At 40.7% G+C, this 142,913-nt stretch overlaps 7 protein-coding genes across 10 annotated transcripts; 2 read left to right on the top strand and 5 right to left on the bottom strand.

The window, feature by feature from the left end:
• Positions 1-71,282: 71,282 nt before the first annotated feature.
• enc1 (ectodermal-neural cortex 1) lies at positions 71,283-85,898 on the bottom strand. Its single transcript, XM_032569878.1, has 3 exons — positions 85,604-85,898; positions 77,761-79,576; positions 71,283-73,438 (listed from the first exon to the last, which is right to left on the bottom strand). Exon 2 carries the CDS (start codon positions 79,568-79,570, stop codon positions 77,795-77,797), a length of 1,776 nt encoding a protein of 591 aa, XP_032425769.1. The 5' UTR covers positions 79,571-79,576; positions 85,604-85,898; the 3' UTR covers positions 71,283-73,438; positions 77,761-77,794.
• Positions 85,899-93,363: 7,465 nt separating this feature from the next.
• On the top strand, positions 93,364-101,975 carry hexb (hexosaminidase B (beta polypeptide)). 2 transcript variants are annotated; one of them, XM_032570925.1, is made up of 14 exons: positions 93,364-93,682; positions 93,811-93,962; positions 96,325-96,390; positions 96,704-96,750; positions 96,854-96,964; positions 97,049-97,150; positions 97,238-97,370; positions 97,448-97,628; positions 97,704-97,790; positions 97,878-97,950; positions 99,742-99,922; positions 100,927-101,017; positions 101,455-101,559; positions 101,668-101,975. In XM_032570925.1, exons 1-14 carry the CDS (start codon positions 93,426-93,428, stop codon positions 101,729-101,731), a joined length of 1,650 nt encoding a protein of 549 aa, XP_032426816.1. In that variant the 5' UTR covers positions 93,364-93,425; the 3' UTR covers positions 101,732-101,975. The 2 variants fall into 2 exon arrangements, with proteins under 2 accessions (XP_032426816.1, XP_032426817.1); XM_032570926.1 differs by lacking the exon at positions 99,742-99,922 and adding an exon at positions 98,708-98,882 and having other exon boundaries at positions 93,365-93,682.
• Positions 101,976-101,984: 9 nt separating this feature from the next.
• gfm2 (GTP dependent ribosome recycling factor mitochondrial 2) lies at positions 101,985-109,001 on the bottom strand. Of its 2 annotated transcripts, none has more exons than XM_032570923.1 (20): positions 108,744-109,001; positions 108,586-108,670; positions 107,760-107,832; positions 107,569-107,666; positions 107,364-107,489; positions 107,190-107,278; positions 107,011-107,099; positions 106,857-106,917; positions 106,515-106,700; positions 106,347-106,427; positions 106,104-106,252; positions 104,758-104,901; positions 104,581-104,680; positions 104,314-104,506; positions 103,655-103,731; positions 103,431-103,569; positions 103,191-103,364; positions 102,627-102,742; positions 102,360-102,542; positions 101,985-102,273 (listed from the first exon to the last, which is right to left on the bottom strand). In XM_032570923.1, the coding sequence occupies exons 1-20, from the start codon at positions 108,783-108,785 to the stop codon at positions 102,145-102,147; spliced, it is 2,334 nt and encodes a 777-aa protein (XP_032426814.1). In that variant the 5' UTR covers positions 108,786-109,001; the 3' UTR covers positions 101,985-102,144. The 2 variants fall into 2 exon arrangements, with proteins under 2 accessions (XP_032426814.1, XP_032426815.1); XM_032570924.1 differs by having other exon boundaries at positions 104,758-104,898; positions 107,760-107,805; positions 108,744-109,000.
• A 207-nt stretch (positions 109,002-109,208) lies between these two features.
• Positions 109,209-112,122, top strand: nsa2 (NSA2 ribosome biogenesis homolog (S. cerevisiae)). The gene is made up of 6 exons (XM_032570932.1): positions 109,209-109,378; positions 110,042-110,229; positions 110,301-110,451; positions 110,549-110,728; positions 111,318-111,510; positions 111,693-112,122. The coding sequence occupies exons 1-6, from the start codon at positions 109,376-109,378 to the stop codon at positions 111,758-111,760; spliced, it is 783 nt and encodes a 260-aa protein (XP_032426823.1). The 5' UTR covers positions 109,209-109,375; the 3' UTR covers positions 111,761-112,122.
• A 278-nt stretch (positions 112,123-112,400) lies between these two features.
• LOC116725046 (torsin-1A-like) lies at positions 112,401-122,176 on the bottom strand. Its single transcript, XM_032570928.1, has 7 exons — positions 122,070-122,176; positions 116,959-118,311; positions 116,623-116,842; positions 115,709-115,974; positions 114,152-114,327; positions 113,335-113,462; positions 112,401-113,256 (listed from the first exon to the last, which is right to left on the bottom strand). Exons 3-7 carry the CDS (start codon positions 116,822-116,824, stop codon positions 113,012-113,014), a joined length of 1,017 nt encoding a protein of 338 aa, XP_032426819.1. The 5' UTR covers positions 116,825-116,842; positions 116,959-118,311; positions 122,070-122,176; the 3' UTR covers positions 112,401-113,011.
• Positions 122,177-122,298: 122 nt separating this feature from the next.
• On the bottom strand, positions 122,299-126,519 carry LOC116725048 (torsin-1A-like). Its single transcript, XM_032570931.1, has 6 exons — positions 125,692-126,519; positions 125,368-125,575; positions 124,555-124,820; positions 123,946-124,121; positions 123,150-123,277; positions 122,299-123,069 (listed from the first exon to the last, which is right to left on the bottom strand). Exons 2-6 carry the CDS (start codon positions 125,555-125,557, stop codon positions 122,825-122,827), a joined length of 1,005 nt encoding a protein of 334 aa, XP_032426822.1. The 5' UTR covers positions 125,558-125,575; positions 125,692-126,519; the 3' UTR covers positions 122,299-122,824.
• Positions 126,520-127,410: 891 nt separating this feature from the next.
• Positions 127,411-132,092, bottom strand: LOC116725047 (torsin-1A-like). 2 transcript variants are annotated; one of them, XM_032570929.1, is made up of 5 exons: positions 131,784-132,092; positions 130,316-130,581; positions 130,062-130,237; positions 129,252-129,379; positions 127,411-129,155 (listed from the first exon to the last, which is right to left on the bottom strand). In XM_032570929.1, exons 1-5 carry the CDS (start codon positions 131,980-131,982, stop codon positions 128,911-128,913), a joined length of 1,014 nt encoding a protein of 337 aa, XP_032426820.1. In that variant the 5' UTR covers positions 131,983-132,092; the 3' UTR covers positions 127,411-128,910. The 2 variants fall into 2 exon arrangements, with proteins under 2 accessions (XP_032426820.1, XP_032426821.1); XM_032570930.1 differs by lacking the exon at positions 131,784-132,092 and adding an exon at positions 131,370-131,670.
• Positions 132,093-142,913: the final 10,821 nt, after the last annotated feature.

Here is a 142,913-nt window from a genome sequence, read left to right as displayed (position 1 = left end):
TCAGCTTCTTTGTGAACTCTCCCCTCGCTGTCTTTACGCCGTCCGCTCGCGCCTCAGCGCAGAATGTAAACGATCGCCCCGAGGGTCAAAAAGAAAAGGTCGCCAATTTTCATTCGATGTACAATATGCAAATATCAGAGTCCTGGAGCCGGCAGGCACAGAAGTACGCAGCCCAGATTCTTCAGTGGTGAGCATGTGTTATAATCAGAACCACTTCAGAGGACAGACAGTCTTGCATATCAAAGTTGGAAATTAATGAAACGCGTGTTGTGAGTGTAATCGTAAACGATTCTTCTGTATCTGGAGACAAAAAACCCGTGTTTATGTCATGCTTGACTTTGCCCTTTTTTTTTTCTGTACACAAACAGGAAGTGGATCAGCGGGTCCGCTTGTGCAGCGAGCAACACCTGGACTTTAATCTGCTTTAGAGATGACAGTGGACTTCTGGAGAACTCTCCCCAGATTTCCTCCGCTCACCGTCCTCGACAACTGTGTCTGCAGGGGATCACGTTTTTGAATCACAGTTGCTAGAAACCACCTTTCTTGGGATCGTAGAAAGACCTCTCACTGATATATTTTTTTAAAGAAAGCCCAGCAGAGACTGTACACTGCAAAAACAACAAAATCTTACTAAGCATTTCTGGTCTATTTCCTAAGGACAACAACTTTGTACACTTGAAAGGAAACAAAACTAACTCATAAGTAACTTTTCAGCACAATATACTATTGGAGCTTGTTTTAATTCAATAAATACTTCATATTCATATTGATTTATATTCATATTGATGAAAAGCTCAGGAATTACTGACTTAAAACAAGCCCCTAGTACTTGCTGAAAAGTTACTTCTAAGTTAATTTTGTCTAATTTCAATTGTACTAAGATATTTGTATTTAAAACTAGATCAAAAGTACTTTTTTGCTGTGTACTTCTTTGAGGAAAAAGAGAGTTTTTAAAATAAAAGTCTGGTATTGTTAATGAAACTTTGCATCACATTCAAGCTGAATCCCAGTTCCTAGTACTACATCTAGCCTGCAGCTAAACAACCACTTCTTAGAAAGCTGCCTACATAAAATTTGCTAAGTTCAAACAAAGATCGTCTGTCAGATTTTGTGTTCTTGTTGAGTCTTTAAACAAACAAAAAAAATGACTGTGATCTCACAGAATGCTCTGCATTTTTTTCGAGGGGAAAAAAAAAACAGTGAGAGTTCAGTGGAAAGTAGCTGCTACGTTTTCTCTGTAACAGAACGAGAACTGATAACAAGCTGCTGCAGGTCATTCAGATTTCTGTCAGCTCACCATATATGATGGTGCTTTGCATCCTGTGTCCACCGTCAGGCAAAAAAAAACAAAAAACAAACTCAAATACAGTATCTACGGGAAAGAAGAATCAGGAATAGTTTGAATACTGTCGGTGCACATGTAACTTTCTCCTGAGAGGAAAAGAACGAAATAAAGGCATTCAAATATTAAAAATGATGAGTAAACGTAGTGTACTACAGCATAAGCATGATGCTGCCATCGATTCGAGGTGATTTGCTGTGGTATTATTCCAACATGGAGAACATTTTACTGTTTTTTTTTTTCTTTTAGTTTTTGTGACAACAGAGGCCTTTATTCATATAGACAGGAACAGGCTGGGGAGAAAACAGTGGAGGACATTCAGCAAAGGTCATAAGGTCGAAGTCAAGACACAGTTGGCTGTGTTGAGGATTGATAGCCTCTCTCTATGGGCCACCTGCTCTATGGGCCACCTGCTTTATCACTGTGCCACATGGAACCCAACACACTGCATTTTGCATGTAATTCAAATCTGCTCTCATCTGACCACATCTGAACGTTTGGCATACAAGCAACAATGTTTTGTTTTTTTCTGTTTGTTTTTTCTTGCGTCACTTCCTCCGTAGTTCCCGGATGTGCTGGCTTTTTGCCATGTCTTTTTTCAAAAAAGGCAACTTATAATCTTTGAATAATGTCTATTCTAGGAAATTTGTCATTTTTAACCATTTTGTTTAGCTTCTGCAAAAAAGTAAGACGGTTACATCCTACGTAATTTTGGAAACTTGAAATCCTTATGACATGAAAAATGCTACTCTCACTTTCAGCCGTTCTGTTGTAGGAACTCAAAGCAATTGATTATTCATTGACAATATTTTGTCGTCACATTTATATTCAAAAGCAGTATGTGATTAGTCAGCAATTTTTAACCAAAGATATTAAAAGTCTATGCAGAGGCTCCAAATCAGACAAAAGTGATGTTAAACGTTGTGCAGCAAAATTTTTTGTTTGTGCTGATATCATTTTAAGATCTTAATAAATGTTTCCAAAGGTCATGAAAGGTCAACCAGTCCCCCCCACCCTCTCCATACACACACACTTACAAAATCAAAATGACCTTTAAAATTGTATTAATATCTTTAAAGCCAAAGCAGCACCAACAAAAAATGTTTGCTGCACAAACCAGCACAAACTTAGTCGTGGTGACTGACACCAATTTTGTCTGATTTGAAGAAGGTGTGGAGGTTGGGGAATGGTTGACCTTTTATGACCTCTGGAAACATTTACTAATATCTTTAAAATGACGGCGGCACAAGCGAAAATATTTGCTGCACAAACGTTTGACACCATTTTTGTCCGATTTGAAGAAGGTGGTGGAGGGGGTGGAACTTTACTCTGGTAAAATATGATGATGTTTTTTTTTGGTTGTCACGTGATAAAATGTGAAACTGCCTCACACCAAAGGTGTGCATTATTCGTAAACATGCAGGTTTCTAGATTAAAGATAGTCTGGACTGGTAACTTAGTAGGACAGTAGGATGTAGATGTATTTTCATTTGCAAAGAGTTTATTTTTTCATAGTAAATTTATGTCTGTTGATTTTTCAACTCTATATAGTGTTGAAATCAGCCTTCCCTGAGGAAACTGAAGTTTACTCTAAATCTGAGACCGGATGTCTCTTCACCTCCCCAGCTAACTCCTGCCTCTCCCACAAACTTAACCAAGGGGTATTTTTCTTGCTCACGCATCTTTTCTCTTCTGCCCTAAAGGACGCCACAAACTAGATGTCAACATAATTTCCTTATTAAATTATATCCTAGTTTGCATTTACCCGGACATCAGCATATTTTTTGATTATCTCTGGAGGTGAAATGCAAATTATTTGTGCTTGTAAAAAGGATCTTTCCTGTCTTACAGTCGTGCAGACGTGAACGAGCACCGATTTCAAAATATCCGCATGAACCAAAAGATCTGGGTTGCAGATGGGTTTGAAGAAATGGGAACCGCTCATTGGAAACATGGCTCCACTTTTAAGCTCGCAGTATGACATGCTTTGCCTGAGGCTTGGGAAAAAGTCTCCCGCATTCGGTCTTGGGAAACCCTCGGAAATCCCACTGGATAAACTGAAAAATGTGACGCGTGGTTTTACTGAAACCAAGAGAGAAACGGTTTATTCCTGAAAAGTTGGATTATTTTTTTATTTTTTTTAAACTTTTAATTTGAACATGTTCTGTTTTGATTCAGTTTGAAATTAAGAGAATTGATAAATGTTTATGTTGTGTAAGTATCTGTTAGTTTTAGAAGACGTTTATCAATGGATGTAAAAAGGCAAAGATGGAAGTGAAAAATGAGTCGAGGTATTGAAAAGCATCAATAGTATGCAAACTCTTTGGTCTCATCTTTTTACTTCACCACCACAGATGTTAATGTATTTTAAAGTGCTTTCAAATAAATTACAACTAACATATGATGCATAAAAAACCCCCCCAAAAATATCAGTGATTTTTAGAATCATATTTTGCTGTATTTTCTGTGTATAGTGGCTAATCTTTCGGAGAAATCTGTGCCAGCTTTCCCACATCTCTAAACTGATTTATTTGCCTTTCTTCTTCGCAAAGGACCTCAAACTTGATCAAGCCTTGCCATGTTTGTAATTGGATTCAAAGTTTGAAATTTTTATATCATTCTATCATATTAATATTCTTTAAAGTAAACGACGCTGCCACAGCTCCTGCTGGATGCCAAACAGTTGCCTGTGACAGGTCTTCTTCTAGATTTCCTCTGTATTTATCTTCACCTTTGCACCAAAATGTTTCACCACTAGAGTTGTGTATTTCTTCTTCCAACAATTCTCGCTCAAAGCCAGATTTGTGGAGTACAGAGCCAACAATTTTCATGCAAACTGTCCCCCCTGAGCTACCGTAGACCTACTATTATTTTTTGGCAAGCTAAGTCTCTCCATCTTAAGAAGACGATTTGAACAGACACAATTTTTAAAGCTCTGGATTATTCTTTGACAACATAGCCTTGATTTAACCTTCGCATTTTCTTTCGTCCCCACAGTTATTGTTTTTTTTTCTTAAACAAACTGTAGATTTAATGCCCTGACTCAATATCGCTATCAAATTACTACAGTTCAGTTCCCTTTTTTTTCTAGCTCATCTTTTTTTTAATTACTTTAATTCTATTTTTTGTCATTTGCCTCAGATGGATCTTTTTATCTTTGTTTTTATTTTATTGTTGTGTTGAAATGTGTTTAAATATGTTGGATGTCACCACTGCTTGTTACAAATGAATCGACCTAATAAGGTGTTGATCTGTAACATATAGTCAAAACTGAAGTATGTTGGAGTTTGTGGGTTGTAAGGAGACAAAGTGTGAAAAGTTGAAGTGGTAGAAATACTTACATTATACCATATAATGCAATACTATGAACAGTGCAATCTTCTCCTTACAAACTGTTGCAGACTTACGGCATTCTAGCAAAAACGCAGCAGCGCAAAAATCCAAGTAGACGGAAAGTGAAGAGTTAGATGGTAGGAAAAAAAAAAAAAGCTCAAATTAAAATTTGCCTGCAGTATGGCTGCTGATGTGGAAAACGGGGGGTGATCTTTGTGTTCGCCATCCACCCCCACGCTCCAGGACAGGTGGCTCGTACAATAAGACCCGCTGAGTGAGATACTTGTGCGAGATTAATAGTGGCGATAAGGCTGTAATCAGAGAGCGAGCAAGGGAGGGAGCAGGCGAAAGCCAGACGAGAAGCAGGGAGCGGGTTTCAGATGGTAACCCACCTGGCCACCTGCCAGCGACGTGTCAGCGGCCTCTAGATTACCGGCTATACATTACTCGGGTCTATTAAAACATTACGCTCACTGACTGATGCTGACAGCCTGACCAGACAGCGGTGACTCTGTGGGCGAATGTGTCTGTCTTATTTAAGGCCCCCGTTGGCTCCCGAGCCCACTTTCGTTGCCAAAAACCCTGCAAACTACACATCTGGGAATATCTTGTGGTAGAGAGAGACAAATCTTATGAAAATCTCACATAAACACCGCGTGCTTTCCTGCCTCCCTCAAAAGGATATAAATTTTCCATTTGCAGCTCAAGTCTTTGGGGACACTTGCACAGCAGCACCCCCAATGTCCCCTCTCATTATAAACTCTACTGACCTTCATTTGCTCGCACCCTCCCTCCCTCCATCCCCCATCCTTCCACATTTCACATTTTGAACTTGAGAGCTCTGCTGGCCAGATCAGTAAATAATTACACGCTGCGAGGCAGGCAACACGATAATTGAATGTACAGAGAGCTGGGATCTAGTGATGGACAGATTCCCATTAGCCAAATCCACTTCATTGGAGTTTTACCCCGAAGGGTAAGTTATGTTCAAACACAACCTAATCCACCTTCAGTGTTTTGTTCCCTTTCTCGACGCTCCTGCTCACAAAACCGACCGACGAAATGACGGCAGCAGTCGTGGCAGGCGAGCGAAGCCCGCGGCATTGTCGCAATCATTTCCTCTTCGCTCCGCCTTTGATCATGTAGAAGTCAACCTGCGTAAGGTGAATTATAAACAGACGCTCCCCAGCGTGCCGCCGTTTGATGAAATGTTCGTGTTCCACGTCGTGACCCCCCCACACCCTCCCTTCCTTGGGCCGAGTGACCCTCCCCAGGGCTGGAAATGAGTGCAACATGTACAATAAATGGTGCTGTCTATTCAGCTGTGAAGGGCATCTCTCTCTCTCTCTTTTGTTTTTCTTTTTTGCTGCTCCTCCGTTAATTAAATCCCGGTGCCTGTCATGTACGATGGGTGTATCGGAACCCATGCGGAAATTTGATTATCAGAAGTTGTCCTTTCTGTAGAAGAAAAGCTGACCTTACAAATAAATTACATCAACTCTGTCATTTAAAAGCCAGTTAGAATACAGCTGTATTTATTTTTTTGGAACAGAAGGAAATCCAAGTGGTATCAAACATTAAGGATTAACATGAATTGACTCTTCAGACTGCAAAATCATCACTCAAAAATAGGGATGCACCAAGAAATCGGCAGGTATTGGGTAAGAGGTGTGCGATACTGCATATTTCGTTATCGATCCGATACCAAGTCAATACAGGGCCAATATTGATACCAATACCGTTATCTGTTATTTACGTGTGATATATCATGAAACATCTGATTTATAAGCATTTTTGTTGTTTTCCCTTTGAATTATTTTGTTACAACCCAGGATAGAATCGAGATGAAGTTTATATGCGTCTACAAAATACTTTAAGGATATATTTACGGGATAAATAGAAGCAATAGAAAGACTAAACACATGTTTGTGCTCCCTACTAAACCAGAATCACTTCATGGTATGGAAGTTGTAGGTAAACGTTAGCTATTTTTACTATCACCAAGTTAAAATAAAGTAAAAGGAAGCATGGAGATGTAAGGAGCTGTTTAAAAGGAAATGTTTTTCTACAACCATCTTATCTGAACTTGATTCAAGGTTTGAGAAAAAGTAATACTTTCTCCAGGTAACAAGAGGGCACAACCGAGTAAGGCAAGGTCCCTTACTCTCCTTGAGCTTTTCAAGCTCTGCCTGTCATGTGGACAGAGCCGATGTTCTGAAATTGTTTTCTCCCTCAAGCTTTTTGAGCGGGAAGCTCTGAAAGTCTGATGTTAAGATGTGTGGAGTTTACCGATGCGTTAACAATGAATTCCCTAAACGCTATTAGCCATATCCCTTCATTTAATAATTCAAAAATATGTGAGAAGTTGTGGAATGAGGATATTATTCTGATTTCTCATGCAATCTGGCAGAAATGTCAAAGACTAAAAAGAGTCGAGGTAGAGGTGAAACTGCAGTCGCAGCAGCTTTAAATTATGAAAACGTTGTCAGCTGTTAAGCAGAGCTGCACGGTACACTGAATCAAAGTCATCACTGCTGTATCAATATGACGTGTGAACGATCAGCTTGGATTTTAATATTTAGCAAAAACACTTTGCGTGCAAATAAAGTATTCACCAGATGGATGGAGCCTCAAGGGAAGCACATATTGACAGTCCTGAAAAATACATTTTTGTGTGTGAAGTAGTTCACGTATGCGTCTTACGGTAGGATACGCCACACTTTACTGTCTGTTAAAGGTGTCATTGCTCCTGATTTGTTTAAAATTCTTGATCAGATCTTATGAAGTTATGAGACGTATGATGGATCAAGCCCACTGGTAGGCTGCTTTGCTAGCTTGCTCATGCTTGAGGTCGGCTGTGTTATGTTAAAACAAGCAGTTATGCTACTTTTTGTCCTCAGAGTTGATGCTGTTCATACTGGGATGTGCAGTGCCAACAATCGGTCTCTGAACTAGCTGAAGTAGAGTGAAATTATACAGTAGCATGTTCTAGATTTTTCATTTGGTTCAAAATATGTTTTCAATGATTCGACTGTATTTTGTAGCCGTACCTTTGACGCAAACCGTCTAGTACACAGCTGGTATTTATGCACCTCCTACTCATCTCTTCTATTTCTGCCCTTCGCATCAGCGCTGCTCGTCATTTACAGTGACTGACTCTGTGTTTACAACGGTGACCTTTCCCATGCAGTCATCTCGTTTCCTGCCCCCGGTGTCGGTTCCCTTCTAGTCGGACGCCGGTTGCGGGGCGATCTCCGTGTGTAGAATAAGCCGGTGGTTGTGTTTATGTTTACGTGCGTAGGCGTGTGTAGGAAAATGTATGCATTTGACTTGGATGTCTGAAACCGTATTCAGCTCACAGTAACCTCTAGAATATTCAATTGTTTTCTTTTGGATTCTTTGGGTTCGGGAGTTCAAATCCTGAAGTTTCAGTATTTTTTACTAAAAAAGGATGGGTTATTTCACTGGATCTGGGTGAAGAGCAGGCTTTCACACGTGTTGGGGAATCTTTGGGTATTCACGTCAGACAGATACCATCGCCTCAGACTGTCTCATGCGTCTTGTGGGAGTCCTTCATATTTATTTCATCAGTTCTAGTGTTGCAGCAGTATCTTTCCCGTGGACATTGTGCAGGGGTCACGCGTCTGCTTTGCGTAACCTCTGAGGGAACCCTTGTGAGTGTTGAACGGCGTGCACACTAGTGAATTTATGCAGCATGAACAGCTGTATCTGCTTGTGCGTGTCATTCGAATATAAGCATTTAATGGGTGGGTTGAAGTTTAAAGGGACATAAACTTTCCCTTTGAGGTGTTTTTTTTTTTTGCTGAGGTTTTTTTTCCATGGTAAAGGATTCTGATGGAATAAAAACCACACAAAAGATACACAGTGTATCTATTTAAAAACAAGAATTGTATTAATAAACTGTTAATATCTAACATGAATTCATTACATTAGTCAAAAACATTAACAAAATAACCAATGAGACATTTTAATTTATGTCTGAGAATATGTCTTGTTTTGCTTGGAGATTATTTCACTTATAACAAGTACTTTTTCATCAATATTAAGGAATTATTGACTTAAAACAAGCTCCTATTTCTTGCTGAACTTAGTTTTGTTTTATTTTATTTCAAGTTTAATAAGATATTCACATGAGAGACTAGACCAGAAATACTTGGTAAGATTTTGTGTTATTGCAATGAAGTGCTCTGGAGTCCTCTGACTTGATAAATTGCTATACAAATGCAGGTCATTTCCCGTTTTTGGAGACCGCATTCAGCACGACCATCTTCCAGGACATTTTAAAGCATTTTGTTCCTCCCTCTGCTGAGAATCATTCTGAATTTAATTTTCCAACAGAACACACTCCCAAAAGTGCCAACACCTACCTCAATTACCATGGCACAACTGATTGACCAGGAAACTTTAACATCCGTCACACCAGTTTTTCATCCTTTGCATCACCCTGTTGCACTTTACAGTGGGCAACAACTGGAAAATCTGCTGCTTACATGAGTAATTTCAGTAAACGTAAAAAGGCCTTGTGGTTCTGTGATGTTTGACCTTTGCAGACTAGTGATGTGCTTTCTTGCATGTTACCAAGCTGAGTCAGGTGGACCTGGGAAGAAAGGGTTCTAAACAAAAATCTGAAATGAAAACTGAATTCCAGGCATAGCTTAGTCGTGAGTGTGACTCACCACAATGGGTGCGCAGGAGCCGAAAGCCACGGCTAAATCCCTGCACGCCATCTCAGCTTCCTGCACGACTAGTAGAGAAAAAGGAGCACACCGATTAAGCCTCGGTGTAGGAAGGTTGCTCATCCAGAATCCCGTCTGTCTCTTCAACGTCAATGACGGGAAAAGAGACATAAATACTAAGATGCTGTCAGGCACAGTCACGGATTTAAACCTTTGCATCCTCACTAGTGCCTCTAACCCAGTGATTACAGTAGAAGTAGGGAATGGGGACACAAACTGAATTGAACTCTCCTGCTTCGTCCTCTAGGGAGTGTTGCTCGTCAATTGGCAGCTTTTCTGCGTCCTCTTTTGCAAATGTGTCACGGCGACATCAAACAAAACGCAACAAGCAGAGTCTCTATGAAGAACGTTGAAGGGAACATGAAATGATTTATCTTCAGCAGCTTGGAAAGGTTGAACTTTTACACATTATTTTGCATCAGAACCACACACCTCAATGATTTTATGTCATTGACGACGCAACTTTGAAGTGGAAGGCAAATAATACATATTGGTGTATCTGTGATGTGGTGTGTGTGTTCACATTCAGACTTTTTTATTCTTACGCCACTAATTAAGCAAGCGACATTAACGTCTCAGGATAATTTAGCTGGTCTGTGGAGGCTCAGGAGGATCAGACCATCTCTTGGACAACTTTATCTGAAAGAGGAGTGGAAAAGAGTAAAGTGAAACTGCAGTCTTGGTTATCCATCTAACCAGACAGACCAGATGGTTAGAAAAGCAGCCAGGAGATCCATAGTAGCTCTGCTCTGCTCTGGGTGTTCTGCATCCTTCTATCAGGGGAAATTATGAAGTAGTTAGAAAGTGCAAAGGAACAACAACCTTAAAGGGGCAGTATTATGTAAATTTGACCTTTTTTTTTTTTTTAGCTTTGCATAATGTTAAAATGTTATTCAGAAACACACTTAGAGTGTTGCTTTGATTCTTTCAAGCATGTTTGAGGAATCCTTTCATCTCCTTGGCAACCATTGGGGCATGTAAAAACACCTGGGGGGACCAAGCACCGCCTCCCACGCACAGCTCCTCCTCAGAACTGTAGCTTCCAAGCTTCCACATTTCAAAGCCTCCCTGTCTTGTGACTCCCCCGCCCAGCTCCTTCAAACTAGCCAGCAGCAATTAGCAAACATCTGGTGGAACAGCTCATCTTATTATATGAACTATTTCTTAGTCCAGTGCTCCCATGAATGTTTAACGCTCAGTAAAGGAGTGTCGGAAAGAGCAGGGACTTAAAGAGACAGGCCCAATTTCAAGGCGCTATATTGCAAAGTCAAATTTCTTTAAAGTCATGTTTGATGTATACAGCAACTGAAGGTGGCATAATTGCCTTATTGTGCTGTAAAAAGATACTATGTGGTAGGAAAAACAAAACACTGGCCCTTTAAACATGCATCCAGTAGTGGAATGATTTAGATCAAAGCATATTTACTGTATATGCCACAGTGGCTCAGTCTAAATCTAATTTTAGGGTTTGTCCTTATAACACGGTTCAATTCAAAAAGTTTCAACAGTTATGAACCCTTTTGCAAGTTATTCCCCCCCCCACCCCCACCCCGTCTCCCTCTTAAGTCCGATACAAAATCAGAATCTTTCTCAAGAAATTATAGTCTTCTCTGCATTTTGCTTTTGCACCGCTTTTCCACGTGTGCTCCACTCTTAAGTGCAACACTGGGAAGCCTCGATGGGCTAAAATGATATCTCATGTTCTTTGAACTGCTTCGGAGGGACCGTCTGCTCCATACTGCATTTTAATTGACGGAGGAGAGAGGAACAAACATCTGGAGCCATTTGCTCCATTATGCAGCCAACACATGCGGGTCAGGAAAAGTCGACGTACCGCTGCTCCGTACCTGCCGGAGAGACGAAAGGAACTCTGACAACGTCTAATTTACACCGTGGGCTTTTTTTTAATCTCTGTGCGGAATGTGCATGAAGTAACCAGAGGATGGGATGATTCGTATACTTTTGCTGACTGGAGAGGACTGAGACGTGGGTAGGGAGGAGACTGGAAGGGAAGAAGAGGGAGAGACAGATGGGAAAGGAAGGACGAGCTAAACTTGGCAGAGATGAATGTGCTGGGCCTCAATTTATCTCATATCCTTTGATTTAAACGTCCACATGAGTACAGAGCTTGGAGAGAGAAGAAAGGGGAATTTGATTTGTGAAATAAAAGAAGAGGAAGACACAACATGGAGCATTTCTTGTCATTACGATATCGGTTTATTCCGCTCCCATCCGCCCACATCGTCAGTTGCGCGCTGCAGCTGGATTTCTCCCATAATGACATATTTGTGTTGCCTTGAAATTGCTCTCGCCAGAAAAACAAAAATGGAGTTTGAGATGGGGCTTAAATGACTTGTAGGTGTTCAAAGTGAGAGACTGTGACTCGAACGATTGCTGTTTGCATTCTGTCACTCAGCACCTTTTGTTCTTTTAATCGGGCTCTGAAGCTTTTCCCCCTGTGCTAAAAGGGCACATGTTATAAAACAAGAACAGCGACTGAATCCACTATCAACCCAATGATAAGAACTACAAGATTAAGACATAATATTTCTTCCTTTACTTGATTTTTTACTATTAAATCACTGGTACGCTGCATGATATTTGCATATGTAAATTGGGAGCCATCTGTCTCAGTGACAAAAACATTGAAAGTCCACAGCTTCCAATGTTCAAATTTAGGTTTTAATTAATATTTCATTTTTATTTTCCTGCATTATATATAAGTATTTTGGAGCGGCTTAGAGTCCCGACTTGAATCTCATAGAGAACCAGAGCAGTGGTTGAAAGATTAGGGTGATGACAAGGAGGCTTTCCAACATAAAACGCATGGAGGGCATCATCATTTGTTTTTTAATAACAGTGAAATTATGCAAGAACAGATAATACATTTTAAGAAAAGTTTGATTGTCCTGCTGATTAATATTAATTCACTGATTCCTGAGATGGAGATAAACAACATACTTTTGGTGTGTCATTTTTTAAATACAATTTAAATAAAACCGATTTTTTTTAACACTTTTTTTTTTTTTTACTTTAGTTTATTATCTTTTGGAGATGCCTGTTTTATTTAGTGTCAGCAAAAACCCTCTTGAGCCAATGAAAATGTGTTTTAAATCTAAATCACCAAGTTTAAAAATAAAAAATCTACCCTCAGCTAAAGTCTGTTTCAAAACATTAACTGTACGGGAATGGTTGCGAAGTGAAACCTGTTGAATGGCATCGCACCACAGTCCCATGTGGTCACATGTGGATTTCGCCGTGGCAACTGGGCCGAGGATCAAAACAATCTTCTTTTTATGGACCCACTTGGGTTTTGGGTTAACTAAATACCGCTCATATTAACAAAGCCAGCTTTACGCTAACATATGTCCGTGTTTTCTGAGTCTACATTCAAAAATGTCTTTAAAATATATACAATACACAGAGGATACGTATGGGTCCCACTTTTTGAAAAATTGTTTTCCTGCCTCAAACCTGCCATTAAGTCGCTTATAGTCATTCTGAGCCCATAACGTTTTCAAATCCGACACAATTGAACAGACAGGGAAAAAAAAGAAAACGTACAATAAACAAAACCAATATATTCTGCTGTAAGTTAGGCAGTTTTGATAATATTGTTAAGGTGGATTAAAATGCTTTTTCTCCATTTCGGACCGATATTTCATGCCTTCCTACTTCCATTTCATACCCACATATCAAACGATATCGTTCACATTTAGAGCAATTTCAAATGTTTCTCGCCGCCCATCAATTAAAGCATTGACCTTTATTGAAATCAAACTGTTGGTGTTTTTTGTCAAGTCCATATGTGAGCTTAGTGGCATATTTTGTAAATCTGTTTGCTTTATTCTTCAGGGTTTTCTTTCCAACTTCATTAACCTTAACTCAGTACATTACAACAATTTGCAAAGCGATCTAAAACATCTTTCTCTCTGCTGCATATGTTCTGTGAAGCAATACTGTGAAAGCTCATGCACCTGATACCTCTTGGTACTTTGCTGCTGCTAAACAAAGCAACAGACTTGTTGCTTTCAGTTGTGAAACTTGATCTGCACTTGGACTGCTACAGACGTGAACAAGTAAATTCTGCGTAATTTTTTTTATGTGTGTGCTATTATTTCTTTTACCGACTGTAATATTCCAACACCTACTCCCAAAGCACAGGTCAGTTGCACAGCTCGGCTCGTAAGCGTTAGTGTGACGTCTTCCTTTCGGCTACCTCTGCTTTATCAGCATTCCGCCTACGCTTGTGACCAAGCAGACCGAAGTGAGGGGATTATGTTGGAGCCTATTAGATCAGATCAGACAGGTTGTGTGTTCACATCTCCTCTTGAAGATGCAGATTCCCCTCCTCTCTCAAATAAAACAATTCATACCTTCAGAAAAAACTCCCAAGAACCTTTGATATCTTGTCTTTGGTATAAATTCATTTCCAAGAGCTAAGCCTCTATTCTCCGACTTCGCCCTTTACTTCTGAGCCTTGCACAAACGCAGCGCCCACCTCCCGCTTACAGTCAAACCAATTTCCCATTAATAACAAAGCCTTTGTCGTGTGTTTCTCCTCTCTCTGCATCTCTGTTGGCGTATGAATCTCTCGTGGCAAATGGTTTATTGAGCTGCCTTCTACAGGCGAGGCAGATAAGAGCTAAATGCATTACCCAGCAGCGCCGCATCCAGCGCCGGGCCCATAAATCACACCGTCGTTATACTTGAGTGTTGACTCGAGTGTTTGCGTGTACTCGTGCCGCCGGTGTGTGAGTGAGCGAGTTGGGAGGAGGATTCATATGTTTGATATATTGCCCCGCATCAAGCTGTTTGTGGATTTTTTTTCTTTTTTTTCGCGGTTTTTATTAGACAAGCCTTGATTTGTTTTTCTTCTGGAAATACAGAAACCTGTGCCTTATACGGGAAAGAAAGCCATATGCTGCTGGAAAAGTCCTCTTTCATGAACTGTGTGGCCAGCGTGTCGGCCGGATCTAACAAAGAGGAGACGAAAGCGTCGCTTCGGATGGGAACAAGCACACAGGGAGAAGCGAAGTGTCACTTGAAATAAAATGCACACAACAGCTATTCAAACCAATGTCGAAAAAGAGCTTTTTAAAGCTTTGCTTAAAAACTAAAGAAACATTGACCTTCATTTATTTTATATTGGAAGTGAAGCAAAAAACACACTTTTATGTAATTTTATTTTAGAGTCCAGTTTGAATTGTGGAAAATGCCACCCAATTCAAATATATGTGTTTGCTTTTTGCTTTGTAAAAGACATATGTATATATTTTTAAGTTGCCATATTTATTCGTTGTCGCAGGCTATTCAATCCAACACTGATCTGTCAAACTTATCTGACTAATACCAAATGTGCAAATTGGGGCCTGCCCATAGCAATGCATAGGGATGTGATCCCTATGCATTGCTATGGGCAGGCCCCGATTGTTCTACACCTCAAAATAACTGCCCCTTCCTACTACCGTTAATGCGGCTCGTACCGCTGCGTGGCCCCCTCACAATATATATATCAAAACGTGCAGCTCAATCCTGTGAGGGGAGCTATTACTTTTGTTGGCATTTCGAGTAACTGTGGCGACATAATTAACAAAAAACGAGCCAAATTTAACTCAAAACAAAAGTCTAACTGACACAAAACAGTGTTAGTTAGACCCAAAATAGACAGAATTCTGTCTGCCTCTCTGAGCTGCTCTTTAGAACCACAGTGACGGCAGAACGTCAGAACTACAGACATGGTGGAACAACTGCTATAAACTCATCGCATCTCTGAATGGTGCTGTTTATGTTATATCTTATATGCATATCATCTAGTGGTGGCAAAAGCAACAAAATGCTACTATGCTCTGGACATGATGACATGCTTTGATTAAATTAATAAATGTGATTCCAGTACCAAAAAATTAACTTTATACCAGATGAGTCTCTCTAACCTGAGAATGTGAACCTGTACTGGGCTGATTCTGTGCCTTCAAATAATTTTAACAATACTCCTGGAGAAGATTCATAACTTATAACTCTGAAACAGGAACAGGTCTGAAAAACAGACTGTGTGCTACACTCAAGAGAGAGATTCATTTGATGCATCAAAGAGTGATGTCATCACTGCTGATGTCATTGTTACCAGTAGAACTGAACATTTTAATGGTGCATTCACATCAAACATGTTTTGAGCGTCAAGCGAGTCTGGTTTATATTCAAAATCTATGTGAAGCGTTGGATGCGCTAGATTTGTCAAACGCTCCAAACGGTTCAAATCGCGCCGCGCTAGAGGCTTGAAGCGCGACGCAACGGCCCTCGACGCGCCTCCACATAGACTTTGAATGCAAACAAGCTGCGCCTGACGCTCAAAACGCATTTGGTGTGAACGCACCATTATATGTCCAGTGTCACATTAGGTCAGTGCTTCTCAATTCCAGTCCTTAAACCCCCTGCTCTGCATGTTTTAGATGTGTCTCTGTTTCAGAACAGCTGTTCCAGAACAGCATGACCTCTTCTGCAGTCATCAAGTACTGCAGTAGCATGTTAATCACCCACAGATTCAATCCAGGTGTGTGGCAGAAGGGGGACACCTAAAACATGCAGGGCAGGGGGGCCTGAGGACCAGAAATGAGAAACACTGCATTAGTTCCATCATATTAGGACCAAAACCTGGTCCTAATATGATGGACTCATTGCTTTGGGTCAGGGGTAACATTTAGAGGTAAGATGCTAACTAAGTTTTAGTTAGGGTTAGGGTTAGGAATAGACTAATATTGTATAGGGTTAGGGAAAATGTGTGGATTAGGCAAAATCGCAGCTACTAAAATGAAGGAAATCAATGCAAAGTTCTAATATGGGTCGAAATAGTTTTGACAAACCTGTACAGCATTTTGTTTTCTAAATCATTATAAACAATGATGATACAATATTAGGGTGTTTTTCTGCCAATTGTGTAGCTGCAGTACACTAGTAGTCTAATGTGTTGAATGTGATGAGACACATTCAACGCATTAGAAACCAATCAGAACCAAAGGTTTGCCTTTTGGTTCTGATTGGATGTTTCTGGATAGTAGCAGAGCTAGATGCATTTTCACAGATTCTCCGTTTCATATTCTACTGTCAGACACTTTTAACAAATATTCATCCATCCATCATCTAACACACTTATCCTTTCACACACACATTCACACCTTAGGACAATTTAGAGAGACCAATTAATCAATTAATGCCGAGTGTTAGCAAAACCTAGGTTTGGATAGTGACCTTAGGTTAGTGCCACCTGGGGGTGGGTCGGCGTAAAGGCCGAGCCGGGCATAGATTGGCCTTCACGCCAACGCCAACATGAAGCCCCTTCATGCAACCAGTGGAGGTTGGTCGCATGGACGTCTCTCTTTCCTCTGACCTCCATGTTTGTGTGGAGGTTTGGCTTTGCGTGGACTCCTCTGATTGCAACCTGGGTGTGGGTCGGTGCAAAGGCCGAGCCACGCTATGCATGGAGACCCCTGGTTGATTGGAGGTCTGTCTTTCGTTAGACCTCCCTGATAGATTGGAGGTCTGTATTTCCTCGTACCTCCCTGGTTGATTGGAGGTCTGTATTTCGTTAGACCTCCCAGATAGATTGGAGGTCTGTCTTTCCTCGTACCTCCCTGGTTGATTGGAGGTCTGTCTTTCGTTAGACCTCCCTGATAGATTGGAGGTCTGTCTTTCCTCGTACCTCCCTGGTTGATGGGAGGTCTGTATTTCGTTAGACCTCCCAGATAGATTGGACGTCTGTCTTTCCTCGTACCTCCCTGGTTGATGGGAGGTCTGTCTTTCGTTAGACCTCCCAGATAGATTGGACATCTGTCTTTCCTCGTACCTCCCTGGTTGATTGGAGGTCTGTATTTCGTTAGACCTCCCAGATAGATTGGACGTCTGTCTTTCCTCGTACCTCCCTGGTTGATGGGAGGTCTGTCTTTCGTTAGACCTCCCTGATAGATTGGAGGTCTGTCTTTCCTCGTACCTCCCTGGTTGATGGGAGGTCTGTATTTCATTAGACCTCCCTGATAGATTGGAGGTCTGTCTTTCCTCGTACCTCCCTGGTTGATGGGAGGTCTGTATTTCATTAGACCTCCCTGATAGATTGGAGGTCTGTCTTTCCTGGTACCTCACTGATAGATTGGAGGTCTGTCTTTCCTCGTACCTCACTGATTGATTGGAGGTCTGTCTTTCCTTGAACTCCTCTGGTCGTAGGGAGCCTTCTATTTGCAGGGGAGCCTCTGGTTGGGTGGAGACTCTAGGACGGTTGTTTTCCAGAGCAAGTTTTAACTTCACCTTCAGGTCTGCAACCTGACCCTGCAGAGATTTCACTGTTTCCTCCTGTTCTTTGAACTTGGAAGCTTGCTCAGTGTGACTTTTGAGCTGCTCCTCGTATTTAAGTCTCACTCTGTATTCTTCAACCATGACTTCTATCAGACCTTTGTTGCGGGAGGCGTATTTTTCAGCCTCCCTCTTGAAGTAGTCCAACTGTTGAAGAACGCTCTTGTCGGCTGTAACTTTGGAAGAGCAAGAAACATTTGACACATCTTTAATCTCTGGCACATTTCTTTCATGTTCATGTTTGACTCGCAGGTGATGTTCTTTTACTACCATTTTTTGCAGTTTTTGAATCTCTTCCTGATGTAATTTGACTTCAGCCTGATATGCAATCCTTCGGTCTCTTTCCTCATGGAGATCAAAAATCTTACTCTGCAACTCTTTTTTAAGATCGTCTACCTGCCTTGTGAGATCGATGACGTGTTGGCTTGTTTCTCCCACAACTTCCACCGAGGGGGTAATCTCGAAGCCAGCAGAGGGAGTTGTTTCCTGCTCGACTTCCAATGATGTTGGATTCTCTAAGTCGCCGGAAGGACTTGATTCCCCCTGGATCTCTGTTGATCCGTCTTCCGGCTCAATGGGGCTGTCTATGTCTTCTTCCAAAGGGAAAATGACAGCGTCGTAGTCGACTTGGATGTTCAGGTCCATCATGTCGACCCATGAAAGCTCAGGTGGAAAAGCTTCATGTTCACAAGCAATCTGTTGTTGCTTCATGTCGATGTTCTGGTAAATTCTTGCTTCTCTGAAAGGCGTGTAATATCTGGAATCGATATCCCGCTTGTTTCAATTAATTTCGAACGTGCTCTGAAGAGTGATCTGTCGTGATAGAACTGAGGAACAGGTCTGAGAAAACGCTGTCTGCGAGCTACATTCAAGAGAGAGACTCCTTTGTGGTATCATAGAGTGATGACATCACTGCTGATGTCATTGATACCATTGGAATTGAACATTCTATCAACCTTATTCCTGGGAGGCTTACTGGGGAAACGATTAAGGGTCTTACTTCCATCGCCCACCAGAAGTAGAAGTATTTCATTGTAATTTTGGCTAATCTATATTCATGATAGAAGTTACATCTCTGTTTTCAGTTATTGTACAATATTTAGTAAACTTGTTTATGGACACCGTCTGCTATGAGAGAGCTATTCAGTACAGAGTATTGTAATTATGAGCTTAATCACGGGGAGCACCAGTGACACCGCGTTAAGTTTTGTAACGGAATTTCAAAATAAAAGCCTAAATATTCCTCTCAGGGTAGTGCTAACTAATATTAGCCTTTACTATCTTTTTTCTCTCAGGTTATTGCACTGCCCTGCTGCGCAAGACAGTAAATTAACCTTAGCACAAACCTTTGCATTTCACTGCCCCCATTAGCATTAGCCTTTTCCCTAAAAGAAGCTTTTAGCTATTTTTCTTATTTATTAGCCATGCTTAGTACACTGAATGGAGTGATGCTCCACATGCTACTGACAGCATTTTGGCTAATGTTAGCAGTTTGGCTCATTTTAACTTGTACACTAATTTCAACATACTGAATGGCTTAAGTCCATGTTACTCAACATGTTTGTCAATCTCCACATGCTATTGAGTACATTGTAGCTTACTTTAGCATTGATGCTAATTTGTAGCATCAGAACGCCCACGAAGTGTGCCAACCGACAGGCACACTTTGGCAGGCCTCGTTTAAATTTCTTCAGAAATTTTCTAGTTTTGTTTGCCACTCATCAGACACATCAATGCATCAGTACATTTACAGCAAGTTGTGGTTTGTTAATGTGCTCATTATTAGTGACGGATGAAGAAAAGGTTCCTGGGCAGAACATTCTGATGTTCAGGCCCAGCAGCAAACACACTGCGTGATTTTTCAAGAAAGTGTCAGAAACTGCTGGATATTTGACCACAGACTCAAACTGGCGGCCAGTTTTTATTTCTACGATGGACAATAAAGACTAAGTGAATAAATTACTCGTTTGGCTAAAACCTAATTGCAGTTTTAAGTCGACTAGGTTCTATGAAATTTTAGTTTTACCAAATTTCTTATGAACTTAGTTAACTAAAATATGAAGTCATAGTTCAAAGCCTTAAATAAAGTCTTAAAGGAAGCTATATTTGTTGTGAATGTAAAATATTGATTCAACGATAAAACTGAATAAAGGTTACGTTTCACTTTCTACAGACATGTTTTTCATTTGAAACTACTACTTGAAAATGCTTTAAGAACCAAAACGGAGGTGCATTGTAGGCATAAGTTGAGTAAACTAAAAACGCTTGGAAATCATCTTCCTTTACTATTGTTTTTATTAGCTGATAAAAATATCAATCTTTTTGGCACAGTTTTAGTCGCTCTGTAAGAGTTTTAAGTTATTTTTTGTTTAATTTTTGTTTGGAGAAAAATGATGATGAATGACATTAACACTGGCTTAACATAATCTCATAAATTACAGTTTTGTTATAGCCCATGTAATATTATGACATGGTAACTATAGTAACAATAAAGATTATTGATTGACTGATTAAATCTCTCTCTTTTGCCTTACCTGTGGTTAAGAGGGATTTTTAGGAATGGACACAAACTGGTAAAGCTCATAGTGTAAACCAACCTGCCATAACAGTGTTTCAGATTTGACAGTTTTGGTAGTAAATTTAGTGAAATAATTGTCCTTGTAAACACAGCATAAAATATACAACAGTGGTTAATCAAAGGAACAAAAGTTAAAATGTATAAATTTGTCCTTAAAGTGTCCCTTATAGTATCTGGCAGTCCAGAAAGTGGATACGCATAAACTCAGATCTCACAAAACACACAAAGTTAATTCATGAAGAGAAGTCAGATATTACAAAAAACAGGAATAGACATGCAGGCAGCAAGACGTTAGACCACCCAAAGCTCTGGAAGGGGAACGACGTCAAAAGCTCAAATCCCTACCCTCACAACCCACAAACGCTGCCGGTAACATGCCCTTAAAACATTTCAGAAACTCCAACTTCGAAATGGAAAAGCAATAAGGTCACATTCTGTGTCTGAGTCAGGCAACAATCATGAGGAGAGTCATCACTGGATATGATAGCTCGGTTCACAAATCATCCCGCGAAACCAAAAGCAGAGGCTTTCGGTGGAAGAGGCCACGATCTGCAGCCAAGACAAGAAAGTGCATCAGGTCATGACTCTGATCAAGGATCTCGCGTGTCAGCTGAACTGACATTCACGGAGTTGAACACGGTGGTTTCGCCCCGAGGGTCAAGCCTGTTACTGCTGAAATGATACAGTTCATCCCAGAGATGAATTCGTCCAGTGACCGGAATCAGCTGGTTACAGGCTTGACCGGCTCTGATCGGTGATCAGCCAGTTGGAAACCGAAAACCTGAACTTTTCTGATAAGCGAACACACCAAACATAAGCACCAGTAGGTCACACTAACACTCTTTAAAGTGGAAGTTGTCGCTGTGGGAGGAAGACTCACACTTAACTTCTTCGCTTTCTCACTCAACGAGGAATAAACACTGAGACATTTAGTAATGCTAACAGTGCTAATGAAAACTATAAGATGCTAAACAGTAAAAAATGTCAAAATCTGTCCCTGTTTTTAAATAATGGTAAAAATCCTGCTCACCAGCAGAGCTGTGTAACACTGACTACTCTCTATATTATGACATTAATATAAATGATCACTGATTGTTCGTACTAGTAAGGCTTTTAATGCTTTCATAAAATTGCAATTATTTAATGAATTATTTAACAATCAGCAAATAAAAGCTACTTCCTCTGAAATATTAAGTTGAATACAGATGTTTTATAGTTTGAAATGATTTTGTAGGGGGAAAAAAAACTGAACTTGTGATGTGATGCGCAATATATTTTCAGATGCACAAAAAAAACACAATGAGGTGCTTTGAAAACAAATACTGTACATGAGATATGCTGTATGTTTTTAACTGGGTTTTCTATAGGGATGCCTGTTATGTTATTTTACTTTATCTGATTTCAGAGAAAGAGCTCTGTAACAGAGGGCTGCTTTTTTGTTTTTATTTCAACTTAGGCTTTTTAAACTTAAGTAGAAAAAACAGCACCTTATAGTTGGTTTTAGTTTTTATTAGAAATGGGAATCAGCTCAAATCAATATCAGCAGATCAGAAATCTATGATAGGAATTATCAGATTAGTTCATGTATATCTGTCTGTGCATCCCATGAATCCATCTGGTGCTATAAACAGAGAAATGTGGTGCTATACCTAAAACTAATAATAAAGACAACACTGAACTGTAACACACAACGTGCAGGTCCAGTGATGTCTATAGAAAACAACGCTTTTTTCCCCCAGTTTTAATCCATTTCAGTTCATGTGGTTTCTGTTCACGTTATTTGCTGGTTAATTAGTTTGGAGTATTTCTGTCCGTTGTTCAATGTGGTGTTTTGTTTTGTTTTTTTTGTCTTTTTTGCACAGATATGCTACTGTGGTCCGCCTATTCTGTAATCATGTAATTTCCGCCGCATATGAATCTGAATCTCAGCGCATATTCCTGCATAATTCTCCCGTTTTCTCCAGAGGTCACCTTAGAGAACAAGTTGTGAACATTTCTCACTCCCTCTGATCTCACCCCTCCCACCCCGTCCAACACGACCCCAGAGATCCGCTGAGGCAACATCGTCCATTGTTTGGTTTTGTCGTCTCTGTGAAAACAGTTCAGTGTTGGAGTTTGGCATCGTTGGCTGGCCTCACGACTTCATCATGTTGAATTAAGTCGAATGTCTGCACCCTGGCTGCATGCCAGAAGAGGTCAGTCTGGGCGCCCTGCCTATGAAAACACAACACACACACACACACACACCCGCCCTTTCAGTTCCTCTTGCATGGAAAGGTGCTCCTCGAAGAGAAGAGTGTGTTTACCTCGTGTGTTAGGAGTTTCCAGAGATAAGCATCTCTGAGAGAGGCCCCACTCACAATTCGAGTGGTATCGGTTAACCTCTCTCATGTGTGCTCACGTGGGTTCCGGCTGCATGCGTGTGAATCACGGCCCACCGGGGGGCTGTCCAAACTGCTGTCAGTCTGAGTTAAATCCATCTGCAACCCGCATCGCTCACTCCGCCCTGTCTTTAAGGAATGATCTCACTTTCCATTGTTCTCACGCCCAACTTACAGGGATAATCAAGGATTTTGGAAGGGAGGTTTTGTTAGAAGGTTATAATATCTTACCTGCAGTAGATAACTCTGTTGGTAGAGATACAGATGTGTGCAATATGACAAAAGAGGTGCAAAGCTTCTCAAAGACGTTGAGAAACTTTACACAACCTAAGTCTGGACATCGTTTCTCGTAACTGTAGTCAGGAAAACAATGTCTACGTAATGAGTTCTTCGTATTTGCTACCACAGAGAGAGTGAGGTGACTGCTGCTAGCACGTCGGGATATATGGGATTCCAGTCCTGTCAAAATTGGTGGGTTATGGACAAAAGGCTCTAGGATGGAAAGAAGAACAAGAATATTCATGGTATTTATAGTAAGTATTTATTTACGTATTTATGAATATTTTCTGTATCATTTGGTAAGCAAAAATGAAAGCTGCTGATGAAACATTCTGGTGTTTTTTTCACACAGTACGGTGCTAGTTACAGCATTACCAAGCAGACATGGTGAGAAACTACAGTATATTTATATATAAACTTTCTTTTTTTGTAGTTTGACAGATATCTTTGGAAATAGCACACATAGTTTACAGGGGTTGTATCAAAATAAAAGCCTAACATGAGAAAGTTCTTAGATCCTAATGGATTAGCCATTAGCTTCAAGTAAATTGGATTTATACTAAGGGAAGACCTCCGTTTAAGCTAAACAAAGAGTTATCTACTATAGGCAAGATATCGCTTATAGCCTTTTACTATAATTTTTACTTAAGTATTCCGAACTATTTCAGGCCCACCTCACAGCCAGCACCTATTAGGGTTTAGATGGGGCCTAAAAACTCAGATCTGGCCCAAGTCCGTAGCCATCGTGTCCGACCCTACTCGACTGCTTAACGTTAATTAGAAACCTGAGCTCAAAGTAAACCCGACATATTATTTTGGTAAGGATCTTACTTCTTTTGTTTCTTGAACATAATTTGAGTAAGCAGTGTATATGTTCTGTATATGTTTTCAGCTTTTAACGTCTTCCGGCTCCATTTTGCCGCTTGCTGCAAATCGCAGGGTGAGTCAAGTGCAAATCTTCTGGGATGTGTGATGGATAGGAGCAGAGCAGTACAGTCTCACTTTTTACAGTCTCTTTCATTCTTTCCTCAACACAGTAAACGACATAATCATCTAGAGTAGATTAGAGTAGAATAAGCAGATTAACACGACTCTATGTCACGTCGATATTCTCTTTGCTTGATGTTTTGCACTAAATGCGCCACAGAAGCCCGAGCCGGACACAACTATTAAGCAAATAATTTTGGCCCGACCTGGATCCGGGTTCTGGCCATAAATCTAAACTCTAGCAACTATTGTTGGAAAATTGCATATAGGCACTTCAGAGTGTTGAACGTACAGTACAGACCAAAAGTTTGGACACACCTTTTAATCCAATGAGTTTCCTTTATTTTCATGACTATTGACATTGTAGATTCACACTGAAGGCATCAAAACTATGAATAACACATGTGGAAATATGCACTAAACAAAAAAGTGTAAAACAACTGAAAATACCCCTTATATTCTAGTTTCTTCAAAGTAGCAACCTTTTGCTGTGATTACTGCTTTGCACACACTCTGCATTTTCTTGATGAGCTTCAAGAGGTAGTCACCTGAAATGGTTTTCACTTCATAGGTCAACCTGCCCTGTCAGGTTAATAAGTGGGATTTCTTGCCTTATAAATAGTCATGAAAATAAAGAAAACCCATTGAATTAGAAAGGAGTGTCCAAACTTTTGGTCTGTACTGTACATGAGGACAATTCTTTTTACGAGGACAATCTGCAAATCCGAGCCGAATGCCTTACACAGGAAGTAATTTTGGATTCTCCTGCATTATCACCCCATGTCTCGGATTTTTTCCCCCCAATCCTGCTGTTCATGTGGAACAAAGAGACTGGCTCACACTTTATCTCAAGCTTGACGGTTAAGTGAAAAGACATTCATCTTGAGTTTTCTTTTTTTTTTTTACAGGAGAATTCATATGCGTCGGCATCGGATCTCTGATTGTCATCTGCCTGCTAGACTTTTCACAATTGCTGAAGGGTTATAAAAGAGTCTTTGGAGAGGGCCCTTATTTACCTCCCAAATGCATTTGGTCGTAACCTTTCCGACATCGCCTTGTTTCCTGTTTAAAATGTTGTTCCCTTTAATGCGGAGCGGCGCGCGGAGAGGAGGGCAAAGTTTCCTCCGCATAACAATCGTTCCATTCAAACCGGCAGTTATAAAATAAACACAGCTTGCCATCTGCAACTCAAGATCACTTTTTCCACAGTCAAAAGGCAGTGCAGAGGGAGGGCGCCGAGTGTTGGTGTGATGGGTAAACACACACACACCCAGTTGCCCTGGCAGTCTCATGATAAGCTCTGCAAGGGAGGAAAAAGTTCTTATCTCTCCAAATTTCCATTGCGGGCAGGTGAGCGCCTTCGGTGTGTGGAGAAAGTGAACTTTAAACAACTGAACTGACGTTTTAGAAGAAAAAAAACCCCCTCAAATCAACAGTGTTTGCTCAGGCAGCCTACCGTCTTTCACACCTTCACACAAAGAGATGTCCATTATCTTCGGCATCTTTTAAGTGGTTTAAGTCCTGCACACTTGTCACGCAGTCAATTCCTAATGAATTCTCTGTGTGAGAAATGGAGGCTATAAAAGTGAAGTAGATGAGAGGAGGACGCTGCTGTGTGTGCGGTCTGCAGTCTAATGAAAGCAGGGGTATGTATAAAGTCTATTACCCCGGCCATGACCACAGTCCCAACTCTGTATCATTTTTTATAGCCTAATCCTTCTCGGATGCCTCTTTTTGAAGAATTCAGCGAACGGTTGGAGGGGACTTCGCCGGCTTGCTTTCTCTCAGATTTCCATTTCTGCTCTCTTTGTTGCACCACAGTTCCCTCTTTCTTTTTTTCTTTACCTCCTCCATCCCTCGTCTATCACCTTGTCCCCTCCATTTCCTGACTCTCCACTTTGATTCAGGTCGTGTACTCCAGTCAGTAATTCCCATCACACTGTGATATCGCTCTGAAAGGAGCCTGAGATGACATGGGAAGAATAATTTTTCCCCCTCCCATCTACCCTCTGAGGAAGCAAATCGATACTGAAAACTTTTTGACTATTTTTTTAAAACTTTAAATTTTTTTCTTTTTTGTGGGACAATTTCTCCTGCCCCTTTTTCGCAACGGCCATTTCTGAGAAAAGCCGCTTGACGTCGAAATATAAGGTTTTGTATATGTCCAGCATCATGTTAAAACTAGCTGCTTCCTAGTTTTAAGAAAAATTAAACGGACTCGCAACACTTCATGGAAGTGTTGCGAGTCCGTCAGTTCTGCTGATTACTGTAATCAGTCTGCGCACCACGACAGGGATGTTTGTTGGGCGGCAATTACTTTTCATCATGACTGCCGAACGAAAAAATTGCAGAACATGCTGAGCCGTCTTTGCTTTCCTCCCACCGTCTAGTAAGTTTCAGGCAAATTGTGTTTGCCGTAGTGGCTCCACACATCTCTCATGTTCTCTTGAAACGGAGGACACGGCGATGTCTTGTCACTGCTTAAGGTCACTGAAATGGGCTGGATCGTAGCAATCGCTCGCAATTTAGTGAGGAAACTTTTAGCAAGTCTTCTGAATATCAGGAAGGGAAACCTGACTGATTTATCTCTCTTCAAAGCTTTTGGGTTAAAATGTTTCTGATCCAGGTCTGAGATAGCTTGGAAGTGTTGCATTTCCGAGGTTCAGTTCCCCCAGACCAGGGTTGTCAAAACTCATTTTCATTTTGGGCCATATCAGAAATGTGAAGGGCCGGTTGTACCAGACTATATTGATAAAACAAATTAGACTGCTAAAATATCAATAAATAGCAGTTCCTCCAGGATTTTGTGATTGTTTTAGTGTGTTTTTTTTTGTTTTCAAGTCAGATTTTGTGGTGCCGATTTAGAAATGTTTGTAAGAAATTTTTACATGATGTTAAATCTGACTTTTTATTACTGGCCTTATCAGTTACAGACTAAAACTTAACATCAGGTGAGGCAGCAGTCACTCAAATTCCATGTTTCGGACCAATTTTGAGAAAATTTGTGGTAAAGTTAGGACGGAAATGTGGAAATTTGTTGATTTTGTGTGGATTTTGCAGATTTATGAAAAACTGGAAGGACTTATTGATGTAATTTGGAGTCTAGATGGGCCACCTAAAGAGCTACGGCGGGCCAGATTTGGCCCGCGGGCCTTGTGTTTGACACATGCACTCTACACGTTTTACTCCCAATGTTTGCACTGGACTTCAATACATACTAAATACATCGTCCTTGGCACTTTATGTATTTATAGGGAGTTTCTTAAGCTGAAGGGAAAAAAAACACAAGACTGTAATTGCTTTTTTCTGACTCATAGATTGAACTTTCCCCTAGCTGTGGGAGTTTTTCTTTATAATTCAGCTTCCTCCCTATAACATGCATGTTCAGTTAACTGGTTATCCCAAATTCATCAAACAGATTCATTTTTGCCTCCGGGGACGCACGGCTCCCATTTCAAACATGGAGGTCGAATCGCCTTTCGGGGTCTGGGGTTTGAAAACAATCGCAGTGGAACTCGAATGACAAATGCGTTAATGCCCCTTTAACCGTTTCCACATTTTGTGACATTACAACCACAAACTTTAGTGTATTTGCGGATTCTCTTTGAGCTTGGGAGTCATATCTTCTGAATGCCAGATCAGGAAAACAACAGGAACCCTGGAGGAGAAACTCCAACTGGTCTCAGAGCACCCCAGAGTTCAGTTCCCAGTTTGGCCTCTGGGCATATAAAACGCCATGAAAGCTGCACATATGAACCGTTCTTAGTTGCATGTTACTAAACCAGTGGAGTACACAGTGCTGTAACATAATGTGAACCTTTTTTTTTTTAGGGCGTGATTGAAAACAATTGGGTGACATTATCACTGACTTACATTGCTGTCGGTAGTTAGCATAAAAATGGCAGATCTGCTTGTTTTCTGACTTGTAATGTAGAACTCTCTGAACTCTGCCAGGTTTGGACGTCCAGCTATTCAATTAGATTTTGTTTTACAAATAAAAATCTGAAAAATGCCCTCTTTACTCTGATAACCCTAAATAAAAAGAAGTGATTAAGCAGAGGTCACCTGCATGTCATTTAATGTCGTCATACATGCAAATCCTCTCTGAAGGATTCAATCTGAAATACATTACCAAAATTATACGTTGCATTAATTATTTTCCAGTGAACCAGTATTTTACCTCTTGGTGTCAATTGTTAAACTGATTGAATGTTTTTTTCTGTTTTGTTTGTGATAGTCTCCCTGTATTTTGTCCTCGGATGTGTTAGTGCTGATGTTTTAATCTCTGGGATGATATTTCAGCCCTGGTTGTCCCCATTTCTTTTTCATCTGTGTCAGCATGTCACCTTGCTTAAGATATAGAATTACACCGTCACATCCAGCTATGCGATAAAAAGTAAATTGTCTATTGTAGAAGAACAAGATTTTTTTTTCTTTAGGGGATTTTTTCTCCATTTTTTTTCCCCTTCTTCCTTTTCTTGCAGAGTGACAATGAAATCTTTCTTCCTTGATCGAAGCTCGGAGTCGATGTCCTTCCTTTGTCATCGCGTCTCCTGACAATGCTCTCTCTAGAGGCAGTAATGTACTCCTTGGCGTTATTATTTATTTTTCTTTATCATGTGTTCTTCCTTTTTCTTCTCCCCCATTCACAATCTTGCGATGTGTTAACACAGGGACATAACACCTTCAGCGATGAGCTGAGAGCTTTTGTCTGCTTTTAATAAACATGTTCTGGCAGATAATGTCTTGCGAAAGTTGGAACACGGAGACTCTCACATTTAGAATATAGATAGCTCGCAGTCTGGGAAACGCAATAGAAGCTTTTGAGATGTTTCGTGCCTCTTCACATTTTTTCATGTCCATCCATACGGAAATGTTTTTCTTCAAAGTAAAAGTTTTTGCCAGAGCGCTCTCATGCGGACGGCGAAAACGCCCTTTTAGTGAAAACTCTGACGCCTCCAACCTGACCTACAACCCCGAATACATCACACATAATGACAACACTGGCGGATTAGATGTTCATCTTTTAGTTTATTAGTTTTATAAACCAACGGGCCACAGAGAAGAAGAAGCTCAGCAGCGTTTGTCACTAAGGGTGGGCAATATGGACTTAAAGTTTACCCTTGATATTTTGTGGTTTTATTGCAATAACTATAAAAGTGACGATAAGAACAATTTATTGCTTCTTTTCAAGGCAGCTGTATTCCTGTGACAGCAATCATTGTCCCACAAAACAAATACAGCTCTGGAAAAGAAAAAAAAACATTTTAGTTTACTTTGTAGTATGCTTCATTAGAACCCCAATTAGGTAAAAAAAAAAAAATTCATTTTCATTTGTTTCACTAAACTGCTTAATTTAATCATGTTTTGAACAGACAATGGAGAAAATAACAATCCTGGCAATGCAGTTTTGAAAAACATCATCAATAGGAATTTATAATGACAATGATGCATCAAAACTCTTATCATGATAAGAAATTTATCACAATAAATGACACAAATTTTTTTTTTAATTATTTGTGTCACTAAACTGCACGCAGTAACTTCATTTAATCATATTTTGACCAAACAGTGGAGAAAATAACAAAAGATGACAATCCTGACGATACAGTTTTTGAAAAACGTCAACAGGAATCACGATAAACGATAAACAATAACTGATTCAGTAAATGTCCATCCCATAGTTGTGACTCCATGTAAAAGACTCCACTCACCGTTCTTGTTTTCTTGTTGTGTTCACTGCTAACCTCAGCTTTATGCTCCATGTTTATCGCTACTTATGGATCTGGGGGAACAAAAATAGCATTTTTTTTCTTTAAATACCAGTGCTGGTAATCCATTTGGAAAAGACATTTGACACCTGGACGCAGCAATATCTGAGTGACAAAGTAACGTCTTTTTGTCAGAATTACCCTTTTCAGGAGTTGGTTCATTCTCTGGGGAGCATTACACTGGATAACAAAATGTCAGACATCCTCCGAATCCCTGTGATTCTCCATCAGGATACGTTTGATATGTGTAGCGTGTCACCATTAGGCCTCAATCCCCGCAATCAATTCCCTAAAGGCTGGCGCGCCAGGGCAGCTCATTAAATCAGCTGTCTGGCTTGTCCTCCAACAAGAGAATTGAGACAAATACAGGAGAAGAGGCCAGAGAGGTTCACCAAAATACACAAGCCACCGTTCTTCCTCCGAATCTGATGAGCTTCCCGCTTCAGTGGAAACGTAATGAATGGCGGGGACTGAGGGGAAACCCTGGTTTGCCGAAGGGATTGGGATTTGGAGAGGGCTGCTCTCATTACGTGGAGCTTCGTGGTGCTGTTAAGCTGCATGTCATGGTCACCGTTGGCAACACAGAGCTCACGCAGCCTCCGACTGTGAATCATGGAGGATGATGGGACGTGGGAAAAACACCTGGACATGCTGTCCCTACGACTGGTTTACGTGTCGGTGAGGAGCTTGTTTGAGCGTTTTGGATTGTTTTACGTTAATTAAAATGATTCTCCCCGACTCTGTCACAGACTATGAATTTAAACCTTGCCGCTTGCCCTCAAATTGAAGTTTTATTTGCTCAATCTGACTGTACTCTGACGATCCAGGACTCAAAGATGAGTCACACACATTCAGTTCAGATTTTCCACATTATTGAAGACGTCATGTTTGCTTTCCGTCCTCAGGTGTGTGTTGTGATGCAAAATCTCTTTTGTTTAGGATCATTTTCCTCTCAAGCTGTTTTATTTTCTGTGTACCTGTGTAAACCACCTATTTATTTTTCCAACTATTCTTTTAGTAGCATATGTTGTTTATTGTATTTTATTCTGCTGAAAATAATTCTGATAAATGGACCAATTTCTGTTCAGTTTGTGTTACTGGTAGTTTAAAAAGAAAAAAAAAATATATATATATATCTAATAGTGTCAAAATACAATTTTACTTTACAGCCAACACTATCTTGACTGTAAAAGACAAAAATGTAATTTTCAGCATTTTATTTACCATACTATTAAATGCCAACAAATCTATTTTGACACCTTGTCTAATATTTTATCTTATGTTTTGTGTGCTTTATCTGATCTAATATCTAACATTGACCAAAGTTAGCTAATATATACCAGAAACACTGCATGTTCTATTTTCCTTGTCAACTTTACTGTCAGTGCAAACTTGGGAGAAGTTTAATGTTAAGAGTTTGCATCAACAACTATCATATGTTTTTGAATTGTAAGACATTGGCCTCTGCCAGATTAGCCTTTAGCTCCTGCTTCCATATCTAGCTAACCTGGATTTATACTAAATGAAGACACGAAGAGAGTTGACTGCTGCTGCTTATAACCAAGTCCTGATCTTTTCTATGGATCTGCTTATGCTTTATGGATGCTATCATTAGTGCTGTGCTTATTGGAAAAGATAAGATTGAAGACTGATCTAAAATTAGGCTATCTTATGTTTAGGCAGCAAGGCAACTATTACAAATTGCAGCATTTAGCTTGATTTTTTTTGTCATGATTCTTTTTGTAAATTCTATAGGAAATGCCTTCAAAGAATACATTCAGTTTTTGTAGAAGCACAAATGTTTTTGTTTTTTTACTGTACTATGACTGTGCAAACATTGGGCATCATCTTGTTGGATTGCTCTTGTTGTGGTTTAACACCACTGCTGCATGGCTCCATTTGTGGTTGCAGATTCTATGTATTTAACGTCGAAATAAACTGACACAAAGGATTGATCAGTGCAGATAGGGGGTTTCACTAAAACACTTCCAATGTTTCACTTTGACTTCAGCTCTCCTTCGACCATATACGTATAAAAAAAAGCCACCTCTGAGCGAGACCCCGAAAAATTGCACATAATATTCCAGAATGAATCTTTACTGTGTGTGAAGGGTTTTGGTCTAAATGATGAATTACAAAAGCTTAATTACAGCGAGTGATCTCAGACTGGCTGCATAAAAGGAGAGTAAACACTAGTAAATAAACCCTCCTGCGGCGCCCAGAAGCAGGGGGCGGGGAGGAAGAGCAATAAAGCAAGAGCTGTGCAAAAGCAGATTTTGAAAGTTTAAGCTTTTCATGTTGCGTTGGACTCGCAATGTTTTCTGTTGCACGTTTACTTTGGCCGCCTTTGCTCTCATTAGCGCAGGCCTGTTGGATGAGTGTCAGGACATTAACAGCCCAGGAGAAAGTTCAAACTGTTAAACTCCAATAAGCTCTGCATTTTTGCTTTTTTTCCAATAAAAAATTTACTCTTGCACGAGTCGCCCTTCATCTCGGTTTATTAGGCACAGAAGAATGCTTTTCTTCTCTTCTCTATGGCCTTAATTCCACAGGTGCAAATAATCACAAACATTCCCAACGTGCACACTTCGAACAAGCGGAGAACACGCAGGAAGTACAGGGAGCCGGAACGTCGTGACGAACTAATTCAGGAAATGTAATCAGATGTTTCATAGGGCCTTCACGAGGACATGCTCGCGGGTTCCAGCGCCGTCTGTTGATTGTCGTTGCAACGAGAACGGCGAAGTTAACTTTGCGATGCCCGAGCTCGAGATGTTAAACACAGGGTGGCGGGAGAGATGATGGACTGCAGCTGCACCGACTGTGGAATTATGTTGTTGAGTTTGAAACAAAAAAAAAAGAATTGGGGGGGATTGAGAGAAAAAAATGTAATGATCTCATTTGCAATGATGGATAGCATTTACTTAGGCAGCGGCAAGCTGCTTATGCGTTGTTTTTCAGACAAATGATCCCTCGACCTCCAGCAGGTACGGCAAACCTGAAGCAAATGGAAATGAAACGAAAACATTTTTAAACCTCTTTCTGAGTTTAATAGCTTTGGCAACGAGTTTGGTAGCTCTGATGATAATTTACTCGTTACTTATGTTGGAAATGTGAACAAATGGTTGTCTAAAGCGTGTTTTTTCTAAGATCGGTTCAAACATCGGTCGTAATTCTGCAAGGCAAGAAGTTTTCCGATGCCGACTGAACTGATGTGATTAGGAGAAGTGTGTGTGGGCGTGTGTGTGTCCGGGTAGAGCATGGGGTCTGTGATCTTGACCTCATCATGCCATTATACAGGCTCAGTCTATTATACCTGTCCAGGCTGCCATCAATCTGACCACCCTTCACCTTGAAGCTCACGCTCTTTTTCATTCCCAGCCTCATTTCCTTCTTCCCTTCAGCACACCGGCTCTGTGATTGCACCGTCTTCCAGAGTGCTTGTGATGAAGATCATTTCGACCCACATTTACCACAACTTTTATTTTGTCCCTTCCGATTAGATTTTATTTATTTTTTTGTTGCCCCACGTTTCATCAAGCAAATTCAAATGATTTTCATTTGTGAAGAGAAAAAGCTATCCAAACCAACATGGTTCAGTGGAAAAAAGTGGTTTGATGGATTCACTTTTTGTGTATCTGCTGAATTTAAAAGATGTTTGACACAATAGAGGAAAAAGTCCTGCGAGAAAATGTGTAAGAATTACACACAGTTTATATTTTGTGGGGGAAAAAAAATAAAAAAATAAAAATATAAATCTATATCTCTTTCAGCAACTTTTAAAATAAAATGTTGCCCCTTTTTTTCTTGCAATCAGTTCAATCAGTCTGACTAGAAAAGAGACCATTATGTAAACAGCAAGGTATCAGTTTTGCCATATATTCTCAATTGATAAGATCTAGATCTGGATGGGCCATTCTAAGACTTCTAGATCTTTCTTCCATATCTCAAACCTTTTCACATGTCTGCTGCATTTATACCGAGTTTGAATTAGACATATGAGGTGTCTACTGTTTGGGAGATTTATGAGGAGAGGTGGTTGCACTGGATTTTATTTAGAGACGTCAAAGGAAAGGAGGCTAAATATAAATGCATGGTACACTTTTCAGATTTTAATCTGTGAAACAAACTAAGAAAAAATTCCTTCACATTGCAATTATGTGCTGCATTTTGGCAATTTTGGCATATTGGCAAATCCCAAGAAAAGTGGGATATATATATATATAAAAGCACTATGAAAACTTTTTCTAGCTACTCTTTCTTCTTTTGCTTCCTCTTTTACAGACCAAATAATCTATTCGGCCCTATATGGTTGGAGAAAGTAGGACGCAGACTCACCTAACCCTTCGCTTCGAGATGAATCGTGCAGTCAGACGCGGCGCGTTGTTATCGTTCCCATCTCTTGAAACTGCCGTCTGATTTAGCTGAAAGTCCGAATCATCTCGAGTTCAAATTGCGAACATAGCAACGCTTCTCTAGTCGGCGCAGCATCTGAAGGATGCGGACCAACTTCAAAGTTACGAGAAAAGTGTTGGCTTTTTTTTCCACCCACAATCTCAGGTTCTCATCATGACTTTTTGCCTGCGGTTCTCTCGCTTTGACAAGCATCTGACCCCATTCTTCAGTCGCCCCGATTAGTTTGATAAAGCTCTGCTTCACTTGGTGCCAGGCTTGCAGAGGAATGAAGATGGGATGCTAAGAAACGATAAAGGGAAATTTAACTACTTTTCTGTCTATTTAATGTTGCTTAAAGTTTATTAGTGCAATAATCTGATTTCGTCAAAGGAGTCATCTGTCTTCAGTTTACCTTAGTGAACTGATTCATGAACATACATTTGAGGCTAATCACCATCTAATATTTAAATGCATATTGAACTGAAATAAACTGGGGTTTTTTTTTTTTTTTTTTTTTTTTGCTGCAACATATTTAATTACATGTGGGGTTCGTCAAGGCTGTATTCTCGCACCATCTTTGTTTAACATCTACACGATCCCCTTGGCTTCAATTTTACAGCGTTGCAATATTTCTTACTGATAAAACTCTGCTCTGAGTAACTATATGACCACAGTACCTTACACTGACTGTGCTAATGTTTCCGTCACATCAGTGACCAGCGGATGGGCAAGCATTTCTCGCAGTTCAGTGGAGAAAGTCTCTGTTTTTGGTCCTAATTATTCGATAAAAGAGATAAAAATTACAGAGAATCCCAGAAAACTTGGCTGTAGTTAGAGATTTAGACTTAAACTGTAACGGCCACATAAAGCCTGATGTCAGATTAACTGACTACCTTCTGAAAGAAACATCACTTGGAAACGATTAAGGGAAGGGTTGCAGGTCTAAATACATGATATAAGGCTTGGAGTGGCAAATTAGGAGTACATGGGGAATTCCCAGAGTTCAGGTAAGAATTTAAAAAAAGGAAATCACCAGAAAATGTTGCTATAAGTTATGCCAAAGTAAACAACTTTTAATTTAGAAGTACAAGTGCTTTTTTGTAGTTTGTTGAAGTGCCACCTGAATGACCTTTGTGGTCTCTGAGCCCCTCGGTGAACGGCTCGGGTTACGCGAGCCTTTCCTTAAGCCCACATTTCTTTATTAGAACTGGGGTTGTTTTTATTAGTCTGATGTAATATTTTTTCCTTGAAGTGTGATCTTTTCATCAGCCGTAAATGGAAAAAAGTAGAAAAAAATCATCATAAGTAGCAGAAATAATGGCTTGAAAAGATCAGCGTAATTATTCTATAACGTGTTTCACTCGGTGGATTGCAGATACGGGAATAAATTAACTTTTCCAATGATATTCTCACTTACTGCGAATGACTTTATAGAAACTTCATTACATTTAATATGAATGATTTTTTTAAATTAAAAAATATTAGACATATACAAGCTTAAGCGCTTTTCTTACTGCTGCCTGCTATTATAATTTTTCAATCATAATATTTAGCTTCTGAATGTGCTCCTGAGATTTTACGCATGTTTTTACATTTCATATTTACATCTTAATATCTCGTGAATATATGTTGCCTCAAAGACAATACAGGTTTTTCACAAAGCAACATGGACGTTTCTCCTTCTGGTCGGATTTCGTCCCGTCTCCGTCATAGTCAGGAAGCAGTAATTGCTTTCCGGCACGGGCCCCAGGAAGAGAGGCTGCTCTCCTGTTTGAATCGACTGCGAGGGGAAACCTTAACCGGGTTAGCAGCTGGGTCACCCCAGAGCTCATCAGGAGTTCAGTCCAATCAGGACGAAACACGACTCTCATCATCTGATAGCAGCGCTTCACTTCAGAGGCGGATCACAGGACGGGGGAGATGAGTGAGTGCGTACAAGTTTAGATCAGATTCAGCAGCAGAGAAAGCATCGTTTAAGCAGTTTGGTGCGAATAGTGACCCGTATCCAGAGGGTGTGCTGTTATGTTCCTCACAATATTTACACGTTGAGTTTTGCTGTTGGAGTTGTACATCATTTGCATGACCTGAAAGAAACCCCCGTATCTTTGCGCGGGGATGCGTTTCCAATAAATAATTCATGATTTATCCGTGGGAGGAGTCTGTTAAGAATTGATCACTTTGGCAGGAAAGTAAAAGAAAAAAGCAGGAGAAAACATCTCTGACCTGGAGACGCCGTGTGTGAATGAGTCTCCCGTCTCTTTTCTCGCCGTCTCCCACAGTAGTTTGATGAATAACGCTGACACGCACCGACACCGAGGGTCATCCATCAGCGCCGCGCCAGAAAAGAGGACGTCAGATATCGACGCCCACGACTTCTCCCTGTGTGCAACACAACTTTGAAAACAGTGAATTATTGAAACTCCTCAGCAGCCATACATCTCAAATCCCTGATGTACTCCCTCAGCGGAGGATGGACGGGTTGCGTAATCGGAGATGTAGTCATACTTTCATCCGCTTGAGAATCCATCTCGTATAATGGTCTTAAATAGTGAAGTGAGACACGACCATGTCTTCCTGCCAGTAGAATATTAACATTTCAATAGTCGTTCAGCTTGTGTATGGAATATTTTTTTGACCCGTCCTTTATTTGTTTTTGGAGTACATTGACAGTTTAAAGGGGCAGTATTGTGTATTTTCCAGCCACATAGTGGTTTATATATACTGTATATATACAGTACAGACCAAAAGTTTGGACACACCTTTTAACTCAATGAGTTTCCTTTATTTTCATGACTATTGACATTGTAGATTCACACTGAAGGCATCAAAACTATGAATAACACATGTGGAAATATGCACTAAACAAAAAAGTGTAAAACAACTGAAAATACCCCTTATATTCTAGTTTCTTCAAAGTAGCAACCTTTTGCTGTGATTACTGCTTTGCACACACTCTGCATTTTCTTGATGAGCTTCAACAGGTAGTCACCTGAAATGGTTTTCACTTCATAGGTGTGCCCTGTCAGGTTAATAAGTGGGATTTCTTGCCTTATAAACTGTCATGTAAATAAAGAAAACCCATTGAATTAGAAGGTGTGTCCAAATTTTTGGTCTGTACTGTACATATATATATACATATTAGCTTAAGTTGTAAAAAATGCTGTCAAATATGACAAAAGAAATTTGGCTTTCAGGAACTTGAAATTGGGCTTCTGTCTCTTTAAGAAACAGAAGCCCAGAAGAACAGAAGAATCACAACATCACATCAATGTTGTGATGCCTTCAGGAAGTCATCACAACATTGTTCCTCTATTAACCCTTTGACAAAGTTTTTTTTGTTTTGTTTTTACAAGCATTGCACTGAGAAGTAGCTCATATGATGAGCTCAGCCACACACAGTTCCATCAGGTGTTTGCTAATTGCTGCTGGCTAGTCTGAAGGAGCTGAGTGGGGTTAGCCCTGGAGAAGGGCTTCTCTGTACTGCAGAAACTGCAGCTCTTAGGAGGAGGAGCTGTGCCGCTAAGGCGGGGCTAGGTCCATGCAGGTGTTTTGCACAGCTGAATGGTTGCTATTGGAGACTGAAAGATTTCTCAAACAAGCATGGCAGAATCAAAGCAGCACTCCAGGTTTGTTGTTGATGATTGAATAACATCACAACATGATGTAAAGCTAAGGAAGTCATTTTTACGTGACACTGCCCCTTTAAACTTGTGGTTGCTCAAATATGCAACACCACAACTCCCAACTAGCATAAGCAGTGTTAAAGAAAATTAGATTTTTTTCTTATTCAGCAATGCCACCAAACACATTCAATAACCGCAAGTCATGCTTTAAATAACTAGTATTACGTCATGTGAAACGTCTTAACGTCTTATTCTAAAGAAGAGATGACATCATTTAGTCGGCATGTCAAGAAAAGCTGTGAAAAAGCCCTTCACCACATTGTGCAAGTGGAAGTTAATTTTAGCTTTGTATTGTTTCTTGATTTCTGGAACATTCAGAATAATATCTGAAGGGAAATGTTTTCTGCTCAAATTTTTATCATGTTGGAGGACCTCACAGAATAATCTAGAAAAGTACAAAAATTTGAAATGACATGTGAACAAACCATAAATATTAATCTATAACATGTAAAAAAGAAAAGAAACGCTGCTGCTACACAATCCTTCATGACAGTGAAAAGACGGTGCAACAAGGGAAGAAGTAGTTACAGTAAAACCAGGTAAGTATAGTTTATTTACATAGCACTTTTTGCAGATTAAAGCCTTACAGGGACGGTGTAAGCATTAACGAATACTTGAATTAAAACATGGATAAAAAACAAGTGGCACATTAAAAAAAGACACAAATAATACATTCAAATTCAGCATTAATCCAAAAGACCTCAACCTGAAGTGACTCCAGTTTGCCTGTTTTCAGGAGTCAGTATATATAGAAAATATGCTTGTCCTTATCAAACCCCTGACCCTCCTGTCTGTTGCTACCTTCGGTCCTCCAAATGGACGGCCAGCAGGGAGCTAACAAGTGGATGACAGTCTGTCCCAGCGACGGCAGAGCCAAGGTGAGGGGGGAGGGGGCGCATTGGTGAGAAAAAAGAGGTGAGAGAACTGTGGAGTCTGAGTGCAGGAAACCAAAAGCTAAACAAAACTCATCGGAATAACTTACCTCTGGTATCGGGAAGTGATAGATGAAGGTTCATCCATAAATGAAGTCAGCAGTTGTGTTGGATGCTCATTAAAAAAGGTTTCTCTAACCTAGCGAAACTACACATAAAAAAAATAGACACTTCGGCTTGTTTACATGTGACATTGCATTTTCTATGCTGTTAACCTTAGCGAATGAGCCGTCAGAAATGTCACGACAGACTGTATGTTTAGCATCATGCAGCCTGTCTGTTTGGGGGATTAATCGGCAGAGGGTAAGTAGGCTCCCCTACCTCCGCAGGACGACCACAGGCTGTTTCCCTAAACATATGTGACAGACGCTGCCAGATGGCGCCGTGGAAATGGGGTGGTGGGTGATGCAGCGCTGTGAAATCAGGTGTTGGAGGTATGAGTCATGTGAAGCATGACATTAATGACTTCAAAGAAATCTGTTAAAGCAAAGTAATTTAGACATCGGTTATTGGCATTGCTGCCTTATTTAGATCTAGACTCAATAGAAATGGAGGTGGCCACTCTATGTGTTCTCACACGTTCTCACTAAAACCAGGAAGATAGAGAACATAACACCAGTTTTAAAGTCCCTCCACTGGCTCCCTGTAGCTCAAAGAATAGACTTTAAAATACTGTTGTTAGTTTACAAATCACTGAACGGCTTAGCACCACAATACATTAAAGATCTGCTGTTGTTGTATCAACCTTCCACACCTCTCAGGTCTTCCGGTTCTGGTCTGCTCTGCATCCCCAGAACCAGAACCAAACGAGGAGAAGCAGCATTCAGCTTCTATGCACCACAAATTTGGAACAAACATCCAGAAAACTGTAAAACAGCTGAAACACTGACTTCTTTTAAATCTCAACTAAAAACCCACTTGTTTAGGATTGTATTTGAAATGTAATCAATTACAAATTTATTGATAGAACTTGACTTAATGTCGTGTTTTGCTTATTGATTCTATGTTGCATTGTGTTTCTGTGTTTGATATGATGTAAAGCACTTTGAAATGCCTTGCTGCTGAAATGTGCTATACAAATAACATTTGATTGATTGATGTGTGCGACATTGGGTTCATGGAAGACCAAATTGTACAGTGTACAGTATCACCCCTTAAGTTTTTACCACATTTTGCAAAAATACAACCAAAATCGCTAATAGATCATGATGATATTTTCTTTGAAAAACCAACATGATGTAATATACAGCGGAAAAATGAAAGGTATGTGTAAAAGTTCAGTATTTGTATGCACCCCTTTAAATGAGTTTATTTACACTAACAGATCTGGGGCAGTTTCTTATTGGGCTCCACCTTCAGGTCAAACTCCATGAAACAGATGGAGTAACTGGGAGTGAGTAACTGGGAGGACAAACAGGAAGTGTAAGATTACCCAACAGCTCACCACAGTAATGAGAGTGACTTGTTTTCTAAGACATCCACATAAATATAGACTGTTGAAGAACCACCATGCTGATTCTGTTGGACCTCAGTGCATCATTTGACACTGTTGACAAGGATTTATTACTAAAGTGACCGGGGAGCTGGGTTGGACTCTCTGGTACAGCACTTGTCTGGTCCAAGTCTTAGCTAAAGAACAGAGATGTCTTTATGTCAATTAGTAGCATTTCATCAGAGTTGGAAAAAAAAAAATCACGGGGTACCTCAAGGTTCCATCTTGGTGCCCCTCTAATTTAATATCTATGCTCCCACTAGCTCAGATTATTACAAATAATTTAAGTTGCCATTACTACGCAGATGATACACAGCTGTACATTACAGTGTCACCAGGTGGCAATGAACCCATTCAAGAACAGAGTTGACTGCTGAATAGTATATGCGGTTCTGCCATTTCTTTCTTTAGGAGGACAGAAACAAAACTTAAGTAATTATTTTGGACCAACAGATGATCAATCAAGAGTAAGCCCACATCTTCTGAGTTTACAGCTAGATACGACAGACCAGGCCCCAAACCCGTGCATCGTGACAGACTAAATCTGAGACACATAAAGACAACAACACGATCTTAAGAAACTCATCCATGCGTTTGTCTTTAGTTGCAGTGATTGGAGCAACAGTGTCTTCATAGGTCTGCCTAAAAAGTCAATCAGACAGCGGCAGCTGCTCGCTTTCCCACTGAAACTAGGGAAACGGAGCACATCACCCCAGTTCTAAAGTCCTTACACTGGCTCCCGGTAGCTTTAAAATACTTTTGTTAGTTTATAAATCATTGAGTGTCTAAGCACCAAAATACATGGTGCTTAGACACCATGTATTTTGGTGTCTAAATCACTTGTCGTTTCAACCTCCTGGGTCATGCAGGTCCTCTGGTTCAAATCAGCTCTACATCCCCAGAATCAGAACCAAGCTTTCAGCTTTTTAGGTTCCTCTAATCAGGAACTTCCAGAAAACTGAAACGTTGCTGAAACACAGAGTTCAAGTAGATGTAAATACACAGATTCAAGAATCAAGAATCATTGTCTCTTTTGACAATGTCTTGACTCAAGAAGACTGAACACAAGTACAAGAGAGATAACTCAGAACTTTAACCATAAAGAAAATGAAAACCTTGTATCATTTTTCTTTACAGTCATGTACAACATTGAATTGCCCATGCATTGTACTTATAATACATTAAGATTTTTCATTGGAACACGTTGCACATCCACTAAGATGCACACATCCTCATCCTAACTAAAACGGTTTCAGTGCCATGGTGAAGGAAAAGTGAAGAGTTTCAACGGTGCGCATGTTATTTCTGCACATTTACATATTACTCCTTTGAAAGACAGTCATTTGTGTGTAATTTGTGCTTGATAATGTGACTGCAGCAGTTCAGTCAACGCCGTGCTGGCCCAGTAAGACTGCGTTGTCTGACCTAGTAAGATAGTCACTTAAAAGTACGAGGGTTCTCATTCAGTCACAAGGCTGACATATTTAGTTTCTCTCAGATCAATGGAAAGCAGAAAGTGACTGATGTGTGACCGATTCAGCTGAGACTGTCTGTCGTATTCATAATACATCATGGTTTATGACAATTCTTCTGATTTTGTGGATTTTTTTTTTTTTTGTGACATATTACACACTTATGCAAACAATTTTTTCTCTTGTGGATTAGCCTTACGTTATTTCTTCCCATTCATATATCAGCAAGAAAATGTAATCTTTAAAAGAGATTGCCAACACTTTGTGCACATGATTGCTACTTGTTCCTTTTTTCCATCCTCGCTGATTAGCTTGGCAAAACGTAGCGACCACAACGGATGAGCTCATCACGAACAACCCGTTTGACCTCGGTCTTGACTTTAGATGGATGATGGGAAAAGGAGTACAGTTCTGTGCCAATAAACTATTAGCATAAAACAGATAATGACTTGGAGACTGAAGCTACTTCCTTGACTCCGTCAACAAAAAATAAGAAAATATGGTGGCGCTAGTTGATTGATTTTATAACTTTGAATTGTTTCTTTTCTTAATGCCGCAGTCTGGTGTCCTCTTTTGGCAATGCTACAAATGTCATAGAAGTCATCTTAGCTTAAAGTGGTGCCTCAAACTACAAACTCGTACCAAATTACAACATGTATTTTTTTTTTCTCAAGGAAGTTAGAATCTAAATTCAAGTGTGTTTGGTTTATTTCAATCCAGTCATATAGCCACATTCAGTTCAATCCTAATTATTGAGTATAATCAAAGTCAGCCGGTGATATAATGACAATTTAAAAAAAAAACAGAACCTGCCATTTTTTTTCCTCATTCTGAGTGGGTGTAGTTCACCATAACCACTCCCGTTTGACAAAAACAAACCTCCATCAGAATCTGACGTACTGTAGATACCCTCAGACTAGGCAACCAATGCCTTAAATTTAAACCGCTTTCATTTAATTGATTTAACTTCTATTTCACATCAATTAAACGCGGAGAAATGCTACCTGCTAACTGAGCTAGCCAAGTTGAGATTGCACAAAACAAACATGGAAACCCACTGAGCCGCACTCGGTTTCCTGTCCGGGCCTCTTTAAGGCATTACATCTGCTCTCCTCTGTGACAAAAGCCGATCTAACGTGTGTGTATTGCCACATCGATTACAGATTATCAGCATAAAACACGACCAACCGGATCTTTAATTAGTCTCATTAACCAGTAAAAAACAGAATAGCAAGCATTTGCTACTAATGGCTATGCCCGGTTGAAGTGAGGGTTCAAGCTTCAACACAGGCTTTAAAACAGACTGTGGTATGGGCACACATGCTGTTTAGATGACATTACATTTGAATGGCTTCAAAATGTCTTCAATATGGCTTATCCTACTGTAAAGAATTTCCTTTTCCTAGGCTTAGCTTTGTAATTTCCCAGAGTCCATCCCAAAAATATTCAAAATAATGAACGGAAGTAAAAAAATATATAAGATGTTATCATGTTTGATGACACTTATTTAAGGTACCTGGAACAATACTACACATAGTTCATTTTTTCTTGTACTTTTAGTTTCTGATATGTTAAGTATATATAGTACTTTAAGTATAGATAAAGTGCCTTAAAAAAGGGTATTTTGACCCCTTAAACTATTTTTACAGTTTTGCATTCTTGCTAAATAGCTCGGGCTTTTCCAGATTCCGGGGTTGATTTGCATCTGGACTTTGACTGGGCCAAAAAACATGCTCTGATTTAAATTGTTGCAATGCATGTTTTTGACCTGCTGGAATGTGAGCTTTTGTCACATTCCAGCAGAGACAAAACTCCCGCAGATTTGGGCATGATACTGCCATCACCATGTTTAACTATGTGGATGTATTGTGAGTGATGTGCATGTTAGTTTTTCTTAGAATCTGACCAGAAAGAAGAACACATCTTTTCACACTTGTTTGCTTATTACTTGATGTGGATTTAGAATTTTTTCCAATTAGGTTCAGTTTATTTATGTACCACTAACAAATGTCATCTTAAGGCACTTTACATAAAAAAATAAAAAAATCCTAGTTATCTTCCAGGATAACTAGGATTAGCTTAAAAAGTTTCTACCTAAGGAAAGTTGTGAAAGTTTTTCATATTTTTTTAACCTGCGTACTTTTCCATCCTCTGTTTTCATTTTGTTTATATCTGTTACAATTATTAATCTTCTTTTTCTTATAAAACAAAAAAATCCCCCCAAAAAGGAGGGAAAAACACTCGTAAGGGGTCTTAAGTATTTTTGTGAGGCAGTAGACCGTTGTCATCGCTTTTCTGGGAGATGATTTATTGACTTTCTTCTCCATGTAAAGTAGATATCATGAGTCAACGTTTTCGTTGGTTCATCAATAAGTTTGTCGTATTTCACGTGGCACTCAGACTAGCAGTAGAACAAGAAGAAAAAATTGCACGTCACAGTATCCCGGTCGGTTTAGTGTCATTACAGTGTTTTTTCAAACTGATTGTTTTGGTTCGGCTCGGTGTAACAGCAGATAGGTTCACACTCTTACGAAACAGACGCTTGTGACTCCATGTTTGAGGGGAAACGCTTATTATTTGTTTACACTGTCATGCAGACCTTCGACCCCAAAGCTGCATCTTTGCCTCCGCTGTCAGTTTGATGAATGATCGGATGCTGCGCCCAGGCGCTGATGTGCAAAAACCTTCGGAGTTTTAACATTTACTGCCACCAGTGCCCCTCCAAATTAGCTCCGCTTGTTATGCATCGCAAAAGTTTATGGCCGTTTTGTTGCAATTTTTATGTAGCATCATTGTTTTTCAGCCTCAGTGGGGATTGGTAATAATTTCAACCCCAAAACAAGCCGTATAAACAACAAACAGCAATAAGCCAGTCCGACCACAGTGCTGCGGCGTGACTCATTTCGTCCCATTATTTCTTCCCAGAAGAGGACTGGCAGGAATGAGAAAACAAGACTCTGTGTTACACCGAGTCTCTTTCCTCAAAGCCTCGGGTCCCGGGCGCAGTAGAATGATGCAAAATCAACAGCGCTTATTGTTATTCACCGTAAAGTTGCATTTCTGGGGGAATTGCAGCAATTTCTCTGTATTCAAATGCGGTGAGAATGGTTTCAAAGCTTGGGGAAATGCAGTGGAAATCTCATTATGGAGTACACAAGCTGGAAAGAAAAAAAAAAGGGAGGGGGTCTTGGCTCCCGGGCAAATTAAACACCTTCTCCTGAATCGCAATAGGCTTGTTAGGGGTTGTGTGTGTGTGCGTGTGTGTGGGAAACGCGGCGAGGGAAGGGGAGGAAAATGAGGGATTGGGAACAGTTGTGAGGCTACCTGACTGTGCTAACAAGTGGGGTTAACATTTAACCTGCGACCCTCTCAGCAGCAGAAACACGAGACGCATGAAAACACCTGGACGTCTTAGTGGACTGGATTGTATTTACATGTTTGTGCGTTGGCATGCTGCAAGTTCTCCTCCGCTAACAGACTCTTACATTCGGCTCAGCTCATGTTACAGTTTTACAGAGAGCAAAAAAAAAAAAAAACAACTACCACAGAATCAAGTCAAAACCAAAGTGGATCATAAAAAACAGAAAAAATAAAACTACTCGAGTTGCATAAGAGGTTAGGAACATCCTGGGTAGATTAGAAAAGGTCAACAGAGATGCACCTAATGAACAGCTGTAGGTATAACAATCCAGATTTAGAGTCAGCGAAGAGAAAACCCAGACGATTCTGAGAGAAGCTGCAGCTTGAAGCATAAAACTACATCCAAGAGGGTTTCAGTGTCTAATTGAGATTCGTTGGACAGAGCCAGCGACGGAGGTTTTCAGGACCCTTTTCCAGGATGCAGGACGGCCAACCAGAACCGTGATCCGCCCCACCCCAGCCCGAGAGATTTACTCCAGAAGCAGGTTCTGCTAGGGAGGCAGAAACTTTCTCATTTAGAAGGAATTTTGTGGAGGGGGATTGTTAAACCTGTTCTTTATTGTTTGTTTGTTTGGTTCTTTCTATATTTCAGTCCTAAAAAATCCTATTTGCTGTGATGGAATTTAAATAAATGACATTTGATTTCAGCCATCGATGGTAAAAGATGGACTGGATATTTTCAGTAAAAGTAATATTTCAATCTTTTAGACGGTTCATGTTCTGAGTTGAAAGTAAAAACAACCACAAGCCTCCTGGTTCGTTGATAGATTTAGCATTAGGAGACAAGGTGTTGCTGATACTGATCACCTTTGTGGCTTAGGCTCCTTCAGGAAGGCTTATTTTATGTCTGTAAATGTGATAAACTTTCTCCGACTTTGGATTGTTTCTAATTCAAAGTATGGATTGTGTAAAGTGGCCCCAAGTTAGCGACTGGAACGCCTAGCATAGCCGTTTTTCCTCTCCTGTTGCTATAAACGCAAGAGAACTTGGAGATCTACTTTGACAGAATCCCTTCGAAATGTGCTCTTGCCGTATATTTCCATTAAATTTGCAGCGTCTCTATAAAAAATATTCAATTTGAAGATTTATGGTCTCCGATCATGACTGCAGCAGAAGCTTCTCTTCTATACAGGCTATTGATGAAGACTGCGGCAGGATCACTGACTCTGTTTTGGCCGTCACACTGGCAATTCTCACCAAGAAGAGCCAGAAAAAAATAAAAATAAAACAAAGTCATGGTAAAATACTCCAGCTATGTTTGAAATACTGCAAAAATGTTTTCATGTTTTCAGTTTTTCTGTTTAATAAAAAATATTGCTAGCTTAGTGCTTTTGTGTTTAACCGTGTTTTTGTCCTAACACTGTTACTGTCTATCACAAGACAGTTCCAGCTCTTCCAATTTATGTCCAAACTCTTCTGTGACTAACAAAAAAACATTTTATGAGTTGAGCAATTTGGAAAATGTATAATTCCCAAAACAATTAAGACAAATATTTTATGAAAAAGAAATACTTTGAGTGGATTTTTTTGTGCATGTGTGGAATTTCACTGTGGCTGACCATAAAACTGAATTTATGGTGCAAAAAGTTGAGATTTATCTAAGGTGTCAGTTCCCCGGAAAAACACAGGCCTAGTAGTTCGGCTACAATTTTCTAGTCGTTTCCCAGAAAACGGCTGAAAAAACCCGGCGACTCTTTAAGCGATGTCGGATCCCCACGGTGCAAAGCCGCGGGGATCTGCACTGGCCTCACAACCTGACGATAAAACCAACAATAATTTCAGCCGTCAGGATTTTTATTTTTCGCTCCAGGATGTTTAATGACACAGATAAGAGAAGATGTCATAAACCTTATGCTCGGGCGCAGCAAAGCTGCCCACCACCTGCCTGAGGGACATAAAAAATCTAACTACTGAATTGTTCTCTGAGGGGACGTATGGGACGGGATGGACCGATGCCCGACCAGAGTCACGCTGTGACAGGAACAGGCGCCCTCGACCTCAGCCAGACTGATGATCCAGCCAGTAAATGAGCTCTTTGCTTTAAGGTGGCCAATTGAGAAAGAATGCAAGGTTTGGGTGGGGGAAAAAAATGCTGAAATAATAAGTTTAGTAGGGGAGCACATGTTTATAAAACAAGAAATGTTTAAGATGCGAGGAAAAAAATTACATATCATTCCCGATATCGCAGCAAGCGCTTTGGAAGGAAAACAAAACATTTCAACTAATGATCAGGAAAACTGTATCTAAAACGATGATGATGTTTTCAGTGTGTCAATTAAGAGAAAAAAAATCAATGAATACCTGGTAAGTGGGCACTCATTTAGATGAAAAAGCTCCAACCGTTATTTCAAACCGTTTAACAGTGAGGCGTGTCCCATATGAAAGTGTATATTTTGTATGCTGTTGCGCATTTAACATCCCAATTAGTCAGAAAAGAATCAATGTCACTCAATTAAAATAAATGAAAGGAGCAAATTTGACAGATAAGTTGGATTTTGTTATCAGGAGTTCATGCAAACCCCTTGTTCATGCCATCCTGGGCAATTGCCAATACGGCCAATGTCGGTCAGTTTCGATAACTCTCCTGTGCACCAGGATGTTGTTTATCGGCATTCTCTGAAATAACTCCGAACACACACTTTTGTGTTTCAAATGCTAACTCTCTATGTTACCAGACCAGTAGCAGCTCGCTGGTGGCAAAGTCTCACAAGCGGCCTACTTGTCACTTTTATGTTTTTGACGTTTGACATGTAGAATTATTTATTTTCCTAAATTACTTTTGTGTACACTACATTGGTATAGGTAACACTCGACCAACGTTTGTGCATTTAAAAAAAAACAAAAAAAACATTTTGTTGGCATTTTATTATATTAGCATTTTTCTGAAAGACTGTACTATGGGTTTTTGGTATTTGCAAGTAACGATTATCACGTTTGAGCTCAGTCTGTAGAGCGGAGCATATAAGTTTCCACTTTAGCGCTCGCAGGACAACGCTGCGACACACAAAGCAAACCTTCGGACAGTTTAGATGAACCACCTAACATAAACGTCATGTTTTTGGCCTGCGGGAGGAAGCCGAACATGCAAACTCCAAACAGAAAAACGCGTCAGGCCTTGGATTCAAAATGTTCTAATTAGAAGTGTTATTATCATCTGACAGGGAAGCTGGGTTTCGTGATTATTAATTGAGGGGTTTTCATGTGGGAGACGGCGCTGGGCTGCATGCGGCCTGGGAGGCATGACTGCTCCAGCCGATGATTAGTCATGTAGGAGGGGTGGCCTTGTGTCTGCTCCCTGCATGTCATCTGATAGATGGGGAATTTCTCCTCGCGCTGAAGTCGGCGAGAGCTGAAAGTTGAAAAGCAGGTCAGGGCCTCCTCAGGCACAAAAGCGGAAAGCAGGAGAAACTGCGTAGAACGGTCGAGGTATTCGGTCGTCAGCGAGGAAGCAGATTTGATTCGCCGGCGCGTAGCCGAGAAGCTGAACCGCTGAAAGCAGTTTGTGGTAGAACAGACCATAAACCGAGGGTGGGAAGATTTACTGATGAACTAACACTTTCAGTAAGGAGATCTTCACATAAGCCTTACAAACTCCACTTTGCCTCCTGGCCCCCTTTTATGGGATGCTCTCGTTTGCGAGGATTACTGGGTGTGAAGCTTTTGGGTTGGATGAGAACTGCAGCGTTTCTTCATCCAGCAACCACCTGCAAAAATACTTTAATGCCCTTAATTCTCCCTGTGCCTTAAAAAAAAACACACGAGGATGAGGAGGCAGTCCTTTTTAGGTGAAGATCAGGGGCCTTGTGATGAAAGACGCGTCAAGGAAAGTCAAATCATTTATGAATTTCAGATTGTGGAGGCACTTATTTTCTACTTCGATCCATATCAGCACGTCTAGTGTTTTGTTTGTTTGTTTTTGCACCTTTTAAATAAGTCAAAAATGATAATTAGTGGGGATTTGAGCATTGTTGTTGGATTTAAAGTTGTGCTGACAGGTCCAAGCTAGGTGTTGTTTCCCAATTTTAAGCCCTTAATGCTAAAATTGGCAAATTATCTGCTGACTACACAGACCCTGTTTGAGATTAGAGCTATAGAAATGGTAAAACACACATACACACAAAACAAAACAAAACAATACACAAATTATTAAACCAGACATGAAATTTGATGGGTTTTATGACTATGTCAATAAAACCCTCTTGTCAAAAATACTTAAACATGAATAAAAATTTAATTGACTACATTTTGTATGTGGGTATGAAAAAGGGAAAACACACAAAATGGGGAAAAATAATCATGATGTTATATCGCATTAATATTATAATTAATATTTCTTTTTTGGCTTTTCCATGCTGTACTGCAAAAAATAATAATAATAAAACGCTGCAAAATGTCTGCTCCTTGTTAATGTGCCTGATGGAAAATCTGAATTTTTGTCTCCCAAACTGATGAACTCAGAACTTCAAAACAACAGTGTATAAATGCATGAGTGGCTACAGGATTTTTATTTATTTACTTTTATAATCCGTGGCTCACAGAAGCGCCATAAATGCCCAACAAATCTGAGAGCGCCATCAATAATCCATCTTCGGAGTACATTCTTCCTTCAGGAGAGATTCGCTGCACAGAGGCAGCATTCATTACAAGTACCAGCAGCTTTAGATATATCGTAGATTTGGAAAAAAGAAAAATCCTCAGAGTTGAGTCATATGCGGTTGGGAGGACAGAGAGAAATGAGAGCGAGGAAGGTGGAAAGAGCTCTGGAGAAGAGGAATCTGTTGGAAAACTCCTAAATAATAATAATAAAAAAAAGAAGAGATAAAAGCTTTGAGGCACATTAACCTTGTAAAGCTGTGATGCATCACACTAAATCCTCCACAGCTTCCCTCCTCCCCGGCCTATTAGCATGGAGCGCTGGGCGTTATCACACGCCAACACACCCCGGCCACGGTTCCACTCCTGCAACGGAGCCGAGTCCACTTCCCTCACTCGGGGCCATGGGACAAGATTCATACGGAAACACCTGAGGGGGCTGTGTTCATGAGATAGCAGTAATAAAACACCTTTATCAGCTGGTGCCTGCACAATATCAGCTAATGGAGCAGTGACTGTTCAGAGTTTCATCTGCAGTTTGCTGGAATTTAAGATGCAGTGAAAAAAAATAGCGCCGGCAGTTTCTCAATTTGCAAACCTGTGGCCTAATCTGTATGATTTATATGATAAGCTGTTCACAGTTCCTGTGCAGGGATTGGATAACGTGAGGTCTATGCAGTTCCAAAGCCAGCAGTAAGCCTGGTTCTGCTGGAACCAAAGATAACGCCTTAATTAAGTGTCAAGTTTAATGAAGGTCAACAAATTTTCCCCCTTATCGCAAGTTTTTTCAGAGTTTTTGCCGAACTGTCTGCTAATAAGGATTAAAATATCAATGCCCCATACAGCATGCAGTTTGTATGGAGCTAAATTGGGCTTATGAAGTTTGCGCAAAAGGAAAGAACTGAAACAGATAAAAAAATAATAAAAAAAACGTGAAAATGAAAAGAAAAAAAACAGATTTGGAACTAAAAAAAATTTACTGAAAAAATTGGGGAGAAAAAAAAACATATCAGAAACTGAAATTGAAAAATTAAAATCTAAAAAGTAGCTGTAAACTTTTTTCAGCTTCAAGTAGTTTTTTTATCCAGTTTAATTTTTTTTCAGTTCCAAATCTTTCTCTGTATCAGTTTTTTAAAAGTTTCACAATTATTACTCTGTTTTTTTTTTTTAAGTTTCTCTGTTTGGAAAAAAAAGAGAGCAAACTTTGACTCCAATTTAGCTCCATAGGTTGGTTTTAAGCAATGTAACCTCATGATAGACCAAGCACAGATGAGCACAAGCTGGATACATTCATCCAGTTGTTGTTGTCTCTTTTGTTGCCTGTCTTTGTTGTTGTTGGCAACAGATGTGATGCGCTGATAACACATTAAAATGACGGACAGAAGACTTCACTTTAAACATTTTTTTCCTAAAAAGAACAATAACCAGGATTATGAGCTTTATTTTTTGACTGTGGAAGAAAAAACAGTCAACATCCCTCCATTATAGAAAGATGAGCATCTGGAGTTAAAAGTAAAGCTTTATACTTCAGTAGAGTTCCTCTCACTTTTGTTCATCAAAATCGAAACACAGTTGGAACTCGTTTCATTTCAGTTTAGTTCAGTAAGCTTATTTTTGATTCTACTCAGTTTTGTTGAATTCAACCCAGTTTAGTTTAATTCCGTTCAGTGTAATTTAACCCACGCCTCAGGGTCACATTGGGTTAATAATGCATGAAGTTTGTTGAGGTCCATTTCACAGTTTAAAGTTTGGGTGACTGCCTTTATTGTTCCCCTGGAGCCCCTTCCTGTGCAGTTGTTGCCATGTGACCCGGCACTTTGTCCCGGTGAAAGATGGTGCTGATTGGAGTCTAGCTGTTTGTGGTTTTGAAATATCTTTGTTTTCTATAAAGTATAACACAAGCACAGCTTTGGTCTGACAGTCCAAAGACATGCATGATAGGTCAACTGGCCTCTCTACATTGCATAAGGGTGTGAATGTGAACATGTATCGTTGCTTATCCTGTTTATCTCTGTGTTACTATCTGGCCTGGGCGCTCTCCACCTCTAGTTTATTGGCCACAGTAAACAGGCACCAGTCCTTCTACAAAACCCTGAAATGATTAGTATAAATGCTACACATAATCCAAACTAGTCGTACTTAATCAAATGTTAGGAGACCTAAGTTGTTAGGGACAGAGTTATCTTTACCAGTGGAAGAAGCTGCGTTTTCAGCACAAACTTCAGATTTTTGGTGGAATACGAACACTGCACATCCCCATGATCACACTAGTGAAACTGTCCATAAACTTGATTTCACCAGCTTATCGTGACGTTTATCTTCTATAGACGACAGGCTGGTTTCTTATATACATCATCTGAGGTTGTGTTTAAAGTCCACCTAAACTCAGAGAATGATTTTGCCAACAGAATGGCTTGCTTTTGCAATACCTACTATAGAAGATTTGTTTAGATTTTTTAAAATAAACATCAAACATTTTATTTTTGAGGTTTGCTAAATTTTCTCCAAAGGAGCCTTCGACCAGAGGTCGCGCTAGACTTTTTTGTTCTCCGTGATTTTGACCGACAACATTTAAAAAAATCTGTCATGTACTACTTTTACCCGTCAAATTATAACCATATTAACATAGGCTGTTTAGCATTTTTATGCGGTTTAGTTAATATTCACCTATTTGAATCCAGAACCCATCACACATAAAGCAGATAAATGCACCTAAATGTTTCTCCATAGTAACACAAACCACTGACTGTGGCCCCAATAACTTATAATAAATTAAATTAAACAATTCCACTTAAATTACAAGCCTGCTGCGGTCTGAACGCGCAGCTTCACAAATTCCTCCTGGTCGCATCTACAGAGAAATCTGCGCTGGTTCATCAGTTAGTTGGATCTGTCTGATCCAAATCAATCAATTGAACTCTGCGAGCTTTTTTCCCTGTGTGGTCCGTGTGTGCGCTTTTAACAGGATTTTATTTTATTTTTTATTTTTTGCATGCACAATCAATGCGGAGCCACGTCCGCATTGGTTGTGCAGCGCACTGCGGTCTAATTAATTTCTGCACCGTCATTTATTTCCTCAAGGTAAACTGCCGGCTCCTCTGTTTAGAATATAAATGGATTAACACATCTCTTTAGTTTTCTCTGGTCTGTAATGGAGACTTGAATTAAACGCTCCATATCTACTAAAGGTTTGGAATGCTCTTCTGAACCAGACGCTCCTAAAGCTTCAACAAGCTGTCAGAAAGACGCATTTAGTTAAGTGTCCATGAAATGATATTCAGAAAGGATTTTTTATTAATTGATTTTAGTTGCCTTTGCAATGAACTCTTTGCGTAAAATCTATAATTCACGCCCTTGACTAGTGTGAATTATAATCTGTCAAATGACCGACGGGCTTCACATTTTCCCGTCGTTTAAAAAAATACCCGGTCAAATACGGGAAATATTCCGTTAGCGCGACCTCTAAAGTTGATTGTATTTTACTGAAATTTAGTGAAATACAAAGAGGCTTCGAGCAAGACAAAATGTGACAAAGTTATAAGATGTATGATTAATTCTTATGGCCAGTGAATGCATTTTCATACAGTAATTTACAGTCTACAGAGCAGTGAATTGATCTCAGCTTTCATATTTTCTACCAAAAAATAAGATGTCACCCTTTTTATATCAGCCAAAGGCATGCAATAATGTATCAACACATAATAATACATCAACATGTATTTGGTTTATGTTATTTGATCTCATCTGGTTTTAAATAGATAAGATTTTTTTATGCTTTCTTCAGAAATCTGCTGTCAACCTCTTATTACTGCATACCACTACACAGATAACACATATTCAACTTTTATTAAAATGTCCATAATGTAAAAACAAATACTATTTGTGAGTCCCTGTTGATACTTTTAAGATAATGTCATGTGAAATGATCCTCTTGTTGCTGTATTCGCCATGTAGGTTCATTGGAAGCTCATGTCTGAGTGTTGAATCTGTGGTCTGAAGATTTTTTTTTCATGTCACCCCCGTTCTATCCAGAATATTGCCCCATAGGTCCCCATACTGCCTGCTACCGTTACTGTTATTTTCTCTCTTTACTCTGTGACCCATTTCCATCTCTGTTGAGGGAATCTTCTATAAGAATATTACTTGTCACTTTGTCAGAGGGCAAACTCACCTTGAACCGTAACTGAAATTGTCTGTCAAATTGCTCACTTTGTCATTTCAAAAGGTTTTGTTTTCACAGAGAGTCAGGGAGAGGATGAGAAAATCTTCCCAGGATCCCCCTGAGAGTGCTTTATTTTGACTTTTCATTTCTTCTGGACCGGCTAAGGAAGCAAGATTTGAAAGCTTCTGCAGAGGGACACTAAGTCATGTCCACAAAGACCTCAGCCAGCACCCGCAGCTAGCTGCCTCCCTGCGGTCTCGCCGACTAAATCCTCCCGCTAATCTTCAATTAAAATGCCGATAATAGATGTTGACCCGGCTCGGTGCCCATCGCTGCTCCCCATGCTCCGTCCGTCCCTTGCGTGTGTCGTCCCCGTCGGATCTGCCGCCGGGGTCGTACGCGAGATCCTGTCAAGACTCTTTGCAAAGCACCCGAAGGATTGACCTAGATCGAGGTCGGTTCGCAAACTAATTTCTGAAAACTCAAAGATGGATTAGCAAAGATTAAGATGACAAGTTTTAAGGATGGAGAAGTAGCTGGCACGGGCCAATTACGATTAAGGCTCTTAGTAAAAAGAATGGGCTACGGTTAATCCAGCCAATGGTTGTGTCTGGATCCACTCTGACCCCAGATCGTCATTTTAATGCCACAGCTCCTCTTTTATTAAGGAGGTTTATGTAAAACACTTGTGGAATTCAGCAACTTGCATGCAGCGGATGACGCTTCATGAAAGAAAAATACTTTCATGAAGTATGAAAGTATTTTCATATTTTTTAGGCTGTATGAAGCCTCATACAACCTCAGCAAAACTGTGAACTTCCATCAACTTAGGTCAGAATGTCATGAATCTTCTGGACATGTCAAAGAGATTTGCAGGTGTGAGTGTTACAATTCAGCAATAATGTTACTTAGGCTCGTGCTGTGGTATGCAGACACTCTGTCTACACTGTTGAAGGTTAACTTACCTCTACTGATGCCAAATGGTCAGTGCAACTCCGATTCTACAGTTCACACTTACACCGCTTTGTGTATTAAGACAGCTGATAGTCTCCTTCTGTTCTGTGTAGTCATTTCATCCGACTCCGCACCACTGGGCCACTTTAGAGTATTCGTACTGTACTCAAAGGAACACCCCAGCAACAAAGGGTGTTCCTCTGGTGAAGAAAACTAAATGCTGGGATTGAATCAAGAGGAGGCTCAATAAAGTTTGTGGTCTAAGGGTGTTTAAGGGTGCACTTACAACCGTGTTGTTGTAGCTTTGTGATGTTGTTTTTCTTTATCTTGAGCAGATTTGTTTGTTTTAAAGCTCATTTGCACAGGTGTCATATAAAAGAGGGCAAAAATTGTTTGAGAATTATTCATCATCTGCTAAAAACAGACGCGTTACCAGGAGTTTGCACAGACATCAAAATGTACCTAAAGGTAAATTATTCATCTGAAAGAAAGCAAAGCGTTGTCGCTCTAAATGCATCCCAAAAATTCACAAACTCTGTGCGTTTTTTAAAATTCTTCTTCTTCTTTTAAAGTCATTGCGAATACAAACCTCAAGCGTCCTCTGCAGACTTCCCCTCACATTTTGTAGTTCAGCTTTTCGGCAAAGCTCATTTAAACTGATGAAAACTTGATGTTGTTTTGGCCCTTGTGGTCCAGTTCCTGCATTCTTGCGTTGTGGTCCCACCAGATTGTACACAGGTTGTGAGCAAAGCGTTCCTGAGCCAGTCATTTCCCCTAATGCGTTCCATGTGTGGATCCGCTCTGCTCCAACACACATCTGCTCTGTCACTGTGATTCATTCAGACGATCCACAAACATGTTTTATTGCTCTCTTTCCTGCATTAGGAAATTCTAATGAATAAAGGAAATGTAAGTCTTACCGCCACTTATAGGGATTTAAATTCCTGCTTTGATTCCTTCCCTCCCCCCTCCATCCCCAACCTCCTCTAAGGCCATTTTTCACCAGTACTCCACCTTCATTACTCATCCGAATGAAACCATATGTCACAGAGACAGAAACATCCCCCCACAAAAAAACTCAGCCAAGTCTTAAAAGCTGTCGGTAACTCGGTGTCACGAAGCCCACCCTCCATCCGGTTGTCGTCTTTGACACTTGAGCTCTGGATGTTTTGTAAAACTCTTCACAGGACGTTAGGGACCTGGTGTGTGAGTGACTGTGGCTGGCTGAGCGCGTCTGTGGGTGTTCAGAAGTGTGCGCGAGCGCATGTGCGGTTTCCAGTGTTTATGGACGCGTGTGTGGTCCGGCGCAGAACAAAAGCGGACACTCATCGGCGGGGCTGGCGTGCGCGGAGCACATTCGGATCTGGAAGGAGAGGCAGGCTTTCATCTTCTCTCCGCCTTGCCGAGGGCCCCGGCCAGGGGACTTCATGCGAGGAATCCTTTTGTGCGATTAACGCTGAAGGTTTTGGGGGTTCCCCCACCCGCCGTCAGACCCTGTGATGAAACTGAAGAGTCCCCCCATCGGCGGGGGAGTTAGAGGGGTAAGGCGAGCAACAAATAAAACAGTCAAAACACTAACCAGCTGCGAAGGGGTTTCGGCATTACTCTCCTAATTACAAACTTGGTGGGCTTCACGAGCCCCTTCTTCCCCTCTCCCAGCTTCACCTCTGCTCCATCTGTTAGTCTGCCGTTTAATTAAGGAGACTCTCCTAATTGATGAGAGTGAGAAATGCAACTCCAGACCACAGTCTGACTGCAAGTGCTTATGAAAATGCCTGAGAAATTGGCGTTCTGCTCAGCCCTCAGACTCATTCATTAGCTGCTGTGGCAGGGCCACCTCACACCCACAAACAGTCATTTATCAGCATTATCCTGAAACGTGCCTCTGTAAACATAAACATTCCTTTTCCTAAGTGATGAAGAGGGGGTTTATTGTTGCCTGGACTTTTCTCTCAGTTGTGGGTGGTTTGGGTTTGGTAGTGATGAAGGTCTGAGCCTAGACAGACTTTTACCTGAGAGACAGTTTTGGGAGATGAAGGGAGTTTGGGAATGTCAGGGTTGGAAGGAAATTAGGCAGTTTTGCCTTTTCCTACCTGAAAGGAAATATTTAAGTGCTATTATATACAATTGTAACTAGTATGCCAGCAAGGTAAAAACCATCCCCTCATTTCAGATCAAGTTTATTGTCATATACTCAGAATGGTTAAAAACCAACCCCTTGTTCTAGGCTTTGTTTTGTACAGAGGGTCTGAACCCTTTGGCTATTGAGAAACTTTTGCTTTCTGAAGGCATGGACTCTGTTGAAATTTTGCCCAATTGCCAACATTTGCTCATGACGTTTATAATGCACCAGTTTGACGCTATGAAGCTTACCGGAAATTGGGTTCGGTGTAAACTACCATCCTCCACTGAGAAGAGGGAAGTGCAGAGCCGAACGAGGCGGCTGTTGACGTTAATTCAGTATTTGGAAGCATGGCCCAAATGGACCGAACCGCTTCGTTCACTTCCTCCGCTGCCATTGCTAAAACTACAGCCAGACTACAATTTGACGTCATCGTTCACAGCTTCTCCTTCTGTTTGCTGATTGGTCTGGTTGGGACTCTTTCAAAGAAATCCTGCTCAATGGGAGAAATCCCAGACGGTGCAGTGAAGAGAATTTAAAATCGAGTGGCATTGCCTGGGAAGGTGATCGCCCAGTACTGGTAGGGCAGAATGGGCCTGTTATCAGGATCAGGTTATTCCAAGGCTTAATGATTTGCAGACCTCTAAAGTTGATCCCAGAGAGACCAACAGGGTGAGTAGAGAACCTTTAGGAAGTATAAAGTACTGCCCATCCTCTGCCTGTTTCTGTCAGTCACTAGCCATTTGACTGAAAGAAGGCTACGGATGGTGTTGATGTAGAAACTAAAGGAGTTCCCCCTATCACTAAGGTAAAGGGCTTGACATAACATTAAGTGTCCATCTAAATGACCTTGTATAAAAGCACGCTTCACTCGGGGGCATGGCATTTTCACTCTAACCCCTTCTCAGATGAAGAAAGGAAGAAAATGAACAAAAAGAAAGAATAAAGAGCCATCCTTTAACTGAGGTCGTCACAAACCTGGGCTGAGTGACTGCAGCAACTCCGAGGGCAGTCTAGTGGACGGATGCAGACGTTAAAGGTTTGTGGTTTTCTGTCAGTATGCTCTAAGCATTAGAAGCCCAAGAACTGTAAACTGCTCCCTATGTCTCACATAAAGTCCCATGGTAGGATTGTTTTCATTTTTAAACTTTTTAGATGGGTAGTTTATTTACAACAACATTTTTAGTGTACAGTGGGGTTTGGTGGACTAAACCTCCATACAGAGTTGATACATATTGAGTAGAATAATGGTTATTTTTAAAAAGTGGAAAGCTAGAGTACAATGTGCTGACAACACCATCGGTTTGGATAGTAAAACAGAGGTCAAAGACATGATTTAGACTGAACCCTGTTATCCAGAGAGGCGATGCATAAAAAGTGTGAATCAGCTTTAATTATGCAATAACCAACTCTGTTTGGCTTAAGGTTGCAGTTTCTTCTTATTTTTTCTATTATTATTATTTGTTTTTTTTTATTACTTTGGGTTTATTGGCAGCACAATTACACATCAAAGCTCAGTACAAGCCCTATCAAGCAAAGTGCAAGTCTGACATCATTTATTGAAAATGAATGAATGGGTTGCAGAGCTGTTTTCACTCTGAAAGCATCTTTTGTGTGTGTTGACTTTGATAGATTTCATTACTAGTCCAAATATGGAAATAGTCCTGCTGTTGCTTATTAACCCTTAGTTGCACAGGTGACTAAACCCTTCAACATTTTTTTTTTAAGTTGAAACTAATTCATCTTGAGGCCACTTTTGTGGAAAAAGTTATTTAATGTAGGAAATGTATATATTTTTCCACTTAAACAAAAGAACGATGGTAAATATTGTGAACGTAATATTCACAGGTTCGCCCTGGATAGGTCAGCGGTCCATCACAGGGCAACACAAGGACATACAACGAGCAAACATTGTGAGCAAACAGCAGGTAAACATCTCACTTCCATCTGGATTCAGGAACAAACTGAGACGATGGGGACTTCCTGTGGGAAACAGCAAGGCAGCATGAACGGAGGAGTCAAAGAGAGCTTCCTAAACCAGAGCTTACTTTCACATGAAAGAGTGGGATGATTTCTTATTTGCTCTCGTCTGTGACGGAGCTAAAACGAGAAGCTTTCAAAGATTTCCTTTGGGCTGCCGGGGACATTAAGCTGTAGGTAGTTGTCTTTCAGGAAGATTTAAAAAAATAAAATAAAAAGACTCCTGTCCCTGCTCTGCAGTTTGTAGCTTGATGTTTGCTTTCAGTCAGAAACAGAAGAAGAAACCAGGCAGCAGAGCGCCATTTTTAGTAAGTTGCGTCCTGTTCCAAAGACCAGCTGGAGGTGTCACAAACTGATTTAGGTTTATTTAGTTTTACAAAGAGCGCAGGGCACGCACATAAAAACCTAAACGATAATAAAAACCTGGACGACGTTGCAAGCCTCCCAAGCTAGCAGTGTCGAATCACCTTTTGCTACCATTGAAGCTTCAAAGCTTCACTCTGTTTGCTAAACAGCTCTAATTCACTCAGGTTGGGTAGAAAATATCTGCAAACTGCAGTGCTAGTTTTCTTCAACACATTGCACTTTATATGCAGGTCAAAAACTGATCAATTTGAATCTTTATAGTTTTCTTTCAACAACGTATTTTTGCTCTCATTAGTCGGTTTTGTGGAGTGCTCCACTAATAGTTGTCTTATCCACAGATTTTCTCAGGAGCTGGGGATCTTTGCAAGTCTTTCTGAGTTCCCTCTTCTGTTTTCTCTCTTTGAAACCTGTCAGTTTAGACGGACAGCTTTGTCCTGGTAGGTTTGCAGCTGTGCCATTCTGTTTCTATTTCTGGAAGATGGCTTGAACAGTTCATCCTGACCTAACTAACGCTACTTCTAGCTTCTCCTCAACCCTCTCCCTGACCCGTCTGCTGTGTTTCTCAGTGTTAGAACAATATTACTCTCTAGCAAACAACTTTCAGATTTTTATTTTAAGTGTAATGTCATTCAGACTAATGGTGTTTAAAGTGTGGCCCAGGGGCCATTTGTGGTTCTTGGAATGATTTTGTTCGGCCCCCCGACCACAACACAAAAGTGCTAAAACTTTTGGCCGACAAAGCAGAAAACAACAAGTCACCCCAAAAATTGTGGAAATATTTTTTCTTTTAATAAGGCAACAGTCTGAAGCCCTTTTCATGTTTTGAATCTTTAATGATAAACATATTTCGTAAAAATAAAATGTCACAAACAAACTTTGTGTTTTTATTAAGTGAATCTTGTTGCGTGCCAGCAGTTTCAATTTGCCACTTTTGCACAAAAAAGTTTGGTTGCCACCGATTCAAACTTTGACATTAATGTATTAAATTAATACATTCTGAAGACTCTGGTTGTAATTTGAAAGAGTAGAGGAGGAGAGGAATTTGTATTTGCTTGGTAGTTTTATTTTCGATGGCATGTGGAACAATAACATACTATAGGTCGCCGCTGTGAGCAAGTTTCTCATGATGTCAAGCTGACAGGTTACGGTAGAGGGTACCACTTAAACCCGCCACCTGTGAATTCCTCTCCTTAATTAGAAGGCAGAAGTTAACCTGATTGTTTTGGCTTCCCGTTCGCGTCTGAATGATGTTTATTGTGTCCAGACTCCATCTAAGCCAGCGCCGCATTAAAGCAAAGCGAGTTTACCCCGTCCGCCCACCTGAAAACCACGGAGCCCCTCCTCCGACTGCCCCGCCGCTCACCCACACCTCAAACCGCACCCCGCCGAAAATCCGTACGACGACAGAAATTGCAGGGCAAATGCCTTTGAGCCACCCTGATTAAAAGACCCCGCCAACTGCATTTCAAAGAGAGCCTAAACAATATCATGAGCACGCTCGCCTGCCGTGACTCACCCGAAAACTGTTATTACAGCTTATGAAGCGGTGCATTCCATCTCTCTGTGGTTTTCCAGCCCATAAGATAAGCCTTAGATAGCTGAGGTAGGCTAAGTGGCCTTAAAAGCATCCCTGAGCGGTTAAGAAGTATGTACTAATGACTCCCAAACATGTCTTATCAACATGGAAGTCCTTGATGGAGCTCCAGCACATCCAAAGGCTGAAGTGCTGTTTGACGTCGCTGGCTCGTAAATTTAGAGGCAGAAGAAACGAGAGCGAGAGAGAGAAAGAGAGACGGGGCTTGCAGGACAGTTGCAACATGCAGGCCACTGAGACAGCTGTTCAGTGAGCCGTATCTTAGGTCTTACTGCAGCCCAACTTTATCTTTCAAACCCACCCTCACTACTTAAATCTACTTGAAAAGCCTTTTGTTTTCTGTCTAACAAATTGGGTTTGTCCCACGCTCAGCGTGAGGCTTTGAAGTGGAGTAACGTGAGTAGGATCGTACAGAGGAGGGTCAGGAGGGAGTCCCGATGTTCTGTCAGAAGATGAGGTGTTTTACCTTCCACTCGGCGAAGACTCAAATTATTTAGGGACATTGATTATGTGTTCCCGGTTTCATCCTTTGTCTTGAACTTAAACTGCAAGTGTCAAACTCAGTGGCCATCTATACCATTGAGTGGACATTAGACATTTGAGATGATAGTTGTGGATTTACACATCGTTTTATTGTTCAAATCAAAGCAGCTTTTATCTGTATACTGTCAAATTCAATCAAGGTGTAAAGATGTTCAACATTATTTAATTTCAAACGCAGAGGGAGATATTTATTGATATTTTAACACTTTGTTAATGGGTATAGTTTGGGGCCGTGGTGCCCAAACTCGGTCTTCGAGGGCCGGCATCCCGCATGTTTTAGTTCCCTGGTTTAACACACCTTCATCAAATGATGGCTCTTTAGAAGGCCTAAGAAGAACATTGACATGCTGAGGAGGTTGTTACTACCACCAGGGGAGAACTAAAACATCCAGGATGGTCGGCCCTCGAGGAGCGACTTTGGGCACCCCTGGTTTATGGTAATCAGTACATTCTGCCACAACCGGCCCTTTGACGACATTCGTGACACCCCTGATACAGAACATGATACAATTCATCCTCTTGCAACCTGGATATGTCATTACTACTTTAGCCGCCTTTCATTACAGCATTGGCTTTAAAATCACAATGTAATCTGATTATAGGTTTTATTGCAGATCCACTGCTTTAGTCATCTGGACGATGGCGTGTGAGATGTCAGGCTGCTGTAGTACGTCCAGGTTGACTCAGAGAGGTTGCCACAGAAACGGTCGGAAACAAAACAACACGTATGCTAAATATTGATGCTTACTGTAGACTGGCAACTGTAAATCGCCCATCCTGTTATCCAGGGAACGGGTGCAAGGCAGGAATGAAGTTGTTTCCAGCAGGTCAACCGTACCCGGCTTCCAGTAACGTCTTCTGTGCATTCTTACTGGGTTAGCTCAATCAGTTGGCGACCTTCCTCCTGGCTATGCAGCTCTTTCTCTTTCTAACAGCAACAGGCTGTTATCTTCCATACATCAAAAGGTTATGCTTATCTCCATGGAACCACAAACAAACACACAACACACTCTTTGCCTGATGTGCACAAAGGCGTCCGGACAACGTGGGAAAAAGCAATAAATGTAACATAAGACTTATTCGTTTTTAAATGTATTTGAACTAGAAATCAAGTTGCTTCAACTGGGATTTTGAAGTAACAAAAGAATTTTAAAACAATATCTGGTCTATTGTCTGACACAATGAAGCCTATCGGAGCCTTACTTGTAAAATATCCTGAAAACTATCCTTTATTTCCCTACCACTTCAACAGTTTACTACTTTTGTGTTGATTTATCACATAAAACCGAACGCGCCGAAGTCTGTGCTTTTGACAAGAAAAAAAAAAACACACACACCAAAAGGTTCAAAAGATACGGATATTTTTGAAAAGCAGAGACAGGAGTGGGCAAACAAAACTCAGGAGGGCCTTTCATGTTTCTTTGCTTCAAATTGGAGGGTGAGCTCAGTATATCCAACTGGATGCCTTTTACATTCCATTGCTGCTTTGTGCAAATTTTGTTTAGTCTGTGTTGAGGTTGTACCGATTTTTTTAAAAAAAGAAAAGAAAGAAAGAAAGAAGAGGTGAATATGTGAATACAGTTGCATGGTTACAGATTTCTCATTATGCTTATCTCCTGTTTTCAAGACTTATGTTTTTTTTTTTGTTTTTTTTTTGTTAAAGCCAAGGTTACAAATTATAAAAAAGAAGAAAAAAGTAAACATAATAATTAGTTTGCTTTTGTAATTCGAGGATCATCAGTTTTTCATAATTAAATGTCGTCAGCAAAAGAAAATGTTTTTTTTAATAACTCAAACTTTTTCCTTTGAATGTTTACCGCTTAGTTTTGGCAGAAGCCGAGAAGAAGTCGGCGGCGTCAAGGTCAGTCACGTATTTGTTGCTCCCTTGTGTTCCATTAATTACGGCTCTTTTCAAAATGTCCTCACCTGATTAGAAATCACTTAGGCTGATGTTAAAGCTGTAAATTAGCTTTTGCAAGTAGAGCACCTCAATCAGCGGGGTCTCTCTCCATAAATCCCAAGGTGGGCGGTTGAGGGGACGAGGGAGGGGGAGGAGGTCAGTGGACTTTCCAGGGAGAAGGCTACAGTAATGACTCAAGTGGGAGACAAAAGGCGCAGGCAGGGAAGGGGGGGGGGATTGGAAAGGAGAAAAAAGTGCAGAACCATTGTGCATGTGAGCAGACCTCCTCTGAGTTAATTACCTCCCCTCCATTTTCTTTCAGCCGTCTCACGATAACGTGGGGCAAAAGGGGGCATCCCGCGGAGGGTAAACAGAGGACTAACAAAGATGTGCTAGTCATGGACCAAATGAGCTGAAAGAAACATATTTGAAAAACATTAGGAGATAACAACGGAAATGCGAGCTGCTGGAGACAAAACTGAAGAAAATCCACATTGAAAAATCCAGGAAGCCTTTCCGCAGGCATTTCTTTCTGTGTGCGTGTGTGTGTGCGTGTGTGTGTGTGTGTTGTCCTGCGAAATAGAGGGGAGCAGAGATAAGGGACGCTTTTGAAAACCTCATGTCCTTTTCTTTAGCGGCCCAGCGGTGGCTGTTTATCCCCTGGTATGTTATCTCCAAAGTCTGCCTTTTTGGTGCTGATAAGCAGAGAAATCTTTACCCAACAACAACATGAAAGTCACATCAGATTCCCGACGGAAACACAAATATAGAGTTGCTTTAAATAAATGAGGAAAATATGGGGCTGCTCAAAGGTGTGGCCGGTATAAAACGCAATCGCGAAGGTAAATTTATGCGTTTTTAAATGGAATATCTTTGGTTCTGCTATCTTTAGAGTAAAATAACTTTACAATAAAGAAGTGTTGCGAAACAGTCCGTCTCGGGGCTTGAGATTGGAAACGTTCTGGCCCCTGACACACTGCCTTGCCTGAGGCGGGTTGGTCTTCGGCTGCCTGCCCGACTGCTGATGTAACCCGAGGTCAGGAGTGATCACAACCCAGTGGACAGAACTCTCATTCTGAAAGCGTCCCTGATGCTATTGTATTGCCTCCGTGTGTCTGGAAGCGTTACAAACCCAACTCCACTCCGGACAGCATGGAAACCTTCTGTCGGTGCCTCAAAGTACGAGAGCTCGCCACGGCTTTGTGTCCGGCTCACTCACACTTTCACTTAGCTGATGAAATTCCAACGGCATGGTCAGGTCGGGATTTTGAGCGAAGGTGTCGCTTGGAAGGACTTTAGATCGGCTGCACTCGACCTGTAGCGTTCCCTCCATCACAATCCGAATCAGTTTTGTTGGCAAAGCATGTTTGAACAAAATGAGTTTGATTTCAGTTTCACCACATCATACAGTACCAACTTTGAAACATTGGAAAAAAAAGTTCAGCTCATAGCAGCATGCCAAAAACGTACAGTTAAAGAAAAACAAAGTAGAAATATGTCATATGAGTAAGTAAAATTCAAGTGAAATGTGGTGTTTTCACATTTGATAGACTGGTAGACTCGGTTTGATTAGGGACCAAAGTGAAACGATCCGAACTAATTAAAAAATCTGTTCTCCTCTTCGCCTGTGATGTCGCTACACCAAGAACTCCTGAAGGAAATGACACGAAAACTTCCGAAAATGACGTGAGTTCAACCTCCTTCTTCGCAAAATGTAAACAAAAATGGAGTGGTGTCAGATTTTATCAATTGTAGGATTTCTCTTTTGCCTTTGGTAAAAGACCAGGAGCCATTTCTTCCTATTTTGCGCGAGTTGGAGTTCCATTCACAGAAAAAGCCCTGCTACAGTATAGTCCAGTTCCTGCTTTCAAACGCCCTCCAGTCTGCTTGCATTCACATACGCATTCAAACCGTGCCGGAGTTCACTTTAATCGAACCGAAACAGGTTTGTAGGCAGACAATAGTTTGCTTTTTGGTCAACATCAGAGTTCGATTGCAAATCCATGCTTTACCAAAGCAAAACAGAGTTCGTAGACAAATGAACTATAGTTTTATTAAAGCGGACCAAGTGGGGCTGGTGTGAATGCAAACCTGAGTCTGGGTGTTGTTTGGAAGGACTTTAGATCGCTTGTATTTGACTTGAAGTGTTACCTCCATCACGATCAAAATCAGCTTTATTGGCCAAAATCAACTTTATTAACTTTATTAGTAAAGTGAAACGGCTGAAACAAAATGCACCTCATAACAGCATACATTAAAAGTACGGCACAAGATCAATTAAAAATCAAGTGAAGCTAAGACTCATGAAGTCAAAAGCAAAAGGTTAAAAACAAGCTTAAATACAGGCAGTGAAGAAGCCTCTCAAATATGCAAGGGTAGGTTATTCTACAATGAGGGAGAAGCTTCCAGAGCTTCCTCCTAGACCCAGCTAGCAGTAGCTGCTGTTCGGCCAACCAGAGGGGCCGAGAACCCAAGTAGGAGTGAAAAACACAGGCAGCAGTGTTTCGAAACAGGACTGACTCACCCCAACGTAAAGTGTCCATTACAGTAATCCGAGTGGTGTGAAATAAAAGCTTGGATTACAGTTTAAAGAGCTGACTGCATGGGGGCTGGGGGGTCGGCTTAAATGATAGAAGCAGGACTTTACAACACCTCTAATTTAGTAAGAAATTGATGTAAAATATGCTGGCAGTGGCCCCAAATCAACAGCGATGTCCTTGCAAGGGCCACTTGTTGCAAAAAACATGCAAACTATGTTTTCTTTTCACTAGAATGTAATACGTTTAGGACCAACCAAGCAAAAATGAAGTATATATATATACTCCATTTATATCTGTATATTTATATAACATAAAATAAAAATGACAACATTTACAAATGTGTTCCCTATTTTTTTATGTAAACATTATATGGTCTTTAGACCCTGGCTGACATACAAAAAGGTTTTTAATGACACTTTCAGTGCCTTGCAAAAGTATTCATCCCCCCCTTTTTAATACTTTCTCACATTACGACCACTTACCTCATTAAATTTTATTTCAACTTCCTTCCCCACGAGAACCTCCAAGGTCCTTGACGGGCTTTTTAAATTATGTTAGCCGGTCCTCCAGAGCCGATGTCTGCATACTTTAGGTGTTTCCCTGCTCCGACACACCTGAATCAAATAAATGGCTCATTAGCGAGCCACTTCAGAACCTGGTGACACGCTGAGAAAGTAATTAGGTTTTTTTTGTGTGTTTTTTTTTTTTTCTTTTCGAATCACCCGTCTTGAAGCCAGGGACACGTCCAAAACATGCGGGGCGGGGGCTCTTGAGGACCGGAGCTGGGAGCCCATAATATTACCCATAAAACCTCTCATCCTGCACAGATGGCGCTCTTTAATCTTCAAACTGCATGGATGCTATTATGATCCTGAAGTGTTGTCTGAATATCTTAATGTGTAAAATATCTCCTTTGTGACTGACTTTATTTTGCAAATGTAATCACTCATAAAGCTTTTCTTTTTTTTTACTAAATGATTACATGTTTAGAGTAGGAAATAAGCATGAATAGAGAAAGCCCATTTGTGGATCCCCTTGACATTTTCATTGGCAGCGGTGAGATGTGACGGCAAAAAAAACTACAAAATAATAATAAACTAAAGGAGAACACACACCCAGAGAGCCTGCGGTGCATGTTGGCTATTGCAGCGTGCCAACTGGCACTCCGGATGTGAACTTAAAACAATAGGGTTATATTTTGTGTCGGGCGTCTTACACGGCCGTTGCGGGTTAGCCTTCAATCTTTTTTTTTATTTTCGTTCCACAGCTTGTCTAATCTGAAATAAAATTGTCTTAATTAGAAAGTTTGACACGCATCTTTGTTCTCTAAGCAGTGACTAAGTAGTTACTTTTTTTTAAATCCAAGCACAGATTAGCTACATTTTCACAGCTAGATTATTTATTGCCATTGCTTACACATTCATACAGTTTCCTTGACCAAGGACACTTCAGGATCTGGCCGAAGGGAAGCTGCCGTCCAGGTGACTACTCTTCCCCCTCGGTCATGGCTGTTTGTTTACTGCCACATCTGGAAGTGCAATGTGAGGCTGTAGGAACTAAAAACCTGTAATTGCTCAAGAAATAACGACAAACTCTCTCAATTCCTGTTAAGGTGAGGGAAAAATTGGAATATCTCAATATCGGGAAAAACACATTCTACTCGGATTTTAAGAGAAGAATGCATTGTAACCAATCAGGGTCATAATAATTTTTTTTTTTTTGTCATAGTTAAGTTTTATTTCATTGTGACTTTTTGTTTGTCTAATTCAGTCAGTTTGTAGAGTGTGTTTGCTAGATTTTATTAGTTGTTCTTAGTTAAATGGTTTTTAGTCTTAGTTTAGTTTTTGTAAGTTATAGTAGTAGTTTTCATATTTTTCATGCTTTGGTTGAATTTTAGTTGTAAAATTCAAAAAGGTCAAAGTATTGTATTGTAATTGTGTGTACGACTATGAATACTCAACAGAAGACGCCATTTTCAAAACATGTTGTCAATAATTGTTGAATAACAACTGACAGGCGTTTTCTTTCAACTTTTGCTCTCGCCATTTTGCAGACTAGCATAATTTGCCCACAGTTGGTGGAAATTATTTTTGTGGTAGGAAAAAAAAAATCAATTTTACAACAGTTCAAAAGGCTGGTAAATAGATTCATAAACACAAAAACAAAGCATATTATATCTGTAATTTCAGTATGTCTTAGTTTTATAAAGGCACACTATAGTTCCAGTTAGAGTTTGTTTCCATTAGTTACCATTTTTATTTACTTCAGTTAGGAAAATTGATTTCAGTTTCGGTTATTTTCTTAGTTTTTGTTTACTATAATAACCTTGTCACCAATATGTAGTGGACTCTTACATCTGTATGTTCACCTGGATACCAATCCTGAATAGCTTCTTTGACTCTCAGCCGTTTCCTGTAAGTTTTCCGGTGAAGCAGCAGGTTGTCGACAGCTCAGAGGAAGTGGTTGGATGAGCTCATGAGGAAAACCAGCTCTGTCCCACTGCAGTTGTTGGGGGACAGAAGACCCCAGGCAGAAAACGGCATGACGGTGGTTATTTATCAGTCTGTCACTGAGCTCCTTCAGTGACAGACCGCTGCATCCTACCTGCACAAAGTAGCGATACTGCGGATCCTTAATCTCAGCAGCTTTTAGATTATTTGCAGTTTTTTTCATTTGTGTATTTTTTAATGCTCAAATACATCATATTTTGTTTTCTTTTCTGTTTAGAAAACTATTAAACTCTGTTTCACTTTTTTTAAAATCTGAATGTTTAATAATTAAACAGTATTCTTAACGCTTTACATTTCATTACTGTATTTTTTTTTCTTAGGTTTTTACCTTTATGTGAATCTGCATGCTTCCATTTTGCCTGCTGGTGCGCCCACATTTCACAGACAATATAGGATATCCCTATTCTATTCTTTTCTGTTCTGTACTATGACATTACATTCCTTTTTCCTTTTTCTTTTGCCTTTGCCATTACAAAAAAACAAACATTTTTCACACAGAACACGATGAACAAGTCAGAGTGAATTGCGTCTGCTGCATCTGTTAGCAAACTGCTTTGCCACAAAGAAATACAATTTCCACCAAAACAGTGATGCTGGACGGCTGTCCTTCTGAGCACTTTGGTGAAAATTAAAATATATCTACGTCCATTTGCGAGAAATTAGAGTATCCGGGTTTAAATGTTCGTCAAAGGTGGGTTTTAAGCTGCCAATGTTTTCATGTGTGACTGAGTCAGGGCCACTTCTTGTGTTGCCTAGCAACATTGACATTATAAGGTACTTTGTTTTCATCACTCCGGGCCACACATGCATGCTGCCCACACAAAACACTGAGAGTTTAGTCTGTTCGGCCAAACTCCGCATAAGCTAAGAGCGCCCGGAGGATCCACAGTGCTGAAGGGTCAGTATGTTCTGAATGTTGGGGGTGGAAAGGGGTTGTGGGGGTTTTAAGACCTACTTCCTGGCTGACAGGAAGTCCAACTTCCTGTCTTGATTAATGGTGGGGGACTGTGGGATCAGACAGAGTTACAGAGAGAGGGCCTCCCACACACAGAGCCTTCCACATTTCACCTTGAGTGTCAACCCCCTCTTTCTTTGTTTTTTTTTTTGTTTTTTTTATTCTCTCCGGCTCTCACGGTGCTTGAGAAAAGCAGGACTAAAATAGCCCAAGCTTGGATTTCAGCAGCTTATTGCGCCATCTCGAAAGGCACTGCGATTGTCAGAAACGAAAACAGATTTCCCAAACCGCCGACACTCCTGACTATGGAAGCCCGTTTCCGCCACTCTGTAAAAAAAAAAAAAAAAAAAAATTATCTCATTATAATGAGAATCTCATTATTTTGAGATAGTATCTCATTATTTTTGAGTTACTATCTCATTATTTTGAGATAATTTATTTATTTATTTTTTTAACAGAGTGGCGGAAACGGGCTAACATACCTGACGGCAAAAAAAAAAAAAAGAATAAAAAAAGAAGTGGATCTTGTTTTCTAGGGGGTCAGGAACGAGTAAAACTGGTGCTTCTCGAACACGTCTCGTCGGTCAGGAGTCCGAGTCCTGGCGAACTGGCTCCTCTGCAGCTGGAGGAATGTGGCTCTGAAGTCGCTCACTAACTAGCAGGATGATGGTGGACCTGCTAGAGACGCAGACTCCATGCCCTTGCAATGCGTTACACTGATAGGGATTGGGAAGGCTTTCCATTGGAGGGGGTGAGGGAGCGGAAGGAGAGGTGCTTTTTAAGATTTCATGTCGTCCTCAACCCCCCCCCACCTCCTTGCAGATAAAGGTTGCCGTTGCCAAGGTGACTTGACAGAGAAAGGGAAAGTATCTGGCTGTTTTTCACCCGTCCTTGTGCAGGGGAAGCAAGCCAGAGGCATAGATAAGACTATTTCCATCCTCCCTTTTCGGTGGAACAAAACCTGTACGCGTGATATAGTGCCCTAAATACCTCAAGACACTTCGGCTCATTTGAAAGCTGCCTAAATATGCGAGACATGCGGTAATGAGCGAGTTGGAAGCCGCTTTCGCCCGCTAAATCGGCGCGGTGACATTAACACGCGCAGACAGACAAGTCGCCTCCGTAATGAAGAAACCGAGGCGGAATGTTACAGTCAAGAGGAAAAAACTCTTTATGTTTATTAGCCATGAATTTCACATTGTGAAAAAAAAAAGAAAAAAGAATCAAATGTAACAAAAAAATAACACCGTAAAAAATAGAAACGAAGCTTTTACTTGATCAAATAAGAGAAATCCGATGCACGCTGACAGAATCGTCCCGTCTCGTTTGCGACTTTTTGTGAAAGTTCAAGAAGACGAGAGGAAAAATAAATAAATACATCGATGGAAATGCCGCTCAGCAATTAGGTGCAAATTGAAGGGGGATTCATTGCTCGCTGTTGCCAAGGAGACTTGTGTGTGGTGGAGGAGGGGTGCGGGGGGGGGGGGGGGGGGGGGGGGGGGGGGAAGAAATGTCATTATCTGATTGGTTGGGTCGGAGTCTCTTAATTCAGCAGTTGGATGTGGTCGACGTTGCAGAGCCACAAAGGTCCCCACGCAAGTCTTCAAATTCACAATAGGAGGATTTTTTCTGAATGGCCGAAGGAGGGCTGAGCGGCACTTTACAGGGGGCTGATTTCCACAGGATGTGAATGGAGAGTGGGATGTGTGGGGGTCTTAAAGGAAGAAGATCTGAAACAACATATACCAATTCCACCAAGACAGAACCTTTTACAATGTGAATGAATTTGACAATGCAAGTGCAACATGTTTAGGTCACCTAGACAGACAAACAGAGAAAAACATTGAGAAGGTGTTAGCGGATATGTTAAGACTTTTGTTGCTGCTGTTCATTTTTTATTTTTTGGTTTGCAGAAACTTGCTTCACTGAATGTTTGTTGTTTTTTTTAATAGTGGAAAGCACTGTGGTGTCTGCCCTTAACGTTACACAGCATTCGGAGGCAAACGGGACAGCCAACGGGACCGCGGGTTCACGCTCAGGGAGCCAAGTTGGCACGTGTCACACAGCCTCTGCTGTCCTCGGGACAGCTGCAAACACTGCCAAATTCTTAACCATGTCGAGGTCAATCTGTCATCGTGCCATCCGATCTTTTCTTTTGGGCTTTAATTATTAGCAAGAATATGAAGGTTGGGTTTTTGTTTTTTGTTTTTTTTTCAACTTCGCCTTGTATTGGTCTAGATTTGTGCTGGTGCGAGCTTCTACCCACAATTTCAAAAAAAAAAAAAGGTGTCAGATTATCTAGTTGCTTTGATATATAAAGGAATAGCAACGTTAGCAAGTGCTGCTAAACAACATGATTAAAGAATAAGAGTGTTGTCTATAATTTTAATTTACTGATATGCAGATTCTCGTGGACTCGTTGGAAAGTGTACGTTAAACACATAAAAATCACTGTTTTCCCTGCAACTGAAGGGCAGGAGGCTAGCCTGCAGACCGCTGCTTAGCAGAGACGCCAATTGCGTCTTTCAAGCGATAATTTCAACATTTTGACAGACGAGGGACAAAAATTCAAAACTGCCAAATTTGTCTTTGTTTTTTGCAGGTAGGTGGAGGTGGGTATTAGCCTTTTCGAGCCAAGCTGACCTTCACCGTGCTCTGCAGGTGGTGTGTATGATACGCTGGCATTTTATTAAAGGGCCTTTAAAACAAAGAGAGGGAAAAAAATTTTGATTTTATTTTTTGTTTTTGCGGTTTTCTGAGCAAAACCTTCTCATGTTGGAAGTTGATCCCAGTTTCCAGCATATTCCCTAGTGAATGCCCCATATTACGGTAAGAAACTCTTTCTATGATTTAAGTCTCTTTCTTTTTAAGCCACTTGAAAAGAAGTGAACAGCGAAGTTACGTCTTGAAAAAAGCAAGTTTCTCCTGGCAAAGACTGAAGTGTGCAAAAGGCAGCTCACTGAGACCAAATCAAACACAACACTTGGCCATGCACGACATAACCCAAACGTACATTCACATCTGAATGCAGGCAGAACAGAAATAAGTAGGATTAAACATATTAACATGACACAGTTACCAGTACCATATAAATTAAGACTACACTGCAGCAAGTTCAAGAAGAAACAGATTTTTTTTTCGAAAAAGGATAATAAATTCAGCTTTTTGTGTTAAGGTGACAAGACTTTGTGAAGAGTACATGCCAGTTTTCACTGAACCACTGTGAGAGAACATGCTCGAAAAAGGGCTTCGGCGGTGAATCGGCAAGCGAGCCGGCGGTCCCGGCGGGAGAAAACGATGTTTTACGGCGCCGCCGCTGAGCTGCAGAATCCAAACACGGGCGACCTCCAGGCACACGCAAATCCCATCGATCCGCCTCATGAGTGGCAGCGACAGGAAAGTTTTTGTAAGAGAAATGTTCAAATGTTCTTTTTTATTCTGGGTCTGAAGCATAAATTAGAAGCTGTTAACAGTTCGAAAACAAACAACAAAAAAAATCAAAAACGGGGAAGATTTGCTCCTTCATTTTTCCTTGTATGAGTCAGATATTCAGTCAAAATCTATTGATTTTGTTCTTTTTCAGTCAAACCAAAGCATTTGTCATGCTATATATATATATATGTGTGTGTGTATATATTTATAATTTTTTTGTCAGAGAAAACTTCACAGATCGTCACAAGCCTGTTATGACTACATATGAAGAATGCAGCTTTTCATGATATGTTTGCAGCACTCCTATGGCAGCATGAAAGCACAATGTGCACACAGGGTCAGAGTCTGTGCCTCGCAGAGCAAGCGTCGGTCAGTTCGGTGTCTCGGAGCAAGATGTCCGCCTTCCTCGACAACGGCCCACCTTGGGTTCTCTGCTCCTGCGTGTTTGTCTTTTTTGTTTATCTTCTTCTCTCTTTTTTTTCCCTTCTTTTTTACATTTTTTGCAACACCAAGATGAATGCGGGGCATCTGTACATCGCTGCTTGGGGTCTCTTTTTGGAGAAAGAGAATGTGTGCTTCTTCGTGGTCAGGAGACCGGCGGATGACGCGAAACCGGGGAGATCTGAGGAGAGAGAAGAAAGACTCGTTAAACAGGCCAACAAAACGAATGAGGTGGAGGGAAAGTATAATAAAAGCCACAAAAAGTAAAAGGATCAGATTTACAGATGACCTGAAAAATATGTCTTTTCAAAGAATTGCAGTGGAGGAACAGGGGCTGTAACAGGGGGCAAAGAGTATCTTAATTCACGCTGCGAGACACAGAAAGTGTCTTTCATTCGCATCCTGTGATCTACAACAGTTGAGAGAAACAGCAGCCTTGATGTTCACTACGGTTTTACAGGAGATAAAACCCAAGGGAAGTGATTAATTTCAGTGCATGTTACATTACAATACATTGTGGTGTGTCTAGCATTATTTTCTGCCAAACTTCCACCAACTCAGTTTCCTGTGAATAGTCTGGCTGGCATCCAGCTCCTCATCTCCTCCCGAGCCAACATCACTTCACGCTAACTGTGTTTTACCGTTAGTTTCATTTTGCTCTTTTCATTTTTAATGAATTTATTAATTATGTGCCTTATCTTGACAGCTCATATGGCTAAAATCTTGATGGCTAACATGGCTAAAATGTATTTGTATAAATCTCTCTAATACTGGTACTTAAAAAATATAAATTAATATTGACTGAGTAACATTTCCTTAGCTTAAAACGTGAATAAACAATAGCTACGGAAGGACGTAAAGAACTAATTTCACCTGCACGTCTTGGATAAACAGAAAGAAAATGTTGGGATGCCACATTGTCAAAAAACAAGGCCATGAGCAAAATGGGTTTCTAACATTTTAAAACAACTCAAGTCTTGGCAAAGAAGGTATGATGTTTATCTGAACACTGTTTTCTTAACCTTTAAACCACCAAACTTTTCCATCATTTCAAATTGTGGTACAACTCTTACTGGTGGTACTTAGGTTCTGTTTAATGGTCCTCAAAACATTTTCTGATGTCACTCATCTATAAGATAAGTAAAATACTAATTAACAGCCAAAAAGTTGTTCAAGCAAATTGATTTTTATTCCAAGAGGAATTACTAAGAAGTGCAGTTAATAACTATAAACTCAAGCTGACAACAGTGAACCAAGAACAAGTGCTGGTGGCTATTTCCAATTCTTCTGTAGTCAAATGTCCGGTGCTATGTGTGTGAAAGATGCAAACTGAGCTAAAAACAATTTATAACAGCAGCTATTACTACATGCAGTAGCCATGTTGGATTTATAGGCTGGGGTTGGGGAGAAACTTCTGACTTTTTCAGCTTCAGAGTACTTTCTGTAGAAATCGTAACCACAGATTGATATTGGCAGCCAGTTTATACCCTACCTTCACCTAACAACATGTGTCATAGTTAGTTTTTTTTATAATGAGCATTCATTTTATTTATTTGCCCTGTCCCCAGTTATATAAGGTAGTAGGACATTATTATTTTCCTGGATTTCATGATGCCATCTGTCCCCACTACACGATTTCTGAGAGACAAATCTAGAAAGGAGAAACTCTCACACAGTTCGTTATTGTTCTCCTGGGAAAAATCTATCTCCTACAGTCTCCTTCTGTGAGGTCCAAACGTACTTCCTTTTTCCTTTCATTCCTAAGCACGCGGCCTTCTTTTCCATTCCTCCTCATTTCTTCTATTCACCACGTTCAGTGAGCGGACTTTGTCAGTTGCCATGACAGGCAAGCGCACTGAGAAACTAGTTCTCAATGAAATTAGCAGCAGGATCTTTCACTTCGCTGGATGCTGTGTTGCTCTGGCGTGCAGTTAGCTTAAACCTCCCGTCTCATCTGTCCCTTTTCAAGACGAATCGCTCAAAATAAGGGGGGATAATGAGTTCTAGAAAATGTTTCATCTCAAGAAGGGAGGGAACATTACAACGCAGGAGCGGCAGAGCTGTTCTGAGCTGTCTCCTAACATTATCAGAGGGAAGACGCGCAGAGCTACAAGAATGAGGAGTCTCCCCACTTTCTTCTTGTTTAACTCTCAGGAGCCGAGGCCTGTCAGGACATTAGAAAAAATTAAAAAAATATGAAGAAGAATTGCTTGCACAGCTTCTTACTGTGTGGGGGCATTGGTCTGGTAATTGTGCAAACATAAAGAGGAGGAATCTGAGCTCACTACCCATGCTCCACATACGTCTGGCCTGCTTATCGTCAGAGCAGGAGTGTTGGGTTAGAATGAGGTCATCAAAAGAGCAGACAAAATGGTAAATCTTCAGAGTAAAATGACTACTATCAAGGATGATGTGCGTGTGATTGAGTTGTGAAGGATGGGGTTTATGCCTGCAAGCTTCCCAGCTCCCGTTCCTCACTTCCCCTGCTGTCGCTTCTTCCTTGTCACCTTGTAGCTGATGATAAATGGCTTCCGACGCGAGTTGCAAGCTACCTCCCTTTTTTGCAATGTAAAGACCACAGCCCTGCCGCCCACATCAAAGGTGCGGGGCCTGGAGTGGTGTGAGGGAACTGAGATTGGATTAGTGACAGCAGGGTTTTGAAGCTCGGTGATGTGTGGTACAGCTAATTTGTGAATCCTTTTTTCTTCTGAGAGTTTCCCCCCCACGGGAGCTATAAAGGTTTCCAATTCTCTTTCAGTTACCCTTTCTGTCCTTCGGCCTTTCCAAACAGTCACATACCTCACTTAACTGAAGCACCGAAGCACTTAACAGGTCTACCAACTTTACTCTTGATCTTGTTTTACTAACACAACCCCAGCCTCCTGCACATTCTGAAACAGGCACAAGAAAAAAGATCCAACCTAAAGCATTGGCATCAACTCAACATTTTGGAACATGAGGATTGAAAGGCCTTTTCTTATTGTAACTCTTGTTAGTATTAATTAAACTTACTGGTTGTCTAGGGCAGTGGTCCCCAAGCCCCGGGCCGAGGACTGGTACCAGTCCGTGGATCAATTGGTACCGGGCCGCACAAGAAATAATTAAATATTTCCGTTTTATGTATTATGTAAGTCTGGAGGAGCTTTTATTTTGAAAATCCTTCAACTGGATTCTCTCGGTTACGTCTTGCGCGCCAACATTGAGCCAACAAGTAGCAAAATGAGTACTGAGTAAACAAATGTCTTTGGAAAGTTTCTTTATGAAGGGAAAAGGCCCAGAGAAGAGACAGGAGAATGGATTTATCCCGGTAGGTGATTCCCACATTCCAAGTTCTGCATGATATGGTGACCGGATGTTAATGAGGGAATGAAGCTTCAAACAGCTTTGCTACTTAGAGACCATGAGCACCCTGTGCATCACTTCAGGTGTCATTGCCTCTCATCACCCCCAGGTGGGATCGTCTCGTTGTAGAGAAACAAGCTCAGGGTTCCCATTAATTTGTCGTTATCATGAGTTAAAATTTTCACGAAAGTAAAATGTTTGTTTTTGTGGGGCATCTGTATCTTATTTTGAAGGGATAAGTAAACGTTACCATAGCGACCAGAGTCAGAGACGTTAGGGCGGTGGTCGAGACGAGAGGAGAGGAGTGGAGCTTGTGAGTTTTAGGTCTGGTTCACACGATTTAAGGATTGTCGGCCGATTTTCCAAACTTCAGTGACCACAGAGCCGATAAAAGTCCAACAGGTTCGATCGGTTCGTGAGTCCAGCCACACGGCAGGAGCAACACACCACACACGAACCGATTCCACTCACGAACATCCCGATTTCAGAAGAAAATCCCGTAAAACCCCCAACATACCATACGTGAATTTAGAGTAACAAAGATGTCCGACAATGTAGAAGCAGTAGTGATAGTTTGTGGACTCATTTTAAATGATAAAAGACGTAACAAAAAGAAAAAACTTTGGATAAAAGATTGAGGGAGCAGCCGCTCTATTTGCTGCAATATGCACTAAACCGACGCACTAGACTCTCAGTTTCGCCATGTCAGCAGTTCGGGATTCCCTCCGTTCTTACGTCACCGCCCTTTCTGATTGGCTACCTGTCACATTCAACAGGTTGCGTTCTCGCTCCCAGTCAGGGAAAACCCTACAATATGCGATAAAAGGGCCTAGACAATCAAACATGTTGAATATGCCCAATTTTAGATGGGAGCGGACCGACGTTCCACGTAACACACCACACAGACAGGATAATTGTACGATTATCACAAGCGACAATCTTAGAACTTTGAAGATTGTCATTAGGGGAAAATTGGGGCAAAAAATTTTAAATTGTGTTATGTGACCTCCTCCTCACCTGTCCCACCCGGGCCGCATTAAAATTGCCAAGCTTTGACCAGTCCGCGATGATAAAAAGGTTGGGGACCACTGGTCTAGGGATCCTAAATTAGATCTCAGTGGGTTAAAATACTTAGTAGAGAGTTTAAGACACTGCTCTTACCTAATGGAGAAGGTACAGGTCAACGGTTCAGGATTCACGCTGGTAGATGTTTCCAGGTGCTGACAAAGGCAGTAGGAATGAGTGAGTACGGAACAGTTGTGATGCTGTTCCATGCATCGAGTGTGGGGTCGTAGCAGTCCAGAGTTTTACACCGCTGTGTACCAAAGTACCCGCCCACCACGTACAGTTTGTTTCCCGAAGCCACAGCCTGGCAGCTCATTCGCTTGGCCGTTACGTCCCCCACTTTAGTCCACTGGTAGTTCTCGCTGCTGAACTTGTAAGCCGAGCAGGCTGAGAATTCGGTATCCCCGCCCATGACAAATATTTGGTTCCCCAGCACGGCAGCAGCGGTGTAACGCCACGGCTGCGGGCAGGATGCTGGCACAGTCCATCGGTTTTCCTGCGGATCGTAGCACTGCACCTTGGGCAGTTTGTCGTGGGTGACGCTGGTTCCGCCGAAGGCAAACAACTTGAGTTTCACACTGACCACTGCCGCATTGCTCACACCCTCTCTGAGAGGTGCCACCATGGTCCACTTGTTTGCCACTGGGTCAAACTGTTCCACTTGTTTGAGGGACACGGACGGAGAGGCCGGGAGACAGCCCGTTGCCGCGGTGTGTCCCCCAACAACATATAGGCAGTGTTTCAGCTCCGCGGAGCCATGGCCAAACCTGGCGATGAGCATAGGTGCTGCTTTGGACCATTCCTCATGCACAGTGTCGTAGACCCATACGTCTTTGGAAACGCCGTTCTCTGATCCTCTCCCGCCTGTGATGTAAACCTTACAGCCAATGGCACAGGCACTGAACTCCTTCCTGGGACTGGGGATGTCAGCCTTCGGGATTATCTCTTTGGCTTTCTGGTCTACCAGGTACAATTTGTCACACATGAATGTCTGTCCGCCAAGCAGGAAAAGGGCATGGCTGGTTTTTCTAGGTCGAGCACACGGGCTGTTGACCACGCCATCATTCTGGAGGATCTTAAGCTTGCAGCGAATAGCTTCATCAACCAGTTCTTTGCTTTTGGCCTGATCATTAATCAGCTCTTCTGTTGAAACATTTTCCATTAGAAAGATGGCAGGCAGTAAGGCGAGACGAACCGTTCTCAGAAGCTCTGGGAGGAAGCAGTGCCTCTTTTCTAGGTCATAGTTAATCCAATTAAGGGCAGCTTCATAAACCAGTCTCTCATCTTCTGTCTCCAGCTCCTCGTGTGACAAAAGCTGCACTACCATATCTTTGGGCAATTGGAGAAAGTCCTCTGTCTTGCAAATGGCAGGGAAGTTGCTTAAACACATGCCCCAGGAGAGCTCTGACAGCTTCGTACACTGGTGGGCGTCAGACAGCAACAGCATGCCAAGACAGTTGGACGGATGAAGGTTTCTCTCCAGGAATTCGGCGCAGGCATCACGGATGTCCTGAAACTCCAACATGTCCCCAGCCTCCAGCAGCGACTCTGCATTCTCCTCATTGATCACCACCCGTGATGAGTATGCGTAGTCAAGCAGCAGCTCTAAAACCTCCGGGTGGATCGAGTCTCGGAAGTCGACCTCGCTGGCCTGACTCTCCCTCAGACCGCCACTGAACATGGCCTCGAAGTAGCGGCTGCAGGCGGCCAGCACGGCGCGGTGGCAGGGGAAGGAACGGCTGCCCGCGTGGAGGAGGACGTCTGTAAAGAGCCTCTGCTGCCGTAGAGAGTTGAGGTGCATAAGGACACTGTCAGCATAGGAGGATTTGTGGAAAAGGTAGATGTTCATGGAGCCGGTGCTGGCTCGGGATTTCCGGTTTTCATGGACGCACACTGACATTTTCATTGAATCCTGAAAAAAAAAAGAAACAAATGAATGCAACATATTTAAAATCTATATGAACAGATATAAAACACATTCTCTTTTACTGTAATACATTTTAGGCAAGTCTCAATTTTTTAAATAATGTGTTTATATTTCGTGTAGCTATAAACTTAGGAAAAATGTTACTAGAGAATAGATTCTCTTCATATGTAGTCATAAAAACAAATTAATCAACTAGTAAAATAGGCCCAATTTGCCTCACAAATTTAATTCTCAGCAGTGAATGCTGCACATGCAAACACTGGGAGATTGATGTGGCAATATTGAATCGTTCAGTGCTAGTGTCCACAAAAGGATGAGAAAACATGCACCTTGTGGAAAAGGGAAAACAAAGTTCTATCAGGAAAACAGTAGTGATAGAGACTGCACCATGTACACAGTGTGTCCTTGGCCAAGGACATAGGAACTGTATTCTTTAGAAAATATTAGACCTTTATCTCTGAACATTTCTTAAGAGAAAACTTTAAAACATGCAACAGTTTGTTTTTCAAAAAAAATGTGAGCTTGCATCTTCATTGTGATCACCTTCACTCACAGCACGCTTTCATTCCCTCCAATTATTTAGCAATGGCAACTGCCTCCTGCCTTGTGGTCTCTCTGTATTGCAACCAAGTCCCCGTGTGAGCTTGTAAATCCACATTTTAAAAAAAAACATCCACATTCTGTGTCTGCGCTAAAATCCACACTCCTCAATAAATTCCACACAATCTTGCATTTTTGCATGTAATACATAAGCTCTAAAATCGCCCTTTCCAAGCTTCAAGTAGATCCAGCTTGCTTGTTGTTTCCTTATTGGCAGCAAGCGGCTGCAGTGCGCGGTCGGCTCCCAACCTTCCAGTCACCGGGAATTCCAAGGATTCCAAACATTGAAGGCAAAAGGCCCTCACAAACATCCATGAAAACCTTTTCTAAACACCTGTGAGGCATGATGCATTTCTCCCTCTGCGCTCCAGTTTGCTGTTTACTTGGCTGAAAATGGAAATGTCCTCTGAACCCTTTTTGAAAAATTCTATTTTACTGAGCCAAATATTGGTTGTTATTTTTTAACGCATTAAGATGACATAAGAATTCTTCACTTTGCATCAGTCATAAGCTAAGAATAAGGATGTTTTCTATTTAATACAAACATAGAGCCTTTTTTTTAATATGACAGTATTTACATATTAACCAGCGGTATGACTATTTTGATATGTTTCCTTGTTCAGTTACAGGTGTAGTCCATCACATGTAAATAAAGAGTTAAAGGAATGATTCGGGATTTTTGAAATGAGGTTCTGTTGAAGGTTTATAAGCAGTTACTATCTCTCCTGGCATAGATATGGAATAAATCCATATTTGTTGGTCCTGCAAGCTACAAAGCTAATGGCTAGTATGTGAAAGCCCTTCTACCATCTCAAAACATGCCAATTATTGATAAGGTTATGGAAGGTGATACATTTCTATGAGCTTTTAAACCATAGTGCTACTTGCAATGACAGTTGTTTACACCAAAGTAAATTATTATTTACACAAGAAATGGATGTCGGAGGTAGTGTGCCACCAAAAATCTTCCTAAGTGAAACGTTTACTGAGAATGAAACATCAAAGTAATGACACGAATGTTCGACTGAAGTTCTCCAGGTTCAACCCTGTGCCAACATGTTCCCCCATTTTATACCTACAAGTTTGTTTTTGTTCCCCTTTCGTGTTAAGAATTTTAATGAATTATTGAGATAAAAAGGTGATAAAATACTAAAAACTAACAAAAAATCTTTAATTAGAGGGGCACAGAATGTAATGCTGGTGGGTATGAATGGACATATGTGCAACAGTTGGCTTTACTCCGACCAAAATACTCGCACGTTTCACGCCGGAAGACTATTGGTGGTGAACCAAAACCTACAGTACCTTCATTTGTCTTGAAAACAATCATTCTATTTTGTGAAAGATAGTGCAATCATGAAGATAAAACTGTGTTTGTATAGTTTACTATGGCTTTTTGAGATTGGAGCTTAATAAATGTGGCAAATATCTGCTTTAATTTTGGCTCCTTTCCACCTTGCAGCTGGCTTTAGCCTCCAGGACCAGCTAAACTGGATTTACACTAAATGAAGATGCTAACAGGCAAACCTTTGTAATGTCTAATATTTTACTGTTTATAGCATTTTCTAACAGATCCTTGGTAGGAAAAAATCCTGAACTATCCCTTTAAGTTCTGTCAGAGGGCAGATGTTTTACAAACCTCTAGGTGGTGAGGGATTTTACATTCGCATTAGATTTGAGTTCAAAAGACCTCGTTTGTCAAAAGAGATTCCTCCTGAACTGAAGTACAGAGAGGCGAGGGGACAGTTTCCAATTTCCATAAGTTTCATCATGCGCTTAAGAATCCTCAGAAAGCAGTCTTGTGAGGAGGGAAATCAAGTGTGAAGACTGTAGGTGCAAATGCAAGAGCGGAGAGGATTTGTGAAGAGCACTGTCACTTCTACCTTTGGCTTTTAGGTCTCTCTGAATTCTGAAGGAATCGCTTTGAACTCCAGCTTTGATGTTCATGACGCACAAAGAAGTAATTCTTAGCGTTTGGCTGCAAGCGTTCTTCCTTGGCCGCAGTTCGTCAGTTTCTTTATATTCCCCCTGTCGCTCTTTTCATTAATGCGTGAAGCACTTTCTGAACTTTTCAGATCACGGTCGTGTGCTGGCCTCACACGCTTGCGTCGTGATTTTCATCGGGTCGATTTACCTAACAAACCTTTGGTTTCATGCTGAACTCAAACGACTTGCGAAACCAAATTAGGGTAGCCTTCCCAACGGCTTGGGTAAACCGACTCGCTTTGGTGTGTGTTTGTGTGTGTGTGCACAGGGAGCACCAGCACTATTTGTCAGCAGTTTATGAAACATAAAACCAACTGCTAACTTCGCTCAACAGGCTTTATTGCATTCCAGCAGAGACATGACCGGGGCACACGTCATCTCCTGGAATCAGCGATGATTGGAATATCCTCGCCTGATCTCTCAACTGCAGGTGCCACCTCCTACATACAGACACACATACACACACACACGCCTGCACGCCTACATGTACACACTCCGCCTCTGCTTCTCTAATTGGAAGTTGTAAGTAGCTTGATTTGAGTAAGTGAACCTAATAAGTCCGGGACTTAATTAGAGAGGTTCTGCTTATGCTGTTAATTAGCATTTTAATAAATACGGCCATCCGTAGTTCATGTCAGAAGCATGGAAGCAGACAGGCAGAGAAACGACTTCAGTAGGAACACAGCTGCAGCTCATATGATTAACTGAACAATGATGATCATGTGCAATGACGATAAAGGTAAAATATTCCAGTATGAACATCTTAAACTATACCAGTCATTCTGCGGTAGATTCTATATTTTTCTCCTATCTAGTCATAGAAGCTGTCACTTTGGTCCTCGGGTTTTTCTTATTATTTTGTTCATCTTTTCAGTCCCAGTGCAAGCATTAATTTGTGTTTTGTGTTTTTTATGTTTTTCTGTCCTATTACGATCACTCTTCATGTAACTGTGATCCTGTTTTATGATTTTTTTTAAAATCTGCTTTAAATTGGTGCCTTTGTTATGAAAAATAGGTTTGTTTCCTTGTCATTTTGAATCTCTTCGATACACTTTATGCATCTTTTTATGGCTACGTTTTCCATTTCTGAGCATGTTCTGCTATATTTTATAATTTTCCTTATTTATACCACAAAGGGCTTCTTTGGGATGATCTTGGGGTAATTTATTGTGATATGTTTTTATCATCTAAAGCTCTCTGAATTGCCTTGTGGCTGAAATGTACTATGCAAATAAAAATGACTTGACATTAACTTTAATATACTTAATTTTACATATATGTATGTCTCATCTGAGCATATTTAAATTTTCTTTAACGTTATCCTTGATGTGTCTTTTTTCTAGTATAGCAGATATATTTAGCTTTATATGCCCCCAATATAGCACATGTGAAATGAAAGTAGAGCTAGTGATCACACTGAAAGTGGGGGGAAAAAACAAAGCCAACTGAGAATCTGCATCACTAATAAACCCAAACAGACGCAGTGATAAAATCTAAATGTCAGCATCATGGCATTTTGACTATATAACCTTTAGCGTCAGTATCTCGCTTTTAATTTCCACTGCACAGTAAATTTCTCTACGAGCTGACCTTGTCGCGGCTTAAAACTTTATAACATCTTCACAATGACAAAATGCGACATGGCCTTTTTCCTCAGAAATGCTAGCAATCTAATCTGCTGTCCAAATGTTTGCTTGTTTGAGTTGAAGAATTTCAAAATGTTCTTGTTTTAACATTCCTACTGTAATCTCTATACATGACATCCAGTGCTGTGTGATATCCGGAGGACGTGCTTTGGATCAAACGATCTGCGGACCATGAAAAGTGATTCGTAGGCGCAACACTGCTGACCGTAGAAATTTAGCCCCACGCAAACTGTCCGCACCGTGAACCATAGCAGTGGTGGCAGTATCATGCTGTGGGGATGCTTTTCTTCAGTAGATACAGGGAAAACTGTGAATGTTGACAGTATTTTTCATTTTTCAAAGGGGGTGCGTACAAATAAAAGGCTAACTTTATGGATAATTGGAAAAAAATATTGTAAAAACCAGGCGCTACACTGTCCTGATGCATCACCATAATATCTTGCTGAAATACATAAAAGTTTGAGGTCATTACCAGATGAAGATTTATGTCGACCTTTACAGGATTTGCTCTGCTTACATGTATTCGCTGTGGCACGTTATTAGGATCCCATCTTACCGTTTAGATCGCCTTCACCGACCAACGCTCGCCTTGTTAGGAACATGCTGTAGGTGCTACGTAGAAGTTAGGCTCAGCCTGACAGACTTGTCTAATAGGAACTAACTACTGTAATCTGAGCAGCAGCATCTCCACTGACTCGTCGCTCTGTTGATGTTGTTGTTTAGGGAGGTATAACGAGACCGCTTTGGAAGGAGGAAAATTCCTCCAAAACGTTAGGTGTGCGTTTGCAAGTATGAGGAAGTGACGCTTTTCCATTGTTATTTCATTCTGCAATGTGATGAGTCCTTTCAATTTGACTGCATGACTGAGTTTGTGCATCATCTCTTGTGTGTGGCTCTACCGGAGAAAAAGCACCAAAATTTCTTATTGTTCATGCTTTAAAATGTGAGATTCCGCATCCAGAATGCATTCTTTTCAATGCCCAGGAGTTTTGATGAGCTTTTTTTTTTTACCCTGTTTTCTATTGTTTTTTTCCCCCTTTTAAATTGAACATAACACACATTTCCAGGATTCGTAGCTCGCTGGGCTATGAGAGGGATGGGAGGCAAAATGCCATCCTCATCCTTTTCAAAAGAAACCAGATCCAACAGACGCACAGCCAGACTATGTGCCACATGCAGAAAGAAATACAAGAATGGGAAATAGGAAGAGAGAGAGAGAGAAAGGTCTGGCTGCAGTCTGGTGGAAATCATTGCCAGGTGCTCACAGTCAACCATGGACACGGGAAGAGAGAGGGATGGGGAGGGAGACAACTTCAAAAGTAAACACCAGGCTTATGTGGACTTAGCTCCGAGCATCTGCCGAGACGCACAACAAAGACCGCAGACGTGCAGTGGCAGCAGGGAACAATCTAAAGACCCTCAAACAGACTCAGAGTCATTGGCTGCATATATATATATATATATATATATATATATATATATATATATATATATATATATATATATATATATATATATATATATATATATATATATAAAACACCTTACGCCGCCAGCAAAGAGGAAGAAATCCAAAGTGGGGAAAAAAGAGAAACGCAAAATGCAAACAATAAAAGCAATATTGACATAATGACAATGTCCACAATTCGCTTCCACTAACCCTGATGCGCTCGACCCGGACCGCTCCCCTTTCACTGTGCAACTTTAAATTCGTAAGTCAGTGGGAGGGGGGGGGGGGGGAATAAAGCGCGTATGTGGAGAAATTGTTCGTTGTTTTTACCTCTTTGGGTGAAAGAAGGACTTCAGTCGCGCCCGACGGGTCGCTCGAGCATGCCGCTCGTGAGAGAGCCACGATGCAAAGCCTTGTGCGCTCGCGCGGAGTGCAACTCCTTTGGTTATCTCCGAGCAAATAGGTCGCGAGAAGAGCCGCGCTCTCGCTAAATACGCGGACTGGTCGTTGGGTCTGGTTGTGTGCGGCGGAGAAGAGGTGAATAATAAGAGGAGACGCTGTTTGGAGGCGTTCCTCCAGCTCCAGCTCTGCTCCGCTGCTCGTCGTCGCCCCTCCGCCTGCTCTTCCACTGAAATCAGTGGGTGTGTTTTACAGCGAGGGGACCGGGGTGTGTGTGGCAGGTCGCTTTCGTATTTAACCGAAGAGCCGCCTCTGTTTCTTGCCAGGTTATAGAGAGCGATAATACAGTTACCATTTTTCAAAAATAACACTCTTACTAAAGATGACCCCTTGTTACGTTATAGCGTTACGTTACTACAAATTAAAAAAATAAAAAAAAGAAGTTTGACTGTATCTACAACTCCAGTCCTATTAGTGTGTTGGGCTGCAACATATCAAATGTGACCTTTGACCTACAAGAACTGCTTTCAATTTATCCTCGATGGGCCTTTTAAATCGAATCGTAATATGTTGTTATCCTAGATGATGTTCACGAATCTCCAAAAATATATATGCTGTATAATGTTAAAACAGAAATGTATTTCAAGTTGTTTCTTGTATGTTATCTCATATTACTAATTTATAAATTCAGAAAGCTTTTAATGTCGTCCTCGATAAATTAACTTAAACCTCGAACGAGATCTTGTTTGGGATCGTTATATGTTTGTAACTGTGTGTGAGAAAACAACCCGTTACATAATCATTAATATGATATCTTTACTCACTTTATTGTCTGTTTGTCTAAAGAATGGAGTTTGGTAGTTAAAAAGCACTTTTAGAAATCAATAATTAGAATAATGGTTGCATTTATGGATATTAACAAAGAAATTAGTTGACATCTTGCTTAATACTTTTCTAATTTCAAGTAATTTCAACTTATTATACATTTTCATATTTGAGAGATCAATTTAAAAAAAATTTCACCTACTCAAAATTATAACCAGAATGGATCAAAGTAGTCCACAACAACAATGTTATTATCAAAAAGGTTAGTTGTGAGTACGAAGAGTGCTATGAATACCCGAAACGTTCACTTTTACCGAAATAATTGGTTTGTTGACGCCTGCTCCGTTGCCAGCGCCACCTGGTAAATCTAAAACTGGCTTGCCATACACGAGTGGTGGGGAGGATCAGCTCTTCCGTCTCAGCGCACGAAACGGAGAGAAGAGAGAGACAAAGAGGGAAAGAGGGGCTCGCATGCACAGAGATGGGACGGGCAGGTTGTCTCACAAGGTGACAGCAACAAGAAACAGAAAGTAATTAAATTAAATATCTCACTTTTTTTAGATCCAATTCATCCCATTTTAGTGGAGAAAATGATTAGAGTTTGAAACTAAAAGCAGCTCACCATGGTAACCTAATCTCGAGTAAAAAAAAAAAAAAAACAGCTTCAAACGGTGTTTGCTCCAGAACACATATGAAAAATGCATAACATCATCTAATTGCTTTCATTTAAAGAAGAAAGACAATAAATATACCCAATTCTTCGAAGATAATGCAATGATTATTACTACCTCATTAATGCTACTTATGACTGTTATTTCGATAATAATGCATAGAGTAAATCATAAGTCCAGAAAAAATAGAAATTGAGTTCAATAAACGTGCAATAGCCATCCTTCAGCCCACTGACTGGTGCTGTGCAGCAACAGGTGGAGGAGGGGCAGTGATTCTCTACCATTTCACATTAGAAGGGAAAATGCTTTAGCAGTTTTCAAACCGTAACCTCTGGAAAACTCTGAAGATCTTGCTTACCTGCATCTCAGCCGTGTCTAGTTAAAACATTTGCATGCCACCTTTAAATCTCTGTCCCGAATTTTGTTGCAGAGGTACTTGTAAACATTAGAAGACTATTAGGATCTTTAATATTTTTTCTTTTTCTTTCTTTTTTCTTTTAATTAGACCCAAATTTCAAATGTCCCACTTTTCGTAACCAATTCCTGACATTCTGTGATGGCTTTTAAATTTGGAGCAACACCCCAAAATTATTCACGGCCCCCTTCTGGGCAGACCTTTCAAGGCTCGCTGGTGGCACCCCTGGGCTTTTGGGGGTGGAGTGACCCCCTGCCAGCGGGTCAACAGATTAACCCCTTTTTTTGTCCGCTTTACCTCTTTAGGGCCTCTTTCCCCCCCCCCAATTTATAAGCACAGAGGAACTCTTGGAAAACAATCATTCATCGGTGACGTTAGGCCTCGGGGAAAATAAAAAAAATGTTAAAAAAATTCTTGTCGAAGGTGTTACAGGTGTTTTATTTCGAAGCTACTTTGCGATTCAGGCATCGGTAATAGCGCAATAGTTCCCCGCACGGTCCAGCGCTTAGAATAGATTCCAGACATGAGAATCCAGTGTTGACGTTAACTACGGGGACATATTTCCGGAACTTATAATCTATAGGTGACTCCGAGTGCAAAGTTCAATCCCATAGGATTATAAAAGCATTATGGTTTCTTCGCCGGGGCTCCCGGAAACACCAGGTCCAATTTTATCCCTTGCGTCGTCTTAACGTGCGTCATGTCTGTGGTCTTCGCTGGCTGTGACCAAACTGTTCGTTGGACCCTTAAGGCAGTGATGTCACTATTTTGTTTGCTTGCTGTGAGCTTGTGGTGTGGTGACCGCAGGGCCTTCCCTTCCCGTCAGCTGTGTGTGACGTCACCAGTACACCATTACTGCAAAAACAACACATTAAATGACGACTCAAGCTTCATTAGGCGCACCGTGGAAAGTGCTGTAAACAGGGGCCATAACATCCCATTAAACCCTAAGCATTTACATGTAGCAAGAGGGACACCTAGTGGACGAAATATATATATATAAAAATGAATTAGGTAAATGAAAAACATTTGGTTTTCCTCCCAAATTCTCCTCTTTTATTTTGTCCAACCCGCTCACAATGTTTTGGAAAACAGCCAATGGTGTTTTATTTGTTTGTCATCTTTAAATGTGGTTTGTCAACAAAAAAAAAAAAAGAGTCAATGATAAAGTGTAAATGTTACAGAATAAATGTGTAAAATTCAGCGCGCTATTATTGGTGATCCTAAAAGGGGCCTAATCACAGAAATTGCCCAAGTAGGGAGGGTCTATATGTTGGTCAAATCAACATATTAAATAAAGAAGTTTTTAAAATGTTTGCCAAGCAGAGGGGAAAGAGATCACCCTGAACGTTCCAGCCGTGAAATGATGCATTATGCTGCAGGGAGGCTTTTCTTCAAAAGAGCCGGGGGGAAGCAGGGCAGAGTTGTTGATAGAAGGATGAATTAGAAGCTGTGTATTCATGCTTTAGAACGGCCTATTGAAAGTCCAGACTCAAATGTCAAAAGGGTATTTTGTGCCAAAGTCTGAATTACTTGCCATGGAATCAGAATGGAGGCACCTTTGCAGTCTTGTGCCCTTAAAAGTCGTGAAGTGGTGACAGTAAAAGATAGAACATAGAACAACATCTGCAGAACAATCCATATTACAACACATATGAAGAGATGTTTAGTGCTGCGTAGTGGATGCAAAAAATGCAGCTAAAATGGAACAGAAAATTGTTTAAAAAAAAAAAAAGTAACCACAACAGAAAAAAAATATATTATGATGATACAAAATGACATTTTTAGAGTTTTTGCAGCGGAAAATGACAACAGCTACACAATAAACACAGCCACCTTATCAGGGATTTATACGCTTTACGTTACTGGATGTCAAACTGCAGCTTGTATCTGGATGGACTAATAAAAAAAATTAAATGGCAAACATCAATGCCCTCGTAACTTGACTAAGCTGATTTGACTAAGCCCTTTTGTGTGACCATGACAAACAAACACACTGTTACCTGTCTTATGAGAGATGCCATTGTTGAATAATGAGTGAAGAATGGGTAAGTAATCATGGCCGAGGTGCTTGACTCAAAAGAGAGAGAGCTGGTGTCGCCTCACCTTGCAGTTACTCCTAGATGCTGAAAGATAAAAATGTAAAAACCAGTTGGACGTGTTGAAAGCGTTTTACAGTAAAGTGAGACTGGCTTCTTTCCTGGTACGGAGGTGTGGGAACGCCGCGGTTCTTTAGTTGGCATCTTTCTTTCTTAGAATAGCCTTTATTTCTGCTGGTATAGACCGTGCACCACATCTGATCCGCTGGAGGGGGCAGTCGGTCTGAGCCCACCCGACAGCTGGTACAACTTATGCTGTCAGCATTGTTTCCACAAGTCACTCAGGAGTAAGCGATTATTCCTCATCTAGCGTAGTAAGAGGTCGGTGTTCCTTTGTCATGTCTGGAGGAAAGATCTGCCTGAAGGGCGTGCTGGCCTCCAGAACTTACATCTGACCTGCGGGAAAGGATTTCCGGCAGCTTTTTCACACACTGAGTTGAAGTGCATTAAAGCAGTATAAACTCATCGCGATATCCAAAAGTATTCTTCAGCTGTTGCTTTTATTTTATTTCGTTCTTTTTCAAAGATAAAATGCGGGAGAATCAATGTGGCAACTGCTTTTATAGATACAACCATTAAAGACTTTGATGTAAACAGAAGCACTGAGGAGGAGTACACTGCCTGGACTTTGTTCTAACAGGGGTCTCAAACTCCAGGCCTCGAGGGCCGCAGTCCTGCAGTTTTTAGATGTGCCACAGGTACAAAACACTGGAATGAAATGGCTTAATTACCTCCTCCTTGTGTAGATCAGTTTTCCAGAGTCTTAATGACCTAATTATTCTGTTCAGGTGTGGTGCAGCAGAGGCACATCTAAAAGTTGCAGGACTGGAGTTTGAGACCCCTGTTCTAAGAGGAAGTCAGGCGCCCTGTGTGTTATTTTACGGAAAGCCGTATGAGTCCTGTTTTGAACTTTAGCTGAAAACCACACAGTGTTTTATTCTCGGAAAGACTGAACCAAAATGTTCTCAGTCAGAGCTGCATGTTTTAAGCTGCTGGTTTACAACATGCGGATTATTCTCAGCTGTGATGTTACGATCAGCCACCTAGTGGCCATTGGTTGACTTACAGCCATCACTTCTCTTAGCTCCGTGTGCCAAAGAAGTAAACAGCATTGGATTTGTACACATTTGAACTCTTAAATAAGCAAACATCAGAATTGGTTTACGATTATTCTTCTTATTATCCATCAGATAATAATAAGAAAGTGGGCCTACAAAAAAATAAGGTTACTGAAAAAATGTGTCCACTATACTTTATTAACATATATATTATTAAAAACCTATTATAACTATAATAATAATAATAATAATAAAGTCATAAAGAATTAAGAAATTGCTTAAAACACAAAGGTAATAAATAAATACTAGCCTCAGCAGTTTTTTTAATCTAGCATAGCAGTTTTACAAATGTGTTTTGTGAAGTCATTGCTTTTCCTTTGATTGCAAACTACAAGTTTAATTCCCTTTTAAGGACAACTGGTTATTTTCCACACAAAAAAACAATTATTAGAAATGTAAAAAAATAAATAAAAACTTATAATAGATATTATAAAAAATGTCATGTTTCTTTTCGAAGAGTCATACAGGGTTTGTGGCTCCAAACGACTTTGCCAAGCTAGAGCGAAGGCAAAAATGACTCTTTGGGTTGTAAAAGTTGCTGACTTCTGGTCCATCCCATAAAATCCAACCTTAAAATTTCAAGGGTTTGGAATCCTTTGCAGTCAAACAATAGTTTGTTGGGTTTTTTTCTCATGCTGTTCTCAGGAAAAGCAGTGTAATGACTGTGCATATTATTAAAGATTTTTTAAAGGGAACTGTACTGTGACAACAAAGCAAACAGACCTGCGCTGACGGCCTCATTGCAGTCCAGTCTGCTCTACAGGAAACTGGTGCTGCAGCAGATTCTGTAAACCTGCATTCAGGCTCTGTACCTGCATGGAGCCTAAATGCATCCATGTCTGCATTAGAGACGCGCCATAACAAAGGTTAATGTGTCATTTTTAATCTACACCTACATCTGCGCTGACCTACTTACTCATTCGCGTGTCAAAGTTTACAGAAGAAAAACATCTGATCATCGCCAGAGTGACAACCAGATGGTTGTGTTTAAGAAATACGTCATCACACTTTACTTCTCAGTTCTGACTTTCTTTTAATACTCTATAAGCACCGTGTTAAATAAATAAACACCGGATTAAAAAAAAGCAGAAAAAAAAACTATACACAAAAAAGTTCACATTTTAAACAAGGTCAAAAAAGAAAAAAAAAGTTTTGCTATTTAAGAGAAATTCAGCTACAAATTGCTGTTTGAATCATCAATTTCTTATGACTGACTGTGTCAATTCTGGGTGCTGCCTTGAAAACCACTAAGCGTTTAATTCTTTTGTTTAAAACTCTTCAGGTTTCGCAGGCTCAGCATTTTAAAAGCGAGAATAATTTTGTCCTTGAGCTGTTGTTCGGACCCCATAGTGATGAGATCACATGACATCCGGACAATAGACTGAGGGGAGCTCTGAACCCTGAACAAGTCACCAGCAATGATGCATAGAGACAGAGGACCCTGCATGCTCACACTCACACCTGGTCATTTTACAATCACTAATGAATTCAGCATGCGTATTTTCACATTGTCGGAGGAAACTAAAGCAGAAATTGTGCTAAGCCAGTTATAGTTATATATGCTTTGCTAATCTTTTATAGTGTAACAAACATTACGTTCCTTGTACAAGTGGAGGAGTTAAATACATCTCCATAGGAACCACTGAACATGTGACGTTTCCCGACTCAGGCACAAACAGAAGGAATTATTAAATCTGTTTTCTGTAACATTGGAAATATACCTTTGTAAAACTACACAGATCTTTACTTAGCATTTGCACAACTGGTCTGTAAAGAACTCACATTGTTTGTTAATACCTTAAGGACAGTTCATGCTTCAGAATCAGAAATCAGGAACTGCAGCAAAGAGTGACATCTTAGGGGTCACCATAGAAAATTTAAATACTCTCTTGTTAATTGTATGGGAGTGATTCCAGAAAGAAGCTTATTTTTGGTCTGTTGTCATGAAAATATGGATAGTTTGCTTAACTAGAATTGTGGGTTTTAGTCAGACGAAACTAAAAGGGTGTGAAATTAAGAACATGTTTATGGAAAAGCACCTCATATTCACTGTTAAGCATGGTGGAGTACCTGTGATGCTTCTTGCCTGCTTCTCTTCCAAAATGTCTGGGAACTTGAGTTCTGGGTTTAAATTTCGTCACCCTAATACTGCGCAAGTACAGTAAAATATTATTTTAAGTGGCACTGTATTTTACGACGGAATAAAGTACAAGAATAAAGTCATAATTTCCAGACTAAAGTCGTTATGGGAACTCCAACGAGAAAAAGCACCCTTGAAACTCCGATAAAATGAAGAATGTTATTGAGCATCTTATTCGGTTACACTGTGTTGATAAAGAAATAACTTTAACTAGGACAAAGTACTGGTGCGACGGAGTATTAGGGCAAGACTAGGAGTAATTAAATTACGAGAATAAAGTAGAAGCATTTAAGTTTTAAATAATTTTTTATTAGAGAAGCCAAATTTAAAAAAGAAAAAAAAAAGTGAAGGGCGCTGTATCTACACACGGTCCCTTTAAATTGTTACTTCCGTGTGGGAAATCCCGCCCTCCCGCTTCCCATACAAATCTCTTGTCATTCTCGTCGTTGTCCAGGTCTTGTGACTTTACAGCGCTGCAGACAAACATGTTGAGCCTACTGGGGCTTACGTTCGTCTTGCTGGCTCTCGGTTCCTGCCGGGGGCTTCAGCACAACGACGTCGACCAGGAGGAGCCCGAGCTCGTCTTCCAGTCCTCCAAATACGGCTCTCTGTGGCCTCTGCCGCAGAAAGTGCAAATTTCGGATGTTTCCTTGAAGCTGAGCTCCTCCAGCTTCAGTATCACTGATGCCAAAGAGTCTGGAGCCGGTCCGAGCTGCGGCCTCCTTCAACTGGCCTACAGGAGGTCTGGAGAGGTTTTCTTTTTTGGGGGGGGGACAGGGGGCTTCTTTCTCTTTCAGTTTCCCGAGTTGTGTTCGTGATGCATTCACGGACCTGTTTTGACTTGCATCCTCTGTATCTCTCTCTCTACAGGTATTATGAATACATATTTGGGGGCGCTAAAAAGCAGAAGGTGAACAGAAGCGCGAGAGCAGGTCCCACGGACCTGTTGGAGCTGCAGGTGTGGATCACATCACCTGACTCGGAGTGTGACGGCTACCCCAGTGTGTCTTCTGATGAGTCATGTGAGTCTCTTCCTCATTGATAAATTTTTTTTTGATCAGCAGCACTTCATGTAAAAATGCCGTTATATCCTCCTGAGACCCAGCAATACATTTTTGTCCTCTGTGGAGGACATAGGTTTTCTTGTTCATAACTCTGAAACCATACATGCCACTGTGTTAAATCCTGTTGGTCCTTAGAGAGGACATCCTGGGCCTCGAAATGTGTTCATATTTGCCACAAGAGAGTCCCGATGTCCTCTCCAAAGGACATACTCTAAAAAATAAATAAAAACATGTTTTGAAACTTTTTCAATTGTAGTGATGTACATCTTTTTTTTTTACACTACATGACTCTTTGGAGTCATGTAGTGTAAAAAAAAAGAAATTCAAAAACTCTTTTTTCTCTGGGTCTCAGGAGGATCTACTTTGCATATCTATTTTGGAGAACTTAAGTTTTTATGAGCGGAAGAAAAGCCCAATATTGCCTCTCTACAATAAATCCATGTGCGCAATTAAAGTTTGAACATGTATTTTATTAATGACTTATTTTCTGTAGGGTACAGCTGATAAAGCAAAGCGTTCCGCCTTTTACTGTTTCATTTATCATTGGTTTTGTTTACATATTTTCTATATAATGTGTGAATAGCAAAAGCTCACTTGGTTGAATTAATCAAAATAACATTCATATTTTTGCATTTCAACAACATAATGGCATTATTGTTATTATTACAATTTTAAAAGGGTTACAGAAGATTTAAAACTTACTGATACTGGTGTTGAAGATCATTTTTATTGTTTTCTTTTTTTTAAATAGCTACATGAATTTAAAAAAAAAACAACCTTGGAAGACAAGTTTCACTTTTGTGATCATATCGTAATTTCAGACAAAAAAAATGTACATTTTGTACCTGTATTCAGTGGAAGGGGGAATATGCCATGAATAGTAATAATAATTTACAAAATGACCTGTCATTGATAAACTGTCGATATATCTTCAGCTCACATTGCAGCTTTTCTAGAAGATTTAGCTCCTGTAGGACCGAAACGACTTTGGACGAAGGTGAAATATCTCCTGGCGTTGGTTTGGCTACATGTGATGGATCATTATCCTGCTGAAAGCCCCATTTTCAGGAATATCACTGAGTTTTGGTTTTTACCCCCAGCCTTCCTGGTGCGTTGTACATTCAAAAACAACAAAAAAAAGTGTCTATCGTTTTAGCTAATTAAAGCTTAAGGTTCCAGGGAAAGTCCTGTTGGCCTTTTCACAACATGAAAAGTTCAGAATAAAAATGACTGGCATGCCTCCCAAGCTTCTGGTTGGTATGTGGATGGTAATCATCATTGGAGACTAACCAGAAGTAACCCCAAGATGCCATTCTCTGCTGCAGACTTCAAACTGCAATCGTTGTAGATTTTTGTTTTGTTTTTATCTCCCTAAATTTATGTTGTTTTTTTTAAAGACGGATCATTCTAGTCTTGTGTGACACAAATCAAATTGTGTTTAAGCTGTGGAAAAATGGGTTATATGAAGGCGTGGTAGTTCTGAAAACGTTCAGAGCTGTACCTTGAAATTGGCCTCTGTCTTTAACAAGCTCACCGTTACCAGAATGACATGTTCTCTCGTCTTTCCCATTTTGAAGAGTGGCTAAATGAAGTTTGCACATTGTATCTACACACTGGAAATGGGAAGTATGGGATTGCTAAATGGAAAAAAAAAAAACTTCCTAAAAACTCATCGGCTTAAAAAATCTTTCAGTTGCATTTGTCGGATTAGAAAAAAGTTATTAGGAAAGGACACATAAAACATCGCATTGAATACTTTAAATGGTTTCTTGAAATTTTTGTTTTTCGCCCTGATATTGTGCTTCTGCATTAAAAAGTAAAAAATGTTAAAAAATCATTATTATTGACTTGATCTCTACTGCTTTCTAGTAATGTGGGATCATGAAAATATTTTCGTGGAGCTGACCCCATTGTAGCGACAAAACTTGACTAATGAAGCGTAGGGAAGACTACCATCAGGGAAACGGGTCACAAGTTAATAGTCAGCATGACACACTTGGATAATCTTATCTGAAGAAACGTTAAACAGTCGCCATGGTGACATTTTTCAGTGAGCGATTTGGCTCCATTTGATCTAATATTTGATTAAAGAGGAATTTGTAAAGAGCTGGACAAAAAAGATGTGCTTTACTTGGTGAATAGGTTGCATGCATCCTTTTCCAAGAACAGCAATCCTACTCATGATGGGAAGGAGGAAGTAAAGATTACCTGGAAAGCAAATTAAAGAATTAACCCAGACCAAACGCTTCATGGCTTACAGTCCTGATTTAACCTCCTGGAAAGCTTTATCAGGTCATACTACGACTGTTTGTTTCTGCAGATGAGCTGACCGTGGATCAGCCGTTCGCTGTCCTGAAAGCACCAAAGGTCTGGGGAGCCCTGCATGGTAGGAGTTTATTTACCCATGTGCCTGGTTTTAAATCATCATCAAATGACAAGTGCATTACTTTTTTTCTCTCTCTCTATTGTGAGGTCTCAGGACATGACAAAATTTAATTTAGATCTTATCTCTCATGACATAAGATGTACGTGACATTTTTAAATGAACTTTGACCGGACTCTGATTCTTTTCTCTCTGTTTCGTTTAAAGCAATTCTCAGTGCTTTGCAAAAGTATTCACAGCCAAACAAAAGGGGTTTTCCAGATGGGGTTGAACTTGCTTGGAAATATGTATTTTATGTCTTCTTCTCCTTTTTGAGGTCTGGAGACTTTCAGCCAGTTGATCTTTGAGGACGAGTATGGAACTGTAAGTGAGACGGATGAATTGTGTCTCGCTCCTTGTTAGTGAATCGTTTCCCAACACAAGTGTTTAAGCTGCGGTTCATGTTGTTTCTGCAACTTTTTTCCAGAAAACCATCAATTCGACGGTCATCAGTGACTTCCCAAGATTTGCTCACCGTGGCATCTTGCTGGACACGTCGCGGCATTTCCTTCCAATTAAAGTCATCCTGACAAATCTGGTACATAAACCACCTGCTTATGTATCAAGTAGTTAATTTATCTTAACTTTTTAAAGATGTATTCCACTTTACTTCACCCTGCAGGAAATCATGGCGATGAATAAATTCAACGTCTTCCACTGGCACATCGTCGATGATCCGTCTTTTCCCTACTTGAGCAGGACGTTCCCAAACTTGAGCCAAAAGGTTCCAGAACAAACTTATTATCTGCGCTGACCCAAATGTTTCATGTCCCTGTTTTGACATAAATGTATCCCATCACAATGTTGACAGGGCGCTTACCACCCGTACACCCACGTGTACACGCCCGCAGATGTGAAAATGGTGATTGAGTTCGCCCGCCTCAGAGGCATAAGGGTCGTCTCCGAGTTCGACACCCCAGGACACACGCAGTCTTGGGGTAAAGGTGAGTTCTCTAGTTGTTGCCGTCCACATTTAGTTTCAGCTTCCGCATTCTCCTGATGTCCGCCTTCATTTTCTCAGGTCAAACTGACCTGCTCACGCCTTGCTACTCCGGCTCGAAGCCCTCTGGCACCTTCGGACCGGTGAACCCCATCCTCAACTCCACCTACGACTTCATGACGCAGTTCTTCAAAGAGATCAGTGAAGTTTTCCCCGATGCTTACGTTCACCTGGGAGGTGACGAGGTGTCCTTCGCGTGCTGGTGAGGAGCCCTGATCCGTCTAATAGACCAGAGAGATGTTAGCGGCTGGTATTTACTTATTTATTATCTTTACAGGCAGTCCAATCCAGACATTCAGAAGTTCATGGAGCAGCAAGGCTTTGGACAGGACTATAGGAAACTGGAGTCCTTCTACATCCAAAAGTGTGCATCTTATTTCAGTTTCTTTTTTAGAAAATATTCATATATTTCTTGTTATTGATTGATTGATTCTTTTTTTTCATGTAATAGACTTCTGGACATTGTCGCTGCTACCAATAAAGGCTACATCATCTGGCAGGAGGTCTTTGACAATGGAGTTAAGGTATCCTCTATTTTCCTTATTTTTGTAAAGTGAATGCAAAATTTGTTACTTAAAATAGTGTAAAATGATTGTTAAACCGCTATCTGTTGTTTTTAACTCTGGTTTTATTGAATAATTTAGAAAAATTTATTGATATGGACTCTGCAGATGCTTCTAAGTTGTTGTCGTTTAATGTTGTCCCACCCAATCCCAGGTGTTGGTTTGGTCCGCCAATGGCAATATTCTTACAATCACCTGGAGCCGTGTCGAAATTTTGTGCTGCAGTATCAACAAGTCCTATCAAAACAGAGTGCTAGTACTAGCATTTTTCTGCTGCAGATGTAAATGGGAGCATTTTTATAATTTCTTTTTTACAGCTTAAGCAGATTGTGTCAATTTAAGACAGCTTTGATGATTTGGTATCTTGTACAAAAAACAAAACAAAAAATAACTTATTGCTGTTTTTCTGTCATTTTGGGAAGCTGGACAAAACGTGGCTTCTTAGTAACGTCTGTACTAAGCTCAGCTACAGTTCATTCTGGAAATATTTGGGTATTGATTCAAATTTCTATGTAGCTGCTCAAAAGCAGTTGGACTCAGATAAAACAAGAGTCTCTACTGACAATTTTTTTTACAGTGAGTAAAAAAAAAAAAAAAAAAAATCACCCGTAAATCTTCAGTTTGTTTTTTTCCCCTCCAACTGGTTACCTTCTTTCTTTTTAAGCTATGTTTTCCGTATGCGAGTTAAAGACATGAGTTTGACTTGTAACAATTGCAGCTGAAGCCCAACACGGTAGTGCACGTGTGGATCGGCAGTGGGACTAACTCAGAGATGAGCAAAGTGACAGCAGCGGGATACACCACCATCCTCTCTGCCCCATGGTACTTAGATTATATTAGCGTGGGACAGGACTGGCTGAAGTACTACAATGTTGAGCCGCTCAATTTCAACGGTCAGTTTTAGTAGTTAATAAAAATAATGATGATGAAGATAAAGATTGTGATTATTTATTTTCTCTTTTTTTCCCCAATCACCTCATGATTGAGGGTGGGGGATCACTACTCAGCTCGTTTTTGTTCAACAGGCTTAAATTTAAAGAAACTGCACAGTTGTGACAACAAAAGTCAGTGTGTCAACATAGGGCAGTGTGGTTGGTGGGTTTGCTTCTTTATTTGCGTATTTCACCCGACTGGTCGACTTCAATCTGTGGTTTCACAATGATCAGATCAAACCAGATAACATCTATCAGACGACAAAAGGTGCTCAGAACCTTTCTAGATTCTGGGATGTTTTGGAGGGACCACTATGAGGAGATGTAAAAACTTATTAGTGTGAATGCTGTAGGCAGGAGTTCCTGTTTCTCTTTATTATTATTTTTAATATTCTGGTTGCTTTTTTTTTTTTTTGCCGTGCTGCTTCTCCTGCGTACTTTGTGCTATTTTCACCATTCAACTTTTATACTATTCAGCTTGCTCTCCTAATGCCGGCTGTATCTCTTGGCATTCATAACCTTCATACTTTTTATAATATTCAGCCTTTTATGAATTTTTCACCCCATAGAAATGGGGGAAACGGCTACGACTTGTGGCAGAATTGAGGACTACCATATAAAATGTGGTTGTGTTTCACAGTTCATGTCTCAGGTCGGCTTCAAACGCTTTTGCCATTTTCACCAAAAGCATTGAGCATTCAGCATTCACACTTGCATTTTCATAGGAAATGCACACTTTCTACTTGTGGTTTATTATTTCAATCTGTCTCCCTCTCTGTGTGTGTCTGTGTGGGGGTGTGGGTGTGTGTGTGCTCTGTAGCTGAAACCAGACACACTAATCCACATTTGGAAAGGAACCCAGGAGGCATACCAGTCTGAGATGGCAAGAATTACGTTGGCAGGGTACAAGACCCTGCTGTCCGCTCCCTGGTACCTGAACCGTATCGCCTACGGCCAGGACTGGCCGGGCTTTTACAAAGCCGACCCGCAAGATTTTCAGGGTTGGTGTCCACATGATATAAATATTTTTTTATTTTTATTCATCTACTCGTTGCTTGAAAACCTTCCCGTTTTGTCTAGTTACGCCTCACCTGGTCGCAACTGTCTTGTTCCTGCACTTGGAAGCTAGCTCTAGCATTGCCACACAGCTAGCATCTGCAGGAAGTTAGAAAAGCAGCGATTGGCTAACGCCCCAGGGACTTTATTTACTAAAGACCACAGGCTAGTCTGTAACCAAGTCATGTGCTTCAACAGTCCCGTAACATAAGAAGTTTTATTGCTGCAAACGTCTAAAAGTCAAAAGGTTTTTCCAGTTTCGAGACTCTTTGCTGACTTGAACGTGACTCAGCATGCAAAGGTTAATGGATCAGGCTTGTTTACAGAAAAATTTATGAATCAACCACTCCTAAGATAGAGCTGGGCAAAGGTAAATGGAGCACAGCTCATTGCTTATCAAACTAAGCAACGGTACTTGTCAGTTTGATAAGTAAAAATGAAAATTCCTCGGAGAGAGAAATGTTTTCTCGCACTGAGATGTTACCTTTTCAAGAGTTAAAATAGTATTTAAAAAATCTAAGTGTTAACAATTTAAACAGTGTTATGTACAAACGTTTTGAGAAAAACTAGATTGAAGACTTTGAGTTTCAACAGTTGGTGAGAAAATTCTGGCTCAGATTTCTTTCAATAGGAGCCAAAACACAAGAACCAGGAATGTTTGACAATATTTAGATAGAATACATTTGCATGGATTTGTGTCACTAGTCTGTATGAAACACGGGGAATGTGTTGATTATGATCAGCACTACTACACTTGCCCTACTTTACTATTAAGCTGACGTTTGGCTAAAATGAAGCAAAATCCTTAAACTAAAACTGACATGTCCCAGTGTTGTCACTCCTGTGCAAACTTTTGTAAGCCTGTTGAATAAAGAGCAGGAAATTGTGCTTGTGCTTTATGAAAAAGAAGCTGAATTTACTGAAAATATGCTTTTAAAAAAAAAAACAGGAACTGAAGAACAAAAGAAGCTTGTGATTGGTGGAGAGGCCTGTCTGTGGGGAGAGTACGTGGACGCTACGAATCTGACGCCGAGACTCTGGTAAAATACGTCTGTCTTGGCTTATTTTAAAGATGTTTTTTTCACTTTTTGTCATGTTTATAGGCACAAACTTCTTTAGTGAATTTTTGTTGTGTTAAGGGATCAACACAAAGTAGTGCATAATTGTAAAACAACAAGAAAAACATACATGGTTTTTAAATTGTACTGGATATGTAGGCACTTGGTTGAACTGAGACTTAATATGTAATGTATATCACATTTTTCAGATTTTTCCTTCTTAACAATTGTGAACCATGTTATTGTTGGTCTGTATCAAAATCCTGTCTACCAAACAGGAAGGATTCTGGTTGTACTATGACATGGTGTGAAAAAGTTCAAGAGGTGTTAATTAGGAATGGGCACTTTTTTTTTTTTTTTTCCCCCCCAAGTACTGTAAGCACAAATAATCATCAGAATGCTATTTTATATTTTCTTAGGCCTCGAGCCAGTGCTGTAGCAGAGCGGCTGTGGAGCGCTAAAGAGGTCACAGACACCGGCGACGCCTACAGCAGACTGTCTATTCACCGCTGTCGCTTGGTAGAGTAAGTATCGAGAAACCGTTAAAGTACGTAAAGGATATTATTACTATCTGTTAAGGATAGTAAGGTTACAAGGGATATGAGTAATTTTTATTTCCTCTTTTCTGTAAGGCGTGGGATACCAGCTGAGCCGCTGTCTCCCAGCTTCTGCCTGCATGAATATAAAGGCGTCTGAGTGCTGACAGGCTGGTCTGGGAACCGAAAAGGGAAGCACATGCACTGACAATGAACCTTTATGCTTGGTTTGTAGTACTGGGGAATCAAATGAGGAGCTTCTGCTTCAGAGCTGTCACTGTACTAATTGAATGCGACTCTCAAATCCTATGTTCTATGTCGATATGAATGATTTTTTTTCTATATGCTTTTGTTTTTGTTGGTGCGAATGTTTCTAAAGATTTCAATAAATCTTGAAATTGTAATTGCTTCTGTGTTTTGGTTTTTATTGGCAAGAACTATACAGAAATACAGCGGCCGCGGATTCATTTAGCAGCGTAATAGGAGTATGACATTGTAATCTCAATATTTACCATAATAAATGGCTTTTTTGTTGTTTTTTTTCCATGTGGAGAAAACTGTAAAAATGTGTGATCACATCAGACCGGACATTCTTTTAAGAAGTGTGCTCTGGTCGTGGGGGTTCATGGCTTCGTAGGCGTCCAGCTCCATTGAGAAAGTGGCGTTCCCAGAGGTCACAGTTCGCAGGACCGTGGAATAGCCCTTTAACGTGTTAGAAGATTAAATCATTAAACGACTTTCAGAGAGTAGAGGGAGATGCGTATCATTTAAATCATGCCGAATCTCACCATCATTTCAGCCAGGGGCACAGTTGCCAGCAGCACCTTGTTGTCATGGCGACTCTGGATCTCTCTGACGGTCCCCCGTCTTTGGGCCAGGTCCCCCAGCACCGAGCTGAGGTGCTCCTCCCCGACGGTGACCTCCAGGGACATGACGGGCTCCAGGACCTGTCCCCCTGCCAGCCTCAGGGCCTGGGTTCCCGAAGCGACACCGTTAAGGCGATGCCGTCTAACGTTCTGCGCTTTTTAACGTGAACAAACGTTCTATAGGTCTACCTTCAGCATGCAACGGGACACGCAGGCCGACACCATGGCTGGAGACGTCCCCGGTTCCACGGAAACGCTGTGGATCAGAGAGGAGACGCCCCAGACGGGGTAACCCAGCAGCGGGCCTGGGGGGGAAAAAAAATAAAAAATCATATTTGAACACCCTGATGGTGAATCGATATGGCTTTGAATATGCTGGTTTTGTTTTTGTGTATTTGAAATACGTCTATAATAGTCTATAAATAGCTAATTTCTTTTCATGTGATATAAGTTTATCATTTTTTCTGCTCTTTTTTCATTCATATTTTTTTAGTTGTTACGTGAACCATTCATATTTATTATTGAGTGAATAAAAGAAAATGAATGGGGGTAAAAAAAAAAAAGAGGGGTTTCAGTTTCCAGCACGTTTCCAGACCTTTAACAAAAAGCTACCTCATCCAGTGAGTGCAAACTGACATCCTGAATTTGGATTAATTTTCTCATTTTGTTGAAAATTTTTAATACTAACCTTTGCCTTGGTGTTGTGATGTTTTATGTTTAGGAACAACAAAGAATTTTTAAAGCTTCTTTTACCTTGCAGGTATGAGCTGTGCACTCCGTTTTCCACAGCCTCTCTTATTTCTGGCTGGATCTGCACTTGTAGTTCTTCTGTAAATGCTACTTCACACGAGGCGAAGTCCACCGGTCTGACCGTCAGATTGACCGACGCAAAATGCCTTCTGTCCCCTATGGTTCGGTCCAGTGTGTCTAACAAAGGCGGATTCATTAGATGATATTTTCAGCCTTCCAGAAATGAACGTTAAAGCGGCGTACCTGCAGTGGAGGCTTCCTGAAGGATAGTTTCTCTGTATGCCACCTGCAGCGGCCCGAGGTGAGTCTCGATGCCGTATTCTCGTCTGATTCGGTCGTGGACGATGTCGATGTGCAGCTCTCCCATCCCGCACAGGATGGTCTTAGCACCGAAGGAAAACGGGACATTTAAAGTTAACGCGCTGTGCTCTGGACGAAGCTCTAGCTGATCCCAAAAATGCTATTACCTGACCAGAATCGGGGTCAACTCTGACTTTCAGGCTGGGGTCTTCTCTCTGCAGGCAGTTGAGCGCATTCTCCAGATCTTTTAGTGAAGAAAGAAAGTTTGAAAGACTGGAAAATTTTCAGGAGGGAAGATAAACACTGTACTAAAATTTTGTCACTTTACGGGAATACATATTTAAGTTTTTTTGGTGGGATTTCAAACGCAAAGCGGTGCAAGAATTGTGACGTGGAAAAAAATAAACTTTGGGATGAGAGTTTTTGTTGCAACACAAATCATTTTTCTTTTATTAGCCTTTTTGGTTTGTTTCAGTTTTATGTCAAAGCAGGTCGGGGCCACAAACATCCAGCGACTTTTCACTGACTGACTGGCTGAAAACAGCAGAGGCTTTAAAAGAAAATTGTTGCTGGGAACAAACTAAAAACATTTTATAGACCAAGAAAATAGAAAGTAATTTTGTCCCAAAAAGCTAAATAATAGCAAATATTAATATCAGACTAATGCTTTGTAAACATATGTCATGTTTAATTTTCATTAAAATAATACACTATTTTAAAAATGTATTGTTGCATTTAGGGTGAGATCGAGGGAATTTGTGATAATATTTCAATAATTCAGGAAAAAAAGAAAAGTAATCGCGTGATTGTTGACTCTAGCACCGACCTGCCTGCTTGGCCATGGTGGGGGGTTCTATGGTGCAGAAGAAGACGGGATCAGGGACTTCCACTCCAGACAGGACGATGCCGATGTCGGCATGGTCTCCACGCTTTGTCGCCGTCCCGCCGTCGCTCTGCGCTCGACGAGCAGCGGCGGCCGCGGACGCCTTGGAGGAAACGATGGTGTCTCCCGTGACCGTCTGACGTGAAAGCGCAGAAAAACATGAGCAAACTCTTAATATTCGGAAAAAGGCGTGGGGGATAAACGGGTCACCTGCTTCAGTCCTACGGTCAGGGCGATGTTCCCCGCACTCATGGAGGGGATTTCGACGTGCTGGTCAGCGAACGGCACCAGCAGTCGGCTCATCCTCTCCCTGCAAGCGGAACACTTCTATCACTCCGCATCGTAAGAATAAGCGACGCCGCGGCTGCTGGGCGGGAAACGACATACGTGCTGTTCCGGTTTATGCTGTGGACGGCCGTCTGTGCTTTCAGAGTTCCAGAGTAGATCCTGAGGAACACCAGCGGACCGCGCTGCTTGTCGTGGAGAACCTTAAAGGCCAAGGCGCACAGGTCGTCTTTGTACCACCGTCTGCTGGTCGAACACAGACAAACAATTTTCATTAAAAACAATCACGTGTTATTTGAAAGTCTGCAATTTCCATAACAAATTAAGAATTCAGCACCCACTTTTAGATTAAGTAAATAAAGTAAATCAATTCTTTAAGGTAAAATCATCAGAGCCACTCCAAAAAAATATGTGCACAATATCACTTAAGAATTTTTTATATAATTAAATTATTAACGATGATGCATAGTAGAACGTTTATTCAGATCTGATGAATATTTACATTGATACAACAAAATTTTTTTCAAAAATATGAAAAATTACCCTTAAAATATGCTTAACATTTTACTTAGAAATAAATTTAAAATGTATGTTCCTAAAGGAATCGTACTGATATATGAAAAATACAATAGAATGAAATATTTATACATGAAAGTTGTAATTTGTGTGTTTTATCGACAGCAGTGCATGTTAGCTTCAGGCTAATAGCCAAATAGCGAGCTAAAACCAAACCTCTGCTTGATTTGGGAACCACTGCTGGAGGCAAGAACACTTTGATCATTCATTTTTCACAACACAAACAAATTAAAGTTAAGCTCAGGCATCAAAATATTACATTTTTGTACATTTCATGCATTGATTTATATTTTAACAGCTACCAAATTTGATATTTATGAAAAATAAGCAAATATATACACTAGCTGTGTTATTGTGAAAACATTTTTCTCTTTAATGATCCTCTATTGGCACCCAAATCATTTTTTAATGTCCTCCACAATATCTATATTCTATAACAACAGCTATTTTTTGTAATTGGCAATAAAGGAAAGGGATGCAAAAAAAGAGAAAGACTTTTTTTCTTACACCATCAGATGCCTGCTAGCTGTGGCTGTTTTAACTTTTTGCAAAGAAGCAAATTATTTTCTTGTAGTCCACCACAAAGACATTCAGAATATTATCTGCCACACTTCATTGGATGTTTTCTTGTTCTTTTTTGTATTTTGGAGAGGAACTATTCTTACCGTGATATTTCTTCATGATTTTCAATAAATAAACTAAAACAAAATGTTCGATTTTCAGTATAACACTTTTCCAATAAAATATTTCCTCCCCTTATCATTTTCCATATCTTTTCCAAAGGGGACATGACAAAAATAAGGTTCTACATATAATTTGACATCTGTTTAATAGATAAAATTACTGAAAAAAAGGTTTCAGCGGTCACTCACACCAGGTCATGGTGCCGTTCATTAGGAGCAGGCAGGTAAGCAGTGATGGCGTCTAAAAGAGGCTGAACGCCTTTGTTTTTCAGAGAGCTCCCGCACAGCACCGGGACGCCTTTCCGGGCCAGGGTCACGCGCCGCACAGCTTCCTGTAGCTGGAATATCAGATTTAACACAGGTGAGTTTGTAAAGTATTAATTACATCTGAACACAAAGTCCTATTTTAGGTCAGCGCAATGGAAGACTTGCTTTTTTTGCGGGAACGGCCTCAAAATTGTCACTAAAATCCGTTAGCAGCAGCTCAGCAAATTCATCGTCCAGATCAGCCACCTGGGATTCAGACAAGATAAAAATAAGCTCATCAAACCTCATTCTTTTTTAAAAGTTAGTTGCTGCTGCAAATTTCAGGATGTGTACCTGCTCAATGAGTGCCGCCCTGGCCTCACCGGCTGCTTCCAGGAGTTCTGGATCTTCGGATTGGCCGAGAGGTTTGGCTTCAAATGTTCGTCCATCGTCTCGTGTCGATGTCAGGTTCCATATGAGCTTCTGATTGGTCAACAAGTCCACCACCCCTGTGAAGTTCTTACCGCTGCCAATTGGTATCTAGACAGGGATGGATTTGGGAGAAGCTCACAAAAAAACCCCTCATATTTATTTACAGAGATGTTTATGTTGCAGCTGAAGACAACAATTGGAAATAAAAGGGATTTATTCAGTAAAAATGAACAATTTAGAGAGAATGTTGATGTACAGATGTACCTGCAGGAGGATTGGACTGGCTTTCAGTTTCAGCCTTATGCTCTCCATTGAGAAATTTAGGCTGTAAAAAAATTAAATAAAATATAGCTCCATTTTTAATATCATCTAAAATAAACTCACAGTTTGCAGAAGACAAGATGTCTGAGTCACTTACTCTGCTGTAGGTTTGTCCATCTTATTCAGGAAACAAACGCAGGGTATATGGTGCTTCTCTGCTTGCCTCCACACAGTCAGAGTCTGGGCCTGTTAGGGTTTTCAAAGGCGGCGGAAGTTGCTAACTACATGGGGAAAATTGATTTTAAAAATAATAAAAAAAGTATCTGCTTTGCCAACCTCGACGCCAGCAGACGAGTCAAACACGGCAACAGCCCCATCAAGAACACGAAGCGCCCGTTCCACCTCCAGAGTGAAGTCAACATGTCCTGCAAACACACAAACTCTACGTTCCTTTACACTTTCATTTTAATATTTTAGCTTTAAAAAGTTTTTTTAAATTTATTTATTTACCTGGGGTATCTATGAGGTTTATGCGATGGCTTTTCCAATCAAACGTGACTGCTGCCGACTGGATGGTGATGCCACGTTCCCTCTCTTGAGCCATGAAATCCGTGACCGTGTCCCCGTCGTCCACGTCTGACAGACACAAAAGCGGCAACAGTTCAAACCATGGAAAACAGACGTCCACACGCCGCTGTCTGTGTCTGACACGCACCTCCTAATGCCCTCGTATAGCCAGAGTAGTACAACATCCTCTCTGTTGTGGTCGTCTTTCCTGCGTCGATGTGAGCCATGATGCCGATGTTTCGGATCCTGCAGAAACACAGCGCACCTTAACACCGATCTTCTAGTAGAACGTGCAGCAAATGGCCAATCAAAATAGCCTGCTGAATAAAAACGCCTTACTTGGAAATGTCGGGGTTGAGCACGGCCCGCAGAGATTTGATATCATCTGTGACAGTTAGCAAGAAGGTAAATGCTGAGTATTTGAAACAAAATGAATTATTTTGTCATAAATGCACCAAAATAACTGGAGGTTAATTGCTTATTGTGTACATCATCACTTACTGGAAGAAAAAAAAATTGTAAAATGTCTAAAAAAAAAAGAGGTATTTGCATAAATTCCTTGAATTCCTTGCAAATGTATTTTCAACTCCTGAACTTCTCATTTTATAACATTACAGACACAAGATGTCAACGTATTCAGTTGGGCTTTTTTTTTGTGAAAAAAATATTCGACCAGAAAAGGCATCTCAAAAGTCTAGTGAGCAAATGTGTTCACCTACTTTACTTTAATGCCCTCGAATAAAATCTAGTCAAATAAATGATTGTTTAATGAATCTCAAAAAGCATTTTCAGAGAAGCAGAGATCCACAGCTTAGGAGATCAAATCTGTTGACAGGACAATTATTCATTGTGTACTCAACAAATATGGCCTTGACGAAAGAGTAGTAGTAGTAGATATGGATCCTGATTTGAAGTGGCAAAGTGACAAAATGAATATAATTCCATGCTGCACGGAGAAGGATATTCCTGTAAATCCTTAAAAGTCCAACACAAACTTTAAAACATTTTAAACAATGAAGCTACAAAATAAATCCCAAATAGTCTTTTTTTTATACTTAAGGAATGTAGCAATATATTCTGCTATAGTAATCCTGTTTAAGCTTAAAAGAATGCATCCACAGTGCCCTTTATTAGTGATGAAAATATTTGTATTTAGTTATCACACCTGGTAGAGCGACATAATGTCTTCTTAAATGCCAGCTCGGTCTACATTTGCAGCTCTGTGATCCAGCTCTCAATAAGCATCGTCCCTGTGAACGACACCGTTATTAATCGGATCAGTTAATAGCAGCATATATGTTAAATAAATATGATATTTCTTACCCATATGATCCCCTTGAGCGTCTGTAAGGCTCCGACAGACATCTCTGGTCGTTATAAAAGCTCCTTACTGCCTTTCTGTCGGAGCTTTAAAGACAATGAGACTGGACGAAGAGCTGTCACCTCATTCGTTTACAGAAGAAATAGAAATAATTTATTTGACTAATACAGAAAAGGAAGTGTATTAAAGTACCCTTGAGACCAGAATCATTTTTGTTACTCATAGAGCTCGTTTACTGCACGACACCAAAATACATCCTCTGGATCCCTCAGGCAACGTCATTTGGTTCCGTGTTTAGAAGTAAATTTACTCTTTTTATTTTTATTATTTTATTATTTTTTTTACACAATTAAGTAAATTTAAATCTTTGAGCACGTTTTACAAAAATAATAAATTAAAGCCTTTTTTTCCACGGGTACGTATTACAGTATTTGACAACAAAGCCGATTCAAAAAAATAAAAAACGGATATGTTGTTTCAGCGTGGTGACGCACTTCCTCTACGTATCGGCTCCGGGGAAAACAACATCAGAAGAGCCCCAGCCTGAAGCAAAAGCACCATAAAACACCGTGCCTTCACCAGGCGTAACTACCAGCAACGTCTTTATTGAAACAAGTAACTTCCGAAGAACAACATGGTAAGAAACCCAGTCGTCTAAATGCCGTTTATTCGCCAGTATGAGACAATTTAACGCTCTAGCTTTTCTGGAGCTAGCTTTAGCTTCCGTCAGCATGTGGCAGCGAGGGCGAAGCTGGATTTCAACTGTTTGTCTCAAAATTCACCTCATTGTGTTATTGTCAGGTCTGTGATGTCATTACAATATCTAGGGTATATTTTACACACGAAAGGAGGGCTACGCAGTTTTTGCTTAGGCAACCAGTCATGAAAGGTTAATGAAAAATCCTGAACAAATGTTGAGTGGGATTAAATATTTTTTGCATAAGTAAAGAAAATTGAACTTGGAAAATGATTTTAGCTTTTGATTTTGTTCTCGGTGTCAATGCCTTAAATTAATATTAATTTGTTTTTGTTTTTTCTTGAAACCATCCAACCTTATTTTCTTAATTATTTCTCAAAGTGTCTGTTTTTAAAGGTGACATATTGAAAGGGCAACAACTGTAGAAATGTCTGATATAAACTCTTAAACAGAGCTTTTTACATTGAACTCAAAAGGATTAAGAACCTGTGATCTTTCAGCCGCAATTTAATCTACAAAAGTTTCTAATTAAATCTGTAAAAGTTGATTTTCGTACGGTCTCAACAGCAATGTTTGAACTCGTGTGTCCGTCTCGTTTCTCAGCCTCAGAACGAGCACATCGAGTTGCACCGCAAGCGGCATGGCTACCGCCTGGACCACCACGAGAGGAAGCGGAAGAAGGAGAGCCGAGAAGCCCACGAGCGGTCCCACAAAGCCAGGAAGATGATTGGCTTGAAGGCCAAGCTCTACCACAAACAGAGACATGCAGAGAAGATCCAGATGAAAAAGACGTGAGTATGGAGGAAGATATCCTGTCTTGTTTTGTTTTCGCCCTTGTAACATTTTCTTTCATTGTTTTCAGCATCAAAATGCACGAACAGAGGAAGACCAAGCAGAAGGACGATGACAAGACCCCTGAAGGAGCCGTCCCGGCCTACCTGTTGGACAGAGAGGGACAGTCTCGTGCAAAGGTCCTCTCCAACATGATCAAACAGAAGAGGAAAGAGAAAGCCGTAAGTAATGTTTTATGATGTGCACATACATCTTTCTTTGATTTACTTCTTTGTAATTGTAAACATTTGTATAAAATTAACATAATTGTGCTTGTAGGGCAAGTGGGAGGTGCCCCTGCCAAAGGTTCGCGCTCAAGGAGAGACAGAAGTTCTTAAAGTCATCCGAACAGGAAAGAGACAAAAGAAAGCCTGGAAGAGGATGGTCACTAAAGTCTGCTTTGTTGGAGACGGCTTCACAAGGAAACCTCCAAAGTACGAACGCTTCATCAGACCTATGGTAAGCCAACAGTACAGGTTGAGGTCAAATGTTTTCTACTCCTTGGTACCGATGCACCGATCCACTTTTTTGCACTTCCGATACAGAGATAGATCTATGAGGTTTAGTATCGGCCGGTACCGATTTGATACAGAAAAAAAGTGCTGAATTGGCTTAAAAGATTTCTTTTTCTAAACTCAGACATAAATATACTGATGTACAAATTTATCTCTGCACCAGTTCAGTGCACGTAAATGCACCAATAGCTTGACAAGCTTGGTCAAACATGTAAAAACAGCACAGCTTTCATTTGTTTGGTCATTGCAACAGTCGATGTGAAATAAATAATAAAGAAACTGAAGCTGACAAAAACAAACGGCAACAAACATCCTTTCAAATGGCTCAGAAAGTGCAATTAGGAATTCTAAATATAATGTAAAATAAGTAATGAAGCAAACAGAGCAAAAAGCATAGAATTAGACTGAATTATGGATCGGTCACATGGTGACCAATAACCGATCTAAAATTCTTTTCCAGTATCGGTAATGATAAAGATTAATATCTGTATCACTACCAAGTAGCTCGGTCACCCACATATCATTCTCTCTAGGGTCTGCGTTTTAAGAAGGCTCACGTCACACACCCAGAACTGAAAGCAACGTTCTGCCTTCCCATCCTGGGAGTGAAGAAGAACCCTTCGTCACCACTCTACACCACTCTGGGGGTCATCACCAAGGGAACGGTGATAGAGGTTAATGTCAGTGAGCTGGGCCTGGTTACACAAGGAGGAAAGGTTATCTGGGGTGAGTTCTTCTTCAATAAGGATTTTTCTAGGAACTAATTTAACTAAAGTATAATTTTGTTTCTGTTGTCTCTTTTTTATTTGCATATTTCTAACAAAAGTAGAAATTCCTCATCTTTTGAATACGTCTTACCAAGTGAAGATCTTCACGTTGAAATGTTTGATTTTTTTTTTCTTTCTCAGGTAAATACGCCCAGGTGACAAATAACCCAGAGAACGATGGATGTATTAATGCAGTTCTTCTGGTATAAGACTCTCTACCTGCCTGATAACTCCTGTTTACACCAAGAGCATTGATTAACAGTGGACCTACATTCACCAAACTGTTGGGAAGGTGGCTGGAGCTGTGATTGGCTACATCTACTGCAGTAAAAAGGACACTGTGAAAGGAAATCGTTTGATATAAATAAACTTGAAATGCCATCAGATATTTCCCTGACTTTTGTATCTTCCTTGTTGACTTTATAGCAATAGAATAATAACCTCAAAATATATCAAAATCTGTATTAGAACTCAAAGCTGAAGCTGTTCATGTCAGCTCATATGATGTCTGAGAAAAGGCTGGTCCCACGCTTAAAGCCATATTAAACATAAATAAACAAAAATATTGTGATGATGATGTGTTTGAAAAATATCTCGAAAAATTAAATAGAAGTTGCCTTTCTAAATTCTGGGCTTTTGTATGTTAACTTCTGTGGTGCTATAAACTGTTGGGTGCAAAACATCAATCTAGTTTACCACTTTTTTTTTCTCCACAGATGACAATTCTGAAGCAGATTATGAACCTAAAGTGACAATTATGATATTTGGAACGATCTGGTCCTGATTATTTTAGTTTAAATCCCGGTCCTTTACGTCTGTATTGTCTTCACTTCCACAGACTCCAACATGGGAATTTCAGTGATTTATTTACTTCTCTACTAGAGCTGCATGACCTTAGGAAAAAGAGTGATATGTGCTGAAAAATTCAATGAATTTCCATATTAACAATATTTTATTACAGAAGTTTCAGGTCAAAGTCCAACTTAATGCATTCCCATATTTACCCTCTAAAATATGATTACAATGTGTTCTGCTTTGTACATGTTCATAAGAAGAAGTGAAAAATGCTTTAAAGTGATTATCATGGTTATGGTTGTGCTTCATAACAAAAACCTGCTTTTGAGAATTACCTTATATATTTCACATAATGTAGTGCTTTGATTGGGAAGCATAAACACAAAGACTGTTTCCATTTAGACAATCAGAGTTGATGATGATGAGATGACAATCCTGAGTTTCTTAAAAACAAATCTTGTTATGACATTTAATTTCACTTGTGCAATTTTTAGCAGTGTGCCATGAGATTTAACAGCTCTGGTCATTTATTGAGGTAAATAAAGAGCTGCTTAAGTGCAAAATTCCTTCCAATAAAAACAAAGATGCAAGGCAGCTACTTCCTGTTCGTTCACATCCGTCACATCACATAGTGTCTCATTCTCATGCCCTTCAGATGCGCACATCTATATGTAGAAGTTTAGTTTGTGCTTTACCGTCTTACAACCTGTGGAAGAGAACACTCTTTCATCTTTAGGGAAATAGATCATATCTCTGGCCACCTTGTTCGCCACTTCGCGGTTTGGTCTGAGGTTTCTGGCTTTCATCTCGGCCATGGCGCACCGGACTACGTGTATTTCCTTCAAAGGGAGGAAAGGAACAAAGAAATCCACCAGATTCTTCTCGATCAAACTCGTGTGAAAGAAGCCCCCTGTGGGACGAGAAACGGAAAAGGACTCTGAGAACTTTTACTTGATTTTAAGGAAAAGTTGTCGAGATCTCAGCTTACCATTTTGGTCATTGAACACAGACAGCGAGAGTGTTTTTTCCAGGTCTTTGAGTGTGATCTCTGTTTGACCTTTTCCCGCCTTCCAGAATTCTACAGCCGTATTAGTGATGTCCTGTCCTCCTGCGTTGCTGTCAGATACAAACCAGAAACGATACGTTGAAATTTAAAATGAAAATCCAGAAATTTAAAATGAAAATCCAGAGCAACCAATCGCCTTTTGAAGTCTCGTAATTGCGAAACTAAGTTCACTTGTATAATTTAACATTTTATGAAGGTCTCAAAGAATATCAGAGAAAATCCAATCTCATGAAGTTAGAGAACACAACGGACAGGTTAGAGATGAAACCGTTAGGTTCTGAAGCAATATCCCAAGCTGTGGAGATCTCACAACGTTCAACGTATCATCTTAAAAAAGACGAGCTTCACACAGAAGCAAAGCTACCAACCTAAACTGAACCTGAGCATGGAGGTCATAAACCACAGAAGAAGCCAACAGCACCGTGGTAGCTTTTGGGGAGCCTGGAAGAAAACCTGTTTGAGGTTGCAAAGGAGTTCACACTGTAGTGGAAGTTCATCTTCCAGTCAGAGCGCCAATGGAAGTATTGGTCAAAGCATATTCATATGTCAGAATAGCCTAATCACATACCAGACCCACTTTCAGTACCGTTTCAGAGTTGTTTATATGAAAACTAGAAGGGAAAAAATGCTGTATTTTTCTGCATTTACTTCATGATCACAAACATCCATCATAACTCAAAATAAAAGTAGCCTATAGCGGTCCTCCTTAAAATGTAACCAGAATCTTGTGTGGTCTTACCTGAGGAAGATGAAGATGGACTTCCCATAAGAAACCCCATCCAGATTGTCATAGTATTCCAGGTACTGCTTAATGCTGTCAATCAAGCCTGGGTGCATCTTATCCATCTCGTCAAAGATGAACAAGGAACGCTCACAGTTGGTCACATTGCCTCTGACCCACTGCTGCAACTGAGACTGAGAAGAAAAGCAAGTCAGCTGGCTGAACTGGACAGAAAAAGACTCATTAACCCTCCTGTTATGTTCCGGGTCAAATTGACCCGTTTTAAAATTTACAAATTAAAAAAAAATAAATAGAAGCATTTTTTTTGCATGAAACGTTTTCTATTTGTCTTAATAGGTGCACTCTAGACATAAGTTGAAAATTTATTCATTTTACACATTTGTACCAAACCCTAGGTCTACTTTTTACATCGATACTGTTCGGGTCAATTTGACCCGGCAGTCAGGTTAAAGTGCAAAAAAAGATTTTAAAATGTCCAATTCTATATGTTTCCTTGCAGTTATGAACCATATTTCACCACACACACACTCACACACAAACACACGCAACCACACACACACAAGCCCACTTTCTCACTATTCTCTTTACTTCACTAGGAAACTGCGAGAAAGCAGGTGTTCACACAACCTTTGACGGGAATCTTTTCTGTTCCTGTGGACAAACTCCACCCACTCTGAGTGGACACTCAGCAGAAGTGGAGAAAAACATAAATACTCTCTGCATGACTCATTTATCTTGATTTTAATCAGCGGGTCAATTTGACCCAGAACAGTATGTGTGTCTCAAGTTCAATTATAAAGATCACCCTTTGGTAAAAAAAAAGAAGTATAATATAAAATAATTTACCAAAGGTCAACTTCAAGGAAATTATTGTTTTTTTGTGTCTAGGTTTTTTTCAGTGGACATTAAAAATCTAAATTCCATTTTTTATGTCCAAATGAGTAAATGAGCAGGTTGTCGTCATTGATCCTTAATTTCTGAGAAATAATAAAACATCATTGCACAAATATTGATTGAAATGGTTAGTATTGGAGTTAATAATCAGATACAAAAATGTTTTGGAGGAATTCTTTGGTTTCTGACACTATTGCATGATTAAACACTCCCTGGGTCAAATTGACCCACGAACATTTTTGCTGTACCCTAGAAACGAACATAACAGGAGGGTTAAGTATTTCCCTCCAGGATTTAAAAACAGCAATTATCAAACCACCAAAAATTAAAACATTAAGTTATTACAAGGCCAAAATCTGGCTGTAGTGATGAACTCAGACTTTAACCTTCAGAGCCACATAAATACAGTTACAAAGTCGGCCTTCTATCACCTGAAGAACAGCCATAATGAACAAAAGTCCCAGGAAGATCTAGAGAAACTCATCTCATAATCAACACTGTTGATTATTGCAACAGTGTCTGACAAAATGTAATAATTGTTCATTGTTCACAATATAACTGGTTTCAGCATTACGTTTTTTTAAAGTAAAGAATTTTGAACTACCTTCTTGTGCCACACAAATAAAGCTGACTTGATTAGAGATGTGGGGTATTCCTTACCTTGTATGTATTAATCATATGTTTATGTGGGAAGTGAAAAGTGGATGTGAACAAGTGGACGTGGCGGCTTTTCATTCCTTTGCTGTAAATGCTTTCGGCGATGAACTGGCTCGCTAAGTTCTTCCCGGTGCCGGTCCACCCCTGGAAAGAGAGCACCAGGGGCTTCTTCGGGTTCGTGTTGCTCATGAAGCCGTTCACAGCTTTTAAGATGATGCGGGATGCAATGTGCTGTCCGAACAGCATGTTGTCCAGGTCCGTCTTGAGTCCTGGAGAATTTAGACGAAAAGCTGATCAGGAGATTTGTGGCTGGAACCACATGAGTCATATAGGAAAGGTTTGCAGGAAAGCCATCATTTTTTCTGAATTTGTGGAGTAATCCCTGTTGTCTTGTCAATTAATAAGAATGAAAGCATGAGAATACCTCATACAAGTTGGAACAACAGATTTGAGCCCTTGAGATTGAAGAAATGCTTTCTAGCTTTTGTGGCAGATTGAATATTGAATATGAATAAGTTTATTTCAAACAAAAAAAAAATAACAAAAACAAATTTTAAATATCCTAAATGGTGAATGATCATAGTCTGCTGAGGTGATATACTGTATGTAGAAGTATTGCCACAGGTGCTAAACTCTGTAAAGACAACAGTTTTCAGTTTCGCTTTCATAGAACAAACGCGTTCGTCAAACAGATATGTGAAACTTTAATTGTCGAACCACTCAGACTTTTTTTTTTTTACAATAAAACAAAATCTGTTTGTTTTTAGAGACAAACAGATTTTGTCTCTAAAAACTGTTTGAGACAAAAATTCTAAAAGAAATTTGTAGAATTTCTACAAAATTTTAATTTTGTAGAATTAAGTTTTACACAAAAAAACACAACACTCAGAAGCTGTATTGCTTACTCATATGCTTACTTGTACTGTTGAAGGATATCCAAACGGGTCGGCAGCTCTCTTTGAAGTAGTAGAAAATGCTAGTCGATAAAAATCCTGTGACACCAGCAGCGCCAACAGCCATTCCCACTGCTATAGTGGTGCTAACCGGATCCAGCTCCTCCGCCTTGCTGGACAACAGAAGCAGCAAGATGAGCAGGACATGTTTCTTCCTCGGATGCATTTCGATTAGCAAGACAAACTGGGTTAAAACCAAAAAGAACACATTATTGTGGCGAAGCGTCTTGAAGGGGAAGTGCTGTTGTTATAAAAGTGGTCATGCAAAGGTCCAAAGGTGCCTTATACTGTTTTATTTACCTTAAAAGCTTGTGGTAAGTGTCTGTTTACTTAGGATAGATTAATCATATCCAAAATGGCAGATCTGTAATCAAAGAAACACTTCTTTAACCTGTCCATCAACTAATCAAACAAATTATAAACTACGTCATAAAACCTACCAACATTTATTAGTCGGGTTAATTTACACACTGTAAGCTGCTAGGACTTAATTTTACAGTGTGAGCAAATGTTTAGAATATACATTTATGTCGAGAGTTTATTTATGGTTAAACTCTAGTTCTGCTCACAAACAACAAATGAACAAGGACATATTTCTGAATCACCACCATTCAGAACTGAACAGTGACAAGGAAGCTTACAAATGCTTCCTTGTCCTTGACCACTCTTTTGGCGAAAGAGTGGTCACTGAATGAGCTGGAATCTGGTGTTCCCTTTATATTAATGAGTAAAACATTGATATTCAAAAAGTTCCCTCCAAAAACTATTATATTTTCACAAAAGAAAAAAAACAAAGAAATAGCATCACAAGATACCTTGGAAACTACTGACACTGGTCAAGAACGCACACAGCTTTTCAGATCTGTGGATACTGTTATTTAATCTTAAGACTGTTTTTAGCTAAACCTGAAATGATAATATATTTTGCTGGACAATAAATTTTCCCAGTAATTATTGCGATAAATGATAATGTTGACCATTTTCAAGTAATATATTGATAATGGCACGATGATACACTTTGAATGTGCAATGTTAATTCTAAATAGAAGTGAGGTTTGTCTTAACATACTTAATTTTTATGAAAAAAGCCTTTTTCCTACAAAAAAACCCAACTATTTTGGTTTACAGTGTTTGTGGTTCTTTTGCTGCAATGGTTTTATGCTTTTTATTTCACCATTTCACCTGAAGTTGCACTTTGCACAGTCATGCTATGCAAGCTTATGATTACACAACTTTCAATGCCAGCAGATCCCATGACGGGTTTATTGAAGTGATGGAAGAGTGGTTACTGAATGAGCTGGAATCTGGTGTTCCCTTTATATTAATGAGTAAAACCCTGATATTCAAAAAGTTCCCTCCAAGAACTATTATATTTTCACAAAAGAAAAAAAAAACAAAGAAATAGCAACACAAGATAACTTTTAAACTACTGACACTGGTCAAGAGCGCACACAGCTTTTCAGATCTGGGAATAATGTTATTTAATCTCAAGACTGTCTTTAGACATCAATATTGTGATGATGGTGTGTTTGAAAAATATCTAGAAAAATAAAACAGAAGTTGCCTTTCTAAATTCTGGGCTTTTGGAATGTATGTTAACTTCTATGGTGCTATAAACTGTTGGGTGCAAAACATCAATCTAGTTTACCACCTCTCCTTGGGCTTATCATGGTGGAGGGGTTTGTGTGCCCCAATGATCCTAGGAGCTACGCTGTCTGGGGCTTCATGCCCCTGGTGGGTCACCCAAGGCAGACAGATCCTAGGTGAGGGACCAGACAAAGCGCAGCCAGAAGACCCCAATGATGATCAAAAACATTGGACTTGGCGTTTTCTCACCCGGACCCGGGTCACCGGGACCCCACTCTGGAGCCAGGCCTGGAGGGGGGGGGGGCACGACGGCGAGCGTCTGTTGGCCGGGCTTTTTCCCATGGAGCCCGGCCGGGCTTAGCCCGAAGAGGAAACATGGGTCCCCCCTCCCATGGGCCCACCACCCATGAGAGGGGCCAAAGGGGTCGGATGCAGTGCGTGATGGGCGGCAGTCGAGGGAGGGGACCCCGGCGGTCCGATCCTTGGTTGCAGAAGCTGGCTCTTGGGACGTGGAATGTCACCTCTCTGGAGAGGAAGGAGCTGGAGCTAGTGTGTGAGGTTGAGAGGTTCTGGCTAGAAATAATCGGTCTCACCTCGACCCGTGGCTCTGGTTCTGGAACCAGTCTCCTTGAGAGGGGCTGGAATTACTTCCACTCTGAAGTTGCTCATGGTGAGAGGCATCAGGCAGAAGTTTGCATACTTGTTGCTCCCCATCTCAGCACCTGTACGTTGGGGTTCACCCCGGTGAACGAGAGGGTAGCCACCCTCCGCCTATGGGTGGGGGGACGGGTCCTGACTGTCGTTTGTGCTTACGGGCCGAACGACAGTTCGATTACCCACCCTTCTTGGAGTCCTTAGAGGGGGTACTGGAGAGTGCCCCTCCTGGGGACTCCTTTGTTCTGCTGGTGGACTTCAACGCTCACGTGGGCAATGACAGTGAGACCTGGAGGGGCGTGGTTGGGAGGAACGGCCCCCCCAATCTGAACTCTAGTGGTGTTCTGTTGTTGGACTTCTGTGCTCGTCACAGATTGTCCATAACGAACACCATGTTCAAGCATAAGGATGTCAACACGTGTACTTGGCACCAGGACTCCCTAGGCCGCAGTTCGATGATCAACTTTGTCATCGTTTCATCAGATCTGCGGCCGTATGTCTTGGACACTCGGGTTAAGAGAGGCGCGGAGCTGTCCACTGACCACTACCTAGTGGTGAGTTGGCTCCGGTGGTGGGGGAGGATGCCGGTCAGACCTGGCAGACCCAAATGTGTGGTGAGGGTCTGCTGGGAACGTCTGACGGAATCCCCTGTGAGGCAGAGCTTCAACTCCCATCTCTGGCAAAACTTCGAACACGTTCCGGGGGAGGTGGAGGACATTGAGCCTGAGTGGACCATGTTCCGTGCCTCCATTGTCGAGGCAGCGTATTGGAGCTGTGGCCGCAAGGTAGTTGGTGCCTGTCGCAGCGGCAACCCTCAAACCCGTTGGTAGACACCTTTGGTGAGGGATGCTGTCAGGCTCAAGAAGGAGTCCTGTTATGGCAACAGATCCAATATCTGTGTCATTCCTTAGACACTGGAAGTAAAGGACGCGTGCAAACCGTGAATTTAACAAAAATTCTTTATCAGTAAAAAGTAACGAAAAAATGCAAATACAAAAATGATGATACAACAGTTTTACAGTTCCTCTTTTTCCTTTTCCAAAACATACACAGCTTACACGGTCAAAAACTGTATTGCTCCGTGTCTTGGTAATCCGTCAAGCTTTTTTAATACAATATATGGCCCGACAGGAAGCAAGCCTTTCAAAATAAATCTAAATTTCACAATAAAAATGGCCTGAACAAATATCAGTCTTCTTACTAAATATAATAAAATAAAAAACAAACCATCATACAAATAACTTAATATTTCCTATTTATGGCTCTAACAAGTGCTATTGGGCCTTTTTGGTCTGTGGGACTCCAGAAGCAGCTGATGGGTACCGGCGGGCGAAGCGGCATGCAGCTTGGGTGGTTGCTGAGGCAAAAACTCGGACGTGGGAGGAGTTTGGAGAGGCCATGGAGAACGACTTCCATACGGCTTCGAGGTGATTCTGGTCCACCACCCGGCATCTTGGCAGGGAAGCAGTACGGCACCAACACTGTTTATAGTGGGGATGGTGTGCTGCTGACCTCAACTTGGGACGTTGTGGGCCGGTGGGCAGAATACTTCAAAGACCTACTCAATCCCACCAACATGCCTTCCATTGAGGAAGATGAGCCTGGGGACTTTGGGTTGGGCTCTCCAATCTCTGGGGACGAGGTTGCTGAGGTGGTTAAAAAGCTCCTCGGTGGCAGGGCCCCGGGGGTGGATGAGATCTGCCCAGAGTTCCTTAAGGCTCTGGATGTTGTAGGGCTGTGTTGGCTGACACGACTCTGCAATATCGCATGGACATCGGGGGCAGTTCCCCTGGATTGGCAGACTGGGGTGGTGGTCCCCCTGTTCAAAAAGGGGGACCGGAGGGTGTGTTGAAATTATAGGGGGGGTCACACTCTTAAACCTCCCTGGCAAGATTTATTCAGGGGTCCTGGAGAGGAGGGTCCGTCGGATAGTTGAACCTCGGATTCAGGAAGAGCAGTGTGGTTTTCGTCCTGGTCGCGGAACACTGGACCAGCTCTACACCCTCGGCAGGGTCCAGGAGGGTGCATGGGAGTTCGCCCAACCGGTCTACATGTGTTTTGTGGACTTGGAGAAGGCGTTCGACCGTGTCCCTCGGGGGGCCCTCTGGTGAGTTCTCCGGGAGTATTTGATATGGGCTGTCAGGTCCCTGTATGACCGGTGTCAGAGCCTGGTCCGCATTGCCGGCAGTAAGTCAGGCTCGTTTCCGGTGAGAGTGGGACTCCGCCAGGGCTGCCCTTTGTCACCGATTCTGTTCATCACTTTCATGGACAGAATTTCGAGGCACAGCCAAGGTGTTGAGGGGATCTGTTTTGGTGGCCTTAGGATCGCATCTCTGCTTTTTGCAGATGATGTGGTCCTTCTGGCTTCATCAGGCCGTGATCTGCAGCTCTCGCTGGAGCGGTTCGCAGCCAAGTGTGAAGCGTCTGGGATGAGGATCAATGCCTCCAAATCCAAGGCCATGGTCTTGAACTGGAAAAGGGTAGAGTGCCTTCTCCGGATCGGGGTGTGTGTCCTGCCCCAAGTGGAGGAGTTTATGTATCTCGGGATCTTGTTCATGAATGAGGGAAAAAGGGAGCGGGAGATCGACAGGCGGATTGGTGCAGCGTCTGTCGTGAAGCGGGCGCTGTACCGGTCCGTCGTGGTGAAGAGAGAGCTGAGCCAAAAAGCGAAGCTCTCGATTTACAGGTCGATCTATATTCCCACCCTCATCTATCGTCATGAGCTTTGGGTCATGACCGAAAGAACGAGATCGCGGATACAAGCGGCCGAAATGGGTTTTCTCCGTAGGGTGTCTGGGCTCTCCCTTAGAGATAGGGTGAGAAGCTCAGTCATCCGGGAGGGACTCAGAGTAGAGCCGCTGCTCCTTCACATCGAGAGGAGCCAGTTGAGGTGGCTCGGGCATCTGGTCAGGATGCCTCCTGGACGCCTCCCTGGTGAGGTGTTCCGGGCACGTCCCACCGGGAGGAGGCCCCGGGGAAGACCCAGGACACACTGGAGGGACTATGTCTCTCGGCTGGCCTGGGAACGCCTCGGTATTCCCCCGGAAGAGCTGGAAGAAGTGGCCGGGGAGAGGGAAGTCTGGGCCTCCCTGCTGAAGCTGCTACCCCCACGGCCCGACCCCGGATAAGCGGAAAAAAATGGATGGATGGATGGATGGATAGTTTACCACTTTGTTTTTCTCCACAGATGACAATTCTGAAGCTGATTATGAACCTAAAGTGACAATTATGATATTTGGAACGATCTGGTCCTGATTATTTTAGTTTCACCCCGGTCCTTTACGTCTGTACTGTCTTCACTTCCACAGACTCCAACATGGGAATTTCAGTGATTTATTTACTTCTCTACTAGAGCTGCATGACCTTAGGAAAAAGTGTGATATGTGCTGAAAAATTCAATGAATTTCCATGTTAATGTTTTATTACAGAAGTTTCTTCAGGTCAAAGTCTAACTTAATGCATTCCCATATTTACCCTCTAAAATATGATTACAATGTGTTCTGCTTTGTACATGTTCATAAGAAGAAGTGAAAAATGCTTTAAAGTGATTATCATGGTCTTGATTTTGTTTCATAACAAAAACCTGTTTTTGAGAATCACCTTATATATTTCACATAATGTAGTGCTTTGATTGGGAAGCATAAACACAAAGACTGTTTCCATTTAGACAATCAGAGTTGATGATGAGATGACAATCCTGAGTTTCTTAAAAACAAATCTTGTTATGACATTTAATTTCACTTGTGCAATTTTTAGCAGTGTGCCATGAGATTTAACAGCTCTGGTCATTTATTGAGGTAAATAAAGAGCTGCTTAAGTGCAAAATTCCTTCCAATAAAAACAAAGATGCAAGGCAGCTACTTCTTGTTCGTTCACATCCGTCACATCACATAGTGTCTCATTCTCATGTTTCAGATGCGCACATCTATATGTAGAAGTTTAGTTTGTGCTGTACCGTCTTACAACCTGTGGAAGAGAACACTCTTTCATCTTTAGGGAAATAGATCATATCGCTGGCTACCATGTCCGCCACATCATGGTTTGGTCTGAAGTTTCTGGCTTCCATCTCAACCATGGCGCACAGGACTACGTGTATTTCCTCCAGAGGCAGGAAAGGAACAAAGAAATCCACCAGATTCTTGTCGATCAAACTCGTGTGAAAGAAGCCCCCTGTGGGACGGGAAACGGAAAAGGACTCTGAGCACTTTTACTTTTGATTTTAAGGAAAAGTTGTCAAGATCTCAGCTTACCATTTTGGTCATTGAACACAGACAGCGAGAGTGTTTTTTCCAGGTCTTTGAGCCTGATCTCTTCTCGACCTTTTCCCGCCTTCCAGAATTCTAGAGCCGTCTTAGTGATGTCGTCTCCTCCTGCGTTGCTGTCGGATACAAACCAGAAACGATACGTTGAAATTTAAAATGAAAATCCAGAGCAACCAATCGCCTTTTGAAGTCTCGTAATTGCGAAACTGAGTTCACTTGTATAATTTAGCATTTTATGAAGGTCTCAAAGAATATCAGAGAAAATCCAATCTCATGAAGTTAGAGAACACAACAGACAGGTTAGAGATGAAACCGTTAGGTTCTGAAGCAATATCCCAAGCTGTGGAGATCTCACAACGTTCAACGTATCATCTTAAAAAAGACGAGCTTCACACAGAAGCAAAGCTACCAACCTAAACTGAACCTGAGCATGGAGGTCATAAACCACAAAAGAAGCCAACAGCACCGTGGTAGCTTTTGGGGAGCCTGGAAGAAAACCTGTTTGAGGTTGCAAAGGAGTTCACACTGTAGTGGAAGTTCATCTTCCAGTCAGAGCGCCAATGGAAGTATTGGTCAAAGCATATTCATATGTCGGAATAGCCCAATCACATACCAGACCCACTTTCAGTACCGTTTCAGAGTTGTTTATATGAAAACTACAAGGGAAAAAATGCTGTATTTTTCTGCATTTACTTCATGATCACAAACATCCATCATAACTCAAAACAAAAGTAGCCTATAGCGGTCCTGATTAAAATATAACCGGAATCTTGTGTGGTCTTACCTGAGGAAGATGAAGATGGACTTCCTATAAGAAACCCCGTCCAGATTGTCATAGTATTCCAGGTACTGCTTAATGCTGTCAATCACGCCTGGGTGCATCTTATCCATCTCATCAAAGATGAACAAGGAGCGCTCACAGTTGTTCACATTGCCTCTGACCCACTGCTGCAACTGAGACTGAGAAGAAAAGCAAGTCAGCTGGCTGAACTGGACAGAAAAAGACTCATTAAGTATTTCCCTCCAGGATTTAAAAACAGCAATTATCAAACCACCAAAAATTAAAACATTTAGTTATTACAAGGCCGAAATCTGGGTGTAGTGATGAACTCAGACTTTAACCTTCAGAGCCACATAAATACAGTTACAAAGTCGGCCTTCTATCACCTGAAGAACAGCCATAATGAACAAATGTCCCAGGAAGATCTAGAGAAACTCATCTCATAATCAACACAGTTGATTATTGTAACAGTGTCTATTTGACAAAATGTAATAATTGTTCACAATATAACAGGTTTCAGAATTATGTTTTTTTAAAGTAAAGAATTTTGAACTACCTTATTGTGCCACTCAAATAAAGCTGACTTGATTAGAGATGTGGGGTATTCCTTACCTTGTAGGTATCAATCATACGTTTATGTGGGAAGTGAAAAGTGGAGGTGAACAAGTGGACGTGGCGGCTTTTCATTCCTTTGCTGTAAATGCTTTCAGCGATGAGCTGGCTCACTAAGTTCTTCCCGGTGCCGGTCCACCCCTGGAAAGAGAGCACCAGGGGCTTCTTTGGGTTCGTGTTGCTCATGAAGCCGTTCACAGCTTTTAAGATGATGCTGGACGCAATGTGCTGTCCGAACAGCTTGTTGTCCAGGTCCGTCTCGAGTCCTGGAGAATTTAGATGAAAAGCTGATCAGGAGATTTGTGGCTGGAACCACATGAGTCATATAGGAAAGGTTTGCAGGAAAGCCATCATTTTTTTCTGAATTTGTGGAGTAATCCCTGTTGTCTTGTCAATTAATAAGAATGAAAGCATGAGAATACCTCATACAAGTTGGAACAACAGATTTGAGCCCTTGAGATTGAAGAAATGCTTTCTAGCTTTTGTGGCAGGTTGAATATTGAATATGAATAAGTTTATTTCAAACAAATAAAAAAATTTTAAAAAAACAAATTTAAAATATCCTAAATGGTGAATGATCATAGTCTGCTGAGATGATACATGTAGAAGTATTGCCACAGGTGCTAAACTCTGTGAAGACAACAGTTTTCAGTTTCGCTTTCAAAGAACAAACTCGTTCGGCAAACAGATGTGTGAAACTTTAATTGTCGAACCACTCAGATATTTTTTTTTTACATAAAACGTTTTTGTAGAATTAAGTTTTACACAAAAAAAAACACAACACTCAGAAGCTGTATTGCTTATTATGCTTACTTGTTCTGTTGAAGGATATCCAAGGGGGTGAGCAGGTTTCGTAGGACAATGAAATGGAACGCAATAAAAATCCTGTGCCAACAGCGAGAAGAGCCAATCCCATTGCGGTGCTAACCGGTTCCAGCGCCTCCGCCTTGCTGGACCACAGAAGCAGCAAGATGAGCAGGACATGTTTCTTCCTCGGATGCATTTCGATTAGCAAGACAAACTGGGTTAAAACCAAAAAGAACACATTATTGTGGCGAAGCGTCTCGAAGTGGAAGTGCTGTTGTTATAAAAGTGGTCATGCAAAGGTCCAAAGCTGCCTTATACTGTTTTACTTACCTTAAAAACTTGTGTTATGTGTCCGTTTACTTAGGATAGATTAATCTTATGGAAAATGGCGGATCTGTAATCAAAGGAACACTTCCTTAACCTGTCCATCAACTAATCAACTAACAAACTATGAACTACGTCATAACTGCCACGTAACTATGTACACTGAAACCTACCAACATTTATTAGTCGGGTTAATTTACACACTGTAAGCTGCTAGGACTTAATTTTACAGTTTGAGAAAATGTTTAGAATATACATTTATGTCGAGAGTTTATTTATGGTTAAACTCTAGTTCTGCTCACAAACAACAAATGAACAAGGACATATTTCTGAATCACCACCATTCAGAACTGAACAGTGACAAGGAAGCTTACAAATGGCATGCATTTATAACTGTGAACAATTCCCTCCAAGAACTATTATATTTTCACAAAAGAAAAAAAACAAAGAAATAGCATCACAAGATACCTTGGAAACTACTGACACTGGTCAAGAACGCACACAGCTTTTCAGATCTGGGGATACTGTTATTTAATCTTAAGACTGTTTTTAGCTAAACCTGAAATGATAATATATTTTGCTGGACAATAAATTTTCCCAGTAATTATTGGGATAAATGATAATGTTGACCATTTTCAAGTAATATATTGATAATGGCACGATAATACACTTTGAATGTGCAAAGCTAATTCTAAATAGAAGTGAGGTTTGTCTTAACATACTTAATTTTTATGAAAAAAACTTTTTCCTACAAAAAACCCCAACTTATTTTGGTTTACAGTGTTTGTGGTTCTCCTGCTGCAATGGTTTTATGCTTTTTATTTCACCGTTTCACCTGAAGTTGCACTTTGCACAGTCATGCTATGCAAGATGTTTGATTATTTCACAACTTTCAATGCCGGCCGATCCCATGACGGGTTTACTGAAGTGATGAGCTGAATGAGCTGGAATCTGGTGTTCCCTTTACATGAATGAGTAAAATGCTGATAATCAAAAATATTTTTTTTTATTATTAGCTGTGATCCGAATGACTTCTTGGTGGTGTGTTTACAGCCAAGGAGCTTTCACTGCACAGCAGAAATTTACGTTCACATTCAGCGGTAAGCAGTCACACTGAAAAGGTTTGCTTTCTTCTTAACACTTGTACAACCAACAGAGCATATACTTCCTCCCACTGCTTAAAAAGTAGAATACAGTAGCTCCATAAAGAAAAGAATAGAAGCCCCTTAGTATAGCACTGAAACAACGAGAAATCATCTAAACTTTTTCCAACATTAATGTAACATTTATTCTGCACAAGTCAACTAAAGAAACAAAAAAATCAGTAGGAAAGGATTTTTTTTGTCTTGTTTTTTTTTTTGCAAAATGAAGTTTAATAATTATGAAAACCTTAAACTAAAATGTGGTATGTTAAATTTCATCATTCACTCTACTTGAGTAAACACTAGGTCTGCACAATAGCAGGAAAATGTATAATCGTGATACTCTCGCTGAAAATTCCAGCAATATAAATTATTACCCGAAATTTTATTTTCCCGTCCTCCATGGGCAGCTCAGCCACTGAAACTATATATCAGGTGTAAACATTAAGAGCAGAGTCCATCCTGCTGGTCAAATACATCAAGAACACCCAGAGCAAATATTGTCCAAGGCTGATCTTTGTTATTTCAATTAGGAGTGCACCGACTGCAGTTTTTTGGCCGATCACTGACCAACGATTTTTTTAATGAATGACCTGCCGATACCAATTTTGGCTTTTGTTTATTTTTGTTTCTAAAGTCACTAAATACAGCAACAAAGACACCAAGTTGGCAGCAATAGGATGACAATTGTTAACCCCGCACCTACAAACATAATTTTCAGACTTTTGCGGGGATAGATAAGATCGGTGGATTTATGTACGTATCGGCCGATTGCTGATCAAACCAAAACGCAAGAAATCAGGGTTGATTTCTTTCGTTTAGCGGTGCACCAAAATTATCGGTGCACCGCTAACTTTGATTTTGCACGTACTGATATTGCGATGATATTTTGTCATGGCCAAGCTAAAGTTCAGAACAAACATCAATTGTAAATCGCCTCATGAAATAGACTTGGAGAATTGTTGCAAGTCAAAATGCTGGATGAAAGATGCCCAGATGCTTAAATTAATAAAGTTTAAAGCTTATAAAACTAGGCTACTGCAGCTAAGCTAATGCTTTCCAACTGATTTATTAATTTTCAGCTGATCTGTATTAGAGTTGTACTAAAAGATGCGATATTTGATAACGTGTGTAAGGTCTGTATTGTTAAGGTCTTTCTGCTTTTGGTTTCCTGAAAACAAAAATCATAGATTATCATCCGTCTGAGTGTTGGAAAAATGAAATAAATGTCCATCTTAGCAAGGATTTATTACAAAATGGCTTCAGGTCAATGTCTAAGTTAATTCTCTAAAACCTTTACCTTTTAAAATATAATTACACCGCATTATGTTGTCATAACGATAAATTTATCCCCAACATTACATGTGAAAATGTTTTAAAGCGATTTGTCATGGACTCGTTTTCTTTTCGTAACAAAAACCTGACATTTTAAGAAGCGGTTGGGAAACGCCAACCGAAACTGTTTCCATTCAGACGATCAAAATTGACGACAAGACAACAATTCTGAGTTTCTTAAAAACAAGTCACGTTACAACACTTCATTTCACTTGTGTAATCTTTGCAGTGCAGTGAGGTTCAACAGTGCAGAATAAAAGACTTCCCGTTTTCACCTCACCTCCACCACCAGCTGCTCGTTTATTGAGGTAAATGAACAGCTGTTGATCTGTAAAAATTCTAGTAGAAACTGAGATAAAGATTTAAGGCAGTCCGTTCGCGTCAAGAACACGTCGGAGAACGGCTCCAAAGGGAAACGGGTTTCCCTAACAGGAAGACATCAATATTTAAGAGTTTCTGCAAGCAAACACAACCGTCCGAGACTGGCGACATAAAAGCAGAGGTTAAGCTCCTTCGCAAGCGACAAATCGCTCCGACCGCTTGAATATTTCATCCGGCTGGCGCTGAGTGTAAGTGAGAAGGCCTCCTGATGGCTTGATGGCCACAAGGTCAGACAGAAAAAACCTTCACTTAACTCTCTTCAGCCAGACTGGCTTCCTGTCTCTAGTCATTTTGGCTGCAAAGTTCTTTTTCTAAAAAAAAAAAGTGCACTTAGTGACTCGTTTTCACGTCCTTCAAATGCGCACATCTATGTGTAGAAGTCCAGTTTGCTCTCTATCGTCTTGCAGCCTTTGACGGAGAACACTCGCTCAGATTTGGGGAAGTAGACCAAATCCCTGGCCACCATGTCCGCCACGTCGGGGTTCGGTTTGAGGTTTCTGGCTTCCATCTCAGCCATGGCGCACTGTACCACGTGCTCGTACTCCAGAGGCAGGAAGGGAACGAAGAAGTCCACCAGGTTCTTGTCGATCAAACTTGTACGAAAGAAGCCGCCTGAGGGAAGAGAAACGGAAAAGTATTTGAAGAACTTTACTTATTTTTGTTGGTTTTTTTTTTTTTTAAAGAAACTACGACGTGACCTCGGCTTACTTTTGTTGTTGTTGAACACGGACAGCGAGAGTGCTGTTTCCAGGTCTTTGAGCTCGATCTCTTCTCGATTTTTTCCCGCTTTCCAGAACTCCAGAGCCGTCTGGATGATGCCTTCTCCTCCTGCGTTGCTGTCGGGTGAAAACCAGAAGCGATACATAAAATCCAGTGCAACCAATTGACTTTAGAAGTCTTGTAATTAGGAAACGGAGTTCACTATATATATATATATATACAGTACAGACCAAAAGTTTGGACACACCTTCTAATTCAATGGGTTTTCTTTATTTTCATGACTATTTATAAGGCAAGAAATCCCACTTATTAACCTGACAGGGCACCTATGAAGTGAAAACCATTTCAGGTGACTACCTCTTGAAGTTCATCAAGAAAATGCAGAGTGTGTGCAAAGCAGTAATCACAGCAAAAGGTTGCTACTTTGAAGAAACTAGAATATAAGGGCTATTTTCAGTTGTTTTACACTTTTTTGTTTAGTGCATATTTCCACATGTGTTATTCATAGTTTTGATGCCTTCAGTGTGAATCTACAATGTCAATAGTCATGAAAATAAAGGAAACTCATTGAATTAAAAGGTGTGTCCAAACATTTGGTCTGTACTATATATATATATATATATATATATATATATATATATATATATATATATATATATATATATATATATATATATAAAGCCTTCAGAAAAATGCTTTGTTTCTCTTCATTTACTACATTGACAAAAATCAATATAAAACCAAGAGTATTAATTTCCTAGGACACAGGCCAAATCTTCTGAAGACTTAGTCGTTTACCTGAGGAAGATGAAGATGGATTTCCGATAAGAAACCCCATCCAGCTTGTCATAGTAGTCCAGGTATGGCTTGATGCTGTCAATCAGGCCCGGGTGCATCTTGTCCATCTCGTCAAAGATGAACATGGAGCGCTCACAGTTGGTCACATTGCCTCTGACCCACTGCTGCAACTGAGACTGAGGACAAAAGCAAGCAATGAAAACAGGTCAGACGGCTGAAATGTGCTGTAAAACTCTGCATGGACTATAATTCACCTTGTAGGTGGCTATGTGCTCCGCGTGCGGGAAGTGAAGCGTGGACGTGAACACGTGGACGAAGCAGCTGTGCATTCCTTCGGCATAAACGCTTTCGGCGATGAGCTGGCTCACAAAGTTCTTCCCGGTGCCGGTCCACCCGTGGAGAGAGAGCACCAGGGGCTTCTTCGGGTTCGTGTTGCTCATGAAGCCGTTCACGGCTTTTAAGATGATGCGGGACGCAATGTGCTGTCCGAACAGCTTGCTGTCCAGGTCCGTCTTGAGTCCTGGAAAATTTAGACAAGAGAGGCATCAGGATTGGTTGAAGTTAGGTCGATTCTGATTTTTCCCTCTTGGGAAAAATCAAGAGGCACTCTAGGAGAGTGGTTTTTCACTCTCCTAGAGTATCATGATTCGTAACCGTGGCAACAAGATGTTTCCCACTGATCAAAATGGTAAAGGATCACAACCTTGACTCCAATGTCTCTCTACCTGGATTTCCAACTATATGGTAAGACAGATTTAAAGAGGAGCTGCAGAAGCAAATGAGGCGGATTAGCAATGCTTGCCAACAACTGGAGATGTCATCCAGGTTATACTACTGTAAATATCCTCTTTTTCCCTGGATATTGTGCTATAAGGTTGACAAGGTAAAAGTGTCTTCAGTCAGAGGTTTCTGCAGAAATCTTTGCGAAACTGACTGCTACTGAAGTTGGCTGCAGAAGAAGAAGAAATGGGGTAACGACACCTCTATGCCACGATAATGAATAACAAACTGTATTAACTATTTATGTCCGTTTTGTTGTTCATGAGGGTTTTGTTTTTGTTGTTTTTTTTAAGTTTCTTGAGCCCTCTAATGTGCACTACACTGCTGTGGAGATCTACAGATGCAGAAATTCTGCAACAATTCTGCAACATTAGCTAAAAGGGCAATATTTTCCGCTTTCAGTTTACATACCCCTCCACCCCCCACCTCCACAAGCGCCATTTTACCGCCTTTTACCGTTAGTACAAATGAATAACAAAGTAGATTTCTTACACCAGGCTCAAGCATTAACGTTGCATCCGAGCTCACCTGTTGCGTTATAGGCTATCCATTTTGGATCGCACGTTTCCTTGAAGTATTTGAAGATAGCCCGCCCCAGCGCGGCCCCGAAACCGACTACCACCGTTGTTGTGATCGGATCAAACGCGTTCACCAACCCGCTGGATGCCAGTGTCACCCACAAACAGATATGCGAGGCCTTCATTGTCGAGCCACAAGGATTATTTCCGACATAAGACGTTTTTGTGTCATAAAATGGTAGAGCACGAGAAAAAGAAACGACGGAAAGCCTGCAACGGGCGCTTCCGCCTACGTCATTTTTCGAGCTTCGTTCAAGTCAGGGTTGAAAAAATTGTTTAAATTGGATACTCACGAGGATTAAAGTGGAAAAAAAATCCCCAACAACACTGAAAAGCAGCAGTCTTTGCAGGATTGTTTGCTTACTTGTTATATTGAATGATATCCACTCGGGTCGGCAGCACTCGTGGAAGTAGTAGAAAATGTTCTGGTATCTCGCTAAAATTCCCGTGAGAGCCGCAGCCATTCCTACTGCGATAGTGGTGCTAATGGGTTCCAGCGCCTCCGCCATGCTGGAGTAGAAAAGCAACCAGAGGAGCAGGACGTGTTGCTTTCTCGGCTGCATTTCTTTCGCGAAGGCAAGCCGGGATAAAAGCCGAGAGGGACGCGTTGTTATGGCGAAGCGTCCCGAAGGGGAAGTGCTGCTGTTGTTCAACTGGTGACGTCAGGGTCCAAAGGCTCTTCTTCTTCTTAAAGGGGATCAGTTTACACATTACTGGCTGAGTTTCCCCAACTCTGAATCCATTAAGTAAAGACATATGTTTCTCACAAGTCTCTAATGACTGTTTGTTTTTGTATCTCTTTACAAAATTGTTGCTTAAATATAATCATTGGAGATTATATGAACTGTTACACAGTTGGGGTCATGACCCTAGGGTCAAGATAAGCAAAAAGGTGACTGTAAGACACGTCATAGACTGTTTCACATTACAAAATAATTATTATTTATATATATTCTTACCCTCTCTGCTAAAATATTTTTGTTTTGCTCTTGATAAAGCAAAAAAAAAAAAAAGCTTAAAAGAGATGTCATCTGCTTAATAAGTGGAGCCTGGTTTCTGATAGTAAAAATATCTCCACAAACCCAAATGCAACTTTTTCTGCGTTATGTACAAAATGTAAAAAAAAAAAAAAGCACCAGACCAAATACATTTAAGTGAGACTTATCAGCCTCATGGTGGCGCTACAGCACAGCTGAGAGATGTCCCAGGGATTCAGAACCAGACATAAAACGCACAAAACACACAATTCCCGACCAAACTTTAATAAAAGCATAGAAAAAAAATGAAAGAGAGAAAAATAAAAAACCTCATCTCCATTAGGATGCAGAAAATAAGACAGAAACTGGATGAATACTGTGAGAAAATAAAACATCACCTTCTGGTGCCATGGAGATACTGTTGTATCTGAAATCACAGTCATTCCTCCAGGTTGGTATTGATCAACATGTAAACAATGGAGATTCTTTTCAGAAAAGATAAACAAACAAGTAGCAGCCAATTGTGGAAGCAGCCTATTTTTATGTGGAGGAATAAAACTTCCCCCAGAAAAATTTGGTCGCCGTTTCAGCCGTCATCGGGTGGGAAAAAGCAGTGTGTGGATGCGATCTGATGACTGGATGACTGGAGCTCTTTGCTCTTTCCTTTCATTTTTCCAGCGCATATTCCCACAGTAGTTAGGAGAAGGCTACCAGAGGGCACAGGTCAACCTTTAATCCTTCTATAAACAGAAAGCAGTGCCACCACTCACACTTAAACGCTCCCTCCAGCCCCCCACTCCCACTCCCACGCTGTTCACCTCGTCTCATGCTCGCCTGCCTGATCCCCCAGGAGGACGCTCTCTCAGAGAATCAAAGCACATTCCTGTGACATGAACAATGAGATGATCCACAGAAAGGAGGCTCAGAGAGCCACATCTGAAGATCTGCATGTACATAATGTTGGAAGATAAGAAAGCCAGGTGTGTTTTCCAGTTGTGGTGCTGCTCACCCACCAGGAGGGGTGCGAACAGCGAGCATGAGGTGTAGCTGGGTATAATTCCTGTTATTTGTCCCAATCTAATTTTAATTATTGTTATTTTATTTTGTCTAGAAAATATAAAAAGGTCACAGAGATGATAGAAAAAGAACCTGTAAGGTTTAGGTCACCGGTTGATGGATAAACTTGATCTGCAATGAAAAGAAATAAAAACATTCTTAACTGTAAAAGTCATTTTATAGATATCTCACATTTGGATAAACCCAGGAAAAGTAACAATGATTATTTAATTGTGATTTTTTAAAATTTTTTATGTAGAATTATGAAGATTTTTATATTATCTCAAACAGGGTTAGCTGTAAAACAATGTTGTTTACCTTTTACTGCCAAAGCTGACAATAGTATTTTTGATTCATAAAGCAGGGGAGCAAACATGTAGGTACAGTAGGCATGTAAAATGACGCACCTTTTTTGAGCAATTATCGCGTTGAAGAATTTTATTTTATTTACTTTGATGTAAGCTTTTTGAAAGAATAGGACGAGATTGTGGAATTTGTGGACTGGAATTCCAAATTGTATGTCAAACAGCCTTTATGTAAAGTAGTATTTAAAAGATCGTCTGTTCTCTAAATCTGAAGAGTTCGGGGAGAATAAGAATCAAAATCGTACAAATCAACACCAAAATCTGAACCTGTTGCCACAGTACAGATATGAATGTGTCTTTTTCCACATTCATGTCTTATATTATTTAGAATAAAATAGGCAGTTTCTTGATTTGTTCCTTTTCAAAGTTCTTCTTTTTTGGCTTTCTTAGCACACTCGAATGTTTCAGAGCTTTAAACAAATTGTATTATCTGTCAAAGATAACCTGAGTAAATACAACAACAGCAAACAAAAAAAATTATACAATGGCTTTAATTTATTTGGGTTAAACAAATTGTCTCTTTGGGAAAAAGAAATTACCCCAAAATCTAATAACTTGTCATGTCTTAATGTCCTCCCCACACCCCTAGTAAATTAAATCATTTTGAAATTATTGCTCTCCGAATATTGACATAAAATGAAGTACATATTTTTGCGAAGCGAGCAGCACAACTATATTTTCTTGCCTCTGTTTGATCTGTTGTAAAACTAGCAATCTGTGCGGGACTTAAACTCTTCCTGCTGGTGGCGCTGCAGACACATTTTAGTAATACCAAGCTTCAGTGGAAACCATAGGGAGTTCCATCATGTTCTGCTTTCAGGAGTGAAATGGGAGGCTCACATTCGACAATCTCTGGTTGCAATATTTATTGCATGGAAAATGGCAAATAAAAACAGAAATGTTTAATGAACGTATAAACAATACAAATGTTGCTCTGGTCTAAAGAAAGAGTGACCTGCTGGAGTACACGACTTATGTGGGGTGGGAAAAAAAACTGTAAAAAAATTCAAAATCATTGATATGATGAGAAGAAGGGAGAACAAAACTTATATTGAACTCAATAATGGGCAACAATATACAACATTTGATTTTCTAAAACCAAATCTAATCTCTTCTTGTGAATTAACGGAGTGTTGATGCAGCAAGAAATAAAGCTATAAACTTGGTAAAGGTAATTTTATTTAGATTGCACATTTTCAGCAACAAGGCAATACAAAGTGCTTTACAGGATTTAAAAGGAAATACAAACAAAATAAACCAAAGGAAAGAGCAAAAGAAGAAAAAGAATCTAATGTTGATCTAAAGTATGTAAACTAGATACTCCTATTCAGGGTTGGTAGATGAGTATAAGTAAGTATCCTCTGGTCTAATTCCTTTTCTGGTTTGGAAGAATAGGAGTCGAAAACGTAGTTGCTAAGGTAGTTTTTCCTGGTTTGGAAGAATAGGAGTCGAAAACGTAGTTGCCAAGGTAGTTTTTCTGGATTCTAAGTTTGTTCTGATCCCTGTTCTGGGTTGCTAATAGATCTTTTCCCAGGATTTTTTTGTACTGATGCACAGATCAGATATTTGTAAATTCTCATCTTCAGTTTTGTCATGCAGAATTCTTTTTTTTTTTTCTTTTTGTTTACTAAAGAGCTTTCAAATCTCAATCCAGCTTTTTTGCCATAACAAGTCAATATCATGTATTTTGAGCAGGGACGTCGTCCCACCATACATGGTAGAGCAGTCACAGTAAAACACGGTTTTATCCTTTTAAGGCAAAACTACTGCGGCCTTAAGATTTATCAACATCTTCATATTAGGACGGTTTTGTATTTTTCTCAAATATGTCTAAAGCCAACATATGCTGTGAACAACAGAGGTGAGGTTGGGTACGTTTAAGCTTCCTGTTTTCCACTAAGATCTCGAGACCGACGCCCTCTTGAGTTTAGCGCTACTGGTTAGCGTCCTGAACGAAGAGCTGAAATTTTTTCCCTTAAATGTCTTCTTACATCTATTTATTTCTTCCGCCTCAGACATTAAAACAGTTCACTTCTACTTGGAGAAGAATGTTGTCGCCACCACAACTCGGTAGTGCTTCTGTGTGTTGTGCTAATTGCTCTAAAAAAAGATTTCATTTGTGATTTTCCAACTGGTCGCTCACCAGGTAGGACCAATCAGTTTGAAAATTGGCCAATTGTGACCATCAAGCAATTACTTGGTCCATCTTTAGGCAATTTAATTTTATTGATATGTTTTGGTGCCGATATTTTCATGCGGTGTTTTAGAGTTTTGCGTGGAATACCGACATTAAGACTTGGTGCTTCTTTGAGACAAATAATTTCTTGGATATTTTAAAAAGTAAAATTCTACAGCAAAAGACGCTTCGTCTTTCCCTGTTGGGACAAACGCCTTGCTCTATAACTGACAGACTGAAGTACCACCACTAGTCTCGATATGTGGGTGGATGGACAATAAAACATAATCTTAAACTACTGTCTTACTTGTTTTGCAGAAAATGTAAAAATCAAACGTGAATCGGGATTTCTAAAAACTCTTGACAACTGGCCGCCACATGGAATAAAAACAGAGCAAAGAGAGGAAGACGACGTTTCGAAAGCATCTCCTCCGTGATGGATTATGATCATCGAAGGGCAAAAAGTTAAGCTCTTATAAAATATGACAAAGATAACTCAAAACACCAGAACCAACTGTGTTTGTGTTCTGGTTTGCTCATCCGCCAGGAGAAGAAACCTGGACGATCCCGGGCTCGGCTTCCCACGGATAATCTGCAACACCTGCTGTCAGATCCAAACGGATGCACCACATGTGTGTAAGCCTTAGCAGGGAGTGAATTATGACGGGGGTTTTCTGCTGGTTTCCATGTAAACAAAATCGATTTTTACATGTCCACAGAGACAGTTTTTTTTTTGTCATGCCAGTCGCTGCGGTGGCAGCAGTTAAAATCCTCAACCTTGGGACGGTTTTCCCGTGTCGGACGTGAACGTCCCCCACGCAGCGGCGAGATGGAGCTCTCACTTCCCATCATGCACCAGGACAATGCAGAGCAACAAAAAACGACAGGCCCCAAATTCTACACCGAGGCTTGTCAATAGGAAAAAAACGCGCCTTAGCGACAATGCCTGCAGTCATTTCACAAACATTCCCTATTGTGTCAGAGCAGCGGTACATAATGTAAACATCCTCTCTCTGTGCCGAGACGCAACTATATTCGGACTCCCCACAGGAAGTGACTTCATGTCCAGCGTCCGCCGCACTCTTCCTCTCTCAGGTGGGGAACATACTTGGCAGCGGACCTCCAGGGTCAAGGAAGCAGAGGTTAGACTGTGATGCCACTGAGTGCTACAAGCAGCAAACACTTCCTGGTTTGTTTTTTTTAACTCATATTTATGAACACATTTCTGTTTGGGTCTCTACATTCGTTTGCCTAATCTTGTTGTGATCTAAATGTTTGTGTTGTTGTTGTCCATTGTGTGAATTTCCAGTGATCTCGGAAGGTTTTTTTATTTACTTTTGGAAAATAGCAAATTTATGTCCCAGTGAAACAGGAAAACATGCATCGGTAATAATAAACTCCTTGATGGTGGGTAAAAACTGAATATTTGGATTACAGACTTTAAAGACCAGATGATTTTAATTAAATCTCTGGTGGATTCCATCAGAAAACGTACAATGGATCGTAATTGTGTTTTCCACAATTTTCCACAAAGAGTATATAATAGTCATGATATCATACAAAAAAAATGTTTCTCCGTTTCATTTTAATTCTGGGATGATTAGTTGAAATGGAAAATCACATCATAACATTGGAACTGTGAAATCTAGAGGGCTGATTGTGTGGCAAAAGAAAGAAAATAAATAAATTGTTGTTTTTTTTTCTTAGTTTATGAGAAAATTCTGGTGTGTCTTATAGCCAACAAATATACAGAGACCTGTCTGTCTTTAGCTCAGCTTACAGCGAGCCAGGTGGGGAACAAGGCTGAAGAGCACAAGCAGCGAGCTAACGGTCTGACGAAAACGCAGACATACTTGGCTGACATTCATAAAACCTGAGAGGAAGCTTTAAGGGTCGAGTTTTGGTACAGTTTAAAGCAAATCCACATGTAACACGCAGCAACGCACGCAGAGAAACGTGCTGACTGGAGAGAGTGGAGAAGGAGTGGAGAAATACCTGTCTGCGAATCGTTTTGGTTTGTAAAGCAAACATATTTCTGTACATTTTGAACTTAGCACCACTTCAGGGAAAAAGGTTGGCTAGGTTCAAGAAGGCCAGATTGGTTATTGGTCTCACTCGTGATCGATCCCAGAACACGCATAGATGAACGGATGGATGCTTCATCTGGGACGCTATTTTAACTGTCTGGGAAATTTAAGTGACATGTCGGGCATGGGTGTTACCAAAATAACACTAAAACAAAAAGCTCTACGCACCGATTAGCAACAGATCCTTTTGTGTATGAAAGTTGAGTTGATTTCAAAAGGCGTGAAGTCAAGTGACCGCGTTTACAGAGCAAACAGGAAGGCAGGGAGACAGTTGAGATGCTAAACCAGCTTTTAGGAGCAGTAACAGTTAAAGGACGGGGCAATCAAACCAATCTGTGCCGACCTTCACTTGTTTGTTTTTTTACTTTTTATTGTTGTTGTTGGAGTATTTGAGTGTCCTTCTGGTCTGGAAGCCAAACAAACACAAATCGAACTGGGGTCACAAGTTCTTCACACAGGTGCCTCGGAGGAATCCCAGCAAGGTCCTGACAGCTTGTCTTCACGACAAAAAACCACAATAAAACAATTTTTCACAGCCATCAGAAACCCCCAAATCTGTGGTTACAGTGTCACAAGTAACAGCTCCGAATCGGATTTTGCAAGGCTGCGGCCAGGTCAGAAACAGTAGTAGATCATCTAGCCATCAACTATTGTACCATGTGTGAATCCCTGCTGTGAGAGGGGGCTTGGGAACGGCCTGCTACAGACGGAGCAGAGAGAGGGAAAGGAGGAAACCCCGAATAAATGAAAGGGGCTGGGGAGGGAAAGAGGGGAGGACGGGTAGGTTGGGGCGAGAAACAAACAAACATGGGGCTGGTTTTACATCCACCTGCTCTGGCAGCTGTTTTATATTATCTACTGAGGGTTTACTGTCTGAGCGATTTGAATAAATCTTCAAGTCCTGCGAGTGAAAGTGTGTAAATCAAGACTTTAGGCCAGCACAGTTTGTAGGAGGTGGAGTCGATGGTGAGATCTTGGACAGTAAAAAGCAAGACTGTAAATACTGAGAGTAAAATGGGTGAATCAAAGAATGGATATTAGTCTTCCTGTCGTGGATCTCTTTCATCTCTCTAATCAGAGACCTTTTGAAACGTAATGGGTAGTTTTCTTTAAGATTTATGGTATGTGACTGATTTACAGCAAATTAAATCAATACTCAGTAATTTGCTAAGAACATTAAAACAACAGTCTTCTAAGTTTAGAATGCAGATGATTTTCGACTTACCTTTTTCTTTGAGCATGTTGTTGAACCTCTCCAACAGTCAGAAAATGCTCTGACTGGAGAAATGTAAGCTTGTACAGACAGATTCGTTGGAAGAGAGCTAAACTGAAAAACTCTCAGCCGGTTGTCGTTTAAATTAAACGCTAAAATAACAGCAGAAAAAATTGCGAAATTGGAGAGTAGAAGCAGAATGTAGCAGAGTTAGGAAAAGGTGCCTTGATGTGCAACTCTTAGGTATGAGTTTTATTAAAGAGGAAGGGCTTAACTCTCATTTTGGGTGTTTGTCTCATGGACTAACACATTTAAATGTTTTTTTTTTATTATTAGTATTATCATTATTGAGGATGGAGAATAAATGTATAATTTTACATTTTTCAGACAAAATCTAAAAGGTAATATGAAATATGAAAAGATGAATTAAGATTACAGCGGAAAGAAATGCACACACAAAGATAACGCTGACACAAAAACCGCCTCAGCTGTGTGATTTCGGGGGAACGATGTCAGTCTCCTGACGAAGATGGAGAGCCAGAGGTCGCTGAAGCCATCTGTAGCCTTTTCTACTTTGCTACTCATTTACTCCGCCGCTCCTGCCCTTTGACCTCCCCCTCTCCTGCCCTCGCCCACTCACACTCCGAGTTAGCAAACACGAGTTTGAGATAAACACTGTGGGCTGATTAGACTGTGAAAGTGAATCGGTGCGGGTTCACTTGGAACAGGATGCTGATAAGAGCCGCCGGTGACTCTGGTGATCAATGGTCACGCACCATCTGCACAAGGAGATGTGTATCCGTGTGTGGATGTTTGTCCTCCATACTAACCTTCTCCTTCCCCCTCCAACAACCCCCATCTCTTCCAGCCAGTTGTCAAATTCAAACAAGAATTTCTGCAAAGACGGGGATCGCGATTGGCGCATAGCGAAGCACAAATTTTGGTTTGTGGAAAAAAAAAAAAAAAAAAAAGCCATTCAAAGCAAGAAAAATGAATTGTCCCCATTGATAAAATAGGAATTTACTATGATTGATCACATTTCTTGAAAGTTTGGTTTCAATTTCAAGAGATACATATTAAGAAATCTATTAAATGGAAACTGTCTGACATGATGAGGTAAGGGATCTCAAAAATCAAAGGAAACTCAGAAACCGACCAGAAATAAAGTCACTGATGAAATCTAAGGCAATGGGACTCTACTGAACTACAATAAGGGGCCATTTTCCACAACTGAAGACAATTTGCTACTCTAACCTTTCCAGAAATAGCTTCCCTACCAAAATTACTCCAAGGGAGCATTGATGACTCATCCAGGACGCATCTTGGATGCAAGATTTGCATCCAGGGGACAATGGGAGTGTTCTAAGGTAAAACACAGTGTTGGCTAAAAGGAACACTAAGGCCGATCCCACATTTGCTGAAAAATATCAAGATGACCCCGATAGCAAGGAAATACTTTATGGAGTGAAGAAACTAAATTAGAATGTTCTTAATGTTCCTGTTATATCTCGTACAGCATTGCAGAAAAAAGCTCACTATATCTACAGTCAGTCATTGTGGTGTAGCATGATAGAGTGGGACTGCTTTGCTGCTTCAAGCATTGAACAACGTGCTTGAATCGATCGTGGCTAGCTGTGTTTTCATTACACTTGAAAATCTCCACTGGCATTCAGGCATGAATCGTCAGGCTTGTTTTGTGTCTTTAAATGCAACCAAATCCAGACGTAGAAAACAGCGGACACCCGACTGGGTTTATTTTCCTCGATTTGTTGGAAAGACAGTCAACCAGTTGCCAGTCCACGTATATTCTGGTGAAATGCAAAGTGTCCTGCTCATCACTTCTCTTCCCCTCTTCTTGAGGCCTCAGCACCGCAGGCTGCGCACATGATACGACGCGAAGCAACTTTACCCTGCAGAGGTCCAAACAGAAAGTTATCTATTGGACACTTTTTCCCTGTCAGCTGACCAGCGACATCGTCAGGCGGCGCTTCTTCCCAAACAGACCACCCTGCTCTTCCATATGATAGAGTTCTAACTCTACTTTTCCTTCACAGCTTTGCTTTTGTTGGACACCCTCCCCCCTCACACTCACACACACTCTGTCCACCCTTTCCTCCTGTTCATCTCCTCATCTATCAGCCTGCAATGTGGCTCATGTATTATTGTTGTGTTAACTCAAGGAAGCAACGGTGGACCGGAAGATCTGCTCCTGCAGATTGAACTACTGACTAAATGACGCTTCCTGTCTCCCCCCCTCTAATGCTGTCTGCAGGACTATTACATCAACACTAAAAGTCTCGTGCTGCTGTACAGACCTGGTTAGTGGTTCATTTTGTGAGTATGTGACAGTAAAACGATTTTTGCTGTTAATCTGCAGTAAATACATCGTATTTTGCAAAACAACCACAAACATAAATGTATTTTATACAAACATTGGATTTTCTTCCAGGCGACGCCCCATGTTTAGTTCCATGTATTTTTCCATCAGCTCTGACCAGCTTCACTGTCCCTACTGAAGGAAAGCATCCCCACAGTATGAAGGTACCGTGTTTCAACATGAGGAGTCTAAATCGGAGGTAATGTGCTGCATAAATCTTCTGCAACACCTAGCATGACTCCGGATGATGGCTTTGTCTGCAGTAACCCACGCATTTCTGTTGTGGTCAAGAGTTGAGCCAAGAAAAAAAAAGCTAAGTTCTTGATTTGAAAGTTCATCCACGCTGTAACTGTCACCCTATGTTTTTCAGACGTCGACTGGGGAGAAGTTCCACGTTTAGATGACGCCGCCATGACACCTGTAGTTGTCATGCCCAGCCACTATATGGCGCTGTGATTTTTGCATGTCTTCGAACGCATTTGCACTTTTGACCCTTAGTTTCCACCTTATTGTAAACAGTAGCCTATCTCCATCTCTTAGGAACAAAGTGCTATTGTAATGCATATGTTCCATATTACAAATTGTGTTAAGTTAAACCTGTAGTATGTAACGTTTGTAAAAAGAAATAAAAAATGTACAAAAATTTTTACATATTTGTTAAAACTGTCACTATGTCGTGACGGTAATAATATGAGACATATAATCTGTAAAACAAAGTGAGCTGCTCCACCTCCTTTCTGAGCTACTATTGCCATCTGAAAAGCAACCAATCAGAACTAGGAGGAGGGTCTCATCACTGCCAATCATGCTCTTGTATGCACTGCTTAATGTGCTAACGGTGGAGAAACAACTTACCGTTACAGGAAAATCACTTATTATCCTCTGCCATCAGGAAGAAGCCGTATTATAGCAGGGAGTGACGGGGTTAGGGCGAATGGCAACGCTAAGGCCCTCCTCCTCGCTCTGATTGGTTGTTTCTAGTTAGCACTGGGGGAAGGCAGATGAGCTTGATTTCTTTCTCAAATTTTCCATCTCATTCATTCATACCATACTCTGGTATGACCACACCAGACCATAGACCATAGAAGCTCTGCAACTGCAGCTTTACAAGCTGCAGTATGTCAAGTTACATACTGTAGCTTTAAGTAGCACAACACAGCACAATGCCGTCTTGTGTTTGTGGTTATCTGCCCGTGTTTACCTAAAAAAAGTGTCTCACTCCGCATACATTTGTCACCACTGA

This window comes from Xiphophorus hellerii, chromosome 8, assembly GCF_003331165.1.
Source record: "Xiphophorus hellerii strain 12219 chromosome 8, Xiphophorus_hellerii-4.1, whole genome shotgun sequence".
Lineage (NCBI taxonomy): Eukaryota > Metazoa > Chordata > Actinopteri > Cyprinodontiformes > Poeciliidae > Xiphophorus > Xiphophorus hellerii.
The sequence above is the reverse complement of the archived record's forward strand: the minus strand, read 5'-3'. Positions and strand labels throughout refer to the sequence as shown.

Excerpts from the sequence above, each read along its gene's own strand:
- enc1 (XM_032569878.1), bottom strand. The coding sequence starts at position 79,570 with ATGAAAATGTCAGTGTGCGTCCATGAAAACCGGAAATCCCGAGCCAGC.
- hexb (XM_032570925.1), top strand. The coding sequence starts at position 93,426 with ATGTTGAGCCTACTGGGGCTTACGTTCGTCTTGCTGGCTCTCGGTTCC. Across the intron at positions 93,963-96,324 it reads TGTGTCTTCTGATGAGTCAT|ATGAGCTGACCGTGGATCAG; the intron begins GTGAGTCTCTTC and ends TTGTTTCTGCAG. Across the intron at positions 101,018-101,454 it reads AATCTGACGCCGAGACTCTG|GCCTCGAGCCAGTGCTGTAG; the intron begins GTAAAATACGTC and ends ATATTTTCTTAG.
- gfm2 (XM_032570923.1), bottom strand. The coding sequence starts at position 108,785 with ATGTCTGTCGGAGCCTTACAGACGCTCAAGGGGATCATATGG. Across the intron at positions 107,279-107,363 it reads AAACCTCATAGATACCCCAG|GACATGTTGACTTCACTCTG; the intron begins GTAAATAAATAA and ends GTGTGTTTGCAG. Across the intron at positions 102,543-102,626 it reads TGTCCCGTTGCATGCTGAAG|GCCCTGAGGCTGGCAGGGGG; the intron begins GTAGACCTATAG and ends TCGGGAACCCAG.
- nsa2 (XM_032570932.1), top strand. Across the intron at positions 110,230-110,300 it reads AAGATCCAGATGAAAAAGAC|CATCAAAATGCACGAACAGA; the intron begins GTGAGTATGGAG and ends CATTGTTTTCAG. Across the intron at positions 111,511-111,692 it reads AGGAGGAAAGGTTATCTGGG|GTAAATACGCCCAGGTGACA; the intron begins GTGAGTTCTTCT and ends TTTCTTTCTCAG.
- LOC116725046 (XM_032570928.1), bottom strand. The coding sequence starts at position 116,824 with ATGCATCCGAGGAAGAAACATGTCCTGCTCATCTTGCTGCTTCTGTTG. Across the intron at positions 115,975-116,622 it reads GATATCCTTCAACAGTACAA|GACTCAAGACGGACCTGGAC; the intron begins GTAAGCATATGA and ends TAAATTCTCCAG. Across the intron at positions 113,463-114,151 it reads TCCATCTTCATCTTCCTCAG|CAACGCAGGAGGACAGGACA; the intron begins GTAAGACCACAC and ends TGTATCTGACAG.
- LOC116725048 (XM_032570931.1), bottom strand. The coding sequence starts at position 125,557 with ATGCATCCGAGGAAGAAACATGTCCTGCTCATCTTGCTGCTTCTGTGG. Across the intron at positions 124,122-124,554 it reads GTATGATTGATACCTACAAG|TCTCAGTTGCAGCAGTGGGT; the intron begins GTAAGGAATACC and ends TTTTCTTCTCAG. Across the intron at positions 123,070-123,149 it reads TGTGTTCAATGACCAAAATG|GGGGCTTCTTTCACACGAGT; the intron begins GTAAGCTGAGAT and ends CCCGTCCCACAG.
- LOC116725047 (XM_032570929.1), bottom strand. The coding sequence starts at position 131,982 with ATGCAGCCGAGAAAGCAACACGTCCTGCTCCTCTGGTTGCTTTTCTAC. Across the intron at positions 130,238-130,315 it reads AGCACATAGCCACCTACAAG|TCTCAGTTGCAGCAGTGGGT; the intron begins GTGAATTATAGT and ends TTTTGTCCTCAG. Across the intron at positions 129,380-130,061 it reads TCCATCTTCATCTTCCTCAG|CAACGCAGGAGGAGAAGGCA; the intron begins GTAAACGACTAA and ends TTCACCCGACAG.